General features: G+C 40.1%; 3 protein-coding genes across 4 annotated transcripts in view; 1 reads left to right on the top strand and 2 right to left on the bottom strand.

Moving 5' to 3' along the window:
* Window positions 1–38967: 38967 nt before the first annotated feature.
* dctn3 (dynactin 3 (p22)) lies at window positions 38968–88190 on the bottom strand. 2 transcript variants are annotated; one of them, XM_053326309.1, is made up of 8 exons: window positions 88181–88190; window positions 46587–46717; window positions 42650–42734; window positions 41324–41410; window positions 40678–40761; window positions 40383–40441; window positions 40093–40152; window positions 38968–39098 (listed from the first exon to the last, which is right to left on the bottom strand). In XM_053326309.1, exons 2-8 carry the CDS (start codon window positions 46686–46688, stop codon window positions 39012–39014), a joined length of 564 nt encoding a protein of 187 aa, XP_053182284.1. In that variant the 5' UTR covers window positions 46689–46717; window positions 88181–88190; the 3' UTR covers window positions 38968–39011. The 2 variants fall into 2 exon arrangements, with proteins under 2 accessions (XP_053182284.1, XP_053182283.1); XM_053326308.1 differs by lacking the exon at window positions 88181–88190 and having other exon boundaries at window positions 46587–46747.
* On the top strand, window positions 48859–101410 carry atg5 (ATG5 autophagy related 5 homolog (S. cerevisiae)). The gene is made up of 8 exons (XM_053326307.1): window positions 48859–48927; window positions 49290–49479; window positions 51680–51807; window positions 53138–53216; window positions 54424–54586; window positions 59338–59432; window positions 79776–79893; window positions 100840–101410. Exons 2-8 carry the CDS (start codon window positions 49372–49374, stop codon window positions 100974–100976), a joined length of 828 nt encoding a protein of 275 aa, XP_053182282.1. The 5' UTR covers window positions 48859–48927; window positions 49290–49371; the 3' UTR covers window positions 100977–101410.
* Window positions 101411–136195: 34785 nt separating this feature from the next.
* The window catches only part of prdm1a (PR domain containing 1a, with ZNF domain), an 88139-nt gene continuing 85183 nt past the window's right edge, over window positions 136196–139151 (bottom strand). The window contains exons 7-9 of the mRNA XM_053327659.1: window positions 137503–138569; window positions 137079–137207; window positions 136196–136964 (exon numbers count right to left, since the gene is read on the bottom strand). Of these exons, the coding sequence (XP_053183634.1) occupies window positions 136374–136964; window positions 137079–137207; window positions 137503–138569 (1787 nt within the window). The 3' untranslated portion in view covers window positions 136196–136373. The remainder of the gene's footprint in view (window positions 136965–137078; window positions 137208–137502; window positions 138570–139151) is intronic.

The raw sequence follows: 139151 nt of genomic DNA, 5'->3' as shown, positions 1-139151 counted from the left end.
AACCTTGTGAACTTTGGTCATACATATTAAGTCTGTGAGGAGGCTAGACTCCAACGTTCTTACCCATCAGAGATAATTTCACAGTATTTACAGTTTATGCAATACCTTACTACAAGAGTAAACTTGATGTAAACAGATGTGTTAAAACAGTGATGGGAATAACGTCATTATAAATAAATAAACAGCGTTATTAACGGCGTTACTTTTTTTCAGTAACGAGTAATCAAATTAATTACTGTTTCCCCGTTACAATGCCGTTACAGTTACTGCCAAAAGAAATGCGGCAAATGAGACACAATCTCCCGGAATCTGGATCGCGCGCGTGTGTGTGTATGACTATCAATGCAGTGCGAGTGAGAGCAAAGCGTCCTGATAGCTCTGTGTTGCCCCCTCCCCCCACCGGAACGTTTTATTTACTAATTAATTTCCATTACAATTTTTCATAGTTATATTAAGAGAAGTTTATATTGTTATTGCTTTCTGAGGAATACAATTCAATCCCTGCTCATCTGCTAAATGTACAATTATATTATTTACTTCTTTTTAGTACATTTTTTAAGCATGATTAAAAAAATGTTTACCCATCTAGTTTAGTTGCCTAGATTATAACAAACACTTAAAAATTATAAGCATAGTATTATTATGATAATTACAGTTTTTTCTCAAAGTTATGATAATGATAACAGAGACAATAACAAACAGGGTTTGCATGTGACCTTATTTAGTCTATAGAAGCAACAAACAATGTGAGGTTTTCTGTTACTGTGGCTGAGAAAAGATTTAACCTGCATGTGATTTGTTTTGTCCTCAGGAAGGCACTGCGGTTGCTGGGCTTTGCGATCGGTTTAACTTACGTAACCGGGCCAAATCTATCAAATGCTTCATATGGGGACAACTAATGACGAACATGGAAGAAAATGCAAAAAAGGAGGAAGCATGTTGGAAAAGTTCCTGTCCAGACATGGCTGGCTAAGGAGTCCCAGACAAGCCTAACAGCTGCTCTGTTGTTGTTCCCTCTCTTTAAGTGACAGGGTCTTACATGAAATAATAAAAACAACTGATCAAGAACTGACTGCCTGATGTTTTCCCTGTTAATGTGAAAGATCATTTCTAGGAGACAAGGTTACTGTCAAATATATCCTAATGTTAAAATTATACTGAGTATTACCCTTCGTCCACCTGTGGGATTAGAAATGATCATTTATAGAACCTGATGCATTTATGCACTGAAGCAGTAATGATAACATTTTAGTTTCGGAGGGTTTTAGATTTTCACTAACACATGAAGACATTTACTGCAAACATTAAATAAACATAGACTACAGTGGGATGCCTGTTTCAATTGTAATCCTTCGAATATTTAATTTTGATCAAATTTATGTTGATACTTATGAGCATGATTAATGACACCACAACACATTGTAGTCCAATATGCAGCTTACAAGTGTGAAATAGAAACCTGAAGCCTTTGCATATTCATAGATAATGAAATTTGAGTTGAGTAAAAGAAGTAAATGTTAAGTTAAACCATATGAGACACAAAGTATTAGTCAATATACTGTTTATTCACATTCACTATCATTAATTAAAAGCATTACATTCTCCAGTGTTATGTATCATTGGACCATTATGTCTTCTGATTGTAAATTATTTTAGTATAAAATATAAAAACTAACAAAAGAAAACACTCTCTCTATTCTCTGAAAGCTTTATTAAGGATTAATCACCAACTTTTTGACTGATTGAATTATTTGAGGTTCTTAAATTATTTATAATGACTAATTATGATGGGAGGATGCTGTGAAATGCCTGAATATGAACAGTATGTAAGGGTTAAGTAGGCTACCTTAGTACACATGTAGTGTATTTTCTGCTACAGATTTATGTATTTCTAATACTAAAAGTTCTGCTTCTTTATAGGCCTTAGTATGAACCTTTGTTCATAATAGCCAGAGTCTTCATATAAAAACTGGTCTCATCCTGTATAATGGTCATTAATATTTGGAGGTTGTCAAACAGTAAAGGCATTGGAACTTGAAATATAAGCAAGAATAGATTGTGTCCTTTTAAGGATGAAAAGCAGAGTGCTCATGCTTGGGAAGATGTATACATTTATGGGATGTAACTTCAGTATAAAAGATTGTACACGTAAGCAGAATGTAGAGACAGAAGGGAGGCTCCATTGGAACAGGGACACCTTAGCCGCCTCAAATTGATAAAGTTCTGTCTCCACTGATTGGTAATAAAGAAAACTAAAAAGAACTTCGACTTGGTCCTTAATTCTCCTTCTCACTCGGAGCGGTGATAAATATATACAACACACATATACTCATTAAATATCTCACCTCTATAACCATAATAAAATATAAATTAATCTATCCCAGGATTAGTGACTTTAGCAGCTACTGGTTGCTAATGGCTGTAATTGTTCACAACATTAATGATGGGCTATTCAGTCTTTTCCTGTAATGAAAATTTGCAACTAGTGTTGCTTTCGTCAACGAAAATTATGACGAAATATCTTCGTCAACGAACCTTTATCACGTGACGAAAACGAGACGAGACGCAACGAAAATGCTGGTCACGTGACGATAACAATAATAAAATGTGTAATCCTATTTTGTTGACGAATAAAAACGTAAAATGTGTTGGTTTTTTTTGTTTGTTTTTATTGTAGCTTATTAAAATGCAAGATATTTTTTCTGACTGATTTATTGCCCAATATCGCCGTGTATCTCGCTTCTTTCCCCCGCCCTCCCCCCGCGTCTTTGTTGTCACTTTGTTGTCACTTTGTAGCTGCTCCACAGAGGGCACATGGCAAATTAATATGCACGTGCTGACCATATATGGTTGTGTCCAGGCGTTCCGGGGGCAGAGTATGAGGTGTGTTTACGCACCATTCTTGGGTCCAGTGTGATTTATCAATGGAAAATTGCGGAGAGTTGTGCGTAAATATTTTGGGTGTACGCCATTTTTGTCTTTTCGCCGTATGCAAAAATGTAGTAGCAGTTTTACACCCTTTTTGATAAATGAGGCCCCAGATTTGTAAGTATATATTTACAATGACCAGTTACCCTCACTCATGTAAATCAGTGGGTGTTGTTGTTTGCTTTCTAAAGATAACAATATGTGTACTGATTTTTGTTGTTGTTGTGTTGTTTGTGACAACCACTCTTAAAATAACACCTCCAGGAGGTTACAGTTTCATCTCTCTACCACTAGGTACTTATACTATATTGACGGGGTTAGATAGAATAACATTACTGAAAAGAGATTAATACAGTTTTCTTTGACTAAAACTAGACTAAAATAGTCAGGGGCAATTCTGAGTAAAACTAGACTAAAATGCTCAGACTTTTCGTAGACTAAAACTTGACTAGACTAAAAGGAGTATGAACATGACTAAAACTAATAAAAACTAAAACGACCGCTTGACACAAAGACTAGACTAAAACTAAAAGTAAAATAGGCCGCCAAAAACAACACTATTTGCAACTAACAAAGATATATTGCATAATAAACCACACCTCGAATGTCTTTAAGGACCAGTGTGTAACATTTAATGACATCTAGTGGTGAGGTGGAGATTGCAACCAATGCAACAAATACAAAAGTAATATACATAAAATAAATCACTGGACACAGTCTAGTTCTGCTGCAAGCAAAATTTCAGACAGAATATATATATTAATATTATTTAAGTATTAGGGCTGTCAGCCATAACACATTAATTGTGATGTTGTTAGAGCCATTTTGTAATTTACACACAAGATGGTAAATAATTTAATTTGTTGGATTTACCCTTTATGTATTATTTGAGGTATAAGAGTACCTATTGGTTAATAGCAGCTGCTCTCTTCTTATTGGCTGAGACGTGCGTAATGTGATAGCCTATGTGCGTAATTTAGTTCAGTATGACTATGGAGGCGAGGAGAGCACACTAGTTTTTGACCGTGACAGTCGTGATAACAAGATAACGTGACAAAAGTGGATTTGTGATAATGATTATCGCCTAAATTTGGATTGCTGCACAGTTTATTTCTTTTTTGTTGTAACTTTAAGAAAGGTTTCAATAAACCCTCGTGAGAAAGAAGAACTGTGGAGTTTTTTGGTGGCCTAAGACACGCGTCAACTACCTGCTCGCTCCATAATTGAAGTGTGTTTTTTATGAAAGAAAAAAGAGACGGAGCCACACTAACAGATGTGATTAAATGCCGAGCATAATGTGCTATTTTTTTTAAATGGTGTTAAGTGCTCCTCACTGACTCACTGACTGTCACAGATTGCTGTTATAATCAACCTCTGTAAACTGTGCACAGTGCATAGCATGTGTTGGTACAGCAGGAGTCGTATTCCTGCACTGTCTGCACACATTGTTGGGACTTTTCTGTCAGTAGAGGATTTAGATATGAGCACACACATCAAAAGAAAGAAGAAAAAAAAACCCACTCATTACATATCAGCAGTGTGTAACATTTAGTGACATCTAGTGGTGAGAAGGCAGATTGCAACCAATGCAACAAACACAAAAGGCCCTCTGTGTCCGGCAGAGGTAGCACAAGTACTCACATTCTGTACTGAAGTAGAAATACTATAGATACTTGTGTAAAAAGTAGAGGTACGGATTCAACTCCTTTACTCAAGTAAAAGTAAGAAAGTACAGGCTCTGAAATGTAAACACATTTTTATTGTCAATGATTGTTGATTTTTAACAACCTGCACAGAACAAAAAAAAATCACTGCACTGCAAATGTTTCTGTTCTTGCCAATATTCAAAATCTTAGATCATAAAATCTGAGATTAGTTATGTTTTTATGTACTATTTCCTACCTTTGAGTCCATTGGATATTCTTAAATTTAGCATGAATATGTCTTTTATGTCTTAATTAGTCAGGAATATACGGTGGCCCTGAAGGGCAAACGACACCAACAAAAAGGAAAACACAACGACATTAACAAAAACACAACGACATTAACAAAAACACAACGACAAGAAGGAAAACACAACGACATTAACAAAAACACAACGACAAAAAGGAAAACACAACGACATTAACAAAAACACAACGACATTAACAAAAACACAACGACAAGAAGGAAAACACAACGACATTAACAAAAACACAACGACAAAAAGGAAAACACAACGACAAGAAGGAAACACAACGACAAAAAGGAAAACACAACGACAAGAAGGAAAACACAACGACATTAACAAAAACACAACGACATTAACAAAAACACAACGACAAAAAGGAAAACACAACGACATTAACAAAAACACAACGACAAGAAGGAAAACACAACGACATTAACAAAAACACAACGACAAGAAGGAAAACACAACGACATTAACAAAAACACAACGACAAAAAGGAAAACACAACGACATTAACAAAAACACAACGACAAAAAGGAAAACACAACGACAAGAAGGAAACACAACGACAAAAAGGAAAACACAACGACAAGAAGGAAAACACAACGACATTAACAAAAACACAACGACAAAAAGGAAAACACAACGACATTAACAAAAACACAACGACAAGAAGGAAAACACAACGACATTAACAAAAACACAACGACATTAACAAAAACACAACGACAAGAAGGAAAACACAACGACATTAACAAAAACACAACGACAAAAAGGAAAACACAACGACATTAACAAAAACACAACGACAAAAAGGAAAACACAACGACAAGAAGGAAACACAACGACAAAAAGGAAAACACAACGACAAGAAGGAAAACACAACGACATTAACAAAAACACAACGACAAAAAGGAAAACACAACGACATTAACAAAAACACAACGACAAGAAGAAAAACACAACGACATTAACTCCTAACGGAAAGGGTAGGTACCTGCTATGACAAGGATAATTGCTGATTGGACAAAAGCACGTCCGTCTTTTTAACAGGTGGGAAAGGCTGCTTTACGCCATACCAGAGGGGTATTGCACAAAAGTAGAATAAATAAATCCAGGATAACTGAGCAAGCGCAGCTTGAACTAGTCTGACCGGAGCATCTTGGCTTATTCGGTTGCACGTTTGCTGAGCCAGGATGAAAAGGTGCGGCTATGTCAAGCCAGGTGTAGATAGCTGGGATAAGTGCGTGTTCACGGCATTCTCAAATAGACCCACGGCATCGATCACAGAATCACAGATTGGAAAATGGAAAGGTGTCGCACGTCATTCTTCACGGCCGCTGAACAACAGCTCCTGATGGACTTTCATGATGAGGTTAAAGAAATTATAAGAAAAAAAGGCAACACAAGCACAAAGCACTGTAATCAAGGAAAGGGAGAAAGCCTGGCAGACAATCGCGGACCGGCTCAATGCGTAAGTAGTGCAATTAATGTACAGTTAATGGGTTAAGTATAGCTCAGTGGGTAGAGCACCTGCCCCGTGTGTTGAGGCTACAGCTCTCGCTGCAGACGACGCTGGTTTGAATCCTGCACCAAGCGGTCCTATCCTACTTGTCATTCCCCCTCTCTGTCTCCAGTTTTCCTGTCTCTCTCCACTTACCTGTATATCAAAGGTAAAAAGCCCAAAAATATACTTAAAAAAAAAAAAAGTACAATTAATACAACAGTGCTCCACTAGAACTGTCAAAATTACAATTAAAGCACTAAAGACGTTACTGTCCAAGCCCACTAATCAACAGTTGTACACTTTGATTTAAATGTGGCAAGTAAAAGTGCATGCTACTCAGGAAATATAATTAAGTGCAAACAATTATTATAATTAGGTGTAGGGCAGGGGGAAGGCACATCTGCAGCTGCAGGATGCACTTCTGCAGATGAGGAGACAGTGTTGCTGGACTCCAGGCTTGAGGTATCATGTCAATTTTGTGGAAATGTCTTGCTCATTTAGCCCATAATGGATATGAAGTCAGTGATTTGGTGTTACTAGAAAATAACATGTGTAACAGGACGCAGATGCTGCTCAGCCTCAGAAGCAGCCAAGTAACATTGTGAGTATCGGCTAGTAAATAGTACAAAGTAAATCTACTGTACATTATACACAATAATGATACCACATGAATGACTATAAAATGACTGTTGCAATTAAACAGTCAACAGACTTTAATGAAACGACAATATAGTCTATATGTAATATTTTAATGCAGGATAATTAAAATGATGCAACATATTTAGAAAGACCATGGAAATGCTGTAAAACACATTAATTTGTCACATGATTGACAGCACTGCCAGATGAATCCCTGGGAATAATCTTAGCCTGGTTGTTAGCCTGGTCTGGAGCAGGCTAGCTGCAGAGAATAAATCACCATAGTAACTGGGCCAGGATAAATTTAACCTGCTTTCATGCAACCGACTTGAGGCTAAATTCAGTCAGGATACCTAATTTATCCTGGCTTAATCCCTTATCCTGGTTTCGTGCAATACCCCTCAGGTAATCAATTTCATATTTGGTCATATTGCTTTCCTCGCTCCACTACCCACTATCCATTCAGTCTAAACTTCTTCATATCAACAAGTGATGTGATGAATGATTTTATAACTGAGTATGCCAATATGTGTGGATATCCTATATGCCACACGTTACTCCGCTCGACTTCAAATTGTTTTATTTTACACACTGTTGCTCCAACATGAATTACAACACACGGACTGATGGACATAAACGTGTCTAAAACATCAAATGCGTGATTTTCCTAGACCATCTTTACCAGACGTGATCTTTGATCATCGTGAAATGTTTTTCAGAGGTGCAACAAGCTGGACCTGTAAGGTGTTAGAGTGTTATCATTGCAATAACAGTGGTCACAAGTTAATTTGGCCATGGTGTGTTGACAGTCGTGGCTATGCAAACGTCATTTTTAATTCAACAGTAATTATATCACTTTATGACAAAGACTTGTTGTATAGCTACGTGGCCTAATGGTAAATCATTAGGCTGGGAATTTTTTGCAGTTGGTTCAAATCCCGTGTCGGGTGACTTTTTATTTATTTATTTTTATTTGAACATGTATACAGAATATGGTGTCCAGTATTTCGGATCCCACAATTGTACTTCACAACATGAGGCAGCATGCTTGGATTAAGCAGGTGGAGATCATCAGATATATATATATATGGACGTGCATTCACTAAACTACCTGGTATGGCGTAAAGCAGCCTTTCCCACCTGTTAAAAAGACGGACGTGCTTTTGTCCAATCAGCAATTATCCTTGTCATAGCAGGTACCTACCCTTTCCGTTAGGAGTTAATGTCGTTGTGTTTTTCTTCTTGTCGTTGTGTTTTTGTTAATGTCGTTGTGTTTTCCTTTTTGTCGTTGTGTTTTTGTTAATGTCGTTGTGTTTTCCTTTTTGTCGCTGTGTTTTCCTTTTTGTCGTTGTGTTTTCCTTTTTGTCGCTGTGTTTTCCTTTTTGTCGTTGTGTTTTCCTTCTTGTCGTTGTGTTTTCCTTTTTGTCGTTGTGTTTTTGTTAATGTCGTTGTGTTTTCCTTTTTGTCGTTGTGTTTTTGTTAATGTCGTTGTGTTTTCCTTTTTGTCGTTGTGTTTTTGTTAATGTCGTTGTGTTTTCCTTTTTGTCGCTGTGTTTTCCTTTTTGTCGTTGTGTTTTCCTTTTTGTCGTTGTGTTTTCCTTTTTGTCGCTGTGTTTTCCTTTTTGTCGTTGTGTTTTCCTTTTTGTCGTTGTGTTTTCCTTTTTGTCGTTGTGTTTTCCTTCTTGTCGTTGTGTTTTCCTTTTTGTCGTTGTGTTTTCCTTTTTGTCGTTGTGTTTTTGTTAATGTCGTTGTGTTTTCCTTCTTGTCGTTGTGTTTTCCTTTTTGTCGTTGTGTTTTTGTTAATGTCGTTGTGTTTTCCTTCTTGTCGTTGTGTTTTCCTTCTTGTCGTTGTGTTTTCCTTTTTGTCGTTGTGTTTTTGTTAATGTCGTTGTGTTTTCCTTTTTGTCGTTGTGTTTTTGTTAATGTCGTTGTGTTTTCCTTCTTGTCGTTGTGTTTTTGTTAATGTCGTTGTGTTTTTGTTAATGTCGTTGTGTTTTTGTTAATGTCGTTGTGTTTTCCTTCTTGTCGTTGTGTTTTCCTTTTTGTCGTTGTGTTTTTGTTAATGTCGTTGTGTTTTCCTTCTTGTCGTTGTGTTTTCCTTTTTGTCGTTGTGTTTTTGTTAATGTCGTTGTGTTTTCCTTTTTGTCGTTGTGTTTTTGTTAATGTCGTTGTGTTTTCCTTCTTGTCGTTGTGTTTTTGTTAATGTCGTTGTGTTTTTGTTAATGTCGTTGTGTTTTTGTTAATGTCGTTGTGTTTTTCTTTTTGTCGTTGTGTTTTTGTTAATGTCGTTGTGTTTTTCTTTTTGTCGTTGTGTTTTTGTTAATGTCGTTGTGTTTTCCTTCTTGTCGTTGTGTTTTTGTTAATGTCGTTGTGTTTTTGTTAATGTCGTTGTGTTTTTGTTAATGTCGTTGTGTTTTTGTTAATGTCGTTGTGTTTTCCTTTTTGTTGGTGTCGTTTGCCCTTCAGGGCCACCGTAGGAATACTTAAATTTAATTATATATTGATAAAACAAGTTGCAATAAGGGTTGCGCAAAATGGTATTATGAGTGTATAATTGTTTTTTCCAAATCTTTTTATTAGGATTTTCCAGCAAAATGACATACAGTGGTAACAGACAGTGTGAAAAAAAGACATAGCTGTACATCAGTATGCCAAAAATCCTCTATACCCAAACCCACCTAGTTCAGGTCAGAACCAAACAGGGACAGACGACACATACACGCATACCGACTAGGCTTTATGCCGATCAGCCGATATTTTGCATTTTATGCAATTTGTGAGATCGGCTGTAATGTCTTAATTTGCCGATCCGATCAATGTCGTCATGTTGAAACTTTTTGTAGATGCTCCCGTTGCATAGATTGCAGATGGCTTGTGTTTTATCCGTCTCATTTACTCCGAAGAAGTTCCACACCACTGATATGTTTGTTTGAATCCAACAGTTAGTTTTGAGTAGGGATGGGCGTATCGATCCTGTGGTATCGATATAACGATACTCACACGCTACTCATTTGGCATAGATTTCCTTAAACAAATATCGATATTAACTAACAAATAAGAATTGGGGGTGCATGCATCACTTTCAACTGTCTTAGATAGCTTACTTCAATTACTATGTGTCGAGACACCCCCGTACCTGGCAGCATATTGCGCTGGCCCCAGTGGCCCGTATCACAAGGAAATTTGAGACATGAGCCACTCAGCCGACAGTGCACACTGCACAGCCAACATGAATGCAAGTTATTTTTCACCAGTTATTTTTCACAGGAAGGTGTCAGGTGTGTGACAAAAAAGTTGCACACAGCAGCAACACAACCAATTTAACTAAACACCTGAAGACCACACATCCCGAGAGCCACAGTGAGCTTGAAAAAAGACAAGCTGCTGATAAATTCAGTCTCCTGCACCACCCACTGTCCACCAAAAGACCTTGCTGGAGAGTTTTCAAAAAGGCCAAGTGTATCCAGGTACAGACAGCACTGTTACCTTTGCCAGTGTAGTGATAAAGACAACGCTTGTGTTGTGTCTGTTCCTGAATCTTTATGATCACAATCTAATTTTAACACAACATAGTTCAGGTGAAGAGGATATTTACATCCAGTAGGCTATAGACGAGTTGTTGATGACTTAAAACAGACATTGGTTTTAGTAATGTTTACTGATATTTTGCCGAAGTAATTATGCAAAACGTATATGTGTTAATATACATTTATTTTCAGAAGTCTGAACACTTGATTAAGCCAGGTATGAAATCCTTATTTTATTATGTGAATAAGTAAGAGGCAAAAGCTTCTACAGAGAGGAATTAAGTCATCTTGATTTCCACACCATAAAAATACATTTACTGAAGTTGAACATTTCTGGCTCAGAGTAAAAAAGATAAGAAAATATGAGATACCATTTTTGGGGATTTTTCATCTTTGCATGAGTTTTATTTTTCCATTGGAAAAAAACATTAAAATTGTGATGTTGTGATATTGGTTTTAATCTGTAACATGATTTTCATATTTGATTAATTATAATACTGTTTATCACAAACTTAAAAAAAAAATAACTGCAGCTTCTTGTGATTCAGATTCAGCCATATTGCAATTTGGATTATTTGACAGTTATTTGACAATATTTTGACTGGAAAAAAATGCCAAAATGAAAATTATCAGTATCGGTATCAATATCGATGAAATTGCAAGAAAAAGTATCGGTATCGTATCAATCCTAAAAGTGTGGTATCGCCCATCCCTAGTTTTGAGTCCTGTCACGATGTGACGGACAATAACGTTTTTTGAATCTTGAATCATTAGCTGTCGGATTCAAACAAACATGTGGGTGTTGTGGGCAGACTGATAAAATACAAGCTATTTGCAATCTGTGCAACACTAAAGTACCTCGTGGGGAAGCATCTGCAAAATGTTTCAACACCACAAATGTACCTGGATAGGGAACACGAGGAGGAGCATGCCGAGTTTAAGAAACGGAGCGTGGACAAAGAAGACGTGATTGGATCAGTGATCGGTTTATTTAAACTCACTGATCGGTGATCAGCCCCAAAAATCCTGATTGTGTAAAGCCTAATACCAACATAACTAACAAAATAAATAAATAAACGAATTTGAAAATAAACAAACAAACAGATAAATAAAAAAATAAAAGGATAAAATAATTTTTAAAAAACAACTAGTTGGTAATTGAGTACAGGGGCATTGTGTCTTTTGCCAAGCAGTACGTTATGGAGTTGTTTTGTGTTTTATTTTGTTTACAGGCCTCAGCCTTAAGTTGTTGTCTCTTTATTAGTTAGCACTTCATATTTTACTTTGTGCTGTTTAAGGTGCTGATTGCTACGTGACGTAGAGACTTTCATTTAAGATGTTTTACAGAGTACTTCTTTCTGCTAAATGTTGCTAAGCTTGAATCCAAAATATCGCCTTATAACAGAGTTTAAGTTTTATTTGTTGTTGTTTGTTTTTTTGGCCACATGTTCAGTGTCTGCAATGTAAGGAATAGAAAGTACAGATATTTGTGTTCAAATGTAGAGAGTAAAAGTAAAAAGTAGACTCAAGTAAAATATAGATACCTGAAAAATCTACAGAAGTATAGAAGTACAGATATTTCATTACCTCCCACTTCATTACTTAGTTTTCTCACACAGAACTGTGGGAAAACTTTTGAAAAAGAGAAGTGTAGAGACCTATACTTCTCTTTTTCAAAAATTTCTCCACACCCCTCTTTACTAACATGCAACTCAGTATGACAGTTAATGTCACGTACAAAACGCTCCTATCACACACTCCCGATCTGCGTGTTGCAATTTTCACATTGGGACAGATCATAAGTCACTTTATCAAGATTGAATATTTTTTTCAATTCCCAATATCTGGTCAGTTTATCAAAGTAACACCTGTTTGTAAATCTCCTGCAACGTTTTCGGACTTGTGAAACGCCCGGTGAACCAGCCGGTCATCTCAGCTGTCAGCAGCCCAACTCCTGACATGATCCCAATCTCACGTATCACACCTATGTTGGTCTACAGTGCAACACATAGCCAGCTCACAATTTGGGCTCAAAAATTTTTCTGGCTTATTTTTTTCTATAGGAGTTAATTTAAGTTGCAAACTTGGAAGTGATAAGAAAGAACTGAACCACAAGAGTCCAGAAATACATTGTGGTGTAGTAGCAGTAGAACAGAAGAAACATCAGGCTCGGTGTAACTTCCACATTTCTCTTTCTTTACTTCGCGCACTTTTTCAACCAACAACATTACGACACCACAGTGCTTTATAGCTCTTACTCTCTACACAGCATAACTATGCCACCTGGTGACCTGGAGTAGCAATAGCTCTGAGAACACAACATTTCCCCCTTTCTTAAAATGTTTTTTCCATATCAAAGCAAATACTGTAACCCAAAAAAAGTTTTCAAAAACATCTTGTAACTGCAGTGATAATCCTTATATCACTTCACTTAGTAACCATTAGCAAACTTTTTTTTTTAAAGAACATTACTGCATTACTGCAACAGCATATATTGGTCACGTATTTTATACTTTGAACACTTTTGTTAGAACCGAATATAAGTCCTTCTTGCTATCTCAAGTAACATAGTCTTTGAGCCACTCCGGCTGTTTTTTGTTTCGCTGGCTCCTGCTTGGTACAGTGTCACTTGGAGCTGGCTTCTCCAACCTTTGTTCTGTGGCTGGAAGAGTGAAACTCTCAGGCAACACTGACAGGCGTGAAGCATCCCAAACTTTCCCATCAGTGAGGGTGTAGCTGTGAGGCCCTTTCTGCTGGATCACTTTGTGAGGCTCACTAAACTTGGATCTCCCCTTCTTGACATGTACAGGGTTTCTCACACGCACCAGGCTTCCTGGGTGTAGCCTGGGAGCCTTAGCATGTCTCTTGGCATCTGTGTATGTTTTCATGTGTAGTTGTTTCTGTTTGACTCTGTCTCGAACAGCTGTGACGTCAGGTTGAACAGAGAGTTTAGTTCTCATCTTTCTGCCATACCTGAGCTGGACGGGTGATATTCCCGTAGTTGCGTGTGATGTAGCTCTGTAAACTTGAAGGAACTCAGTGATGTGAGCTTTCTCTCTCTCTGCAGTAAGGATACTTTCCTTTAGCACCCTATTCAGTCTTTCTACTGCCCCGTTTCCTTGCGGGTGGTAGATTGTGGTTCTGATATGTTGAATATCCCGCTCTTCCAGGAAAGAGGACATTTCTGAGGAGGTAAATTGTGGGCCATTATCCGTCACCACACTTAGGGGGTTCCCTTTTTGGCTAAACACAGCACTCATGAAGTGAATTACTGTAGCAGTAGTGCACTGTGGAGCAAAACAGACTTCTGGCCACTTTGAGTAATAGTCCACCATGGTAATAGCGAACTTACAGTCTGCAGGACCTGTCTCAAACTTTGAGTATCACTCTGTTTCCTTTGATGACAATGTCCAGTGCTTTGGTTAAATCCAACCCCAGCAGCAGTGAACCTGACTTCACAATGTAGAAGGAGGCTCGGGCAGACTGTCCATCATGATGTATCTGTGTGTCTAGTATACCCAGCACAGGAATTCTTTGTCTTGAGTATGTCACCAGAGGAATCTTAGCTCTTCTCAGGGGTAAGTGACTGAATGAGTGTTCATAGACCCTAGCTGGCAGTATTGAAACGGATGATCCAGTATCCACGATCATCTCACATGACAGCATATTTGGAGAAGTGCCCAATTCCACCTCACACATTATTTTCTTCTCCACAGGTGCAGCATCTTGCAGGAATAATACAGTCAGCTCGGGTATAATAACCTCCCCCACTTCATGTTTTTGACGTGAGCGGCAGACTTTTGCAAAGTGCCCAGTCTTTCCACACGTTTTGCATACTTTGTTTACAGCTGGACATTTTGTAGAGTTTGCAAGGTGTTTTTCTGAGTCACATCTGTAGCATTTGCGTGCGTGTGCAGACTTTGTGTCACCTTTTCTTGGGCCGTCCTTTCTGTGCAGCTTTTTGATCTCCCGGACCAGCGTTTCACTGTTGGAGAAAGCACTGGCATCCCGTGCAGCAGACTCCACCTGATTGCAATTTGAATGGCTTTATTCAGCGTCAGTTTATCTTCCAATAATAAACGTTCACGTATTCTTTTTACAGTCTATGGTATGCGCCCATTCTACGCTTTTTCGACGATCTGATCTCGTAGCATATCTTCCTCGACATTTCCAAAGTCACACAAAGCCAGCATCTCCTGTAACGCGGAGACATACTGCGCCATTGTTTCATCATGTCTTTGCGCTCGTTGGCGGAACTTATGTCTCTCAGCAATCACATTGACTTTCTGCACAAAATGCGCTCGTAAAGCAGTTACAGCATGAGCATATGTGGTACCTGTGTCAGGCAACGTATAGAAAATCCTCTGTGCTTCGGTACCGATGCTGTGTAGCAGTACAGCTCGCTGTCGGGCGTCGGGCCACTTTTCTCCTTCCACGTCAATCACAAGCAGGTAATTTTGAAACATCCTTAACCATGTTTCAAACGGCATTGGGGTCTCCAGGACATTGGAGGAATGCAGGGGGCAAAGGAGTCGTAGCCACGGCCATCCTCGTCGCCAATTTGTGGTGTAGTAGCAGTAGAACAAAAGAAACATCAGGCTCGGTGTAACTTCCACATTTCTCTTTCTTTACTTCGCGCACTTTTTCAACCAACAACATTACGACACCACAGTGCTTTATAGCTCTTACTCTCTACCCAGCATAACTATGCCACCTGGTGGCCTGGAGTAGCAATAGCTCTGAGAACACAACATACATCATGAATTATAGACATCTCATATGTAAGATGTGTAGTTTTCTCAGTATCTCGCGGCATCGTTGTCACTGGAGTAACGCTTTACCCGCGTACAGTACATTGCATGACTGAATATTGAGCGGCTCATGACAGTTGAGGGAGGGTCGCACACTCGTTTGTGACGATCGGTCTGCAGAGTATTCATGACATTGCCGGCCTACCGGGAATTGTCCCGTCTCTCCCGATGGCCATCCCCGCCTTTTCCTCTCTGGATAGTAGGTGCTTGACTCCCCTGGTATTACTACTGTACCAATTCCTCTCTGGGCCGTGCTCATATATTGGGCCATGAGCCTAATCATAAAGAATTTTCTAAATGCAATTTGATTATTTATTTGAACAAGTGTTATGCAGCTGGCAGTATCCAGGTGGCTACCAAAGTGACATTTTGGTGAGAAAACTGCACCAATGGAAGGTTATTACTGTCTATACTGGGAACATCCTTATGGTGAATATCTAAAATCATCAGTGTGTCTTTGGCTGTATGACTAAGCAAACAGAGACACTGTTGCTTAAGAGTTGATAAGAGTTGATACGTGCTATTTCCTCAGTGTATTAAGTAGTATTAAAATGAGGTACAGCCATGACCCACATGGGCTGGACAAAGACTTCATAGTGTCATGTGAATTGCTCTCATGTGTATATAAGGAGATGCCTTCCTCCGTCCCAGGAGGCTTCCACAGCTGCTCTGGAGAAGGTAGGACCTTTGACGTTATTCACTCTATGACTAACAAATGTATATTTTGGGATGCCTTGATAATTTGACCTGATATAATTAACACGGTTAATTGTTACATTTCATCTTTTCATCAAGTCACTTTTCCACTCCTGTAAAAATGAGGAGCCTGATCTTGGTCGCTGTGATCCTTCAGCTGACGGTCATAATAATAGAGATTAATGGGGTAAGTTGCTTTAATGTATTTATTTATTCTACCAACATCACACTTTGTGTTTTAAGGCTACTACAGTAAGGTTTAGTTTTAAGAAATGCATAATGCTTTATCTGAAAGGCAGAAAAAACTAAAGGTGTGATGATTATTTAAGAGTGAATCATATTTATCATTTATTCATATTCTATTCTACTCATGAAATGGCAAAACATCATATCAAGTTGCTTGTCCAAAATGATATCTTTTCCTGTCTGGGTGACAGTCAAAACAGCTTCCATTTTTAATAATATGACATTGATTAAAACAGCAAAACCTCATTAAAACGAGTATACTATATTTCCCATGATGCAATGCAACAGTCTTTTCATCAAACCCTTTCTGTCTGGTAAATGTCTTCAACCAGAAAATTAAATGGACATAAAAAAGCCAAACATGAACTGAAATGTGTATTAATGTAACTCAGGGGATTTTGCAAGTATTTTATATTTGATTATATGGTTATTATGTAGTATCTAAACATTTTATTACTTTCATCATTCAATGTTATATTTCATGTTGTGCTGTTTTACAATTAATGTAAAGTTAGTAAAACTCTGATTTTTTTACAGTACCAATTTGGAGACATAATTGCATTCCCGAGGAAATGTTGCATTATACCTCTCTACAAGCATTATGCTGTTTATGTGGGAAATGAACCTTTTAAGGGCAAACAACAAGACCAGGACATTTTTCACCACACTGGTGTGTTCACTTATTTTCTTTTATTAGAATATTTATAATTTTTTCTTAATTGAAAACTGAAACCCTTTCTTCCCTCCCTGTGTTTCTCAGTCATTGAAGGCAACGGGTTCAATCCTAAAGTCAGTGGCTGTATATTCGGTAAGCTGAATCCAGAAGAAAAACAACGTCTGAGTAATCACTTGGATGGCAAAACGTACAAGGGTAATACAATAAACAAATTACCTGATGAAGATATTAAAAACCACATCGAGGAAATGATGACAGAGGAGGGATGTGGAAAATATAATCTACTTAATAACAACTGTGGACACATGGCTACCTATGTGCGATATGGACTTAAGCTTATGAAACAGGTAAGTGGCTTCTTCAGCAGTATGCCATCAATATGTTTGCTATGCTCTGGTCTGCTCAGGACGGCACCCAGTTTATTTAATTACTTTTATATTCTCAGTCAAATCTTAAAGGATAAAGCTGGTGCTCCTATTATTATCCACAAATCCCAATCCCAACACTTTATGAATTCTCTACCTTGTTTGTAGCTTTCTGTTTAAAGCCTGCTGATCTCCACTGAGTATCTACATTAGGGGTGTCAAATATATGGCCCAAGGGCCAAAACCGGCCTGAGAAGGGATCCAATTTGGTCCACTAGATACATTTACAATTTTATGAAAATTGCAGAAAAGTAAATCCGATGTCTCTGCTGCTTCCTGACCAAAATATAATTCATGTTGTATTTTGTCATATATTGAACAATGTTGTCGATCAGCAGCTTCTGTGCAAAATAATATTAAAAAAACATAATAATAATGAAATTGAACTAATTTTTAGACATCTCAGGCTGTTCATCTGTTGACTGGTGAGACGTTCAGGCAGCAGGAAGGTGAATGTGGAGTTGAATCAGGCTGAACATAAAGAAGCACCTTCTGCATTTGTGAACTGAACCTTGTGAACTTTTGTCATACATATAGTGACGTGTTCACTGTCATCACATTAAGTCTGTGAGGAGGCTAGACTCCAATTTAAGACTTCACTCAATTCCATTGTGTTGAATCCAACTTTCTTACCCTGTAACCCATCAGAGATAATCAGTACTGATATTTACAGTTCATGCAATATTAACTTTACTACAAGAGTAAACTTGATGTAAACAGACATGTTAAAAATTATTATAACAGCTGTGTGTATTTCTGGCTACGTACTACAAGACAGGACCTGACCATTAGTGTTTGGAGATTAATTGAAATTCCTGAAGCTGTAACTCACAGTTATTTCTAATTCATGCATAGGCTACATGCACACTCCAACACATGAAATGCTATTATAATTAACATCACATCAAATCTTCAACCAATTACCTTTAAATTGTACTGAAAACATTTACCCATCTAGTTTAGTAGATTATAACAAACACTGCAAATTATAAGACTAGTATTATGATGATAATTACAGTTTTTTCAAATTATTGATAATGATAATGGAGACAAAAATTAACAGGGGCTTCATGTGACCTTATTTAGTCTAGTGGAAGCAACAAACAATGTGAAGTTTTCTATGCAAGATTTGACTGGCATATCATTTGTTTTGTCCTCAGGGTCGCACTTGGGTGGCTCCGATTTGCGCATTAGCCGGCAAACGTGGCAAGCGGTCACCTGAAGAATGCACCGAATACAAGAGGGCAGTGAAGGAGATCGAAGGAAATGCAAAAAAGGAGGAAGCATGTTGGAGAAGATCCTTTGCCGAACTGGCTGGCTAAGGAGTCCCAGACAAGCCTAACAGCTGTTCTGTTGTTGTTCCCTCTCTCTCTCTCTAATAAAAACAACTGATCAAGAACTGACTGCCTGATGTTTTCCCTGTTAATGTGAAAGATCATTTCTAGGAGACAAGGTTACTGTCAAATATATCCTAATGTTAAAATTAAACTGAGTATTACCCTTCGTCCACCTGTGGGATTAGAAATGATCATTTATAGAACCTGATGCATTTATGCACTGAAGCAGTAATGATAACATTTTAGTTTCGAAGGGTTTTAGATTTTCACTAACACATGAAGACATTTACTGCAAACATTAAATAAGCATAGACTACAGTGGGATGCCTGTTTCAATTGTAATCCTTCAGATATTTAATTTTTATGTTGATACTTATGAGCATGATTAATGACACCACAACAAATTTGGAGCCAATCATAGTCCAATATGCAGCTTACAAGTGTGAAATAAAAACTTGAAGCCTTTACATAGATCATGAAATTTGAGTTGAGTACCGTCTTCTTCCACTTTATCGGGGGTCGGGTCGCGGGGGCAGCAGCCTAAGTAGAGAAGCCCAGACTTCCCTCTTCCCAGCCACTTCGTCTAGCTCTTCCCAGGGGATCCCGAGGTGTTCTCAGGCCAGCAGAGAGACATGGTCTCTCTGTCCTGGGTCTTCCTCGGGATTTCCTATCGGTGGGACGTGCCCTGAACACCTCACCAGGGAGGCATCCTGACTAGATGCCCGAGCCACCTCATCTGGCTCCTCTCAACGCGGAGGAGCAGCGGGTCTACTCCGAGCTCTCAATGTAACTGAGTTTCTCACCCTATCTCTAAGGGAGAGCCCAGCCACCCTACGGAAGAAGCTCATTTCGGCCGCTTGTACCCGCAATCTTTTTCTTTCGGTCACTACCCAAACCTCATGACCATAGGTGAGGGTAGGAACGAAGATCGACTGGTAAATCGAGAGCTCTCTCTTCAACACGACGGATCTGTGCAGAGTCAAATAGTCCAACGTAAGGAACACAAAGCAGAACATATTTTGGTGGGATACTTGTGAATATTGCCTAAAGTTATCTATAAACACTATGTCTATGGCCTTAACCCACTGGTGACTGGTGAGAGGACTTTTCTAGTATAGTAATATAACAGAGACAACAAAGTACTGAACATTCTTCCAGTTTTTTATTTCATGTAAGACCTCATGTCATGACAGGAAATATCAGAAGAGAGTGAGTCAGCTGACTGTAAGGATGCTTTTTAGCCAGGACCCCTGCCACGGTCTGCGTAGCATTCAGAGCATACATACTCTTCGTCTTTCATTTCTTCCAATACCTTCTTTATTTCATCAGTATTGAGGTTGGGCGAATTTTTGCAGTGTTGTTCACTGTCCTTGCCAAGCTGTGAAGAAAAAACAAACAATTAGATAATTACTACTACACAACACTTTACGTCAATGAAATACATTAAAACGGTTTGTTAACATCTTAGTCCTCTCTTCTATATTAATTGTTGCAACTGACTTCTTGGTCTTAGGCTAGTTTAGTTTATTGAGCTACGATAACTGCTCATTTCAGCACTTTAATTCTGAATTATATGAATATTGAATAAAGTGAAGTCCTCTTTTACTCTACAACAAAAATATAATTAATAAATAAATAATTAAATTTAAAAATATTAAAGGCAACAATGAACTTCATCCACTAATGCACATTTACTGCAATTTTAGTATTGCTTTCCAAAAACTACAGTGGCCAGCTATGTTAAGAAGACATTACAAGACATTATTAAGTTCTGATTTTTCAGTTTCTGGACTTTTTCTCTAATCTTTGATTTTTTTCTGAAATATTGGATCATTTGAACATTTTTTTTAAATGAAACCATATGAGAAATTTTGAGGGAAAAATCACTATTTGGTGGAGCTGTTAACAACTCATAAACTTCTGAAATGTGAGCCTGACTACACACTGCTTTTTGTAAGACACTCACTGGTTTCATCTTTGTTATATTTTCCATTGTGTCAAATCTTCATCTCAAAAGTCTGTCAAATAAATGTAGTGGAGTGGAAAGTACAATATTACCCTCTGAGAAAGAGGGAAAACTCTCAAATATTTCACAAACAAATTATAAATTAGAGAAAATTGTATGTAGCATAACTTTGTTCCTTCATGCTTATTTCCCCTACACATGTGATGAAAGAACCAGCAGTAGGAAAAATAATGGGTCTACATTGATTGAGCTTACCTGGAGTGAAATTGACACTCCATAGCGCACATAGGTAACAAGATGTTCACAGTTGTTCGCTCGAGGCTTATAGGTTCCACACTTTTTATGCCTTTCTAGAATCCGTTCAGCCATTTCCTCTGGAGTTCCTGGTGTGAAATCTGGATGGCAGTCAAGATAGTTGAAGAGGTGATGCTCCTTTGTTGTGTCGAGTGTTCGAAAAACACAGTCAGAGAGGCTCCTGTATCTGATTACCGGACCTGCAATGATTGTGAGAATCAACTTTCAGAAATGCCTCATGAATATTAAACAAGAAATCTTCCACTTTATCTTTGTCCTATATTATAAGCCTGTGAAAATATCTGTGAATGCCCCAGCATCCAAAAAGTATCTACTCTCGAACCTTCTTCAAAGTAAAGCAAGAAAGGGTTTAAGAAGTGTCAATACCCTCTTGTTTCTGTCAGATTCATTCATTTCATTCTATTCATTTTTACAGGATAACAACTTAAAGGATAGGTTCACAATTGTTGAAGTGTGTTTTAAACCAGCAGTCAGGTGTCCATATGAACAGTGATCTCCTTCAAATGTGCTTTCAATGGAAATGATGAAGGACAGAATCCACAGTGTGTCCACACAGTCATTTTGTGCATAAATGCATTCATACTTACTTCAGATAAATTTTTAAATACATATGTGCACAGAAGGAGGACTGTGGATTTAGTCCTCCTTCACTTACATTGTTAGTGCATCCTAAAGGGATCTTCTAATGGTCAGTATGAACAGGAGGAATGATTACAGCAATTAACGCATACTTCAGTGTGAAACTTTCAACAATCAGCAGAATATTGTGAAAACAGCCTTCTACTATCTGACTTTGCACATGCATCTTTCTACAGTGAAATGCAAACGTTCAACTGTAGGAACAAAAAGGAAAACACATTTTTGAGCACAGGGAAAAAATGAGAAACTGTGTGTTAACATAAGGACAAAGCTGTAACCCTGAAATCTGCTGAGCACAAAGAAGATTCATTATATGGACAAAAGGTATGCAGATACCCCTTGTCCAAATACTTCAATATGCAATTTACAGTGTAAATAGACATACCTGTACGTTCAAATATATTTCGCCCAGGTTTTTTACCAGTAAGTTCTTCATCACCCGCATAAACTGCGAAGTGGTTGTAGGTCAATCCGCAGCATTTACCTGGGAAGGCAATTAAATCTCCAAACTCAAACTGTGAATGAAAGAAATCAGAGATGTGGTTTGCCAACTTTGCATTCACTGCAAAACAGCACAACAAATCAATCACAATGACTTATGAATATAATTGTAAATGATTTAGTATGGAAATATAGCAACTACATTTTTTAAAATATCCACATCCTGCATTTCTTTGCACCATCTGCACAGGGAACCCATATCTTAAAGAGACTGAATTAATCAATCAACCTCAAATTATTTCTTGACTTTTTTTTTTTTAACCACACCACACTTCTATATATAAATCTATCTAGTGTCAGTAAAATGATTGCATTTCACTTATGCACTTTATGAAAGATGAGGTTTTATTGTTTTGTCAATGTCATTTAATGTCTCAATGTTGCTCAGACAGGAAAAAATATCACTTTAGACAGGTAGCTTGATATTATTTTTGGCATTTTATTTTTAATTTAGGCAGTTTTTTCTGCCTTTTAGACAGCATCATGCATATCTTAAAACTAAACCTTACTGTAGTAGCCGTAAAAACATTCAAAAAGTGTGATGTGGGTAGAATAAATGAACACATTAAAGCAACTTACCCCATTACTCTCTATTATTATGACCGTCAGCTGCGACCAAGATCAGGCTCCTCATTTTTACAGCAGTGGAAAAGTGACTTGATGAACAGATGAAATGTAACAATCAAACAGGTTAATTATATCAGGTCAAATTATCAAGGCATCCCAAAATATACATTTGTTAGTCAGTGAATAACGTCAAAGGTCTTACCTTCTCCAGAGCAGCTGTGGAAGCCTCCTGGGACGGAGGAAGGCATCCCCTTATATACACATGAGAACAATTCACATGACACTATGAAGTCTTTGTCCAGTCCATGTGGGTCATGGCTGTATCTCATTTTAATACTACTTAATACACTGAGGAAATAGCACGTATCAACTCTTATCAACTCTTAAGCAAAAGTGTCTCTGTTTGCTTAGTCATACAGCCAAAGACACACTGATGATTTTACATATTCACCATAAGGATGTTCCCAGTATAGACAGTAATAACCTTCCACTGGTGTATTTTTCTCACCAAAATGTCACTTTGGTACCCACCTGGATACTGCCAGCTGCATAACGCTTGTTCAAATAAATAATCAAATTGCATTGAGAAAATTCTTTATGATTAGGCTCATGGCCCAAGATATGAGCATGGCCCAGAGAGGAATTGGTAGTAATACCAGGGGAGTCAAGCACCAACTACCCAGAGAGGAAAAGGCGGGGTGGCCATCGGGAGAGACGGGACAATTCCCGGTAGGCCGGCAACATCATGAATACTCCGCAGACCGATCATCACAAACGAGTGTGTGGCCCCCCTCAACTGTCATGAGCCGGTCAATATTCAGTCATGCAATGTACGCTGCAGGTAAATCGTAACTCCAGTGACACCGATGCAGCGAGATACTGAGAAAATGACACATCTTACATATGAGATGTCTATAATCCATAATGTATTTCTGGACTCTTGTGGTTCTTATCACTTCCAAGTTAGCAACTTAAATCAACTCCTATTTCAGTATTCTACAACTTCAATGGTTGTATATTTAAAAATTATAACTGCAATATATTATTTTCTTTGTTTGTTCTTAAAATGTGGAATGGAGCACGGCCTGCTGGGAAAGGGAGAAAAGGGATCTTCCAATGAATGCGATTTTCAAGTCACAGTTCACATCTACTGCAGCACAGCTAGAGCTGTTCGGTAAGGAAACCAGTTAAATTGAAAACCAGTTGGGACATAACACCAGGACCGGGCCTAGTGAAAAAGAATTGGTAGTAATACCAGTGGAGTCAAGCACCAACTGGTCAACAGAGCAGTCACCCAAGACCGCAAGACCAGGCAGACCAAGCTATGCTTGACCACAGGAAAGCCTATGATTAAATGCCACACACATGGAAACTGGAATCAACATCAACAGGACACGAAGAGCCTTCATCAAGAACTCAATGGGGCCAACTCAAAGCCAATTGTACGAGTTACCATCAAGTGTGGCATAAACCAAGATGATGCAATAGCCTCCCTGCTGTTCTGTATAGGCCTGAACCCCCTCAGCCGCATCATCACAAAGAGTGGCTTCGGATACCAGGTCCAAAGTGGAGCCACCTCCTCTACATGGACGGCGTGAAGCTGTAAGCCAGGAATGAGCAAGACATAGACTCACTGATCCATCTCACCAAGATCTACAGCATCGACAGCAACATCAGGAAGAAAGAACATGAAAAGCTCAAAGAATACCAAGGGCTCAAAGAGGATTTAGAGAAGATGTGGGCAGTAAAGGCAATAGTGGTGCCAGTGGTAATTGAAGCACTGGGAGCTGTGACCCACAAACTGGGAGGTACAACATCTGAAGTCTCTGTCCAGAAGAGTGCAGTCCTAGAAACAGCTAAGATACTGGTAGAGGACCTGAGTTTAAGGAAGACACACCAGCCGCATGTGGCCAAGTGCATTGTAGGAAAGAAAAATGATGTTGAATGAAAATATATTTATTTATTATTTGTGGCGACACCTGAAAAATGATTTGTGATAATTGATAAACCTGAAATCATATACACTGAACTGAATGAATATTATGAAAATAAAATGCATATTTCTTGCTAAAAATAAAAAAAACACATTTTAATGCTGAAACTATCTTAAAATATTGCATTTTACATTGAAAATAAAAGGAATGGCAGCCTTTTTGGGGGGTTTTTGCAGACAGAAACTTGAAAGTCGTGACGTGAACGCAGTCCTATAGAAAAAAATAAGCCAGACAAAATTTAGCTATCTCACAATTTTTGAGCCCAAATTGTGAGCTGGCTACGTGTTGCACTGTGGAGCAACGTAGGTGTGATACTTTTTGATGTGAGATTGGGATCATGTCAGGAGTTGGGCTGCTAACAGCTGAGATGGCGTTTCACAAGTCCGAAAACGTTGTAGGAGATTTACAAACAGGTGTTACTTTGATAAACTGACCAGATATTGGGAATTGAAAAAAATATTCAATCTTGATAAAGTGACTTATGATCTGTCCCAATGTGAAAATTGCAACACACAGATCGGGAGTGTGTGATAGGAGCGTTTTGTACATGACATTAACTGTCATACTGAGTTGCATGTTAGTAAAGAGAGGTGTGGAGAAACCTTTGAAAAAGAGAAGTATAGGTCTCTACACTTCTCTTTTTCAAAAGTTTTCCCACAGTTCTGTGTGAGAAAACTAAGTAATGAAGTGGGAGGTAATGAAATATCTGTACTTCTATACTTCCATAGGTAGGTATCTATAATTTACTTGAGTCTACTTTTTACTTTTACTCCCTACATTTGAAATATCTGTACTTTCTACTCCTTACATTGCAGACGCTGAACTTGTGGCCAAAAAAACAAACAACAAGAACAAATAAAACCTAACCTCTGTTATAAAGTGATATTTTGGATTCAAGCTTAGCAACATTAAGCAGAAAGAAGTACTCTGTAAAACATCTCAAATGAAAGTCTCTACGTCACGTGGCAATCAGCACCTTAAACAGCACAAAGTCAAATATGAAGTGCTAACTAATAAAGAGACGACACTTTAAGACTGAGGCCTGTAAACAAAATAAAACACAAAACAACTCCATAACGTACAGCTTGGCAAAAGACACGATGTCCCTGTACTCGGTTAGCAACGAGGGACTTCAGAAAAAGATCCGGACCTGAGGATCACACCGGCGATAACACAGATTTGGGCTTGAAAGAGGCATTGGCTGCACATTTTCAAATTCGTTAATATATTTATTTTGTTAGTTATGTCGGTATTAGGCTTTACACGATCAGGATTTTTGGGGCCGATCACCGATCAGTGAGTTTAAATAAACTGATCCGATCACGTCTTCTTTGTCCACGCTCCGTTTCTTAAACTCGGCATGCTCCTCCTCGTGTTTCCTATCCAGGTACATTTGTGCTGTTGAAACATTTTGCAGATGCTTCCCCATGAGGTTCTTTAATGTTGCACAGATTGCAAATAGCTTGTGTTTTATCTGTCTGCCCACAACACCCACCTGTTTGTTTGAAGTTACAGTCTATGGTAATAAGTGGGTTTTTTTCTTTCTTTTGATGTGTGTGCTCATATCTAAATCCTCTACTGACAGAAAAGTCCCAGCACTGTGTGCAGACAGTGCAAAAATATGACTCCTGCTGTACCAACACATGCTGTGCACTGTACACAGTTTACATAGGTTGATTATAACAGCATCTGTGACAGTCAGTGTCAGTGAGGAGCAATTAACACCATTTAAAAAATTAACACATTATGCTCACATCACAATTAATGTGTTATGGCTGACAGCCCTAGTACTTATAACAGGGGTGTCAAACATGCGGCCCGTGGGCCAGATCCGGCCCGCTGAGGGGTCCGGTTCGGCCCACTTTCCTTATTCCTCCCCTCCTTCCATCTTCCTTTCCTTCTTTCCTGTCTTCTTTTTTCTTCCTTCCATCTTTCATTCATGTATTCTCTTCCTTCTCCTCCTTCCTTCCTTCCTTCCTTCCTTCCTTCTATCTGTCCTTCCTCCCTTTCTTCCTTCCATCTTTCTTTCCTTCCTTCCTTCCTTTCTGTCTTCTTTTTCTTCCTTCCTTCTTTACTGTCTTCTTTTTTCCTTCCTTCCTTCTTTCCTGTCTTCTTTTCCTTTCTCCCTTCCTTCCTTCTTTCCTGTCTTTTTTCCTTCCTTCCTTCCTTCCTTCCTTCCTTAATTCCTTACATCTTTCATTCATGTATTCTCTTCCTTCTCCTCCTTCCTTCCTTCCATCTTTCTTTCTTTCCTTCCTTCATTTCATCTTCCTTCCTTCCTTCCTTCCTTCCTTCCTTCTTATCTTATCCTTATCCGGCCCACATGAGATTAAATTGGGCAGTATGTGGCCCTTGAATGAAAATGATTTTGACACCTCTGACTTATAATATTAATATATATATTCTGTCTGAAATTTTGCTTGCAGCAGAACTGGACTGTGTCCAGTGATTTATTTTATTTATATTACTTTTGTATTTGTTGCATTGGTTGCAATCTCCACCTCACCACTACATGTCATTAAATGTTACACACTGGTCCTTAAAGACATTGGAGGTGTAGTTTATTATGTAATATATCTTTGTTAGTTGCAAATCTTCATTACAGGAAAAGACTGAATAGCCCATCATTAATGTTGTGAACAATTACAGCCATTAGCAAACAGTAGCTGCTAAAGTCACTAAGCCTGATAAATTAACTTATATTTTATTATGGTTATAGAGGTGAGATAGTTAATGAGTACATATGCGTACTAAGGTACTGTAGCCTACTTAAGCCTTACATACTGTTCATATTCAAGCATTTCACAGCATCCTCCCCTCATAATTAGTCATTATAAATAATTTAAGAACCTTAAATAATTCAATCAGTCATTAAAAAGTTAAATAGAGAGAGTGTTTTCTTTTGTTAGTTTGTATACTTTTAGTTAATGTAGAAAAATAATTTACAATCAGAAGACATAATGGTCCAATGATACATAACACTGGAGAATGTAATGCTTTTAATTAATAGTCAGAATATTTTTTAGTCAAACACAACAAAAAAATGTGTGTCTTCTCTTGAAGGTAAGAATGGGTGAAATTAGACAATATGTAAAATTATGTAAGGGTTAAACATCACCTCCAGATATGTTTAAAGACCTACTTTGACTAATATTTTGTGTCTCGTATGGTTTTCCTTAGCATTTACTTCTTTTATTCAACTCAAATTTCATTTCATTATCTATGAATATGCAAGGGCTTCAGGTTTCTATTTCACACTTGTAAGCTGCATATTGGACTATAATTGGCTCCAAATGTGTTGTGGTGTCATTAATCATGCTCATAAGTATCAACAGTTTGATCAAAATTAAATATTTGAAGGATTACAATTGAAACAGGCATCACACTGTAGTCTATGTTTATTTAATGTTTGCAGTAAATGTCTTCATGCATTAGTGAAAATCTAAAACCCTCTGAAACTAAAGTGTTATCATTACTGCTTCAGTGCATAAATGCATCAGGTTCTATAAATGGTCATTTCTAATCCCACAGGTGGACGAAGGGTAATACTCAGTTTAATTTTAACATTAGGATATATTTGACAGTAACCTTGTCTCCTAGAAATGATCTTTCACATTAAAGAAAACATCAGGCAGTCAGTTCTTGATCAGTTGTTTTTATTATTTCATGTAAGACCCTGTCACTTAAAGAGAGGGAACAACAACAGAACAGCTGTTAGGTTTGTCTGGGACTCCTTAGCCACCCATGTCTGGACAGGAACTTTTCCAACATTCTTCCTCCTTTTCTGCATTTTCTTCGATCTCCTTCACTAGCTGTTCCCATTCAGCGCATTCTCTAGATTTGGTCTGTTTGGTCAGTTCACCCAAGTTCAACATAGAGCAAACCCCACCAGCCGCAGTGCCTTCCTGAGGACAAAACAAATCACATGCAGGTTAAATCTTTTCTCAGCCACGGTAACAGAAAACCTCACATTGTTTGTTGCTTCCCCTACTAGACTAAATAAGGTCATGTGCAAACCCTGTTTGTTATTGTCTCTGTTATCATTATCAATAATTTGGGGTGTTTGTTATAGTCTGCTAAACTAGATGTTGTTTTGTACAATTCAAAGGTTATTGGTTGAAGATTTGATGTGATGTTAACAATATTTAGCATTTTTCAACAATTCATGTGTTGGAGTGTGCATGTATGCATAAATTGGAAATAACAAAACCATTAAGAGCTGTCCAGAGAAAAACTTTTATCTGAGTTACAGGTTCAGGAATTTAAATTAATCTCCAAACACTAATGGTCAGGTCCTGTCTTGTAGTATGTAGCCAGACATTTTTAACATGTATGTTTACATCAAGTTTACTCTTGTAGTAAAGTTAATATTGCATGAACTGTAAATACCAGTACTGTGAGATTATCTGATGGGTAAGAAAGTTGGAGTCTAGCCTCCTCACACACTTAATGTGATGACAGTGAGAACACATCACTATATGTATGACAAAAGTTCACAAGGTTTAGTTCACAAATGCAGAAGGTGCTTGTTTATGCCTGATTCAACTCCACATTCACCTTCCTGCTGCCTGAACGTCTCAGAAGAGTTTGTTTTTTTAATATAGTTCAGTATAATTCAAGGGTCACATAGATACATTCATGCAACCACACGTGTGTGTGTGTGTGCATATACAGTGTATATATATACGCACGCACACACACACACACACACACACACGTATTCATTGTTTTTTCAGAGAATTGTATTTTGGTCGGGAGGAAAATCCTCTGAAGCAGCAGAAACGTTGGATTTACTTTTCTTTTTACTTTTTTTTCAAACTTTGCAAATTTATCTAGTGGGTCAAATTGGATCCCCTCTTAGGCCGGTTTTGGCCCTTGGGCCATATATTTGACACCCCTAATTTAGCTACACAGTGGAGATCAGCAGGCTTTAAACAGAAAGCTACAAACAAGGTAGAGAATTCATAAAGTGTTGAGATTGGGATTTGTGGATAATAATAAAAGCACCAGCTTTATCCTTTAAGATTTGACTGAGAATATAAAAGTAATTAAATAAACTGGGTGATGTCCTGAGTAGACCAGAGCATAGCAAACATATTGATGGCGTACTGCTGAAGAAGCCACTTACCTGTTTTGTAATCTTCTGTCCATAGCGCACATAGGTAGCCAGGTGTTCACAGTTGTTGTTCAATGCATTGTAATCTCCACATCCTGTTATCATTTCCTCAATGTTCTTTTTAATATTGCGGATAGATAATTTGGTAAAACGGTGACCTCTGAACTCCTTGCCATCTAAGTAATTATTCACTTGGGGTGTTCTTCCTTTCAGCGCACCGAACCTACATTCAGTGGCCTTAGGCCATAGCATGAAACCTGAAGTGACTGAGAAACATAGGGAGGGAAGAAAGGGTTTCAGTAGTATCAACCAAAATCAACTGATGAGTCTGTCAGTATATATATACATATATATATATATATGTACATATACATATATGTATGTGTGTATATGTGTGTATATATATATATGTTCTAATTGTGCATTTTAGGGTCGTTTTTATTTAGTGTTTAATTTTTTTTTTGTTTTTTGTTATTTTCTCTCACTCACTATTTTTTGAGCTTCTTTAGCAATGAATTTTCCCCACTGTGGGATCAATACATTTATCCTTATCCTTATCCTTATAATCCTCCTAATCTCAACTCATGGAGGTATGCAGCAGTCAAAAGCAGAAACTGACCAAATAATCTATATTCTTATAAAAAGATGCATTTTCATGTTTGCTGAAACTAGAATAGCAGCTACTTCCTGCTACCAGTCTTTGTGCTAAACTAGAGTTAACATGCCCTGCATCATTCTCTGTACTGGACATGCAGACATGAATCTGATCTCCATCTTGTTATCTGACTCTGGGTAAGAATGTTCACAACTGTATTTCTTCACATGTCAAAGCATCATGGTGGTTTCACTACAATAGAAAGAAAGTTAATTAGCAACTATTTTGGTAATCGCTGTTTCAGTCATTTTTCAAGCAAAGATGAAACATTTACTGGTTTCAGTATTTGATGCTTTTTTTGTCATACATGATAGTACTATATTTGGCTCTGGGGAATTATAATGGACAATTTATTGACAAAACAATTAATCAATTAAGAAAATATAAATATTCGAATAAAAGAAAATAAGTGAACTTACTAACGCGGTGAAAATAATCCTGTCCTGGTTTTTTGCCAGGAAAAGGGTTATTTCCCACATAAACAGCAAAATGCTTGAATATAGGGATTTTGCAACAGCTCTTCGGGAATGAAATTATGTCTCCAAATTGGTACTGTAAAAAAAATATGAGATGCATTTTACTAACTTTACATTAATTGCAAAACAGTGCAACACAAACATCAAATGATAATCATATAATATTGAAAGATGAAAGTTAATATCATTTTCAGATACAACATAATAACCATATATAATGATTTGCAAGAGCCAATTAGGTACATTAGTACACATTTCTGTTCATGTTCAGTTTTTTTTAAAACGTCCATTTAATTTTCTAGTTGAAGACAGGAAGGGTTTGACGAAAAGACCGTTGCATTGCATCATGAGAAATATAGAAATATAGTATCCTCGGTTTTTGGAGAAACCCTTACAAAGGTCCAAAGGTCTTTGATTTTGTCCATCTTCATTTTAAGGTCCTCAACTTTAAGGAAGTACAATACTTAATTTGATTATTTTATGTTGTTAAAATGCCAAACTTTTCCTGTATGCACCTTCTGAAATATTAGGTTTTGCTGTTTTTCACAATGTCATGCAATTGAAAATGGAAGCTCTTTTTGACTGCATTGTGAATATCTTGAAATTAAACCTTACTGTAGTAGCCTTAAAATACAAAAAGTGTGATGTTGGTAGAATAAATAAATACATTAAAGCAACTTACCCCATTACACTCTATTATTATGACCGTCAGCTGAAGGATCACAGCGACCAAGATCAGGCTCCTCATTTTTACAGCAGTGGAAAAGTGACCTGATGAACAGATGAAATGTAACAATTAACCAGGTTAATTATATCAGGTCAAATTATCAAGGCATCCCAAATATGTTAATGTTAGAGTCCAGTCATCAGACTGTATGATGAGAGACTGAAAGTAGATCAAATAGAGACAGGAAATAAATGTAAAGTAATGAGTGAGCAGATAAAATCATTACTTACCACTAATGTGTGCAGGAGATGGTTTGTAGTAAAGTCAAGCTACTTGGCACCCTGAAACTATACACACACACACACACAAGTTTGCCAAAAGTGTCTCATGCAAAACCAACAATGATCAAATTCAGTCATAATTCATGGCATGAAAATGTCTTCAAAGCTTTACCTGCAGTATAGTAAACACTTACTAACAGTATCAGAGGTCTTACCTGCTCAGAAAGACAGTGGAAGCCTGTTCGGGCAAAGGATGGCATCTTCTTATATACTGTCACAAAATATGTCCTCAACCAATAAAATTAAAGGTAGACGTGGGTTTGATCTTTGAGTGGGGCGGGCAATCCTTTTAGGTACCAACATTGAATTGGGTGCAGTGCCAGCAATTGGTATGATAAATATTGTTTAAATTGTTTAAAGATGTTTAAATTTTCCTTATTCCACTCGATGTATGTAAACAAAAAAAAACAGTTTTGGGCTGGAGGGTGTGTGTGTGTGTGTGTGTGTGTGGGGGGGGGGGGGGGGTTAAAGTTATGATTGATATAACAACAGGGACTCCTAAACGTTTTTCTCCAAAATTATTTATCTTATTTCTATCTAATCTATTTATTATTTTACTAACTTCCGCATCAATGTTAGCTGATTTGTTGTTGTGTGTCTTGTAAGGTTTCCTTGAGTGCTTTGAAAGGCGCCTTTAAATAAAATGTACTACTATTATTATTATTATTAGTATACCTGGAAAATCTACTTAAGTACAGTAACAAAGTACCAACACCCAAGTTACCTCCCTCTTCGTTACTTACTTTTCACATAGAGAACTGTGGGAAAAGTTTAGAAAAAGAGAAGTGTAGAGAAATGGGTGTAACTAAATGATAACTAACAGTTTTTAGACTTCTTCTAAGTATTCTTAAAACTGCTTCTACTTTACTTGGAAATTCTCTTAAAACTGCTCAAAAGTTTTGACAGTTAGTTACACCCATTTATCTACACTTCTCTTTTTCTAAAGTTTTCCCACAGTTTTCTTTACTAACATGCAGCTTGGCACGACAGTTAATGTCACCTACAAAACACTCAAACCACAGCACTTCTCTAACTGAGGTTGTGATGTTTCTCTGGCCAGGAGTTTTCAGAGATAAGAGACTTTTTTTAAACTGCAGAAAAGACCACTGTGGGAAGCTGGCACCCCATATGACGAAAATATGAATACAATTATTTTCATTCATTTGTGCATTGTAAAATAAACATAAACAGCCAAAATAAACATTAGTGCATCAGTTTTTAAGTTATTAAGTGTTATGTGATTGGCATGTATAATCTACTTGGTGAGGGGTATTAATGTGGCATGAGACAAACACACACAGGTCAGGTTTGTTAAAGCAGGTTTTGGTTAATCAATGTGTGTAGACAAATGGGTGTAACTAATATAGAATAGAATAGAAAGTTTGTACAAAGCACAACGAAATTGAGATGCCATCTTTAAAGTGCAGAAACAAAAATAACTAAATAAATAATTACCATTATTTAATGAAGTTAAGCGCATTTATGGCTTTAGCGTAAAAGCTGTTGTCTAATTTGTGCGTACGCTCAATGTCCTGTAGCATTTGCCTGAGGGCAGCAGCTCATATGCTACTTTTCCACTACACAGTTCCAGCACGACTCGGCTCGACTCGACTCATTTTTTTTTGCGTTTCCACTAGGGATAGTACCTGGTACCTGCTACTTTTTTAGTACCTGCTCTGCTGAGGTTCCAAGCGAGCTGAGCCGATACTAAACGTGACGTCAACAGACTGCCGGGCGCTGATTGGTCAGAAAAGTTGTCGCTGGAAGAGTCATGAGTCGTCCCACACAAGAATCAAACCCGCCATTTTTAAATACCGACAACAGCGTTACATCAATACGTTTCTCTTCTATTTGCTTTGTGTGTGACAGAAAGACACATACAGCAGCATGTACACCATTTCCTCCATGTCCTCCATTGTCTATGTGTTTGTGTCGCATATAAAACAGCAGTTTTACGGAGTCGTGCTATGACGACCCCGCCCACGTTGAGTAGGTACCTCTTCGTAATGGAAAAGGTCGTTCCTGGAACCGAGGCGAGTCGAGTCGTGCTGGAACTGTGTAGTGGAAAAGCGCCAAAAGAGTGAGGGTCCTGGGTGAGATGGGTCCCTGAGGATATGGTGAGCTTTCCTGAAACAGCGGGAACTGTACAGGTCTTTCAGGGAGGGGAGGGGGCAGCCGATAATCTTCTGGGCTGTGGTGATGACCCTCTGGAGCACTATCCTCTCTACAGCTGTGCAGCTGGGGAGTTGGTTATTCCTGAGTACTATTCCTGAGTATATATACTCTCAGGAAGTACAATCTCTGCTGTGCCTTCTTAATGATAGCAGTGGTGTTGATGGTCCAAGTCAGGTCATCCTCTATGTGAACGCCCAGAAACCAGAAGTCTGTGACCCTCTCCACACAGTCCCCACCTTAGTCTATGACCAGCTCCTGTAGTCTATGAGTGTTCAGTGCCATGTTGTTTTCTGTGCACCACACTGACAACTGCTCCACCTCGTCCCGATATGCAGACTCATATCCCCCAGAGATGAGCCCCACCACAGTAGTATCATCAGCGAACTTGATGATGCTGTTTCTGGAGTGGACGGGGGTGCAGTCGTGGGTGTAGAGGGTGTAGAGTAGGGGGCTCAGCACAGAGCCCTGAGGTGATCCAGTATTTAGGCTGAGCGCTGAGGAGATGTGGGGGCCTACTCTCACCCTCTGGGAGTAGTCAGACAGGAAGTCCTTGATCCAGAGACAGATGGAGTGAGACATTCCCAGGTCTGACAGCTTATTCACCAGTCTGTTGGGGAGGATGATGTTAAACGCTGAGCTGAAGTCCACAAAGAGCAGCCGTGCGTGCCCCCTGCTGCTCCAGGTGGGACAGAGCAAGGACTTCAGGCAGGAAGGGACGGCAGATTGAGACAGTGACTGGTTAAAGATCTTGGTGAAGACTCCAGCCAGCTGGTCTGCACCGGTCCAGAGTGAGATGGGTAGGTGTTGCACTGTAGACCAACATTTTGATGTGAGACTGGTGATGACTGGTCTCACTGTGAAAATTGTAACACACAGATCGGAAAAAAAAGAAATGATCAAAATCAAATTCAACCCTGTGTAGATTTTTTAACTTTAAATTTTTGACCTGAGCCTAAAATTAAATGCTGAAAAACAGTGTTGTTTGTTTTTTGTATCACATTCATTTTTTGTATTTATTTGCTTTTATTTAGATAGATAGATAGATAGATAGATAGATAGATAGACACTTTATTGTCCCCGAAGGGCAATATGTCTTGGGCTCTAAGTGCTGAGACCACTGCCGCCATGGTTAAAAGAACAAAGACAGAAAATAAAAGTAAAGTTGCACATTTGCACAACAATAAATGATATAATGCTACCTGTTGACTCAATAAATACATAAATATAGTAAGTACACATATTGCACATTCCCACAGGGGATTACAGCAATCATAGCAGCATCAACATGACAGCAATGCATATCTCACACTGTTTACAAAGTCTTATTTATTACTCTAATGGAAGTAGGGATGAATGAATATTTAAATCTATTGAACTTGCATATGGGGGTTCTGTAACATTTACCAGATGGTAACAGTTGGTATTCTGGATTGAGGATGTGGGCTGCATTGTAAGAAGCTCTCTGTGCCAGTCTGAGGACAGACTCTTCATATATGGACTGCAGAGAGGAGTTTTCGGTCCTCCCTATCACTTCCATTGCTGTCTGGGCCAGACGGTTAAGTTTAGATTTGACCTGAACAGAGAGATTGCCATACCACGCTGACATGCCAAACCTGATGAGACTTTCCAACATAACTGGTTCTAGAGTGGCACCAGTTCTTTGCTGGACTAAAAGAAAGAGGGGCCGGGAGGGGGGGGGTTATTGAGACCAACCACAACAAACAAGACTGCATATTGGTGAATAGATAAGGAGTGAATTATCCCTAGAACATTTGACTGATGGTGAAATTCAGACACATTTGCGTTGTGAGTTAGCTGTGCTCTGGCGGCTAACGTTAGCTTACAACAAAGGCTAACGTAACCATCTCAATCCTGTCAAGCATTACAAATACGTTTCGTATCTGCCGTGTTCGGATGCAAGCCAGGAGCAACAGCTATACAAACGCGTAGTCTGCCATTGTTGTTGTTGCTTCTCCTTCTTCTTCTTTGTATTACTGTTGCTTTGAAGTTGGTGCAAGTCTTTATGGGAAAGCAGCGATGTAAATGACATACACGGTGACGTAATGACATGGCTCCCTAACCACCTCAAACCGTGGAAAGGCAAATTGGTTCTCAACTGGTTAACAGTTGAACCGACTGTGAACCAGCACCAGCACTAGAACTGCTTCTGGTGGAAAAGGGGTAACAGAAGTCTTTCCTGCTGTTTTAAAAAAAAGTCTCTTATCTCTGATAACTCATGGTCAGAAAAACATCACAAACTCAGTTAGAGAAGTGCTGTGGTTTGAGTGTGTTGTAGGTGAGAAATGGGTATAACTAACTGTCAAAAATTTTGAGAAGTTTTAAGAGAATTTCCAAGTAAAGTAGAAGCAATTTTAAGAGTTTTTAAGAGTACTTAGAAGAAGTACATAGAAGAAGTCTAAAAACTGTTATTGTTTAGTTACACCCATTTCTCTACACTTCTCTTTTTCTAAAGTTTCCCACAGTTCTCTATGTGAAAAGTAAGTAACGAAGAGGCTACTACTGTACTTAAGTAGATTTTCCAGGTATAATGATAATAATAATAATACATTTTATTTAAAGGCGCCTTTCACTGAAGGAAACCTTACAAGACACACAAAACAACAACAGTACATCATACAATATAAATCAGCTAACATTGATGTGGAAGTTAGTAGACAAGACAATAAACAGGAATGTGATGATTACATAGTTCGTGTGAGACAGAGTATGCCACTTGGAATAAGCTGCATGTTAGTAAAAACGTCTGAGAGGATGTGATAGATCCTCTTTAACAAGAGAAAAAAATATAATATTTTGCCCCTCTCTCATGTATGTTAATATTAGGAACAGCAGTCAATACAATGCACCCTAATACACCACCATCACCCTCTATGACCTCAATAATAAACATAAAGTAGAGTTATCACCTTTTTTACAATGTTAACAAAAACTGAAAATATATAAACTTCATTAATTTAAAATAGAGCTGTTCTATTGGATTTAATTAGATTGCACAGGTTTACCTAATAAAGAGGAATAAGTAAAAGTTTTCATGTGCTACAGAAAATCTAAAACCGCCCATTATTGAAACAGATACCATATATCCATATCATTTGGATATCATAATATCGTGATACAGCGTTGTAGTGTTTCTTTTCCTGCTTTTAAAGGTTGCATTCATTTTCTGAAATTACAAAACTGTACCAGCTGTTCTATATTATTTGCTTTTAACCCACTTTGTCATTGTCATTATTATTTGGTCAAATATATTGTGATATTTGAGTTTATCTGCATTGCCCAGTCTCTACCTCAGCTTTACTTTCATTTAAATGTTTACAATTAACACTGCACAAACTTTAAAACACTTCATGCACCATTGTTAAGCATTTCTTTAATGCTTATTTTTTGCACCTTTTAATGTGAAGAGATAATTGTTAAGTGTTCATTGTGATTTTAATTGTGATTGAAACTTATGTGTACATTTATTTGAGTGTTATTCATGACTTGATTAATAACTGAGGTGATTAAAATCAGATGAATGATGAATTCAACATGTTTGAATGCAGATTTTTGATTTTTCCTTTTCAATAAACACTGGTCAAATAAAAAATGAAATAAAATTATTTATATATTATATGAAATTAAACAAAAAAAAAAGAAGAGTGTATTAAGTGTTTTTCCAGCTCTTAAATGTAAAAGAAAATTGGTCAATAATTTGTAGATACAGAACAAAAACAGACGTCACACACTGGAATAATCCAAGAAAAACAATTTATAATAATAATATTTATTGTTTACACTGCAGTCTTCCTGTATGACACACGAGACATGTATCACATTTTCAAACCACGACAACAACAACTGGGAATAATAATGAAGCTAAGATTTTAAGTTTATGCAACTCTATCTTGTCAGGAGGTGAGTGTGTGTGTGTGTGTGTGCGCGTTTTTCTATCCTGGTGGGGACTGAAACCTGACGTATTACTAACCCATGGGGACCGATTCTACCCGTGGGGACTGACTCCTGGTCCCAACAAGGGGGGCAAAATTCAAGTTTCAGATTTATGTGAGAGTTATTGATATTTCAAGTCATTTTTTTATTCGAACAGAATTATGATGAATTTAGGAGTTAAAATTACGTCTCTAGACCCTTTAGAAAGGCTGGAACCCAGTCAGGGTCCCCACGAGGTAGTAAAAACAGGTATGTGTGTGTGTAAATAGATAACAGGGCAGAATAACAAGTCTTGTGACTGGCTTGCTGTAAGGAATGCATTATAAGTAAAGTCAATATACGGGCATGGAAAAAAAAAAAGAGCTCTACAGTCTGAAAATAAATTAAAGAGCAGCAGCAGCAGCATCTCGGAGCTGTCTGAGTCACATGTCGACTTCCTCCAAGACAGCTGATGAAGAGCGACTTCCTCTACGTTATTTCCACTGGTCTTTACATCCCAGTTTGGGTTTGTATAAATGGTACAATATTACAGTTTTTAGAGCCGGGTAGTTATTTATTTCACTGATAACAACCAGCCAGCAAAGAGATAAAATTTGCCTAAAAAGTGGCAAATTTAAGCAACTGGGGAGAATTTTCTAGAAACATTCAACAATATTAAAAGGAATGAGTTAATTAATAAATAAACTGATTCAATTCAAAATGCAGGTGATGCATTTTTAAGTTATTTCGGGGAAATTTGATATGACTGACTTTTATACAGTGAACAAGCTACATAAGAAACACTTGTCTGATCTAAAGCACCTGCCACAGTGCAGTCTTCTTCTTCATCATCATCTTCCTCATCAGAAGTGTGTGTGTGTGTGTGTGTGTGTGTGTGTGTGTGTGTGTGTGTGTGTTGACAGGAACTACTCCACAGGCCGGATGCCCTTGGCCTCCTCTAGGCTCCTCAGGGTCTCGTCCCAGTGGGTGAACTGCTTGGACAAGAGGAACATCTGCAAATAAGAGGTTAAAGTTAAAGTTAGAACAAGTTAGCTGCTAATTACTTTGTTAATGGGTCAGTGACAAATAAGGGTTGGTAAGATGAGCAGTTCAAAAATATCATGCATCATGTTTGTTAATATGTGGGTCAGTGACATTTTTTGTGATGGTTTAGTCAAATTTGAAAATTATGGCAAAAATGTCTAAGTGGTGTAACCATAAAAACTTTGTACCAAATAATTCAACTTGCTTAAAAACAGTAAATAGTCAATAAAACACCATATCAACTAGTTTGGCATGATCTTACATTATAACTTTTATATTAAATAAAGCTAATGGAATACTATTGTTCTAAATATTACATTTAATCTGGAGAATCATGGAGATCAGGAAACATTTACACTCATTATTAGTATAAGTCCACTTAAATACACTGGAGGTTTTGATTTTTGATTTTTTTTTTTTTTTTTTTTTAAATGGTGCAAATGTCATTTCAAATTATATAAAAACCAACAAAACATGTACATGGGTCAGTGACAAATAAGAGTTGGCAAGATGATCAATTCAAAAACATCTTAAACAAATAGTTTTAAAAGCAGCATCAGGTTTGTTAAAATGTACATTTAGTATTTTTGTTGATTTTATATCATTTGAAATGACATTTACACCGTTGTTTACCAAAAGTAAGACTGAATGCTCCTGAAAATGTCAAATGGTGTAACCACAAAAGAATGATAAATATTAAATATTTTATCCACCTACAAATTATGTACAATTTGTTGCAAATGTGGATTATATTTATTCCAAATGCTCCTGTCTTAAGAAAAAATACTGGTTCCACCAATTGACATTGGGTTACATCATGTCATTGATCCTTATATATTATTATTCTGTCTCTTTAATCCCCCCAAAAATCCAGTACAAGAAGTTCATAATTACATGAAACCTTTTTGTATTTGTGAATATTTTTAACGATATTTTTAATTCACAGAAATAAATAAAGAGTACCATTTTGTTGTATTCCTCAAAAAGCTTCTTCACTTCCTGGGACTGAACCTCAGTTTGGTCCTGAAGAAAGAGAAAGAGAGACAGAGAGAGAGAGAGAGAGAGAGAGAGAGAGAGAGAGAGAGAGAGAGAGAGACAGAGACAGAGAGAGAGAGAGAGAGAGAGAGAGAGAGAGAGACAGAGAGAGAGAGAGAGATAGAGAGAGAGAGAGAGGAGTTGACATAAAACCTGATGTGAAAGAGAGATTTTTTAAAAAAGGGGTCAGATGGAGAGTGATAAAGAGAGGATGTTACCTGCTCTTTGATGTGAATCTGTGACAGACGCTGCAGCTTGGTAGCATGTTCGGGTACGTCTGTGAAGAAAAAGAAAATCACAGAAATAAAAAAAAAAAAAAGGATGAAAGTCATTGAACAGCTGAAACAGAAACCAGAAACATTTAATAGATGTAACTTTAAAAATCAGACTATTCATTTCTATTAAACAGTGAACATGAGCTCCTTCCTCCTTCATTGTCAAGGGGTAAAAACAAAAGAAAAGAAGAAAACATCAAAAAGCAGATGTTTCTTTTTCCCACCAGGTGAAACTCACCTCTGATGTACGTGCTGTCCAGCAGCGGCTGCATGGTGCTGACCTGCTCCAGCAAAGCAGCCTGGGAGAGCAGGAAGTCCTCCTCTGTTACACACACGCACGCACGCACACACACACACACACACACACTGTCAGCACTATGACATTTGCACCATTTTTTAATCAAAAGTAAGACTGAATGCTCCTGAAAATGTCAAATGGTGTAACCACAAAAGAATGATAAATACTAAATATTTGATCACCTACAGTGTATTTAAGTGGACTTGTACAAATAATGAGTGTAAATGTTTCCTGATCTCCATGATTCTCCAGATGAAATGTAATATTTAGAACAATAGTATTCCATTAGCTTTATTTAATATAAAAGTTATAATGTAAGATCATGCCAAACTAGTTGATATGCTGTTTTATTGACTATTTACTGTTTTTAAGCAAGTTGAATTATTTGGTACAAAGTTTTTATGGTTACACCACTTAGACATTTTTACCATAATCCTCTAATATATTCTCTCTAAATGGATTAAAAGCAGAAATTTGACGCTGAGTCCACAAAAAAAGAATGTGTGCAAGTTATTGATTTAATAGATGTTTAATAGATGATATTTCTTCTTTATCTTATCTAACCCAGAGTGCTCCTGTTTCTTACCAGCGAGGATGAACTCCAGCTTCATGGTGTCGGGTACGGTGATGTGGTCGGTGAACTGAGGGTCTAGGTACTTCAGCAGGTCCTCAACTGCACCAAAGCATCAAAAACACACAATCAATGACTCGTCACTCAAACATGATCACTTTCAGAGAAACACTGACAGCCAATCAGAATCCTTCCTATAAACCAAACAGCTCCCTCTATTTTGCACACTGGGGTTAAAACGCCCCATGTTGCATATTCATTACGCCATTTTTAAAAAGACGCAAGCCTCAGTGCGCCGCGTTAGTAGATCAGCTTGCACCTTTTTATGCAGGTGACGTCAACTTTACACTCTCGTTTTTACACATGCAAACCTTTAGGCTGCATTCAGACTGCAAGCCAAAATCTAGATTGAAACCACCTTTGGGAGGAAGTTTCAAATCTCATTTAAACAGATGAGTCTGAACAGCTCCAAACACTCATATCGGATTTGACTGTCCGTGACGTCTCTCTACGTCTCTACGCTACGTCACTCTATTCGACACCAGACCCGCACTTATTCCAGTTGTTGTTGCTAGGTGATATCACTGGAGGACTTATTCCAGTTGTTGTTGCTAGGTGATATCACTGGAGGACTTATTCCAGTTGTTGTTGCTAGGTGATATCACTGGAGGACTTATTCCAGTTGTTGTTGCTAGCTGATATCACTGGAGGACTTATTCCAGTTGTTGTTGCTAGCTGATATCACTGGAGGACTTATTCCAGTTGTTGTTGCTAGCTGATATCACTGGAGGACTTATTCCAGTTGTTGTTGCTAGGTGATCTCCGGAGACAACAGAGGACGTAAACATCAGTCCATGGACAGAGGACCAAACCATATTCTTAATCTTTGGGGAGATGGCTCCGTTCAAGCGAAGCTCGAGGGTTGGTTGTTGCTGTCGCAATTATATGACATCACACAATACGCGCTAGATGACGCCTCCGCTCTGATAACGTTGCCACAGCAACCTGTCAGATTGGTCATTAATGTGGCCCAGTCTGAACAGAGCCAAATCCGATTTGGATGCTTGCTAAAAACAGTGTGGACAGTCGGGAATAAAAATCTGATTTGAGAAGGAATCAGATTTGAATCAGATTTGCCTGCAGTATGAATGCAGCCTTAGTGAATTAGGCCGTATATTAAAATGTGGACGGCCTTTTTGTTGAATTTTAGACCCTTTTTTTCTCCACTTTGCTGCAGTTTTACCATTTAATATCAGGGTTTTTTTTCATATTTGAGTTTTGATGATCAATGTGAAGTCATATGTCAGAGCTGAACTAACTAATCATCGGCCTGTGACTCACTCTTCTTGTGCAGGATCTTGACTCGTTCTCTCTTGTTGGCCGTGTTGGTCAGACCCGCCTGGATCCTGACCAAAGACTCTGCACACTGCGGGACAAAGAGCACATAAAAACAAAAAGGAGCCATTAGAGCTGACTTTATGAAGTGTGAAGTTGCAGTGTCGCCCCCCTGAGGACTGCTGAGGTAATTATGCTCAAAAAGGAGATTGAAGACACATGATGAGGCTGATCAAGCAGGATGATCTGAGAGTTACAACACCACCAAGATCATCTTTTTGGGTTTTTTCCACCACAGCCTCGCAGCGGTCTCGCTCTCTGATTTACTGCAAATAACTCGTGACACACACACACACACACACACACACACACACACACACACACACATCAAACTAAAGCTGTTGTTTTCTCTTGTCTCTTTTTAACCCTCGTATCGTCCTCCCGGGTCAAATTGACCCATTCCTCCTTCCTTCTGTCCTTCCTTCCCCCTCACTCCTTCTTTCCTTCCTTCCCTCCCTCCTTCTTTCCTTCACTCCTTCCTTCCTCCCTCCTTCTTTCCTTCACTCCTTCCTTCCTCCCTCCTTTCCTTCCTTCCTCCCGTCCTCCTTTCCATCCTCCTTCCTTCCTTCCTTGACTCTGGGACAACAGGAGGGTTAATATAGTTTCTTTCCCGTGTTTCTGTTTTACATTATCTGCCTTATGTTACATTATCTTTACATTTTTATCCTACATCTGAGTGTTTCCTCATGGCAGATTCATGACTGATTGATTGAAATATTGGCCTTATTTTACAGTGTCTTCATCAGATTCCTATTAAAGTGACAAAAAGTGATGAAAACCCAACATTTCCTGTTTTTTTCCTGCTTCAAATTAAAAGCAGTTAAGTGACAAAATAACTTAATTTATTATGAAGAATTTGTCTGAGAATATATTCATAACTGAATTAGTGCAGCTGTTACCTGAAGCTACAACAAGATCTGGAAGAAGGAAGGAAGGAAGGAAGGAAGGAAGGAAGGAAGGAAGGAAGGAAGGAAGAAAGGAAGAAAGGAAGGAAGGAAGGAAGGAAGGAGGGAGGGAGGGAGGGAGGAGGAAGTGAGGGAAGCAAGGAAAGAAGGTAGGAAGGAAGGAAGGAAGGAAGGAGGGAGGGAGGGAGGGAGGGAGGAAAGAAGGACAGAAGGAAAGAAGGAAGGAGGGAGGGAGGGAGGGAGGGAGGAAAGAAGGACAGAAGGAAGCGAGGAAGGAAAGGAAGAAAGGGAGGAAAGTCCTGTTTTTTTCCCTGCTTCAAATTAAAAGCAAGCAAGGGACAAAATCACTTTTATTTTGAAGAATCTGAATCGGAGAATAAATTAACTGAATTAGTGCAGCTGTTACCTAAAGCTACAACAAGATCTGGAGATGTTTGAGCTATTTTTTTATTTTATTTCTTATATCAGTGAATCTGTTGGTAATATTTCAAGGAGGAGAAACAGCTGCAGTGTGATGTCTGATACTAAAACGTCACAACCTCCAGCAGGTAAACAACCTCTTCAACCTTTCCATGCTGCGTAATGGAAAAACACTGAAACACTGGACAGTTTTGACTCCAGTGCTCTCGGCATGACTCAGCACCGAAACTTTAGATCTCTGCGAGAAACAAAACAATACGTCTAAACCTGTAATTTAAACTCAATTCATAACACGACTATTATAAATGTAAAACACTATTTAACCCTCCTGTTGTCCTCGAGTCAAGGACGGAAGTTAGGAAGGTAGGAAGTAGGAAGGAAAGGAGGAAGGAAGGAAAGGAAGGAGGGAAAGGAGGGAGGGAGGAAGGTAGGAGGGAGGAAAGAAGGACAGAAGGTAGGAAGGAAGGAGGGAGGGATGGAGGGAGGGAGTGAGGGAAGCAAGGAAAAAAGGTAGGAAGGAAGGAAGGAGGGAGGGAGGGAGGGAGGGAGGGAGGGAGGAAAGAAGGACAGAAGGAAGGAAAGGAAGGAAGGAGGGAAGGAAAGAAGGAAGGGAAGGAAGGAGGGAAGGACAGAAGGAAGGCAGGAAGGAAGGAGGGAAGGAAAGAAGGAAGGGAAGGAAGGAGGGAAGGACAGAAGGAAGGCAGGAAGGAAAGGAAGGAAGGAGGGAGGGAGGGAGGAAAGAAGGACAGAAGGAAGGGAGTAAGGAAAGGAAAAGAAGGAAGGAAGGAAGGAAGGAAGGAAGGAAGGAACAGTCAAAACAGACGGGGTCAATTTGACCCGGGAGGACGACACAAAGGTTAAATAACACTGTGGCACTTTCTCCACCACTGAAGAAAAAAAAAAAAGGAAAAAAAAAAAAAAAGAGTAGTTCAATGCCTCTTTTGTATGTTGGGTGTTTTTTATATCATGTGATGCTCGGATGTTTAACTCTGAGGCTCAAAAGGACGACATCATCTTTTTTCTTTTAGGGTCTGTCTCCTACAAAAATATGCACACTTAATATTATCAGTAACAGTTATTAGATCGTCTTAAATCATACTTTTATTGAAGAGCTCTTTTTTTTATAACATGGATTTGAAAATGTTCCCTATAAATAAAGATTAATTGATAATTATTATAATAAATCCTTGAAAGCGTTGACTGCAGTTCATTATTACAATGTGCTTGGAACAGATCATCATCATTTGAGCTTTTACTTTTAATCACTGCTTCTCTCTCTGCTTGTTGACAATGGATTTTTTTTTTTGTCCATCGTTTAAATGATTAAATCTACAAATTGTTCCAGGACAGATTTGACTCATTCGGACACTGAAGCATCATATTAGCTTCAGATTCAACTTATAAACACTTTTTTTTCTTTGGATTTAGTCCTCCATCACTTTACATTGTAAGTGCATTATGAAGGGATTAAGATTAACAATGGGGGGAAATTTGCAGTGTTACAGCAGCAAGTGGACAGTCGGTAAAAATAGAAGAGCATCAATAAGAAAAGAAGAATACTAAATAAGTATGAATAACAATAACAATAATAGTAGAAATATATAATAAAAAAACAAATAATAGTGACATTATTTACAGCACAACAGTAATATTAGTACTGAGTGGATCTTCTAATGGTCAGTATGAACAGGAGGAATGATTACCCCCCCCCCCCCCCCCCCCACAATGATTCTTATTTCCAGGTGATTATACATTAATTAAAACATACTTAACAATATTATATTCAATTTCTGCCAAGACTGTTCCTCTAGATGCCACTAAATTCAACACACTGCACCTTTAAATTCAACAAAATACCTTTTTAATCTGGTATTAAACTGTTATATTGTAAGATATGATAAGATATTCCTTTATTAATCCCACAGTGGAAGGAATTTACAATATAAAGGAACTAATAAAGGAATATAATATAATATAGTAGTGTATCTACTGTTGAATTGATGAGTTTTTCTTCTTTAATGAGCTCTTGGGTGAGTTTTTAACTATCATTATTTCTTTCAATTTACTTTCTCAAATCCTATAAAAGTTAAATTGAGAACAAAATACTGAATGATTGTTATAGTGTGTAATGACATAATCAGTAATCTGATGATTTTAGGGTGTGGAGATACTTTTTAAAAAGATATTAATGATTGAAATTGATCCATAATGTGTTTGTTTAATAATGCATAATGTTTAAGCACATAAACAAGGGGGAAAGACCAACATCATTGTGAATTTGTCCTTTTAATTGATAATTAAAACAAAAACAATCATTAGCTGCAGCCCTGCTCAGCTCAAATAGTTCAAATAGCTGCAGACAATGAATACTGAGACTCAGGCACACAGTAATGTTTAATAATAGGACTAAATAGATGTCATAATTGTTAATAAAACATAATATAAATAGGCTAAAGTGTATAAAATGAACAACAGGGCGTGCACTCATTAGCTGAGCCTGGCTAACAGCTAGCAGCTAACTTAGCTCTTTAAAAGAATAAACATTATCCAGATCAAACCTTTGCTTGTTTTCCACTTTTGTTTCTTCTCTCTCCGTATATGCGACCCTCCAGCGCCTGTAGACGCATCTCCAGATTATCAGTCTCCAGTTTTTTATCCATTATTTGAAGCTACTTACAGACACAACAGAGAAAACCCCTAAAACTAGCTTGGTGTTATGATTCGAACAGTGACCGTGTTATTTGGTGACTCTCCGTTCTTCTTCTATTGGTTTTTAACAGCAGCTTGGAGCCAAACATGTTACACCACTACTGCCATCTAGTGGATTTTAAACTCCGCCTAGCACAGAGGTGTCAAACTCATCTCCATTCAAGGGCCACATTAAGCCCAAATTGATTTTATGTGGGCCGGAAGGAAGGAAGGAAGGAAGAGAAGAGAAGACAGGATGAAAAGATGGAAGGAAGAAAGGGAGGATCGGAGGAAGGGAGGAAAGATGGAAGGATGGAAGGAAGAGGAGAGAAGACAGTAAAGAAAGATGAAAGAAAGGAAGGAAGGAAAGATTGGAGGAAGGACAGATGGAAGGAAGGAAGGAAGGAAAGAAGAGGAGAGAAGACAGTAAGGAAAGATGAAAGGAAGGAAGGAAGGAAAGATTGAAAGAAAGACAGATGGAAGGAAGAGGAGAGAAGACTGTAAGGAAAGATGAAAGAAAGGGAGCAACGAAAGATTGAAGGAAGGAAGGAAGGGAGGACAGATGGAAGGAAGGAAGGGAGGATCGGAGGAAGGGAGGAAAGATGGAAGGAAGGGAGGAAAGATGGAAGGATGGAAGGAAGAGGAGAGAAGACAGTAAGGAAAGATGAAAGAAAGGAAGGAAGGAAGGAAAGATTGGAGGAAAGACAGATGGAAGAAAGAGAAGACAGGAAGGAATGAAAGAAAGAAAGGACAAATGGAAGGAAGAAAGGGTGGACGGAAAGATTTAAGGAAAAGAAGACAGGAAGGAAAGTGGGCCGGATTGGACTCCTCGGCGGGCCGGTTCTGGCCCACGGGCCGCATGTTTGACACCCCTGGCCTAGCACATCACATAGCTTTCACACTCTTGCCATCAGCCCAAGTTATTTTAAGAGATACATCAACAAGCTTTTTCCATTCCCTCCATCATGTCTTTCCTTCCTTTCTTATTTTTCTGCAATGACTAGTGCGTCTTCTATGGTTTCTGGTTCCTGACAATATTCAGATGGATGTTTCCCTTTTTTAATATGAAGAGTCCTGTTTCAATCTGCTTTGTCCTATTCTTAATCTGGTCATTATTACCTCCTCCTTTCTATTTCCTCCTTCTGTTTCTTTTAATATGGACTCTGTTTTGTATTGAATAGATGCCTTTCTCTTAATACCTGATCCCAGTGCTGCTGCTACTCATCATTGACCTTCTTCCTTTCCCTTATGAAGGTAGATTTGTATCTTTAGTATTCAATAAAAAAAAGGTTGCTTCAATCAAAAAATATATTTTCAATAAAAAAACTCCACTTCAATAAAAAAAAACATTTTATTTATTTTATTTCATTTGCTTTTGCTATTTTATTATGTATAGTTTGTTCTTTATATTCTTATATTATATGTTGTTATTGTCACTGTGTGTAATGCTGATGCTGCTGCACTGTAATTTCCCAGCTTGGGATCAATAAAGTCTATCTATCTATCTATCTATCTATCTATCTATCTATCTATCTATCTACCCATCTATCTATCTATCTATCTATCTATCTATCTATCTATCTATCTATCTATCTATCTATCTCTATCTATCTATCTATCTATCTATCTATCTATCTATCTATCTCACTGTTGGACAATACACTCCCAACTCTCTAGCTGACACATCCGCTGTCCAACCAAAGCTTGATGTTATCATTCCCATGTTTGGGAGATATATTGGAGTGTGTGGAAGCAGTGGAAGAGGGCAGACAATACTTGTTGAGGTATATCTTAAAAAGAACTGGGCTGATGGCAAGAGTGTGAAAGCCATGTGATGAAGAGGTAGGAGGAGTTTAATCCACCAGATGGCAGTAGTGAGGCAACATATTGGATGCAAGCTGCTGTTAAAAATCAATAGAAGAAGGATGTTTCTTTTTAAAATGAAAACGTACAAACTGAAGACCTTTTTTTAAAAACATGTAAGATATAGATATGTGATATTTAAATATAACCTTACATGTGATTAATATGTGCCTGTAATGTTAAAAGCATGTTTTTTTCTCATTGTTATTGCAGTAAAGAGCAGCAGCAGCAGTAGTTGTCGCTAGAGGCTGCTAATCAGCTGATTTCACTGTGTGACAGCTGAGCATGACAACACAGACCGACACGGCCTTGTTTCCATTCAAGCTGACTGCAAAACAACACCAAAAAGTAAGGTTTTTCTTCTATTATCACCCTCTTTCATCCTCTCTCACACACATGCACCACATATCAGACAGCTTTATGCAAGAGGGGTTTGCACATTTATAACATTTATTCAGTCAAAAGGCTTGTTTTTCCTTTTTCCTCTCCACTAGCTCACCTAGCCTCTCATGCTAATGTCAGTTTTGGATTAAAAGCTACGCAGTTTGACAGTTTTAGGAGTCTAGCATTGTGTATAACTAACTGAATGTTTATTAAAGACAGATGTGGGGTTCATAAGAAGCTGTTTTAATACCGCATTGCCTGTTTTTTAGGTTTTGGTGAAAGTTTGTGTGTAATGCTAACCAATGCTGTGCTGTGCTGCTCAACAGGAAGCTGCCTGCATTTGGACTTGAGGATCTGTGTTTTGTAGCTGTTCCTTGTTCTTTATGTGCCTCTGGGAGCTGCAGCAGCATGGCAGATGACAAGGATGTGTTGAGAGATGTTTGGTTCGGCCGGATCCCAACCTGCTTCACCCTGAACCAGGATGAGATTACTGAGAGAGAGGCCGAGCCCTACTATGTAAGTGCTGCTACTTCTTTGAGACTATTGGCACAAACTTTGAGTCCTAACTTATAAAGTTGTGTCCTAAAACAACAGTCAGGAGCCCAAATTAAACATTAAGTGTGTTTTTCTTGCTGTAATCATTCCTCCTGTTCATACTGACCATTAGAAGATACCTCCATAATGCAGAATCCACACAATGTATTTAAAAGTTGATCTGAAGCTTGAGTCGTCCCACATCAAGTAAAAATAAATATAACAATGTTGAGTGGAGCCTTTGTAGATGTTCTGCTGCTTTTCATTCATGATTGTCAAAAATATGCAATTTTAAAGGACTAGTTCTCAGTTTTTCAAGTCTATTTTAACAGTCAAGTGTGTTGTTCTTGCTGTAATAATTCCTCATGTTCATACTGACTATTAGAAGATCCATTTCATAATGTAAGAGATGAGAGACAAAATCCACAAAAGGTATTTAAAAGTTTAATCGGAAGCTAATATGAAGCTTCAGCGTCCAAATGAGTCAAATCTTCATCTTCTATGTTTCAACGTTACAGTGTTTCTACTAGCTTGTTACTATACTTCCACCACAGCTCAACAGGGAAACACTAATATAACAATGTTGAGTTGAGCCTTTTTAGATGGGAAGTTGTGCTGCTTTTCATTTATGATTGTCAAAAACATGCAATTTTAAAGGACTAGTTCTCAGTTTTTCAAGTCTATTTTAATAGTCATGAGCCCAAATGAACATAAAGTGTGTTTTTCATGCTGTAATCATTCCTCCTGTTCATTTTGACTAGTAGAGGATCCCTTCATGATGCACTTATAATGTAAGTGATGGAGGACTAAATCCACAAAATGTATTTAAAAGTTTAATCTGAAGCTAGTATGAAGCTTCAGCCATCCCAAATGAGTCAAATCAAGTAGATATCTTTAATCAATTCTGTCAAAGTGTCAAAGTCCCTCTTTTAGATAGATAGATAGATAGATAGATAGATAGATAGATAGATAGATAGACAGATAGATAGATAGACAGATATTCCTTATTCATCCCCATAGGAGAATGTGGACACATTGTGGATTTTGGGCCCCATCATTTATATTTAAAAGCACATTTGAAGATCTTTTAATAGTCTTTGTTTGAGAGGGGATTTTATTTAATATGGTGTGTCCGTTTATTGTTATCTTATTAAGTTTAATGCAGTTCAAATTTGACCCATTTCTTAATTTTTAGCTGTAAAAGCACTATATATACATTTATTTTATTTTAGCCAGACTTTTCCTAATGTGAAAATTTTGGTAGAGCTGATACACATTTTTATAAATGCAAATATATTAAAATTGACCAGTATTTATTAAAAAAAAAAAAGTAAAATCAGCAATCAGACATGTTTTTTTGTATTCATCATATTCTATAAAATGTTTTACTGGACCATAAAATAGTGATTATGAATTTTTTTTGACATAAGGTTGTAGAGACTAATTATGAGTCAGAGTCAGAATATGAACAGTATGTGAAGGGTTAAATAAAACTGAGGCTGTTCAGGTCCCTAAATTCTCTACTGAGTGAGCTCTTTAAGTTATACGTATTCAATTCAATTTCAATTTCACTTTAACTGTCATTCTTATGCAGGTACATAAAAACAAAATACTGTTTCACAAGTTAAAACACTTTAAAAAAGAGAACAGTGCAATATTTAACATTTTTATTGTCAGTTTTATATATATATATATATATATATATATATATATATATATATAGAAAGTGTGATTGATTATGACACTCAGGTACAGTTTATTCACATTTAATGGTCAGATATTATGATTTAATTTAGATTAGGCATGAGTCTTTTTGAAGCCTCGTCAGGTGATGAAGAAGCAGATGGTGAATGTTTTTATGAACTTTTTTTTCCTTTTGTTTCCTCAGTGGATTTAGATCTGAATGCACAAATACACACACAGACAAAGACTAAAATCACCTTCTGCTTGGTTGTTAGTGTCACAAAAGCTTCATGAGGACACTCTAAATTTAGCCCATCGCAGCATTCAGAAACAGGCCGGACTGTTTTAATAATAATCTCTCTCTCTGTCTCTGTCTCTGTCTCTCTCTCTCTCTCTCTCTCTCTCTCTCTCTCTCTCTCTCTCTCTCTCTCTCTCTCTCTCTCTCTCTCTCTCTCTCTCTCTCTCTCTCTCTCTCTCGTTCTCTCGTTCTCTCTCTCAGCTGCTGTTACCCAGAGTGAGCTACCTGACTCTGGTGACGGACAAGGTGAAGAAACATTTCCTCAAAGTGATGAAGGCCGAGGACGTGGAGGAGATGTGGTTTGAGTACGAAGGGACGCCACTCAAATGGTGAGAGACTGATCCGATTGGTAGATGAAGTGATTTTACTAGTTTTCATTGCTCTCCAGATTATATGCCGAAAAACATCTCAGCAATTTAGTTTATTTTTATATCCGAATTTTTCTTCTTATTGTGTAAAATATTAACATTATAATACGTATAATAGCTCTCGTAGAAACGTCCCTTATAACCACTGTTGGGGATTAACTAGTTACTTTTATTTTGTAATTAAATTAACTGTAATCTGAAAAAAAATGCCATTAAATGAGTTACTTATGAAAATGTTGATGATTACAGAGGAAGTTACATCTGAAGTCTGACCTTTTTTAAGATTTTCCTCATTTTTAATATTTAACATGTTACTGAATACATATATTGCTGTTTTTAAATTCTTTTTATATATTAAGTAAATAAATCATGATGTGGGCTTATTTGGAGTCACAGTACCAATTAAACTCACTTTATTCATCAAATACCTTTATTTTATATTCCAAAATCTACATAAATAGATTACTAATTAACTAATGAATACATTTTCAAATGAGAGATAAATGTAGAGATAAAGGAAGGGAGGAAAGAAGGAAGGGAGGAATGAATGAACAAAGAAAGGAAGGAAGGAAGGAAGGAAGGTAGGAGGAAAGGAAGGATGGAAGGGAGAAAGGAAGGAAAGGAAGGATGGCAGGGAGGAAGGAAGGTAGGAAGGAACAAAGAAAGGAAGGATGGAAGGAAGGTATGAGGAAAAGAAGGAAGGAAGGAAGGAAGGAAGGACAGAAGGAGGGAACATTTACCCTAACAGTTGAAAACATTGGTTAGAAAATTAGAAAAGTCATCAAATATAATAAGTTACATTACTTTGATGAAATAGTTACATTATCTAGTATCTAGAATCTGTAACCCAACTCTGCTTCTAACCTTTTATAAAATCATAGTGTTTAAATACAAACAGTCTCGTCCTCTAACAAACGGCCTCCACAGTCTGTCCGAAGCACCTGCAGCTCCACAGAGCCGTCACTGGGAGTCCATTCATTCACAGCCAGCAGCCGAGCATCAGCTGGTGTGTTAGCTTCCTGTCTGACCTCAGGCGCAGGAAGGAAGTTCTGCCACAAGGTGTCAGTGTTTCTCACAACCAAAATGGTCACAGTCGTAGAGAAAAGAAACAACTGTCAGTGTAATGTGAAGCTAATATGAAGCTTCGGCCATTCCAAAATGAGTCAAATCTTCATAATAAAATATAACAATGTGGAGTGGAGCCTTTTTAGATGCTCATATGGTCTTGACTTTGATTTTGAGTTGATAGCAACAGTAACGTTATATCCTGTATGTGTGTTTCCTGGTTCAGGCATTATCCAATAGGAGTTCTGTTTGACTTCCATGCGTCCAACACTGTCTTACCCTGGACCATCACTGTGCACTTTAAGGTAGGAGGGTCAGTTATGATGTGGTTTAGTTTAAATTTAAAGGGTTAAAATGTGAAAATAAACATATGAATAACTTGCACGCATTCTTTTTTTGTGGACTCAGCATCAAATTTCTGCTTTTAATCCATTTTGAGAGAATATATTAGAGGATTATGGTAAAAATGTCTAAGTGGTGTAACCATAAAAACTTTGTACCAAATAATTCAACTTGCTTAAAAACAGTAAATAGTCAATAAAACAGCATATCAACTAGTTTGGCATGATCTTACATTATAACTTTTATATTAAATAAAGCTAATGGAATACTATTGTTCTAAATATTACATTTCATCTGGAGAATCATGGAGATCAGGAAACATTTACAGTCATTATTAGTATAAATCCACTTAAATACACTGTAGGTGGATTAAATATTCTTTTGTGGTTACACCATTTGACATTTTCAGGAGCATTCAGTCTTACTTTTGGTTAGAAATGGTGCAAATGTCATTTCAAATGACATAAAACCAACAAAAATACTACATGTACATTTTAACAAACCTGATGCTGCTTTTAAAACTATTTTTAAAGATATTTTTGAATAATAAACCTGACTCAGAAACCACTTGGGTACATAATATCCACAGCATCTCATTTTTTTGATTTAGGTGTATGTTATGTTTAAGTGTATTCTTAATTAATAAGAGAAGCTCCTTTTAGATACAGTTAACCCTCGTGTCGTCTTCCCGGGTCAAATTGACCCTGTCTGTATTGACTTGTTCCTTCTTTCCTCCCTTCCTCCCTTCCTCATTTCCTTCCTCCCTCCCTCCTTTCCTTCCTCCCCCCTCCTTTCCTTCCTTACCTCCTTCTCTCTTTCTTTCCTCCCTCCTTTCCTTCCTTCTTCCTTCCTCCCCCTTTCCTTCCCTCCTTTCTTTCCTTCTTCCTTCCTCCCTCCCTCCTTCCTTCCTCCTTTCCTTCCTTCCTTCCTTCCTCCCCCCTTTCCTTCCCTTCTTTCCTTCCTTCTTTCTTCCTCCCTCCCTCCTTCTTCCTCCCTCCTTTCCTTCCTTCTTCCTCCCTCCTTTCCTTCCTTGACTCGAGGACAACAGGATGGTTAAGTGAATATAATGTGAAACCCACAGAGCTTTTTTTAGCTCATATATTTAGTTTTTAGGGGCAGTGAATTAAAGCAGCTTTAAAATAAGATGTTGTTCTTGTGATTGCGTGTCAGAATTTCCCCGACAGCGACCTGTTGCACTGCCAGTCCAACTCCGTGATCGAGGCTCACTTCATGTCCAGCATCAAGGAGGCCGACGCGCTCAAGCACAAGAGCCAGGTCGTCAACGACATGCAGAAGAAAGACCACAAGCAGCTGTGGATGGGCCTGCAGAATGGTGAGAGAGACACACACACACACACACAATCATACCGTCACACATTCACACACTCACTCACATTTCAAAGAAAAAAGACCACAAGCAGCTGCTGGGGAAGTGACACATGCACACACACACTCACACACACGCACACACACACGCACACACACAATCATACCATCACACACACACACACACACGCACACACACAATCATACCATCACACACACACACACACACAATCCTACCATCACACATTCACTCATTAACACTTAAACACCTACACACAGATTCACACTGGCTCACACACACACACACACACAATCATACCATCACACGCGCACACACGCTATCGCAAACACACACACAAATACACACACACACACAATCATACCATCACACGCGCACACACGCCATCGCACACACACACACACACACACACACACACACACACACACACACACACACAATCATACCATCACACATTCACTCATTAACACTGATGTGCACATGTTGTCTCTTCAGCTTAAACACCTACACACAGATTCACACTTGCTCACGCACACAATTGTGACCTGACTCATGCACACACACACACACACACACACACACACACACACGTCTTCCTTTTCCGTTACCAGACAGGTTGATTTTCTTGTTGGACGAGGAGGAGGGGGGGGTGTGTGAACCTCCATCCCGTCTTTGAAAACTAAACCCGACATTTGGTGTGAGATATTTTGGAGTCACGGCAGGTCAAGTTGATTGCTGTGATCTATAATTAAAATGCTGCTCCTCCTCATGAATTAATAATTATCAGGAAACAATAATGCTGTGTACTTTCCTGAAGCGGAAATGTGCATAAATACATCAGTACTGAGTTATGTTAGGAGTCGGGCTACAACTCAGGGTGAATAACCAGACATATTCAATTAAAAGAGTCTGAAACCTAGGGGGGAGGAAAGAAAGAGAGAAGGAAGGAAGGAAGGAAAGGAGGGAGGGAAGAAGGGAGGAAGAAGGAAGGAAAGGAGGAAGGAGGGTAGGAAGGAAGGAAGGAAGGAGAGAAGGACGGAAGGAAGGAAAGGAGGGAGGAAATGAAAGAAGGAAGGAAGGGAGGGAGGAAGGAAAAGAGGAAGGAAGGACAGAGGAAAGAAGGAAAGGGGAAGGTAAGGGGAGGAAAGAGAGAGAGAAGGAAGGAAGGAAGGAGAGAGAGAAGGAAAGAAGGAGGGAGGGAGGAAGAAAGGAAGGACAGAAGGAAGGAAGAAAAGGGGATGGAGAGAGGAAAGAAGGAAGGGAGGAAAGAGAGAGGAAGGAAAGAAAGAGAGAAGGAAGGAAGGAAAGAAGGTTAAAACAGACGGGGTCAATTTGACCCGGGAGGACGACAGGAAAGTTAATATCACTACTTCATGAATCCTTTTATAATCTCCAACAGCTGTTTTAGAATAAAACCAGAAAACTATATTTTTAAACCTGTAACAGATATAACGTCACATATTTTGCTATTTTTGTTCTGTAAAAAATAATAAAAAGCTGATGTTTGTGGATTAAGACACTTCCTGAAGATGTTCCACAGCAGAAAGCCTTTCAGCTGACGTTTAATGTGAAACAGATGGAGGGAAATGTTGCATTAACCTTCCTGTCGTCCTCACCGGTCAAACTGACCCTGTCTGTTTTAACTGTTCCTTCCTTCCTTCCTTCCTTCCTTCCTTCCTTCCTTCCTTCCTTCCTTCCTTCCTTCCTTCCTTCCTTCCTTCCTTCCTCCCTCCTTTCCTTCCCTCCTTCCTTCCTCCCTCCTTTCCTTCCATCCTTCCTTCCTTCTTTCTCCCTTCCTCCCTCCTTTCCTTTCCTCCCTTCTTTCTCCCTTCCTCCCTCCCTTCCTTCTTTCTTCCTTCCTCCCTTCCTAACTTCCTTCCTTGACTCGAGGACGACAGGAGAGTTAATAATAAACAACAGAAGCAGCAAATACACACTTTTGTACATTTATGGAACAAATAGTACAATGATTAAATATAATAGCCAGAAAATTGGATGTAATCTGTTATTTTATGGACTTTATGTGACATTTAAGACTTCCTCTTTTCCTTTCTCCCTCCCTCCCTTCCTTATTTCCTCCATCCTTCCTTTCCTTCCTCCCTTTCTTCTTTCCTTTCCTCCCTTCCTTCCATCCTTTCTTTCCTTCTTCCTCCCTTCCTTCCTTCTTCCTCCCTTCCTTCCTTCCTTCCTTGCCTCGAGGACAACAGGAGGGTTAAAAATGAGCTACGATTTCATTTAAATGAGTCCTATTGACCATAATTTCCAAATATTTGTGCAAAACTTGTGGTAATAAGTTGGATAAAAAGGTCAGTCAAACCAGCCAAAATTGACCCAGGAGTACAAAAGTTGCACAGTTGACAGGAAGACAACAGGAAGATTAACCCTCATGTTGTCCTCAAGTCAAGGAAGGAAGGGAGGAAGAAGGAAGGAAAGAAGGGAGGAAGAAGGAAGGAAAGGAGGGAGGGAAGAAGGGAGAGAAGAAGGATGGAAAGGAGGAAGGAAGGAGAGAAGGACGGAAGGAAGGAAAGGAGGGAGGAAGGAAGGAAGGAAGGGAGGAAAGGAAAGAAGGAAGGGAGCACAGTGAAAAGAGGGAAGGGGGGAAGGTAGGGGGGAGGAAAGAAAGAGAGAAGGAAGGAAGGAAGGAGAGAAGGAAAGAAGGAGGGAGGGAGGAAGGAAGGAAGGAAGAAAAGGGGATGGAGGGAGAAAAGAGAGAGGAAGGAAAGAAAACCAACAGAAGCAGCAAATGCATACTTTTGTACATTTATGGAACAAATAGTACAATAATGAAATATAATAGCCAGAAAATTGGATGTAATCTGTTATTTTATGGACTTTATGTGACATTATGAATGTGTTTGCAGGACATACTCATAAACATCAGCTGCTTATCTCGCTTCCACTTTCCCCTGAAACTGAGTCTTCATCTGAAGAGAGCAGAAACACACAGAGAGAGAAATGTCACATATTAATAAAAAAAACCCTCATCAATCATTTTAGACACAGAGACGAATGCAAAGCTGTTATGGGTGTGAAATATTCTCCGTAAACAGAGAAGCGGACATAAAAGTTAAACTGAAGGTAACCCAACAGAAAGAGGATGGCCCCTACCTGTTTACATATGAAAGTGAGACATGAAACCTAATCTAAACCAAAACTTTCACATCCAAAACAGATTAGAAACAGAGAGCGAGAAAACCGAGCGAGATGGGCTCAAACTCTCAAACTTTCATCCAGGAGAGAGAAAACAGAAGGTTTTCAGAGGGCTGGTGTGAAAGCGAGAGGCGGAGACTTTGAAACTGCCACATGCTGGGTGGGATTGTTTTGGATGATGAAATCTTTTTTTTTTAAGCGGAAAGCCAAAAGGTCGAGCTCCTCTGTTATAGCAAGTCAGATACAACACACTGAATGAGTTTTTATTAATGATACTTCCATCGCTGACCTTTGACCTTTGAGCTCAGTGTACTTACTTTTACCTGCTAAAATTTAAAGGGTTAAAATGTGAAAATACACATATGAATAACTTGCACACATTCTTTTTTATGGACTCAGCATCAAATTTCTGCTTTTAATCCATTTTGAGAGAATATATTAGAGGATTATGGTAAAAATGTCTAAGTGGTGTAACCATAAAAACTAATTCAACTTGCTTAAAAACAGTAAATTGTCAATAAAACACCATATCAACTAGTATAAGTCCACTTAAATACTGTAAACACTGTAGGTGGATAAAATATTTAATATGTATCATTCTTTTGTGGCTACACCATTTGACATTGACTTCCATGTGTCCAACACTGTCTTACCCTGGACCATCACTGTGCACTTTAAGGTAGGAGGGTCAATGAAGAATATATTAGAGGATTATGGTAAAAATGTCTAAGTGGTGTAACCATAAAAACTTTGTACCAAATAATTCAACGTTGCTTAAAAACAGTAAACAGTCAATAAAACACCATATCAACTAGTTTGGCATGATCTTACATTATAACTTTTATATTAAATAAAGCTAATGGAATACTATTGTTCTAAATATTACATTTCATCTGGAGAATCATGGAGATCAGGAAACATTTACACTCATTATTAGTATAAGTCCACTTAAATACACTGTAGGTGGATAAAATATTTAATATTTATCATTCTTTTGTGGTTACACCATTTGACATTTTCAGGAGCATTCAGTGTTACTTTTGGTTAAAAAAAAAAAAAAAAGGTGAAATCTTGCCAACCCTTATTTGTCACTGACCCACATCCAGATGTTTTATATTGCATTACTCTCTTCCTCCAAGGCAACCACACCTGCTTATTGTGTCCAACAACTGACAACTTTAAATGACTTCAGGCTACAAGAATGATGAAGATGTTTTGCAGTGTCTTTATGATCTTTATGATCTTTAATTTAGCCGCAGTCACAGCATTCAGAAACAGGCCGTACTGTTTTAATAATCTCTCTCTCTCCCTCTCCCTCTCCCTCTCTCTCTCCCTCTCCCTCTCCCTCTCTCTCTCTCTCTCTCTCTCTCTCTCTCTCTCTCTCTCTCTCTCTCTCTCTCTCTCTGTCTGTGTCTCTCTCTCTCTCTCTCTCTCTGTGTCTCTCTCTCTCTCTCTCGTTCTCTCTCTCTCGTTCTCTCCCTCTCACACTCTTTCTTTCTTTCTTTCTTTCTCTCTCTCTCTTTCTCGCTCTCGCTCTCTCTCTCTTTCTCTCTCTCTCCCTTTCTACCTCTGTGTTTGTGTTGCTACAGATAAATTCGACCAGTTCTGGGCTATGAACAGGAAGTTGATGGAGTATTCAACTGAGGAAGGAGGCTTCAGATATATTCCCTTCAGGATATACCAGGTCTGTCTCTTTCTCTCTCTCTCTCCCACACACACACACACACACACATGCAAACAAACCAACAAAACTTTAAAACAAACAAACAGATTTTCTTTTTTTGAGTTGAGGAAATGCTGAAGTTTGTCCACTAGATGGAGCCAGAGAGCCACGTTTAAAATCCCCCATCATGTTGGTCTTGATGTTGCTTCAGCAGGGAAATCACCTCCATCCAAGCCAGGGTTATTATAGTTAGTGAAAACTAAGACTAAAACTAAAACTAGCAATGAAGAAATAATTTAGTTGAACTGAAATTAAAATAAAAACTACAATTTAAAAAAAACAAAAAACAACAACCCGAAAACTAAATAAAAAACTACAATGAACAATGTAAAACTAACTAAAACTAAACTTATATACTTGGAGTATGAGATGAGAGTAAATGTATAGTGATGAGGACTGATGGGAACATTCTTGAAAGTTCATCTTTGTGGTTAAAGAATGAAATTAAAAAGGATTGATGATAAACCATATTTGGTGTCACACATTCTTTCATCCTTTTCAGTTCTACAAGTTAAGCCTTTTTTCTTAACCCTCCTGTTGTCCTCGAGTTAAGGAAGGAAAGGAGGGAGGAAGAAGGAAGGGAAAGAAGGAGGGAAGGAGAGAGGGAGGGAGGGAGGAAGGAAGAAGGAAGGAAAGGAGGAAAGGAAAGGGAGGAGGAAGGAAGAAGGAAGGAAAGGAGGAAGGAAGGAGGGAGAGAGGAAGGAAGGAAAGGAGGGAGGGAGGGAAGGAAGGAAGAAGGAAGGAAAGGAGGGAGGGAGGGAGGGAGGACGGAAAGAAGGAAGGAGGGAGGAAGGAAAGAAGGAAGGAAAGAAGGAAGGAAGGAAGGAAGGAAGGAAAGAAGGAACAAGTCAAAACTAAAACTAAAAACTAAACTGAAATAGAAAAGCAAAGATATACTGCCTCACTCTGTCTCCTAGCAACCATTAGAGTCATGCTGTGTTAAAAATCTGCAGTTGGCAGGTGGTGAAATGGACCGTTCGATTTGGCCTTTTTCTGCATCCTATTCTTCATTTTAAGGTATATTCAGTCTCTCCAAAGCACCAAAAACAAACCAAACCTCCATCTTTTCACTTTTCACTTATCAGCCTTCCATATTGTTCAGAAGAGGAGTCTGTGGCCTTTTTTTGACATATTCCTCATTCCTGTGATAGATAATCTTAAGTTTCTCTTCCTATCTGAGGTCATAATTAAACTTCAAAAACCCATTTTTTTTTTTTTGGTAGGTGAGTCATAGTTCATACCTTTAAACTGTAAGCTGAATATTTCCCCTAGTTTGAACCTGCTCATGTGCCATTTCTCTCATTTTCACTCAATGCTGAAGTGAAATCTTTTTAACCTTCCTGTCGTCCTCCCGGGTCAAATTGTCCCCCTCTGTTTTGACTGTTCCTCCCTTCCTTCCTTCTGTCTGTCCTTCCTTCCTTCCCTCCTTCCTTCCTTCTATATGTCCTTCCTTCCTTCCCTCCTCCCTTCCTTCCTTCCATCTGTCCTACTTTCCTTCCTTCCTCCCTCCCTTCCTTCTTTCCTTCTGTCCTTCCTTCCTTCCTTCCTTCCCTCCTTCCCTCCTTCCTTCCTCCCTTAATTCTTTCCTCTGTCCTTTTTTCCTTCCTTCCTCCCTTCTTTCCATCTGTCCTTCTTTCCTTCCTTCCTCCTTTCCTTCCTTCCTCCCTCCTTTCCTTCCTTCCTCCCTCCTTTCCTTCCTCCTTTCCTTCCTTCCTCCCTCCTTTCCTTCCTCCTTTCCTTCCTTCCTTCCTTCCTTCCTTCCTTCCTTCCTCCTTTCCTTCCTTTCTTCCTCCCTTCCTTCCTTGACTCGAGGACAACAGGAGGGTTAAAGAGAGATTAATGACGAACATGTTCTCGTAAGGTGCTACATGTAATTTCTTGTTTTGCTGCTGCTTTCTCGTCCTCGTGGCCTCCTAATAAAAAAAATATGAGTCTCTCTCTGACTGACGAGGGCCAAGAAACAAAAACAATAACTGTCTGACATGTGTGGGATTTCGTTTTACCCCTACTGTCCTTTTTTAGAGGGTTATTCATCTGTTCCTGTACATTGGATACCCATGACTCTGCCCCGTCTGTTGAACTGACATGAACCGGTTGACGGGGCTCAAGGGGGGCTCAGTCTGGGATCAGGAGGCGTATAGACAGACAAGCGTGCCTTAGGTCGGGTGTTTCCGGCTAAGCCTCCGCAGCTTTACCCTGACTCAGGTGAAAATTCCCTTTTTTTTAGAGAAGAAGAAGAAGGGGATGAATAAGCGGCCGATCGTCGCCTGGAAAAGATTAGCATGCCGCAAGCCAGACAGTGGGGGGAAAAGTGCCACGCTCTTTGAGTCAAGTGTTGTTGGGGCTGGATGGAAAAGTGTGAAGCAGAAAAACTTCCAGGATTGGGAATGTCAGATGCCAGGAGTTGGACTGGCACTAAAGGGGAATATATGAACCCTCCTGTCGTCCTGCCAGGTCAAATTGACCCCCGTCTGTTTTGACTGTTCCCTCCTTTTTTCCTTCCTTCCTTCCCCTCCTTCCCTCTTTCTTTGCTCCATTCCTTCCTTCCTTTCTTCCTTCTCTCCTTACTCCCTTCCTTCCTTCTCTCCTTATTTCCTTCATCCTTCCTCCTTTCTTCCTTCCTTCCTTCTCTCCTTACTTCCTTCCTATTATCCTCCTTACTCCTTTCCTTCCTTCCTTACTCCTTTCCTTCCTCCCTTCCTTACGTCCTTCCTATTTTCCTCCTTACTCCTTTCCTTCCTCCCTTCCTTACTCCCTTCCTTCCTTCCTTACTCCCTTCCTTCCTTCCTTACTCCCTCCCTCCATTCCTTTCTTATTCCCTTCCTTCCTTCCTTCCTTACTCCCTCCCTCCCTCCTGTTCCTTCCCTTCCTTCCTTCCTTCCTTCCTCATCCCTTCCTCCTGTCCTTCCTTGACCTGAGGACAACAGGAGGGTTAAGCAACTTTTTAAAAAGATTCATAAGATTAAAGTTCGTTTAAAGTCCTTTTTTTTTAAATCTAGCTGGACACTGAGGGGGTCTCGTTTGATTCAACCGAATGAAATAAAGATCGAGAAAACATCTGGTTTTTTGCTACAATAACATGTTGACAGTCTGCTTTGAGTCTAGTGGCTGAACATGCATTTAGCCTTGATCTCGAATCACAGCAAACACACACACACACACACACACACACACACACACACACACACACACACACACACACACACACACACACACACACACACACACACACACACAAAGGCTCTGTGGAGGAGAATTAAAACTTTAAGGCCTGTCAAGACAAGCTGAGAAAAATAAAGTAACGTAACAGAAACGGAGCAGCGGAGGATGAGAGGATAGTAGACAGAGACATTAGAAACAGAACAGGGTTGTCCTTAGGGTTAACTTTCTTTATACCATCATCGTATTTGCTGTGACTGCTGCTGGTAATTTCCCACCGTGATGATTTATAGTGAAGCGTTTTTAACGAGACCTGCATATGGGTCAGTGACAAATAAGGGTTGGCGTTATGAGCAATTCCAAAATATGTTTAAAAATAGATTTAAAAGCAGCATCAGGTTTATTAAAAGGTACATTTTGTAATTTTTTGTTGGTTTTATATCATTTAAAATGACATTTACACCAATTTTTTAAACCAAAAGTAACACTGAATGCTCCTGAAAATGTCAAATGGTGTAACCACAAAAGAATGATAAATATTAAATATTTTATCACCTACAGTGTATTTAAATAGACTTATACTGATACTGATCCTTCCTTCCTTCCTTCCTTCCTTCCTTCTGTTCTTCTTTCCTTCCTTCCTTCGTCCCTTCCTTCCTTCCTTTCGTCCCTCCCTCCTTCCTTCCTTGTGTCCTTCTTTCTTTCCTTCCTTCCTTCCTTCCTTCCTTCCTTCCTTCCTTCCTCCCTTCCTTCCTCCCTCCCTTCCTTCCTCCCTCCCTCCCTCCTTTTTCCTTCTTCCTCCCTTCCTAACTTCCTTCCTTGACTCGAGGACAACAGGAGGGTTAAATAAAGTAAATGTTTCCTGATCTCCATGATTCTCCAGATGAAATGTAATATTTAGAACAATAGTATTCCATTAGCTTTATTTAATATAAAAGTTATAATGTAAGATCATGCCAAACTAGTTGATATGCTGTTTTATTGACTATTTACTGTTTTTAAGCAAGTTGAATTATTTGGTACAAAGTTTTTATGGTTACACCACTTAGACATTTTTGCCATAATCCTCTAATATACTCTCTCAAAATTGATTAAAAGCAGAAATTTGATGTTGAGTCCACAAAAAAAGAATGTGTGAAGTTATTCATACATTTATTTTCATATTTTAACCCTTTAAATTTAAACTAAACCACATGGACATTAAAAAACCATCACTGACCTATTTACATTTTTACATAACAACGAGGGCGGAGTGAGCAGCTGTCAGTCACTGTCAACGCTGCGGTCGCTTTGCAATGTGCAATGGAGATTAAAAAAAAAAAAAAACGCTCATGAGTGCTTTTTTTTGTTTTGTTTTTACTTTCACATCCTCCTCGGTGGTGTAAATAAACAAATAAACCATTTTACACTTCGACACGAGAACATTCTTTCGTCTGGTAATAAAAAAAAAAATGCGACTCTTTAAAGTGGCGGACCAACATCAACCCCAACCCCGCTCCGCTCCGCTCAGACATGCACTTGTCGCAGCCGTAAAAATAATAAGAAACACAAACCGCTTCGTCTCTTTGGGGCGTGTTTCTTTTTTTTTTTATGGTTCAATTGAAAGTTTCCACGCTCGTTTATGAGTTTGAGTCGACAGTTGGCGAATCAAAGCCTCTTACGACCTTTTTGTGTGTGTGTGTGTGTGTGTGTGTGTGTGTGTGTGTGTGTGTGTGTGTGTGTGTGTGTGTGTGTGTGTGTGTGTGTGTGTGTGTGTGTGTGTGTGTGTGTGTGTGTGTGTGTGTGTGTGTGTGTAAATAAGTGACATTCCCTGAAAAGTCTGTATTGTTTTGGAGATGATGTGGTTTCCATCTTACAAGCTGCTACATATTTACAACCCTAACGAAGGGGGGTGGGGGGGGGGGGCGGCTGGAAAGTCTGGAGAAGAGTGGAAAAATGACTGTGCTTGATAAAATAAAAAATACAAGTTATGGCAGTTTTTTTTTTTTTGCCAGTTTCAGTTTATTGGTGAGTAACAAGATGTTAGATTAGTTTTTTTTAGAATTGGATCCAGGTTGTTATAAAGCAGGAATCTTTTTAACCCTCCTGTTGTCCTGCCGGGTCAAAATGACCCCATCTCTTTTGACTGTTCCTTCTTTCTTTCCTTCCTTCCTCCTCCCTTCCCCCTTTCTTTGCTCCCTCCTCCTTCCATACTTCCTTCCTCTTTTCCTCCCTCCCTCCTTACTCCTTTCCTTCCTTCCTTCATTCCTCCCTCCCTCCTTACTCACTTCCTCCCTTCCTTCTTTCCTTCCTTCCTCATTACTTCCTTTCTTCTTTCCTCCTTTCCTTCCTTCTCTCCTTCCTTCCTTCCTCTTTTCCTCCCTCCCTTCTTACTCCTTTCCTTCCTGCTTTCCTTCCTTCCTTCCTTCCTTCTCTCCTTACTTCCTTCCTCTTTTCCTCCCTCCCTCCCTCCTTACTCATTTCCTTCCTTCTTTCCTCCCTTCCTTCCTCCTGTCCTTCCTTGACCTGAGAACAACAGGAGGGTTAAACAAAGATAACAAACAAAAAAACCAGAACTGAAATCAAGCACATGGACCCTTCCTCCAGAGCTTATGTTGTTACTAAGAGGAAAATCCAGTGTTTTGTTAGCCGGAGTTGTTCTGACAAGTCAAACATGACACGACAAAACCCAGTGAAGAAACTCCGCTCTGAGTTCATAAAGAAAAAAGGCGATGTCTGAGTGGACGGAAAAAAGGTGCAGAAAACGTCATTTTGTCGGGCAGAAGTCACCGTGGATGACTTTACAGGAGACTGCCTTATACAGAGGAAAGCCCCCCCCCCTTCCCATCCCATCCCAGACACACACACACACACACATGTTCAGAGTCCTTCAAAGCCAGATTGTGGTCTTTAGTGTAAATAACATGTGCTGTGTTTGATGCAGACAGAATTAATGACAACACTCAGTCCAAATAACAGAGGGCTCATTTCCGTCTGGCCTGCACTCCTCATGGAGACGACGACACCTCATGGGCATGGGCAACATGCGTGTGTGTGTGTGTGTGTGTGTGTGTGTGCGTGTGTGTGTGTGTGTGTGTCTGCCTCATGCCCTAAAGGTTCAATACAATTCATATAGATATACTTCTGTCTTTGCAAGTTTCTCTTCTCTCTTTGTCATTTAAATTGCGTCCACTTGAGCTAGGGCTGAAAAATAATTGAAACCGTCATTTAGAAACTCTAATCGACTTAATCTTGCTCATGTCAATTAATCGTGGTGTTCACTGTTGCCAAGACAACAAAGGTTGCATATCTTTGAGGAATTTGAAAACTTGTCTCCAGTGATCATCTTAACCCAAACCATGATCTTTATATAGTTCTAATCAAGTAAACTAGACATTAACCACAGCGTCACACCTTCACCCTCCTGTTGTCCTCGAGTCAAGGGAGGAAGGGAGGAAGGAAGGAAGGGAGGGAGGAATTAAAGGAAGAGAAGAAGGAAGGAAGGAAAGGAGGGAGGAAGGGAGGGAGGAAGGAAAGAAGGGAGGGAGGAATTAAAGGAAGAGAGGAAGAAAGGAAGGAAGGGGGAAGGAAGGGAAGAAAGGAAAGGAAAGAAAGAGAGAAGGAAGGAAGGACAGAGGAAAGAAGGACAGGAGGAAGGTAGGGAGAGGAAAGAAAGAGAGAAGGAAGGAGGGAGGGAGGAAGGGAGGACAGAGGAAAGAAGGACGGGAGGAAGGTAGGGGGAGGAAAGAAAGAGAGAAAGAGGGAGGAAGGAAGGAAGGAAGGAAGAGTCAAAACAGACAGGGTCAATTTGACCCGGTAGAACGACACAAAGGTTAAAACATCATTATTTTCACTCCCTAAAGATCCTCATGCGTGAGGGCAGCAGTGTAAAATACTAAACTAAAGAAACTGTGAAAATACATAATGGTTCATCAACGGTGTAGATAATCCTTCATTAATCGTAATCAAGGTTAAAAGTTCAATTAATCATGATTTTAGATTTTTGACATAATTGCCTAGCCCTAACATGAGCCCTGTACTGGTGTGTTATTGTCTTCCTGCTCCAGCCGTGACGCCACTCTGTGATTCAAAGAGCCAGAAGAGAGAGAGGGGGGAGGGAGGGGGGAGGGAGGGTGGCGGAAAGTGAAAATTACTATCCTTTTTTTTTTTTTTTTAAAGACTGCTTACATTGTTGCTCGACAGGTAAACCTCTCTGTTCTCACACCGTGACTCAGCGCTTACTCACGAGGCCCCGATGCAAGAGCAGGCAGTCCCACCTCCAGCCGCCTCTGTGTTGTGGTGTGCGACTATTGCCTCCCCAGATATCTTGTAATAGCCGACGGAGACGAGGGGGAGGTGGGAGGTGGTGACTACACAGACAATTACAAAACATACACGGGAATGCTGGAAACAGTTGTGCGTAATCATGCCACAGGCAACAGGTGATATGGCTGCTGTACAGTAATGGTTTGTAGTAGAGCCGTGACTGTCAGTGGGAAACTCTCAGGTTTTTATTATCAGTCTGCTGCTGCCAAGCTGCTAAAAGGCCCGCAGGCTTTATGTTTCTATTTATATGGTGAGTTGGTGGCAGATATAAATGACCTATATATATGTATATCTATGTATATCTATGTATATCTATATATATATAGTCTTGCAATGCACATAGAAATAAATAACAATAACCTTCCTGTCGTCCTCCCGGGTCAAATTGACCCCATCTCTTCTTCCCTTCCTTCCTCCCTCTTTCTTTAATTGTTCCTTCTTTCTTCCCCTCCTTCCCTCTTTCTTTGCTCCCTCCTCCTTTTCCTCACTTCCTTCCATTCTTCCTTGCTTCTTTCCTTCCTCCTTAGTCCCTTCCTGCCTTCCTTCCTTCCTTCCTTCCTCCTTTCTTTCCTCCCTTCCTTCTCTCCTTCCTTCCTTCCTTTCCCTCCCTCCCTCCTTACTCCTTTCCTTCCTTCCTTCCTCCTTTTCTTTATACCTTCCTTCTCTCCTTACTTCCTTCCTTCCTCCCTTCCTCCTTTCCTTCCTCCTTTCCTTTGTCCCTTCCTTCTCTCCTTCCTTCATTCCTTCCTCCTTTCCTTCCTTCCTTCCTTCCTTCCTTCCTGCCTTCCTCCTTTCCTTCCTCCCTTCCTTCTCTCCTTACTTCCTTCCTTTCCCTCCCTCCCTCCTTACTCCTTTTCTTCCTTCCTTCCTTCCTTCTTTCCTTCCTCCCTTCCTCCCCTCCTCCCCTCCTTACTCCTTTCAATGCTTCCTTCCTTCCTCCTTTCCTCCTTTCCTTCGTCCCTTCCTTCTCTCCTTCCTTCCTTTCTTCCTTCCTTCCTTCCTTCCTTCCTTCCTTCCTTCCTTCCTTCTTTCCTTCTTTCCTTCCTCCCTTCCTCCCCTCCTTACTCCTTTCAATGCTTCCTTCCTTCCTCCTTTCCTCCTTTCCTTCGTCCCTTCCTTCTCTCCTTCCTTCCTTTCTTCCTTCCTTCCTTCCTTCCTTCCTTCCTTCTTCCTTTCCTTCCTTCCTTCCTTCCTCCTGTCCTTCCTTGACCCGAGGACAACAGGAGGGTTAAGGTATTAGATCAAAAGGAAATCATTACACTCTATAACACTGCCTCAACTTGAGAAGTTTCACTCTTAATCACAACAGTTATAAACTCACTCAGATTCAGTCAGCAGCTGGTTCAAGTCGCTGCAGCGCTAAAAGCCTCCGACTAAAGCCAAGTCTTTTTTTTTTTATGAATGTCTACAGAACATTTCCCCCAATTACTCTGATGACATCATTGATTGATACATGTACTTGCTGCTGTTTTGCTGTGATGTTTAAAGCTCTGTCTAAAAAAAGAAAATATGTGTTGTGTGTTGAGCTTGAGATGATATCTGAAAAAAAAAACCCTTTGTAGATAAAACCCAAACTATTTGCATGGCTTCTTACCAAAATAATAGGCATGAAAGTGAGGAAATATGTTTCATTTCAAATAGTGTTGCAAGAACTGAACCATTAAATATCTGGAAAGGCCTCAAAAGCAAACTTATCAAAAACGCTGACCTGGAAAAATGATCGTCAAGTTGATTGTGTTGTGTTTAACAGCTGCTCGATTATGGAAAACAATCATAATCACGATTATTCGGGTCAAAATTGAAATCATGATTATTAAAACGATTTTTTTTTAAACTTTAGAAACATGCTGCATTTTTTGAACATTTCTTGTCTATTCAGCTTAATTAATTTTCTCTCCCAGCAGCAGCCTTTTATCTGCCGCTTAACGCAACACAGCAGAAAATGTGCAGAGATATTAGAGCTGAGCTGGTTACCATGACGATAGTTCACACATCACATCATGTTTTTTAATAATCAGTCAGTAAACTCAGCATCGTCTGACGCAGGCTGGAAACTCTGCACTTTTACTTTTACAGTTAAAACATTTTAGCGTGTGTTTCAGCTTCTGTTAAACTAACGGTGCTGCGGCGGCTTCCTGTCTAAGCTTTTCAAAATAAAGTGCATTGTCTGACGCAGGCTGGAAACTCTGCACTTTTATTTACAGTTAAAACATTTTCGCTGTGTGTTTCAGCTTCTGTCAAACTAACAGAGCTGCGGTGGCTTCCTGTCTAAGCTTTTCAAAATAAAACCTTTGTTATTGAGCACTATCTCATTACTATTAAAAATCGTTTCCCCCCAATTTTATTACTTTTGAGATCGTTTGGCCCCTAAATCATAATCACGATCAAATTTCGATTAATTGAGCAGCCTTACTCTGCAGGCACTTGTGTGAAGAAACTCTCCAAAGTAATTAGTTATTGCTTCCATCTGTTAAGTGTAGAAGAACAGTTGACAGAGCTCGGAAATTCAGAAGATGGAGGAGTTTTTGAACGTCCAAGCACGACAAGATCAACCTTAGCATTTAACACTCGAGCCCGTAAATAATTTAGACTTCAATTCAGCCTTCAGCCGTCCCCTTGATGGAGTTTCTCCTTCTACAGGTGTTGCATTTCAAGTTCTTGGAAAATGAAGTCCGCTAAAAAAAAAACGAGGCTGGAATTTTAATTTAACGAATGGAAGGTCTCTGAGTTCAGTGGAAATGCTTTCTCTCTCTCTCTCTCTCTCTCTCTCTTGTCCATCTCGTTGGGTGGAAACTAATATTGATTGACAGTGCTGTACACAACCCCCCCCCCCACCCCTCCCCTTCCACCACACCTCTCCTCCATTGTTTTAAAATCACTTAGATGGATTGAATCCCTCCATCAATTAGTCGACGTCTTGAGTTCCGCTGCTCTTTTCACTCGGCCCGTCTCTTTTCGCCGGACTCCTAATGACACCTCGCTCTCTTTGTGCCAGCTAAGGTGTCACGCCAGCTGAAAAGAAAAGTGTCTTCATCCAATGAGTATCTCGCTTCTCCCCCCCCCCCCAGAGGCATCAGTAGCTCCTTCATTGTATGGTAGGTGGTAGGAACCGCCTCAATTATTCATGACCCCGGCTATTTTAAAATGCAATGAAGTAGCTGTCACTTAGCGCAACTCTCTCCGCTCTGGCTCTCGGCTCTCGGCGATGATCCCCCCCGCACGAAACGCCGCCACGCTTTCCTGTCAGTGACTCAGTGTTTCTGTGTAACCTGAGGATGGGCTTCACGCCTCCGCTGCCACCTTCCTCTTGTTGGTTCACGCCTGGGCTCCGTGGTGTGTAGTTACCGCTCTGTTACTCGATCCCAGTCCTTGCCGGTTTCCTTTTCACAGCTCCATGATTAGCTGCCTATTGTGTGTCAGACTCTCTGTTTGACACCTCAGGTATCTGTTCCTCTCCGTCCGTGCGAGGCCTCCAACGCTGCTCATGATGATTTTCATTATTTTAACCTTCCTGTCATCCTCCCTTCTTTCCTTCCTTCCTTCCTTCCTTCCTTCCTTCCTTCCTTCCTTCCTTCCTTCCTTCCTTCCTTCCTTCCTTCCTTCCTTCCTTCCTTCCGTCTGTCTGTCCTTCCCTCCTCCTTCCCTCCTCCATCCTTCCTTCCTTCCTTCCTTCCTTCATTCCTTCTTTCCTCCCCCCTAACTTCCTTCTTTCCTCTTTTCCTTTCTCTCTCCTCCCTTCCTCCCACCTTCCTCCCTTCTTTCCTCTGTCCTTCTTTCCTACCTTCATTCCCTCCTTCCTTCCTTCCTTTTTTCCTTCCGTCTTTCCTCCCCCTACCTTCCTTCTTTCCTCTGTCCTTCTTTCCTTCCTTCCTCCCTTCCTCTTTTCCTTTCTCCCTCCCTCCATCCTGCCTTCTTCCCTCCCTCCCTCCTTCTCTCTTTCCGTCCGTCCGTCCGTCCTTCCTTCCTTCCTTCCTTCCTTCCTTCCGTCTGTCCTTCCCTCCTCCCTTCCTCCTTCTTTCATTCCCTCCTTTTCATTCCCTCTTTCCTTCCTTCCTTCCTTCCTTCCTTCCTTCCTTCCTTCCTTCCTTCCTTCCTTCTTTCCTCCCGATACCTTCCTTCTTTCCTCTGTCCTTCCTTTCCTTCCTTCCTCCAACGCTGCTCGTGATTGTTTTTATTATTGTAACCTTCCTGTCATCCTCCCTTCTTTCCTCCCTTCCTTCCTTCCGTCTGTCCTTCCCTCCTCCCTTCCTCCTTCTTTCCTTCCTTCCTTCTCTCCTCCCTCCCTCTTCCTCTCTTTCTTTCCTCCCCCCTACCTTCCTTCTTTCCTCTTTTCCTCCCTCGCTCCCTTCCTCCCACCTTCCTTCCTTCTTTCCTCCCCGCTCACAGTTTTGAGGGTTTGAATCTCATTGAGCCTCATAGGATTGAAAATATCTGTAATAATAGTACAACAGTGATTCTCACCATAACCAGAGCTTGGAGGTTATAAATTATGATCCTTCATTAACATTAACTTCATCATATTCTGATAATGAAAATTGTCTTTTTTTTAGATCTTAAAAGAAATGATTATTAATGATTAGTTTTTGGTCACTTCATGAATTACTCGGCCTAAAAACAGGTCAATAAGTTTATTTATTGTGTTCATTTTTTGTGTATTTTTGCCACTTTTTCATCATATTCTGATAATGAAAATGAGGGGAAGAAAGGGAGGAAAAGAAGGAGGAGAAGGAAGTGATAAAGACAGGAACAAAAGATGGAGAAAGAAAAGAAGAGTGGATGGAAGGAAGGAAGGAAAATAATGAAGAGAAGGAAGAGAATACAGGAAGGAAGGAAAGAAAGATGAAAGAAATGAAGGAAAGTGGGTCGGATTGGACCCCTCGGAGAGCCAGTTCTGGCCCACGAGCCACATGTTTGACACCCCTGTTCTATAGCTTCACTCCAAAGAACCATTTCTGGTTCCAGTTGGCACCTTTGTTTAGTTTTTTGTGTTTTCAGATCTTAAAAGAAATCATTATTAATGATTAGGTCACTTCATGAATTTGCTCGGCCTATAAAATGTCAGGAAATAACATTATTTAAAATATCATTAAGCAATGTAATAAAATAATAATAATAATTATGAAAGTTCTCAGAGTCTGACTTTCTAATGAGTCTGAACTGTTGAAACAATCAACAGTTTATAATGAAATGACACAGGAGCAAATGTTAGCTCTATTCATTTAATAAATAATTGTTTTTAATTATTATTATTATTATTGTCTTTGACTAATAAATTAACTCTATTGGCATCAAATGTGTTTAATTTAGTGATAATGACTTCGACCCAGCATGATGACCATCGTCCAGGTTTTTACTCCGGTCAAACCAACACTTCTGCTTATTCCACTAATTAAAAACATTCAAAGAAACTAATTAGTGAAATTAGCTGGTGTAGTGTTTTTAAAAAATTGCATTGACTCTGACACACACCTAAGCTCTACATTATTAACCAAATAGCAAATATATGTCACCTCCTGACAGCGGCTCCTGGATGGTGTCCAGTGCCTGCAGACACGGGTCACCTGGTAACCAGAACCAATGAATTTTTAACTCGACTCTGAAGCAGCGATAGACTTCGAGACTCTTACTCTTACACTCCTACTAAAAAAACAACACCATACCTGACACACCAGAATCAGGGCCAAGGCTCGGATTTAGAAGATGTTACACAGTGTAAAGAGGCTGTATTGTAAAGATTAAGGTTTGTAGATGTTGGAGCTTCCCTTCATGCACTTTTTTAAAAGTAGATTATAGGTTTAAAGTTAAAGTCTCCAGTTCAGGTCCAGAGCTTCAAACCTGCCTCCCAACAGTTTGTGCCAATGGCGGGGGGGCATTGGGAGAGACGGGACTAGGCATGGGATGATAACCGTGTTCAAGGTATACCGCGATTTGAAAAAGCCACAATAATAGGAACCGCCAAATTTTCTGTCATACCGTTCCTAAGGTATGAGATGTTTTTAGTCTGGTCAGAAATCCTTCAGGTGGTGCAGCTGCAGCGTAGAGTATCACGACCCCTCACACTGTCATTACAGTGTATATTCAGGTTAAATGAACATGTCTGTCTTTATTTTTCTTCCTTTCAGGAACATTTTAGAGCTGTAATCACAATACCACCATACCGTGAAACCATGATATTTTTGCTTATGGTTATCATACCGGTTATCATACCGCCAGAATCTCATGCCTAGACGGGACAGTTTCTGGTTCATGATGTCATGAATACTCTGCAGACTGGCCATTGCAAAGCGAGTGTGCAGCCCTCCCTCTACTGTCATAAGCCGGTCAATATTCAGTCATGGTCACTCTTGTGGTCCAGTTCTTTCTTATCACTTCCAATTTTGCAACTTAAAGCTGCAGTTGGTAACTTTGAGGAGAGAGAGGACTTAGCATCAAATTTGAAGAAGTTCAACTGTCGCTGCACTCCTGCCCTGCCTCCAAAGTCCCTCCCCCAGAGGAGGCTGACGTGCGTGCGACCATGGATGTGCACGTGATCGGTAATACATGACACACAGCTAGATATAAAACGCTTTACAGTGACTTTCACATGGCTATACCTTACCTAGAAACTCAGAGACATGAGCTTGACCGAGCTGAGGAGAAAGGGGGAGGGGCCTGTTGGGGAGGAAGGGGGAGGGGCTTGTGTGCATGAGCAGTGATTAACAGCTGTCAGACACTCCATCACACACAATCCTGGCTCTGATTGGTTCTTTTTGTCCAGCCGCGGTGGATTCTGGCAATTTGCAGTAGGAGCAGTAGGCGGGGCTAAATGAGCCTGTTTTTTTTTTTGTTTTTTTTACAGATTACTAGTTTCATGTAATGCTGTCTTTACATAGTGACAGTCTTAGCAAATATGACAAAAAGTTACTTTTATAAGACTCACCAACTGCAGCTTTAAATCAACTCCTATTTCAGTATTCTACAACTTCCATGGTTGAATATTTAAAAACTTATAACTGCAATATATTATTTTCTTTGTTCTTAAAATGTGGACTGGAGCACGGCCTGCTGGGAAAAGGAGAAAAAGCCTCATCCAATGAATGAACAGTTTGCAAAATTGGGTCAAGTCTTATTCACAAATGTAGACATACTTAACATATTTCTGGTGATTTTTAAGTCACAGTCCACATCTACTGCTGCAAATATTTTTCTGGAAGTGAGCTGCAACTTAAAATTCTCCAGTAATATGCTGACTGTATATTTGTGAATTTGTGACGAATCTGCTGACGGAAGAGCAACACAGCTGGAGCGGTTGCTAAGGAAACCAGTTAAATTGGAAACCAGTTGGGACATAACACCGGGGCAAAAAAAATTCCTGCATGACCCTTCGTTACCTAAAACATCCCTCTCTGCATAAATCTGTAAAGAATGTGCCATTGTAGAAAAAGGACATCCTCCAATAATCAACTGAATCAACCCAGGATTATTCCAAGAATGCATGGTATGATGTAAAAAAGGACTTGCAGACAGATGTTAGAGCTTCAACATGAATATTTCTTTAATCAGTAATGCCTACATGAGTCCTCCCCCATTTAAAACATATTCAACAGCATGAACTTGATTTATGAATGGCCAACCAGCCTGCAGTTTGTTATGATATTCAACACATGTAGAACCAATAATAGGATACAGTCTTTAAATCTGCTCTTCAATCAATGACTTGTGTTATTAACTGTTTCTTTAACGCTGATGTTGTAGTCTTAACCTCTTAACCCTCCTGTTGTCCTCAGGTCAAGGAAGGAAGGAAGGAAAGGAGTAAGGAGGGAGGGAAGGAAGGGAGGAAGGAAGGACAGAAGGAAGGAAGAACGGAAGGAAGGAAAGAAGTAAAGAAGGAGGGAGGGAAGGAAGGGAGGAAGGAAGGAAAGGAGTAAGGAGGGAGGAAGGAAGGAAGGAAGGAAGGAAGGAAGGAAAGGAGGGAGGAAGGAAGGATGGAAGGAAAGAAAGGAGGGAGGAAGGAAGGAAAGGAGTAAGGAGGGAGGAAGGAAGGAAGAAAGGAAGGAAGAAAGGAAAGAAAGGACTGAGGAGGGAGGAAGGATGGATGGAAAGAAGCAAGGAAGGATGGAAGGAAGGAAGGAAAAAAGTATAGAAGGAGGGGAAGAACGAAGGAAAAATTAAAGAAAGAGGGAGGAAGGACAGACGGAAGGAAGGAAGGACAGAAGGAAGGAAGGAGGGAAGGAAAGAAGGAGGGAGGGAGGAAGGAAGGACAGGAGGAAGGAAGGAAGGAAGAAAGGGGGATGGAGGAAGGAAGGAAGGAAGGAAGGAAGGAAGGAAGGAAGGAAGGAAGGAAGGAAGGAAGGAACAGTCAAAACAGACAGGGTCAATTTGACCCGGGAGGATGACAGGAGGGTTAATCCCTAGGCCTCTGCTTTTTGATAATCGCTCAGTCAGGAAGTCAGGAGCTCTGTGTTTGACTAAAAATGCGTATTCATGACTATGTTTAAATGCCGTGTGATGACATATGCTGAGTGATAAACATTGTGTTATACATTTTCCACAGAAAAAGGGTTTGGCTCAATTTTGTAATTTAGTAGTCATTCAAGATAGCAACTGAATCAGTCAAGTGAAGTCAGTTTTATTTATGTTTCCCAATATCTTACATTTATCTGTGGTCTGTGTCTATCACTCTCTAACTTGACTCAGCAGCTCTTTGCCAGTTCGGGCCTGGCTGGTTTATTAGATGTTTTTATCAGGTGGTCATTTCCCACCATGTTTCCTCCCACCTCTCCCTCATGGGATGTTGTGGTTGCCCAGTTGCAGATCACATCACTTGAACAGTCATGAGGATGTTTGCTGCTAACGTCACATTTGTTTAGCTGTCCCGTCATGACTTAGTTTACAATTGAGGCATTTTAGCGGTTTGCACTTACTCAGAAGGATTAGCGTTGTGGTTAGCAGTTAGGATGAGCCTCAGGGTCGTTAATGAGGTCAAAGGTCAGGGACACATCATTGTGACAGTGTGGCTCTAACATTAGATGTGTCACGTACACCAGAAGTCACCAGAAGTGAGAGGAAATGATTTGATGAAAAGAAAATTAGGAAATGGCAGAACTGATGTGATGAATCTCTGCTGTGCATTTATCAAACAAGACGGGAGAAGTTGTTGAAGTTGTATCTAGCAGACCCTTTTTTTACCCCAAAACATAGCAAATGTTTTCAATCTTTGGCCTGTGGTGTAATCTTTTAGGGAGTGAGGAAAAGAGGAAGGAAGGAAGGAAGGAAATGAGGGAGGAAGGAAGGGAGGAAAGGAAAGAAGGAAGGAAGGAGGGAGGAAGGAAAGGAGAGAGAAAGGAAAGGAGGAAAGGAAAGAAGGAAAGGAGGGAGGAAGGAATGGAGGAAAGGAAAGAAGGAAGGAGGCAGGAAGGGAGGAAACAAGGGAGGAAGGAAAGGAGGAAAGGAAGGAAGGAAGGAAAGGAGGGAGGAAGGGAGGAAAGGAAAGAAGGAAGGGAGGGAGGAAGGAGGCAGAGAGGAAGGAAGGACGGAAGAAGGGAGGAAGGAAGGAGGCAGGGAGGGAGGAAGGAAGGGTTAGGGTTAGGGTGGTGTAATCTTTTAGGAAGTGAGGAAAAGAGGGAGGGAGGAAGGAAGAAGGAAAGAAGGAAGGAGGCAGGAAGGGAGGAAGGAAAGGAGGAAAGGAAAGAAGGAAGGAAGGAAGGAAAGGAGGGAGGAAGGAAGGGAGGAAAGGAAAGAAGGAAAGGAGGGAGGAAGGAAAGGAGGAAAGGAAAGAAGGAAGGGAGGAAGGAAGGAAAGGTTAGGGTTAGGGTGGTGTAATCTTCTAGTGTTACTTTTACACTTTGCATGAAAAAGCATCCACTTTGCTTGAACGTGACCTTTGACCTCTATCTGTGGAACAGAGACAGAGACAAGGATTTACACATTAACGGATTCACTCCATTTTAAAAACTCAAGGACAGCCGGCGGAGTCTTTTTTAGAGTTTGTGTGGAAGCTGATTTTTCTGCCAAGTACATAACTGGAGCTACACTTAATGACTTCCAGACTTCATAGCGATCGGTAAAACATGTCAGCGTCACTTGTAACATCTGTTGGAGTCGTAATGTTGAGGATTGCTAAATATCACATTCTGATAAGTCGGGCTCATCAAAGGAGCATGTTCCCAGTTCACAGTAACCAAGCAGTTCATTCATAGTACTAGCGTGCAGGACAGAAGGAGTCTTCCCGCTAACCTAACCATGTGAACTCCCTTTATCATGAAACTTGCTCATTTACAGGAGAACTCTGTTTGCTTTTCCCGCACTTCCTTTAATTGATATGGTATGCCTGATGAGTGTCTCATAGTCATGCATTGTTACCGATATCAGTATATTCCCACCTGATGCATCGGAAAAAGCTTGAAAACTCCGGCGTTGTGTAAATAATATCTTTGTATCAGTGGATCTGCTCTTTGTTTTAAATTTGAATATCAAATTTAAGTTATTAGAGAAGAGCTTGTGTGGCATTGAGATTGACCTCATGAGGAAAAACAACCAACTTCACACTCCATTAAAGGCCCAATCCCAACATCCACCCTAAAGCCTTTTAACCCATGAACTCTCACAGATTTAAAGGTGCAGTGTGTGAGATTTAGGGACATATATAGATGAGTTTGCGGATTACCAACTGAATACCCCTCCTCTCATTCTCCCCTTCCAAGTAGGTCTGGGCAAGATATTGAAATTATATCGATACCGTGATATGAAATATATCGCAATATGTCATCAGAGTTGTCTTTTCCTGGTTTTAAAGGCTGCATTATAGTAAAATATATTATTTTCTGTTATGTTTACGGTTTTCTAACTCTAACCCTCTAACCCTAACCCAACTTCACACTCCATCAAAGGCCCAATCCCAACGTCCATCCTGAGGCCTTTTAACCCATGAACTCTCACAGATTTAAAGGTGCAGTGTCAATCAATCATTCTCAATCGATCTTTATTTGTATAGCGCCAAATCACAACAAAGTTATCTCAAGGCACTTTCCACATAGAGCAGGTTCTAAACCGAACTCTTCAGGTTTTAACTTTAAAGAGACCCAACATTCCCACATGAGCAAGAAAAAACTCCCTTTTAACAGGAAGTAACCTCAGACAGAACCGGGCTCAAAGTGCGCGGCCATCTGCCTCGACCGGTTGGGGATGAGAGGAGAGAGAGGAAGGATAGAGGAGAGAAGCACAATGAAAATCAACAATGAAGCTAGAAGGTCCGGGAAAATAATTCATCTTTTGGTCTTTTGACTCCAAATTTGGACTGCATGAAGCCAAGACCTGTGGCTGTGGCCTCATTGTGTCTATATCCCGCTGAGTGGTCCCTGAATGTCTGTACACATGTCATTGTAAAGGCAAACCTATGGGCGAGTAAACAACCCAGCATTGTAACCTCTGCCACTCTTTGTCAGTAAGTCACAGAATCACACAGACACTTTTACAAGAATCCTGAGAGTGTTTCCTTTCCAATGATACCAGACACATCTCTGAGTCTCAAACTATGTGGGATCTGTGCTGCTCACAACTTGGGCATGTCGTTTAGGCTAACAGCATAAAAAATAGGGGCGTGTATTAAGAGGTTAAACACTTTAAGGTTTCCATGGTAACCTCACATTGAACTGTGGGAAGTTCCCTCAACAAGCAAAGTCTGCAGAAATATGGACTTAGAGAAAGTGGGCTCAGGATAGGCTCCTTGACAGTTTGACAAGTGGACAGCACTAAGCCCTGGTGGATTTAACGGGGAACACGCCTCAAAGTCCGAGAGTCAGTGAGTCGACCCAAAATCTTGCTTTTGCTGACTTCCAGTTCCTTCCCTCTTCACTCCTTTCCTCCCTCACTCCTTTCCTCCCTTCCTTCCTTCCTCACTCCTTTCCTCCCTCACTCCTTTCCTCCCTTCCTTCCTCCCTCCTTTCCTTCCTTCCTTCCTCCCTCCCTCCTTTCCTCCCTTCCTTCCTTCCTTCCTTCCTTCCTCCATGCCCCTTTCTTTCTTCCTTCCTTCTTTGCTCCGTCCTTCCTTTCCTTCCTCCATCCCCCTTTCATCCTTCCTTCTGTCCTTCCTTCCTTCCTCTCTCTCTCTCCTTCTCTCTTTCTTTCCTTCCTTCCTTCCTTCCTCCCTTCCTCCCTCCCTCTTTTCCTCCCTTCCTTCCTTCCTTCCTTCCTCCATGCCCCTTTCTTCCTTCCTTCCTTCTTTGCTCCATCCTTCCTTTCCTTCCTCCATCCCCCTTTCTTCCTTCCTTCTGTCCTTCCTTCCTTCCTCTCTCCTTCTCTCTTTCTTTCCTCCCCTACCTTCCTCCCTTCCTTCTTTCCTCTTTACCAAACCTTTTTGAGTATAAGTAGAGGTGGCAGATAAAAAAAATACTTGACTTAATCTTTTTTTTTTTTAAGTCAGATGTGTTTTTGAAGACACTGACAAGTAATGTTAGACACACCAGGTCAAAAAAGACGACGTTGTTCTTGGATTTGATTTAGAAAGCGAATGATAAACAACCGGTTTCCTTCTCATCTCTCATTTCCTTCATCGTAAATCGTTGCAGATTGGCCTGCTATAAACACCAGCTACTCCATGTGGTTTACTGACATTATCTTCCCATTTGTGCAAAGATGCTTAATGCGACTTAAAGCAGTTCTTTTTTTCTTTTTTTAAAAAATTAGTTTGTTTGGTGAACACTTCAAACACGGCTCAGTTTGTTTTACAGCGATATCTGTAATACGTTAAAGATTAGACACTTCCCCTGAAATGTGCTGCTTAACTACATACAGAGTGCAATGTCTTTTTTGTGTATTTGTGTTTCTGAATAGTTCATTAGCTGTGCTCTTAATTCATTACAGACGTTGAGCGACAGGCCATTCATCCAGAAACTGTTTCGTCCCGTTTCACCTGAAGGCAACGCACACACACTTGGCGACCTGCTGAGAGAGATGTACCCAGCTGCTATACCAAATGACGGTAGGTCCTAATGCACACACGCACACACACACACACACACACACACACACACAGTAAAGAACAATATAAGATTTAGTCATTTGTGTAACCTAACCAGTAAACCAGTGTTCCTCAAATACAAATCTTAAAGGTCCACACATTTGTTTTCAATGAGTCAAAGGTTCGTTTATTAGTCGGTCAAGCCACAACAAATCAATGTATCCACCACCAACCAACTTAACAATACAGTGGTGTCTAGTAGAAAAATAAAATATATGACTCAACTGTAAAATGTGTTTTTAATTTTAACAACAAAACCAAATGTCCTTTTCATAAAATCAACAAAACTTATTTTTCGTTTTAACATAAATTTTAAATAAATACAAAATTCACAACCCCTGCAAATAATCCAAAACAAATATCAACACTTTTCTTTTAACCTTCATGTCGTCCTCCCGGGTCAAATTGACCCTGTCTGTTTTGACTGTTCCTTCTTTCCTCCCTTCCTTCCTTCTTCCTTCCTTCAGTCTGTTCTTCCTCCCTCCTTTCCTTCCTTCTTCCTTCCTTCAGTCTGTTCTTCCTCCCTCCTTTCCTTCCTTCTTCCTTCCTTCCTTCCTCCCTCCTTTCCTTCCTTCTTCCTTCCTTCCTTCCTCCCTCCTTTATTTCCTTTCTTCCTTCCTTCCTTTGTCCTTTCCTTCCTTCCTTCCTTCCTTCCTTCCTCCTTTATTTCCTGAATTCCTTCCTTCCTTCCGTCTTCCTCCTTTCCTTCCTTCCCTCTTCCCGTCCTTCCTCCCTCCTTTCCTTTCTTCTTTCTTCCATCCTTCCTCCTTTCCTACCTTACCTCTTACCCTCCTTCCTTCCTCCTTCCTTTCTTTCCTTATTCCCTCCCTCCTTTCCTTCCTCCCTCCCTCCTTTCCTTCCTTCTTCCTTCCTTCTTCCTTCCTTCTTTCCTTCTTCCTGCCTCCCTTCCTTGACTCGAGGACAACAGGAGGGTTAAAATACAAAGCACAAAGGAAACAAGAAAGGAGGAAAGAACTGTAGTGCTGTTCTTACTGCTGTAACTGCGCATGCTCAACAAGTCACAGCCTATCAGCGCATTGTTGCCATGGAGACCAAAATACACACGGTGAAGGACTGGAGTCACACATCCATACCAGCGATAAAACGGATCATTCCGACTCGCGCCAACACTCACATTTAATATGTAAGATTTTTCTTTTTTTAAGATTAGACCAGGGTCCACAGATAGTTGGCCCGCGGCCCGGATGTGGACCGGAGTCCACCGTTTGAGGATCCCTGTGGTAAAGCATCAGTCGCACTACCAGCAGCTAACAGTAAAGAGTACAGTAGCAACCGTGTCTTATTTCCTGTCTCCCACAAGTCGGACAAGAAAACAAGCACTTCTCTTCTCTTGTTTATTTTATTTACACGGCCACACGAGGCATGTTAGAGATCCACTGCCTCAGATAATGAACCCGCTGGAGGGGGTGAAGGGGGGGGGGGGTGAAGAGGGAAAATAGTGGCACTCGCTAGAACAAGTGAACAAAGATCTGAGAGGGAGGCGAGTAGATGATCGACAGATAGACAGTAAAGAGGAATGAAAGAGAAATGAGTACAAACTGCAGATGGGACGTTTACAGTCACAGTAGACTTCAGGAGGAGGCAAGGCAGTTTTATTTATATAGAGCATTTCATACACAATGGCAACTCAATGTGCTTTACATAAAACAGAAAAACATGCAATTAACCCCCCCCCCCCCACACACACACACACACACACTAATAATAAAAACAAAGTACAGAAAAATAGAAAGAGAGAAATAAAATGCTAGAATAGAGCATTAAATATCAGATTGCAGCATAAAGTAATGATTAGCTTTAAAATCATTAAAAGGACATAGAGTGCAAATGAAAGGACGTGAAGAGACCTGCAGTCTGAACAAGTAGATGGAAAATGTGGAGTAGCTCTAATAAGTTTATATAGTAGATTAGGGGTTTTATATATGAGCTAAATTATTTATTTATGTCCAGTTTTTAAAAAAAATCTGTCTCTGAGACATCGCAGTACAACACAATGTACTTTTTTATTTCCTGTTTCTAATTCTTTTATTGCAGCTGGACCGCTGTGGCTCAGAAAGTAAAGTTATCATCTATTATAAACATCAAACCAAGACAATAAGGAAATGAAAGGAGTGGGTTAGAAGTGGTTTACTTACTTAGCCAGCCTATCATTAAAAAGAAACAATATAAACCATAAATTCATAAAAAGTAAATATTCATTAACCTTCCTGTCATCTTCCCGGGTCAAATTGACCCCGTCTGTTTTGACTGTTCCTTCCTTCCTTCCTTCCTTCCTTCCTTCCTTCCTTCCTTCCTTCCTCCCTCCATCCCCCCTTTCTTCCTTCCTTCCTTCCTTCCGTCCTTCCTTCCTTCCTTCCTCCTGTCCTTCCTTCCTCCCTCCTCCCTTTTTCTTCCCTTCCTTCATTGACTCCATGACAACAGGAGGGTTAATATAATACAATAAACAACAATAGAGAAACAAAATGAACAGGACAATGCAGCTCTAATGATGATAAAGATCTTATTTTTTAAATAATCCAGCACAAAATCCTTCAACTTCTAAACAAGTAACACAAAGCAACACATTTTCCTCCACACACAGGTGCATTTAAACAGCCTAGACTGTGGTGTGTTTGTGGTGTTGTAGAAAAATAAACAAAACTGTATCAAGCGGATAAATCAGGGGAAACATCAAAATCTGTATAAGACATCAGACGTCAACATTTTTTTTGCAGCAATGCTTTTCGAGTCTCTCACAATAAAAACTAAACAAAAACAACTCCCACTTCCTCCAAATAAAGGGTAACATGCACACTCTAAAACATGTGGTTATTTGACCAGATGAATATTATGCAAACAGTAAGGCTGCTCTATTAATCGAAATTTGATTGTGATTACGATTTAGGGGCCAAACGATCTCAAAACTAATAAAATCGAGGGGAAACAATTTTTAATAATAATGAGATAGCGCTCAATAACAAAGGTTTTATTTTGAAAAGCTCAGACAGGAAGCTGCCGCAGCACCTTTAGTTTAACAGAAGCTGAAACACACGGCGAAATGTTTTAACTGTAAGTAAAAGTACAGAGTTTCCAGCCTGCATCAGACGATGCTGAGTTTACTGACTGATTATTAAAAAACAGGAAGTGATGTGTGAACTGTCGTCATGGTAACCCGCTCAGCATTAATATCTCTGCACATTTTCTGCTGTGTGTTGCGTTAAGCAGCAGATAAAAGGCTGCTGGGAGAGAAATTAATTAAGCTGAATGCCCAATAAATGCAGCATGTTTCTAAAGTTTAAAAAAAACATGTGATTTCAATTTTGACCCAAATAATCGTGATTATGATTTTTTCCATAATTGAGCAGCCCTAGCACACAGTACTTCTAAGCATTAAAAGCATACATATATAGATATTGCAATGTGCTAATATCTAAAACTTAAAATATATCAAAAGCACAAAACAACATGCAGGCGATGGTATTCTTTTTATTATATATGCATGTATGTAAACTATATATTATCCACGTCAGCCTACATACTGTATAAAGAGCAGGCTGATCTTTGTAATACGCATACACATGGACGGCAGATTTGACATGCAAGCCTCGTGTGCCATCGTGGCATAAGAGTAGAGTTGAGCATGCAGCTGTGGCGGAGGTGTGGCGATAATGAAAGAAGAGATGAGAGGAAAGACAGAGGGGGCGAACGGCAGTCTAAACAGGCAGTGTCTGCAGAGGAGGAGAGAGGAAGTAGATAAGGAGACAATAGTGTGTTGGGACACAGGACCCGCACGAGACTCACCTGCACCGAGGAGACAGAGCCATTAACACCCCCCCCCACTTCAACCCCCCCTCCCCCTCCCCCCCGTCTGTCTGCCTACCTGTCTGTGTTACATTCACTTTCATTGATGTTTATATCTCAAATTCACTTTCATATAATCCAGAGGTCCTTTTAGAAAAATCTGATTTTAAAGCCTTTATATAATATTATAAATCTAAATCTCCTCAGTTAAACCTTTAAACAGGCAAAGTGCACCAGCAGATACATACATATAGGCAAGGCAGTTTTATTTATATAGCACATTTCATACACAATGGCAACTCAATGTGCTTTATATAAAACAGACAAACATATAATTTGAGAAACATTAAAACTTACAATTAACCCCCCCCCCCCACACACACACACACACACACACAGACACACTAATAATAAAAACAAAGTACAGAAAAATAGAAAGAGAGAAATAAAATACTAGAATAGAGCATTAAATATCAGATTGCAGCATAAAATAATGATTAGCTTTAAAATCATTAAAAGGACATAGAGTGCAAATGAAAGATTAAAATGTAAAGTGTTTTAAAAGAGCTCAATCATAAGCACAGGAGAAGAGAAGAGTTTTAACCCTCCTGTTGTCCTCGAGTCAAGGAAGGGAGGGAAGGAAGGAGGGAAGGATGGAGGGAAGGAAGGAAGGATGGAGGGAGAAAGGAAAAGAGGAAGGAAAGGAAGGAAGGTAGGAGGGAAGGAAAGAAAGAGGGAGGGAGGACAGACGGAAGGAAGGAAAGGAGGAAGGAAGGAACACTCAAAACAGCATAAAATAATAAATTAGCTTTAAAATCATTAAAAGGACATAGAGTGCAAATGAAAGATTAAAGTGCTTTAAAAGAGCTCAATATATACATTATACCTTAATAGGGGCAACATATCCTGATGGAGATAACTAATAACATCAAAGTAAATAAAAAGAATAATTAACAATAGCTTTGTCCCATTTCCATACTACATACTGTACTGGTAATGCACAGTATGAACTTTTTTTTTTGCAGTTAGAAAACAACAAAATGAACTTTACTTCACTTTTTGTACCAACAGGAAATGTGTAACCCATGCACACATCGTAATCACACTGTGACCATGGTGAAATAAAATTCACAAAGAGGAACCAAAATGTTTTTCCCAAAGATTAAATACTTTTTTTGTTTTGTTTTGGGGTTTTTTGTTCCTCAAATTGCCCCCCCCCTCCCACACCACCACACATTTCACATCTGTCTGTGTTTTTAAAAGGTCAAAAGACATTTATACTTCTACATTTACATTCAGGTAAAAACCTGGACTAAATTTATTTAAATAGTGAAAGTTTTTTTTACATATCTAGTTAATGTGTAGTCATAGTTGTAACGGTATTTAAATGACTTCTGTGTATTTCTGTAAAGTAGGTGCTAACTGTAGAGATATTCATGGGTAGATCATTTGACTTTTTAATCACACTAAGCTCAACGTTCAACGTCTTTCAACCTGCCAGTGACCAAATCAGTGCTACCTGGGGGTGAAATACAGCTTGCAAACATCTGCTTTACTAGACAAAGTTTTATTTTATGACAAAATACCAGGGTTATTGTAGTTTTGAAATTTTCATTAGTTTTTATTTCTATTTAATTTTTGAGTTTGTTTCAGTTTAGTTTTAGTTAGTTTAACAAGTGATTAAGTAGTTGTAATTTAGTTTTTATTTTGAAGGAATTGACTAGTTTTAGTTTGGTTTTATTTTGAAGGAATTGACTAGTTTTAGTTTGGTTTTATTTTGAAGGAATTGACTAGTTTTAGTTTGGTTTTATTTTGAAGGAATTGACTAGTTTTAGTTTGGTTTTATTTTGAAGGAATTGACTAGTTTTAGTTTAGTTTTATTTTGAAGGAATTGACTAGTTTTAGTTTGGTTTTATTTTGAAGGAATTGACTAGTTTTAGTTTAGTTTTTATTTTGAAGGAATTGACTAGTTTTAGTTTGGTTTTATTTTGAAGGAATTGACTAGTTTTAGTTTGGTTTTATTTTGAAGGAATTGGCTAGTTTTAGTTTGGTTTTATTTTGAAGGAATTGACTAGTTTTAGTTTAGTTTTTATTTTGAAGGAATTGACTAGTTTTAGTTTAGTTTTAATTTAGTTGTTTGTTTATCTCAACAAGTCACACTGAACACTATACAGTCACCATGGAGACAATGAAAAGAAAATTACAACTAAGCTGATTTTATCTGCAATTCATTTTAGTTTTAGTTAGTTTTGCATTGTTCAATGTAGTTTTTATTTAGTTTTTGTTTTTTTACAAAACTGCAGGACTACACACCAGAAGTATCAGACATAAAATAGAAAACTTTTTTTTTTAAATGAAATGAAACCTCAATCTGGAGCGCAGGTGGTCGAGTGGTTAGAGCGCATGCCATATACGCAGCCGACCCCCGGTTCGAATCCCAATCGGAGGTCCTTTGCTGCATGTCACACCCCCCTCTCTCTCTCCCATGTTTCCTGTCTGTCTACTGATAAATAAAGGCGTCTATGCCAACAAAATCTTTAAAAAAAAAAAAAAAAAAATATCTGATTCTATGTTATGATATAGGTCATTTATATCTACCACCAGCACAACATATAAATAGAAATATAAAGCCTGCGGGCCTTTTAACAGCTTCTGTTAGTTTTAGTTTTAGTCTTAGTTTTAGTGAACTATAATAACCCTGCAAAATATGACCAAGCTCACATCATCCCTTTGTAAAACGAAGGACTTCAGCACTAAAAAGTGGACAAGTTGGACGGCTGAAGCTTCATATTTAGCTTCAGATAAACTTTTTAAATATATTTTTTGTACAGAAAGAGGACTGTGGATTTGACCTGCATCATTTGAATTTTAGCATCTCTGACTCAGTTTGTATTTGTAGTTGTAGTGAAGAGTTTGAATTAAAAGAGACGTCTAGAACAAACATGGTCAATTTGTACGGGCAAGCTGACAGTAAAAACATCTTTCTTTTCTTCCACTGGGGAAATCTCAGAATCAGTCATGGTTTCACTGCCTTTTAGTTGTTGTTACATTTAAAAACCCAAGCCAAGTACATCTTTTAGTTTTTTGGCTTAACACACCGTGAAATAGAGCCATCAGCTGATATCTCTGAATAATAGCAGCTGCCAAATCTCTTCACTCTCTCTCAGGGGCGTTTTTTTTTTTTATGTTTTGTTTTTGACACTAATCCACTTTAACCAGTTGTTATAATCCATCAAATTTTGATTATATCTTTTTGCCAGATTTTGTAAAGTCTGCTTAAAATGTGCGTGACTCCGAGGTGGAGACACAGATATCCTCCTCTTGCTGTCTCTTCCTCTTTTCCTGTTCCTTTCTGTCTCTATGGTTTTCCTGATCTAAGAGGCCTTTCTTTTCCCTCTTTGATCCTCCATCTCTCTCTCTCTCTCTCTCTCTCTCTCTCTCTCTCTCTCTCAGGTGTAGTCTTCAACATCCCCCCTCCCCGTCTACCGTAGATGTCTTTCATGTCTTTGACGTTAAGTCTCTTGCTTTTCACTCCTCTCCTCCCTCCCCGAGGAGTCTCCTGATCAAGGGTGAAAGTGGCCCTTTTGTGTTTTGTCGTTTGTTTAGTTTCCACTTCTTCCTCGGCTGGTAGATGAGTTGGGTGATAGCCGGGGATTATGGCGGCGTGTTTGGATTACAGAGTCCGGGACGTGTGTTCAGGGACTTGGGGCGGGGCGGCGGTGGAGGTGGCGGTGGTGGGGATTTGCTGGTAGTATTGTTCAGAAGTTCAGAGGACTATTTCTTCTTTTTTTTTCTTTTTTCTTTCTTCCTTTTTCTGCCGGGACCCTAACATCAGAAAAAAGAAAATCTGGGGTGCTCCACTCACGTCTGTGATCTTTCAAACATCAAATAACAAGGTTTTTCAAACAATCCTTCCTTCTGTTATGTCTGCGAGAGGATTGGTGCTGACCCCGGCGGGACCCAGAAACCAGTCACAGCAAACAAATGGGGGTGGCATGAATTAAAGGAAAAAAAGACAAGGGGGATTCCCAAACCGCTCTCAAGCAATGGTGTGTGTGTGTGTGCCCCCACCACCTCTAAAAATTCGGGAAACAAACCCAAAACAACATGTTACTGTAACCAGCGGTCAGCACTGATGTCTGTTGTAGGTTGTAATTTGTTTTCTTAACCAGGTGTGTCATTGAGCAAGATTTTTATTTTTTTTAGCAGGAATGTGCTCCATGATGTTTTGCTGTAAAAATCACAGTCTCTTGCCTAAAGGGTGATGCTGCCCACACATGACACACACACACACACACACACACACGGATTAACACATAGTTCTCGTAAGCCGAGCTTTTTTCTGTTTTTCTTTCCAGGTTTTATCGTAGGTGAACCGAATCGTGAAACCACCCCCCTCCCCCGCCCCCCCCCCGCATTGATTGTTCAGAGGAAAGCCCCCACCCCACAAAACCCCACCCTGACCCCTCCCTTCTCTTCCAAGCAAAGTGCACTTGAAGCATCCAGCCTCCCTCCTCCCACGCCCCCCCCCCCCCCCCCACTCCCCCTTCCCCTCCCCATCCACCGTCTCAGTCGCATCTGTGGTACAGCCCACTCGCTATTGGCAGGCTTCCCCATGCAGCCTGCATCGGGAGCCAATACATCTTGTGCTCATCAAACGGGTTAGCTCACTTTTAAAAATGTTGAGGGGGAAGTGTAGGTTTCAGTGGCTGTTTTGATACAGTTGATAGCGGGTTATGGTACAAGTGCGCGGGCGTGATGTGCGATGTGCTCAAGGGGGAATTCAGAATGGCTCGAAAGCCTGCTCGATGACTCTGCCTGGTTGATAGAAAATGTGGTCAGCGCTGGCTGCTCTTTTGCTTTCTAATTGTATTTGCAGTAACTTTACTGTAAAGTGGCAGTGAAGGTTTGTGAATGTCTCGAGACCATTTAGATTTTCTCAAAGACATTCAAAAGCATTTTTTATGTCCTCACTAAAAATCTGTTATTATAAGATCTTGGCTTCGGATCGGTTTAAAAAGTCAGTTTTACTAAGTTTGCCTCACGGGAATTTTTACTGTATAACCTAGATTACTACTAACTCTCCCTATCCTCATCACACCTAAAGATGGTATGGAATATCTGGTCAGATTCACAATCTTGCTTATTCATTTTAATTTAGTTTCTCCAATTTTAAGATGTGTTTTTAACAGCATTTAACCTTTGACAACTCCAATCCAATCCAACCTTAATTGTAAAGCACTTTAAAACAACCACAGTGGACCAAAGTGCTGTAGTATAAGAATAAATAGAAGACATAAGAGCTCACACGAGGCATAAAATACAAATATAATATATTAAAAGACATAAAACATGTGTAAAAATAACAGCCATATAATGAAAACTATCAAACCAAATAGTCAAAGTTCAAGGAGAAGAGATTTTAAAACAGGCAGAGAAGAGGCCTGTCTAATGTGCAGAGGCAGATCATTCAGCAACAGCGAAGACATTTGGTTTGGAAGACAATGATACTCAAACTCAAGTGTAATGAAAAGGTAATGCACATCAAGGGTCGTAGAGAGGCACTGGAGGTAAACTTGAGTGTCAATCAAGAGGCCTGTGCCAGAAAAAGAAAATACTGATAGGAACTACAGCCAATCAAATCACTTCAAGCAAAGCGACCACTAAGTCTCATTCCACATGTAGAGATTTAAATAGATTTAAATAGTATGACCTTTGTTCACTTTTACTATATTTTCACATCTCCTAGAAGAAGGTAGGTATTTAATCTATCTAAATAAGTAGAGCTGCAATGATTAGTGGATTCATTGATTCGTCAGTTAGTGGGTCATTAGAACATTGTGATAATTGGTTAATTGTTGCTCTCAATTTTACAGAAAATGTGACGATTTCAGCCTCTCAAATGTGAAATGTGTGTGTGTGGTTATTGATTATTTTTAACATTTTAGACAGCCAGATTAAAACAAGCAAATTGAACACATCACCATTACCTCTCATATACTAAACGTCTATTGACTAATTAAACAACTAATAGTAGATTGTAGAAATAATTAATTTAATTTCTATCTCACAGTGCATGACAATCAGACAGTCCACCAGCCACCGTCAGTCATTTGGTATATCCAGCAGTCAGCCAGTATAACCAGTCAGTCAGTCAGTCAGCCAGTAAATAAACCAGTCAGTCTGACCAGCTGCCAGTCATGCACTCAGACTGTGTGTTTGGCTGTGAAGAGAGCGTGGCGTTGCGGTCTTTCTAAATAGTGGTTGGCTTTGTTCGACTGACAAAACATGCCGTCTTGGCCAGCGGTCACGTACCGCTCAACCACAGGCAGTGTGTGTGTATGTGTGTGTGTTTGTGTGCGTCAGTGGACATATTAATCCAGTTTTATACAGTTGCTGCTATTTTGCTGCAGTGTAAACCAGTCGTTAATAGTTTGATAGTGGTTCACTTCACTTCACTTCACTTCACTTTCCTCTTAATTAAACCAGCGGTTCTCTGTCTGGTCTTATTCCAGTTTTTTTTGTACTGTTTGGATTTGTTCTGTTTAAAACTTTCCCAGTAAACAGTGTCCACTTACAGGACATTTAATACGTCATAAAATACATTTATATGCAGAAAATGGATCTAGTCCCATTAAAGGGTTTTAAATGAGACGATGTAGACATAACCTCTCTAGGATGTGGAGATAGAAGCATTTATTCAATTAACAATTATGTCATGAATTGAACTAAAACATCATTGCGGCATGTGCAGAAGTTTGGGCACCCTACATAATTACTACTCAGTCATGTTTCTGACCGCAATACGGCAGCCGCGTCACTAACGTTTTCATTTTACAGTCCAACAGTACACAGACGTATGTTTCTAAAAACATTTGAGGCATGAAATAGACATTGCATTAACATTTTTTTTAACTATTTTTGATCAGCACTGCCTAGTTTTATAGTTTGAGCTGAGTTTTGCGAGCCGGCTGCATTTGCATGAAGTTGAGGTTGAGTTGTGATAATGTGCAAATTCAGATATTGGCTGTTGGGCCGTCAACTCTCTGTGCCTTATCTGTCATGCACGGCCGATTCTTGTGTTTGGGATTTCTCATACTTTCTTGCAAAAGGCTTCTAGTTCTGCAACATTCTTGAGCTCTTTTAAGACCTACCCACAGATTCTCAGTAATGTTAAAGTCTGGGGACTGTGAGGGACCATTGCAAAACCAGCTTGCCGTCTCTTGAGGTAGTCCGTGGTGGATTTCAAGATATGTTTAGTATCGTTATCCTTTTGTTGTGAAGCCAACCGCTTTTCAGATTCAGCTTATTTAGAGAGGATGGGATGTTTGTTTACAGAAATGTATTGTGTTTAGTAGATTCCATGCTTGCCTCCACCTGTGCAGTGCTTCCTGTGCCACGGGCTGCAACAAAACCACAAAGCATGATGGATCCACCCTCAATGGCGTACAGTTGGCAAGGTGCCCTTTTCATTAAAAGCTCCACACATACCTTTGCTGATTGTGGCCAAAGAATTTGATTTTAACGTCACATTATTTGTTTCTAAAACGCGTCAGGCAAAAATCAAAATCATGATTAATTGAACTTTTAACCTCGATTACGATTAATGAACGATTATCTCCACCCTTGATGAACAATTATGTATTTTCACAGTTTCTTTAGTTTTGTATTTTACACTGCTGCCCTCACACATGAGGATCTTTAGGGAGTGAAAATAATGCTGTTAAAATCTTTGTGTCGTTCTACCGGGTCAAATTGACCCCGTCTGTTTTGACTGTTCCGTCCTTCCTTCCTTCCTTCCTTCCTCTGTCCTTCCTTCGTCCCTCCGTCCCTCCCTCCCTCTTTCTTTCCTCCCCTACCTTCCTTCTTTCCTCTGTCCTTCTTTCCTTCCTTCCTCTTTTCCTTCCTCCCTTCCTTCCCTCCCTCCTTTCCTTCTTTCTTCCTTCCTTCCTTGACTCGAGGACAACAGGAGGGTGAAGGTGTGACACTGTGGTTAATGTCTAGTTTACATGATTAGAACTATGTAAAGATCATGGTTTGGGTTAAAATGATCACTGGAGACAACTTTTTAAATTCCTTAAAGATATGCAACCTTTGTTGTCATGGCAACAGTGAACACCATGATTAATTGACATGAGCAAGATTAAGTCGATTAGAGTTTCTAAATGACGGTGTTTGATTATTTTTCGATGAATTGCCCAGCCCTACTTCTGTAGATGTTCTGTTGCATACTTCTGATGCTGGATCTTATGAGGACGATACAGTTAAGGTTTTCTTCTACTGACTCTGACCCATGAAGGTCTTGTTTGTACACCACCACTCCTGAGTCAGCTAAATTTACATGCTGGTTTTTTTGGATTCAAACAGGGGCTTTGACTTGCCTTTCTGACCAGTGTAGGAGCAGCTCTCTCTGAGGTAGTTCTTGGTCTTTCAGATCTCGGCCTCCACAGTTCCCCTAAACTGTCACCTCTTAATTACATTTCACACTGTGGAAACTACGAGCTACCAACACTTTGCCAACCCCCTTCCTTCCCCTTAACTGTGGGCATCGCAGTTTCATTTTCCGAGTCTTAAACAGCTGCTTAGAGGAACCCATGGTTAGAGTGTTCGCATAAGGTGTGAAGAGTCAGAGTATTAGTAGTAGTAGTAAAGCTTTGAACTTGGCATCAGCTGACATTTCCTCATGACTACTGTTCACATGGCTCAGGCCTAACAAGCTGATTAAAGCCTTGTGAACTTAAAAAATCTTACAGTGCAAACTTTTGCATATGCCACAATGATGCTTTTATTTTTGTCAGGTTGATGATAAATAAAAAATAACTACGCATTCATGGATTTCCTCGTCCCCGTCCCCACATCCTATAGAGACTGTGTTTACATCAATTTAAAAAGAAATCACCGAAATATGTTATTTGGCTGTACAGTCATCAGTGTAGTGAAATTTGGATTGTGACAGTTTCACATGATAAAAATATTCTGGCAGGATAAGAAAGAGGATTTATGGCTTTAAGCAGTACACTCATTATTCAGCACCAGCAGACATTTGATGCTTTTCAACCGTGAAATTAAAAATAGATTTCCCTGACGCTGATCAGTCCCAGATATATTCTCATATTGTGTCTGTGTAAACACTGAGATGCAGTTGTTCTTGCTCTGAATGGTCAATGCTGACACTTTAATGAATCACATAAACCGAGTATTAGTCAAACTGGGAAAACACCTCCATCACCACAATCTCTATTCCTGTATAACATTCCTCACTAGTGCGTCTCTCACATGACAGATCTGCTGCACCTGTACTTTTGGGCGGTCTAAGAGGGAATCTAACCCTCACACTTACTGTAATCACTGCTGTTCTTCCCGTAAGTGACTTTGTAATTGGTTAAATAAATGGTTGATTAAAAGCGTAGAGTTTTATATCGGAGTAATCTCACCTCTCGAGCAGTTGTAGTTCAGTTGAAGTCCCAACGGTTTGCATGGGTTGTGCTCATTGACTTTGTTTGTACCAAATTCGTTACTCAGTTATCTCCAAATCAAATTTTGACTCATCCCAACCCACAATCAGATACACCCAGATGTGGCAGATGACAGTTGGCAATAACAAGCCAAAACTCAGAGTGCACAACAACTGGCAGAACTACATGAAATACAGAAATAACTTAAAATGAACAACACAGTGAGACATTTATAGAAACAAATCATCCATGTTCCACCCATGCATCGCTGCCATGCAAAGAGCAGAGGTGCAGAATCTCTAAAATGATGCATATTTTAAGCACAGCTGGCACAGTTTCACTTTTTGAGCAAATCTACAAACCTAGTTTTAATTTAGCTTGTTAGCTTGTGATCTTTAGCTTGTAATCTTATTAGATAAAGGCATTAAATGACACCTAGAAACAATTACTTGAATGAGGCTAGGAGAACTGCAGATATTAAATGTTTTAATTTATCATTAAAGTCTGTGTAAAGTAAGAATAAATTTGTGTTCTGAGTTACCACAGAAAAGTGTGTTGTTAACCACCCTGCCAAATTTGAATGATTAAAAAAATCACCAAATATATGAAATTAGGCTTCAAAGTTGTGTAAGTTGGCTTTTACCCCGCCCCCTACCAAGTGTCACCTGTCAATCAAAGTCACCACCTCTACCAGAAACATGGACGCTACGTCTGAGAGCTTTCTGCTGCTAACTCAGCTGCTAGCTCGGCGGCTAGCTCGGCGGCTAATTCGGCTGCTAGCTCGGCAGCTAACTCGGTGGCTAACTCAGCTAACTGGCTAACTGTAGACTAGTAGTAGTAGTAGTAGTGTGCGCTGAATGTATTTATACCTCTACGGCAGCAGGGGAAGGTTTATGCTAATCATCCTGAACACAGAAATGTTGAAACACAGTTTGTGAAGCCTAGCTCCACAATTCAAATTTAAATGGTTGAAATGCATTTTACACCTTTTTTAGAAATACATTTATGACCTATTTAATGTGTTTAGAAGTTAGAAAATGTCTGAATTCACTTTACACAGTCTTTAAAATGCACAACCGTCACTAACAATGCAGCAGTTCAGGCACCGATATACATCAGCTGCTTGCTCATCATCAGCCGCTTTCTCTTAGCTGTTTCTCACCTTTCAACATTTCAACATATAAACTGAACAGTATAGATGAATACATTTTTTAACCACACCCGCCACCCTAGTAAAAGTTTCATTATGAGGTTTTCAGTGAGTCCAATGTGTTGATTCACTAAGTCTAAGTCTTCGGATGCCAGGCACCTCGATGTGATCTTTTGCTGCCTTCAAGTCACGACGTAAATGTCAGAATCAAGTCGATAAAAAAATGCACAAACCGGTTTCATGGCAGGCTTGTGTGTATAATGTAAGATAAGAGTGAGAAGGAAGTGAAAGTTTTTAAAGTTCACATTACTGGAATGAAAGATTACAGGTCTATTGTGAAAACAACAACACAAAAGTACCGCTCGTCTTTCATGTATTAGTGATTTTTTTTTTTTTTCCTTCTCTCATCTCAGATTTACAGCTCAACAAGTCTTGAGTTGTTCTGATGTCACAGCTGTTAAAAAGACGTGTTTATTGCAGGAATTCATACTGACGCTGACCAAAATACATCTGCTTTATCTGTGTGTGTGTGTGTGTGTGTGTGTGCGGGTGAGTGGAGGGAGGGGCGGGGCGAGGGAGGCGGGGGGGGGGGGGGGGGGGGGGGGTTGGGGTTGTGGCACATTATGAATTTCCCCCATTTCTCATAGCGTGACTGTAAGAATACACCTACTTCGCCCACTTCTGCCTCGCCTGTTGTCGTGGTATCACAAGGGCGAAAGGTTGGAGATGTTTAAGAATCACTCAGATATAGTCTCTCTGTGTGTGTGTGTGTGTGTGTGTGTGTGTGTGTGTGTGTGTGTTTGTGTCTGTGTCTGTGTGTGTGTGTTTGTGTGTTTGTGTGTGTGTGTGCGTGTGTGTGTGTGTGTGTGCGTGTGCGTGTGTGTGTGTGTGTGTGTGTGTGTGTGTGTGTGTGTGTGTGTGTGTGTTTGTGTCTGAACCAGAGAAAGTGTGTTCTCGTTATTGCTGTTCCAGTGTCAGGATCACACCTTTTACTTTCTGCCTTTGTGAACAGCATCTTTTAGATTCTGATAAATGTTCATCATCATCACTTAGTATTATTTACTAACAATAAAATAAGAGTTGAAAAAAGCCAATTAAATAAAATATATATATCTGTAACACCTTTGTGGTTTGGTGTAAACAGTGAGTAATAAAATACATTGTAGATGATAGTTGATTTAGACTCATTGCCTTCAGCTTTTAACCCTCCTGTCGTCCTCCTGGGTCAAATTGACCCCGCCAGTTTTGACTGTTCCTTCTTTCCTTCCTTCCTCCCTCTTACTTTAATTTTTCCTTCGTTCTTCCCCATCTTCCCTACTTCTTTCCTCACTTCCTTCCATCCTTCCTTGCTTCCTTCCTTCCTTCCTCCTTTCCTTCCTCCCTCCCTCCCTCCTTCCTTACTCCCATCCTTCCTTCCTTCCTCCCTCTCTCCCTTCTCTCCTTTCTTCCTTCCTTCCTTCCTTCCTCCCTTCCTTCTCTACTTCTTTCCTTCCTCCCTCCCTCCTTCCTCCTTTCCTTCCTTCCTTCCTTCTTTCCTCCATACTCCCTTCCTTCCTTCCTTCCTTCCTTCCTTCCTTCCTTCCTTCGTTCGTTCCTTCCTTCCTTCCTTCCTTCCTTCCTTCTTTTCTCCCTTCCTTCACCTGAGGACAACAGGAGGGTTAAGTAGCTCTTTGTTAAGTGAATGTAATGTTTTGTCTCCTGCTGCCAGATGTCACTGTTCAGACAAAAAAAAACTGACTCATCTGGTGGAAATAAAAACCTGAGAAAAATACTTCCAAAGAAAAATAAAAATGGAAGAAAGCAGCTGACTTTACCATAATGTATCTATTTTATATCTTTGACATTTATAGGAAACCATTTAGAGAGGTGAGAGGAATGGAATGCAGAACAAAAAGTCCCAGACCAGGCATGACTCAAGGATGTTTTTTGGTTCATTATTGTGGTATTTGAGTTCAAATTTTCCAAAAAAATAAATAAATACCGGAAAAATTCCAAAAATGTATAGAAGTTTTGTAACTACTCCTTTTTAATTCCTGTTTTGCACACTTGAACACATCACTGTATGTTATGTTTTGAGACATCAGACTCAAACCTGTTTAGAGCTGTAATTAACATGTGACCTGAATGCACCATCTGTTGTGTAAATAGGGTCTTCGACTAATTTCAGCTAATACAATTCATCTTATACTTAATTTCTTATCTCTACACTTTTAAATACTTATAATTTAAATGCCCTTTCAGCTCATTTTCACCTTTTTATTTCAGCTGATTCTTAACTCCTATTTTTTTATCATGTAATTAATTATTTATTTTACAGGAAATAGATTCACTCACCTCATGACTGTCTTATCTTACCTCATTTTCATAAGTATGCAAAGTGCATGAAGGAAACTGACTCCCTTCAGTCAAGAGGAAATCAAATCAGTACAGTGATCGCTTGAATTTTAGTTGGTTCCTTTTTTTTTTTTTTTTTTTCTCAAGCTTGTGGCTCCGTGGTTTTTAGTGCAGTAAGTTAACTGTTGAAGAGACGACGTACAGTACAAAGCCATGACTGTGCACATTTACTGAGTCTTTAAGCTCTTCTGGGGTTGTTTCAAGGTAAATATAATAATAATTTGTGGGGTAATTAATTCTAGTTGTTGTGTTTTTACTTATTCCAACAACATTTTTGCATTTTGCACAAAAGTAGTTTTTTTTCTTTTTCATTCTAGCAGTACACAGGAAACAGAAGAAGGTGAACTGGTTTCTTTATTTTTCACGTGCATGACCTCATTCTTTTTAACATGTGCTTTGCTTTTGTGGCCTTTTAAAAAATCACCTGAGCTGATACAAATCCAACAGTTGAAGGTTATATTTTAATTTTTTAAATTTAATTCAGCAGCAGAAAATAGAAAACATATCAACTTCTGCCTACAAACTCTAATCTGCATTCAATACACTTATACACTATATTAGCTGGTTAAAAAAGGAATAAATAAAAATAAAAACAATAATACAAAATATCGCACCACTAGTCAATAAGTATTATTTTTTTATTATTTATTTATTTTTTTTTAATTTTATTTATTATTATTATTATTATTATTTTCCTCTAATTTAGTCTTGGTTATTATGTTTTTTGTGTGTTTTTTTTGGTGTCAAGTAAAAGTTTAAACCTTGTTTCTGTGTATTTATCTTAAAATCAATTAAAAAAAAAAAAGTGGAAAAAAACAAAAAACAAAACTATATTAGCAGGTGAAATAACATTTATAACGGCTTTTAAACCGCTAAGGGACATCAAGTCATATCTCACCTTTTTTTTTAAAGCTTCATCACCCTCCTCTGCAGTGCAGACAAATGTCACCACATTAACAGGTAAAATATTATAATATGTGGTTAGCAGCTACTAGCAGGAGACATCCACTCTGTTATTATAGTTATAGTTAAAAAAAAAAAGAATTTAAATCGTAACCTAGCAACCACCACCAGCAGAGGCAGAGGCAGCTCACCCTTCACCCCTCCACCCACGTGTCTGGCCTCAATGTGCACATCTGTAGTGTAGTTTCCAGAAGAAAATTTTTGGGTGAGCAAATTTTTTTTTTTTTTTTTTTTTTTGCATTGTTTTCCAGACATTAGTTTCTCGCATGTTTTGCTCTCCGCCTGCCAGTCAGCAGAGCAGGTGTGGGGTGGAGCCACTTCTCAGACCGACGGTTAACACTCTGCCTCAACCGTCCTCTTGATATTACGTGGAGTCAAAATGTCATGTACCGGTGGTTGAGTGAGGACGACCTGTAAAAGAGAGTGTGTGTGTGTGTGTGTTTGTGTGTGTGTGTGTGTGTGTGTGTGTGTGTGTGTGTGTGTGTGTGTGTGTGTGTGTGTGTGTGTTTGTGTTTGTAAGGGCAAAAGTGATAGACGAGAAAAGGCCCATGGCTGTTTCTCTCACACGCACACACACGCACACACACGCAAAGCATCCTGATCGTAAACTGGAGTCGTCATAATTCGCCAGAAACCAAATATGCAAATACGAGAATATTTAAAGAGAATTACTTTGAAATAAAACTAAATTAAAACCATACATTATGATCTTTAGACCAATCAAATTAAAGATACACATGTTTAAACAGGTTTTTTTAGATTTATCAGAAACACATTTATCATCCTCCACCCTGCTTATTACAAAACTGCCAAAATATTTGTGTTGAAGCATGAATCAGTCTGGAAATTAAATCTTTAATATAAACAACTAAACATTTTTTAAAGATTGGCTGGTTTCTAGTGAAGTCAAAGTATATTGGATACAGATGCACACACTTTTTTTTTTTTTTTTTTTTTTTTGTGGACTCAGCATCAAATTTCTGCTTTTAATCCATTTAGAGAGAATATATTAGAGGATTATGGTAAAAATGTCTAAGTGGTGTAACCATAAAAACTTTGTACCAAATAATTCAACTTGCTTAAAAACAGTAAATAGTCAATAAAACAGCATATCAACTAGTTTGGCATGATCTTACATTATAACTTTTATATTAAATAAAGCTAATGGAATACTATTGTTCCAAATATTACATTTAAATACACTGTAGGTGGATTAAATATTCTTTTGTGGTTACACCATTGGACATTTTCAGGAGCATTTCACGCTTACTTTGAAGGACAGATGGAAGGAACGAACGAAGAAAGGAAAAGGGGAATGTAGAGAGGAAGGACAGATGGAAGGAAAGTTGGCTGGATTGCACCCCTAGACGGGCCGGTTCTGGCCCGCGGGCCGCATGTTGGACACCCCTGATTTACAGTCATTATTAGTTTAAGTCCACTTAAATATAGCATTCAATCTTACTTTTTGGTTCAAAAAATGGTGCAAATATCATTTGAAATGATATAAAACCAACAAAAGGCAATTTTTAAAGATATTTTTAATTGCTCATCTTGCTGATCCTTTATTTGACTCCTGTAAGAAAGAGAAGAAGAAGAAATCTAATTGCCACTAAACTCTTAAAAGTGACTCATGTGGGTCAGGCTCTAAAACAACAGCACCTTCACTTCCTACAATGAAACGTGACACTAGCTTTTACTTTAAAACATCCTTCCAAAAAAAATCACAACACTTTCTGTTTCTTGGCTCCAGAATCGTCTTAACCACCAAATCACAGCTAAAGAAAACATCGTGCATTTTTATTTATTTATTTTTTCTAACAATAACTTAAATATAATCTCTGTGTATAAAATAATGAAATGCTCCTTTTTTTAAAAATGTTTCAGTTGCACGTTGTCAGTCAGACTTTCTGGCTCCCTGAAACTCTCTAAAGTGGTCACAGAAATCTCCTCAGTGCAGAATCACACGAGCCTCAGGAGGTCGAGAAAGTTGCTGCTGACTTAACGGCCGCTTTGTGGTCGAGGGAGGGCGGGGTCACTCACATGAGGCCATCACTGTCAGCAACACACACAAACACACACACACACACACACACACACACACACACACACACGCAAACACACAAACACACAATCTGAAACTAACAAACTGTCAGAGTGAAAGTTAAAAGTTCGAATCTCGCCAACGACGAACATAAAAAACAATCAACTGTCACTTTATCTTTCTACACTTTCTATATTTTCTCACAACTCTCTCTGTCTCTCTCTCTCTCTCTCTCTTTCTCTCTCTCTCTTTCTCTCTCTCTCTCTCTCTTTCTCTCTCTCTCTTTCTCTCTCTCTCTTTCTCTCTCTCTCTCTCTCTTTCTCTCTCTCTCTCTCCCTCTCTCTCTTTCTATCTCTCTCTCTTTCTCTCTTTCTCTCTCTCTCGCTGTCTCTCTCTCTCTCTCTCTCTCTCTTTCTCTCTTTCTCTCTCTTTTTTCTCACAGCCACACCAGCGAGGTTACTGTTCTGTATGATGTGGTCTCTCTCACCTCGTGTAACCAACTCTTTTCCTCTTTTCTTCTTTTTTTAATCTCCCTCGCTCTTCTTCTTCTACAGTATTTAATTTAATTTAATGCTTCCACTAGCTGCATCTTTCTCTCTTAATTTCCTCTTTTCTGTTTTTCTCTTTCATCCTTATGTTTACTTTTCTCCTCCTTCTTCCTTCTTCCTTCTCTATTTTTCATCGTATCTCTGTATCACACCTCATCTCTCCTCTCGTCTTTTCCTTTTCCTTCCCTCTTCATGACTTTTATTTTCTCACTTCTTCTCTCTTTCTTCACCCTCTACTGTTTTCTCTTCCGATCTCTCTCCTTGCTCTTTCATTTCCCCTTTCTTCTCCTCCTCTCTCCCTCCTTCCCATATCCATTTGTCTCTCATCTTTTGTCTTTTTTCCTCAATTCCTCCCTCCGCATTTCTTCTTTTTTAAACAAATGCACAAATTGTTTCAAAATAAAAGAGAGAAACTATTTTAAAATAAGGAGAGAAAACAGGAAAATATCAAAGTGGAAAGCAGTGGAAAGCGGCCTTCTGGTAATAATAAAAAAAGACACTGCTGATTAAAGTCGTTAAACTTAATAGTTTTGTTGTTTTTTTGTCTCCATCCAGGCGAGCCGAAGCGTAACCAGGTGGTGATTCACGGTATCGAACCGCTGCTGGAGACTCCTCTGCAGTGGCTCAGCGAACACCTCAGCCACCCGGACAACTTCCTGCACATCTGCGTCATCCCGACTCCCACCGACTGAATCCCCTCTCTCTCTGTCTCTGTCTCTGTCTCTGTCTCTCTCTCTCTCTCTCTCTCTCTCTCTCTCTCTCTCTCTCTCTCTCTCTCTCTCTCTCTCTCTCTCTCTCTTGCTGTCACCGTGACGACCGACTGACCAGCTAGCCAACCAACCAGCCGTTCCAGGAAATGGACAGCGTTTTATCGGTGGGAAAAAAAACTCTGAACTATAACAGACTCTTTTTAAAGAGAAGGAGAAACTTGGAGGAGAAGAAGAAGAAAAAAAAAAAACAACAACCTCCATTTCCATCTTGTTGTTATCTATTTATATTTGACTCCTACTAATAACTTTTACTCCTCTTCTGGGCTCGGGGAGGAGACGTTCCTGTCGGTGAAGAGGTGGCTTTTTTCTAATTCTGCTATATCGTATATATATTCCTCCTTTTTTTTTTCTATCTCTATTAAAGTAGAGGAGGTGAAGGGTGAAGGGATTGCGTGTTTTTTCCCCCCTCATTCTGCCACACATCTTTCCTCCTCATTTACTGTAAGACCTATCGACGAGGAGGGGGGTTTTTTTTGGGGAGGAAGGAGGCGTATAGTCATGCTGAAGTTGCCTTAGTTACCACGCTCATCTGTTTTCATCACATATGAAGTTTCTCTGAGTTTACATCACCTCAGCCTGACAAAAAAAAACAAACTCTGAAGACATTTTACAGAGGACTTTATTTTGAAAGGGTTGCCTGGATTCACTCCTATTTTTTTTTTTTTTTTTTTTTTTTTAAAGTTTCACATGACAAACTGAGCTGGTACAAGAAGAAGAAGAAGAAGATAACTTGGACTAGACGCCTTTTTTTAAATAAAGAAAGCAAATCTATCAAATTAGCATTAAATTACAGCTTTAAGTCAAACAGTGTAACTTTCAAAATTTTGTTTACTTTCCATTTTTCATCAAATAAAAATCACATGTTGTTTAAACCTGAGAATAAAAAGGCTTTTACTCGTGTGTTTTTAACTAATGGCTGTCACAGGACCGGTAAGTGAGTGTGAACGGGCGTTTTACGAGGCTAAAGCAGCGTCACTCATTCTTCCCTCTTTCTTTGCTCCCTCTTCCTTCCATACTTCTTTCCTCACTTCCTTCCTTCCTTCATTCTATCTGTCCTTCCTTCTGTCCTTCCTTCCTTTCTTCCTTCCTTCATTCTGTCCCTCCTTCCTTCCTTCCTTCCTTCCTTCCTTCCTTCCTTCTGTCCTTCCTCCCTTCTGTCCTTCCTCCCTTCTGTCCTTCCTCCCTTTCTTCCTTCATTCTGTCCATCCTTCCTTCCTTCCCTCCTTCCTTCCTTCCTTCCTTCATTCTGTCTGTCCTTCCTTCCTTTCTTCCTTCCTTCTGTCCGTCCTTCCTTTCTTCCTTCATTCTGTCCATCCTTCCTTCCGTCCTTCCTTCTGTCTGACCTTCCTTCTGTCCTTCCTCCCCTTCTTCTCTCTCTTCCATCTTTCCTTTCTCCCGTTCTTCCTTCTGTCCTTCCTTCCTTCCTTTGACTGATGGCTGTCTGTCACAGGACAGTTAAGTGAGTGTGAACGGGCCTTTTACGAGGCTAAAGCGAGTGTCACTCATGTCTAATAGCCGGTGTTGATTTACGGTCATCAGTGCAGCGTAGTTGAGCTGTTTTACTGTCTGTTTGGGTTATTTGTGTCAGATTTGGCTCGAGCCTCTTCGTCTGTTGCCAAACTCAAACAAGCATCTGGTTTTGCTTCATTTGAAGATGTCAGATAATGAGACGGCATGAAGTCTGGAGGCTTTTTTTTTTTTTTTATTTGGGGGGGGGGCAAAATGTCATGTTAAATTTTAAACTTGTGCAAAGAAAGAAAGAAAGCTGGTAAACAAGGATGACTTTTGACATGATTGGATCTTTACTGGTTGTTAAATGTCATTCATCACTTTTTTTTTAATTATTATTTTACATCTGTTCCTACTGAAATGAAATTACTCGTAAAGCGTTCGGCTGGCGCTGTTATCCAGAATGACTTTGAATAAAAGTGATTCAAGTATTTAAATTGTGAGAATCAACTTTATTATCTAAGGAGATAAAAACCAACAGCAGTTACATTCATCAATACTTCAGATTGCCAGCTGTCTCTTTTTAAGTCTGTTTTTTTTTTTTTTTTAAAGCCGCAAAACTTAACTTCAGCTGTCCTGAAATGAGGTTTTATTTTCATTCCTGGTAAGATCAACCTCAGATTGCTTCATTTGACGACAAAAATGAAATTGAAAATCTCACCTTCCTTTAGATATTAAAGCTTGGAGTCAAGTTTTTCATTACTGGTAACAGAAACGTTTGAGTTTCATGAGAGGACTAATACCAAAACATTACTTTTTACTGAGAACTACATAGTGGTATTTTATATTTTATAAAGGGCAATGTACCATGAGTTGTTCTGTTTGTTTATGGGTCTGTGGAAAATAAGATTTGGTAAGATAAATGACGTTTGCACCATTTCTAACCAAAAGTAAGAAAATGTATGAAAATGTCAAATGGTGTAACCACAAAAGAATATTTTATCCACCTACAGTGTATTTAAGTGGACTTCTACTAATAATGAGTGTAAATGTTTCCTGATCTCCATGATTCTCCAGATGAAATGTAATATTTAGAACAATAGTATTCCATTAGCTTTATTTAATATAAAAGTTATAATGTAAGATCATGCCAAACTAGTTGATATGGTGTTTTATTGAGAATATAGTGTTTTTATGGTTACACCACTTAGACATTTTTACCATAATCCCCTAATATATTCTCTCAAAATGGATTAAAAGCAGAAATTTGATGCTGAGTCCACAAAAAAAGAATGTGTGCAAGTTATTCATACGTTTAATTTCACATTTTAACTCTTTAAATTTGACTAAACCACATGGACACAATAAGAAAAACCCCTTAATTGACACTCATTTAGAAAGAGATGTACTTTCTGTAACGGTTGAATTTTTGAAGTTGTGCTTTTCGATGCTGCGAGAACCACAAACAAAATTCACCTCCATGTGTTGCAGACAAATGAAACTCTGCATGCAGTTTTTCATATGTGATGATGTTATGAGTATAACATGCAGAATGGTGTCGATGCTGCAAACACACTGCAGTAATCTCGTATGATTTAACATTTTTTTCTAACATTATTTTTATTTGGAGGCTTGATTCATTTCTCTCTACCTGCAGATGTCGATCAGTGTGTGGCAGTTAAAAGGTTTGGAGATGTGAAGCCTGACAGAAATTGTTGTGTATTTATTAATGTTGTATATTGTGTTAACCTTCCTGTCGTCCTCCCGGGTTGACCCTCGTCTGTTTTGACTGTTCCTTCTTTCCTTCCTTCCTCTTTCTTTAATTTTTCCTTCGTTCTTCCCCTCCTTCCCTCTTCTCCCTTCATACTTCCATACTTCCATACTTCTTTCCTCCTGTCCTTCCTTCCTCCTTTCCTTCATCCCTTCTTTCTCTCCTGTATGCAAGTATGAAGGAATGAGATTGAAGTCAAGTGCTGGTTGGATGGGAGGAGGCGCAGGTTGCAGTACTAGTCTCTCGATGGGTGTAGGGAAGGGGAGCTGTCTCAAGATTCAAGACAACTTTATTAATCTCTTGAGAGCTCGCACCACAACACACTCGTACACATAAATAACAAGATAAAAAACACAGAAGAAAGAAGAAGAGTTGCCAGCTGTGTGCAAAAATGCAAAAGTGCAAAGTCAGCAGGCCCTGGTCCAATGAATAGTTCATTAAGAGGAAGCCTGTACAAGCTCTAAATGATAAAAAATGCACTACAGCAGGGGGGTTAAACATGAGGCCCGTGGGCCAGAACCGGCCCGCCGAGGGGTCCAATCCGGCCCACTTTCCTTCCTGTGTTCTTTTCCTTCCTTCTTTCCTTCTCTCCATTTGTATACTGTCGGTCATGGGAAAAGTCCTGCTAAAAGAAATGTGTATAGGATATTTTTAGCAACTCTCATTGTAAAAATGGGTCAACTTTGACCCTGAACAGTGTGTAAGGGTTAAGTAGGGGAGACTGGGGTCAGTTGCAACACTTTTTACATTACTCTGTTACTCAGAGACTATTTGGACTAGGCCCACCAAACCTTTACATATTAAACTTACACATGTCTGCTAATTACCCATACCATTTAAAGATGGTTACATATAACATAACAATCACAATATTGATTTGAATAGAACAATTCAGATGTTGTAACTGACCCCAGTCTCCCCTACTGCATGATCTCTCCTCCCGAACCCTAGTTATAAAACTGAATTTAATCAAATATCAATCTCAAACTGATTATCAAACAGATGACACATCTGGCTGGAAGGTTAAAATGTGTCAGATGCAACAAATTCAGGGTTCAAATCTGCTTTAATTTGGTCTACGGTGTAAAAAACCAAAAGGAATGACAACTAAACAGTACTGTGATTGGTTTCTAACATGCTGTGTCACTTGTAAAGCCTCTGACAGGATATTGTGGCTGTGGGTTGTTTACACTGTTGCTGCGTGTGCATCCTCGATTGTTTGTGAACAGGAAACGTGTCTGTCGAGAGACGGAGTAACACATCTGGTTGTTTTTTTTGTTTTTTTTTGGGGGGGGGGGGGGTAGTTATTCAGGTAGTCTAGATATTATAAAAAGGGAAGTCAAGCTTATCCTTCCTAATTATATTGACATTTTAAATGATTAAAAAAACAAAACAAGCTCATGCAACCAGCTTCTGAATAACAGTGGAGCTGGTTTGTCGTTTTTTTTTTAGCTTTTACTACTGTTGATGGCTTGTAATTAAAAAGCACATGTAGACTTATAGACTTATACTAATAATGACTGTAAATCAGGGGTGTCAAACATGCGGCCTGCGGGCCAGAATCGGCCCGTCTAGGGGTGCAATCCGGCCCACTTTCCTGCCATCTGTCCTTCCTCCCTTTCTTCCTTCTGTCCTTCCTCTCTACCTTCCCCTTTTTCCTTTCTTTTTTCGTTCCTTCGTTCCTTCTGTCCTTCCGTACCTCCATCGGTCCTTCCTTCCTTCCTTCCTTACTTCCTTCCTTACTTACTTCCTTCCGTCCTTCCATCCTTCCATCGGTCCTTCCTTCCTTCCTTCCTTCCTTCTGTCCTTCTGTCCTTCTGTCCTTCCTCTCTACCTTCCCCTTTTCCTTTCTTCGTTCCTTCCTTCCTTACATCTGTCCTTCATATACCTTTCTTACTTCTGTTCTTCCGTCTGTCCTTTCTTCCATCTGTCCTTCCTTCCTTCCTTCCTTCTCTCCCTCCTTCCCTTTCTTCCTTCCGTCCAAAGTTTTTATACTACTTTTTTACACCACTTAGACATTTTTACCATAATCCTCTAATATATTCTCTCAAAATGGATTAAAAGCAGAAATTTGATGCTGAGTCCACAAAAAAAGAATGTGTGCAAGTTATTCATATGTTTATTTTCACATCTTAACCCCTTTAAATTTAAACTAAACCACATGGACACAATAAAACATCACTGACCTATATATAGAACAACACCACACACCGTTTTAAAGAACACATCATCCTGATCATGTTTTCCCGCCTGGCAGAAGAACAGTCTCTCTCTCTGGATGAAACAGTGAAAGTGTCTGATTGGGGTTTTTGAGGTTTTCTTTTTTTTCCTTCCTTCGTTCCCCCCTCTGGTGGTGTTCACTTTATCCATCGCATGAATAACATCTCTCTCTGTCTCTCTTGTGTTTTTACTGCTGACATTCACCCTCCCTCCCTCTCTTCATCTCTCCTGGATAATTATCTGTTGGCATTTCACCCGCTGCTAATGAGACCACTAAACTGTCCTGTCAGACAGGCCTCAGGCTGGTGCGTGCGTGCGCCCGTGTGTGTGTGTGTGTGTGTGTGTGTGTGTGTGTGTGTTTGTCTCGATGTGAGCAAGCTCGGTTTCGCGGAATTGAACTGTATAGTGTGAGTGTGTGTGATGTAGTGTGTGTGTACATAATTACAGACATCATTTATAGCCCCCCGCAGGTATGTGTATATGTGTGTGTGTGTGTGTGTGTGTGTGTGTGTGTGTGTTAGTGTGAAAGCATCTAATGGATTTCTGTCTGTCTCTCTCACTCACACACACACACACACACACACACACACTCATCTCTTGACACTCTGCCAGTCTGCAAATTTAACGTGTGTGTGTTTATTGTTGTGTATTGTGAGTGATGTCACACATCATGTCATCACGTCAGGCTTCCTCACTGCTGTTTCTGCCGCCAACTATGATGAGACGGGGGGGTCGGCGGGGGGTTTATGGTGTTGAGTCAAGACCCCAGACTCAGCGTGGGGTATGTGTTTGTTTGTGTGTGTGCGTGTAAGTGTGTATGTGTGTTTGTATACACACTGCTGCAGACGCATGATGAAAAGTATGTCTCACTCTGTCATCTCGCTGACACAGACTCCTTTATGGGATTTCCCGAGCTGCCGTCCGACCCCCGTACAGTACAACACAATGAGTAGAGACAGAGGGAGAGGGAGAGAGAGAGAGAAGAAAATAGCAAATAAAGGGGTTTTGATGGGAGAGGGAGGGGGGGGGGGGGGGTAAATGTTTGATGAGGTGTTTGGATGGAATGAGTCGAAAGTAAATTGTTAGCAGGGCTGCATTTGCACGACAGAGTGGAAAAGTTCACTTGTTGTGTCTTCTGTCTGTGGATCGTCACACTGATCCCGCTGTCCACACTCAAGAGGTCAGTAGACTCAGTCAGAAGCGCTCGTCCGGTTGCTGCGGAAACCCCCCTCTCTCGCCAGTGGCCGATTAGGAAAGGGCCTTTGCGTGACCATTTCTGTAATTTTCCAGAGCCGATGATCAGATATTCACACACACTTTATGATTGACCAGCTGTGTGGGAGATGAGAAAGGAGTCAGGGTTTGAGTTTCTCTTTGAAAATATGAGCTGTTAACTTCCCAAAAAATGTTTAAGTCTCCCCCGCGCCATGATGGTCAGCTTTTTGGTCAGCCTTACATGGGAGGCTAACACATCTATGTTCCCACAGCCCTAAGTTCCCACAACCTTATGTGCTCTCAGTCCTATGTTCCCTCAGCCCTATGTTCCCACAGTCCTATGTTCCCACAGCCCTATGTTCCCTCAGCCCTTTTTCCCTCAGCCCTTTTTCCCTCAGCCTTATGCCCCCCCAGCCTTATGTTCCCTCAGTCCTATGTTCCCACAGCCCTATGTTCCCTCAGCCCTATGTTCCCTCAGCCTTATGTTCCCTCAGCCTTATGTTCCCACAGCCCTACGTTCCCTCAGCCTTATGTTCCCTCAGTCCTATGTTCCCTCAGTCCTATGTTCCTTCAGCCCTATGTTCCCTCAGCCATATCTTCCCACAGCCCTTTGTTCCCTCAGTCCTATGTTCCCACAGCCCTATGTTCCCTCAGCCCTATGTTCCCTCAGTCCTATGTTCCCTCAGTCTTATGTTCCTTCAGCCCTATGTTCCCTCAGCCATATCTTCCCACAGCCCTATGTTCCCTCAGCCCTATGTTCCCTCAGCCCTATGTTCCCTCAGCCATATCTTCCCACAGCCCTTTGTTCCCTCAGTCCTATGTTCCCACAGCCCTATGTTCCCTCAGCCCTATGTTCCCTCAGCCCTATGTTCCTCCAGCCCTATGTTCCCTCAGCCATATCTTCCCACAGCCCTATGTTCCCTCAGTCCTATATGCCCTCAGTCCTATGTTCCCACAGCCCTATGTTCCCTCAGCCTTATGTTCCCTCAGCCCTATGTTCCCTCAGGCCTGCATTCCCACAGCACAGGTACGGCCATTCCCTAATGCACATAATGTGTTGCTTCCCCTCCTTAATTCGTTTTTTTATCTATGAAAATGCTTGAAAGACGTGGACAAAGATCTTTACGTAAATGACCTGAAAACACTTGTGTAGTTGGTTTACATACACACGCACACACAGACACCAGCAGCATCTTGAAACGAGTCATCGCCGCATCCTGTCAGCTTCTCAGGATATATCACAATCTTATTTTCCAGTTTTGATTCGTGTCAACTCTCTTAAGAAGCTGCAGTTTTGTAGTTTCCAGAGTCTCTGGAGAGTCGCATTCCAGTTACTGTACTCTGACTTCTTCCGGTGTCTGTATAACACGTCTGATGGCACCGTGCCTCCGCAGCTCCAGCAGGGATTAAGACGTCGACCATGAACCCCAACGTGTCTGGCCGGAGACCTTTGTTGTGTCTCATTCTCTTTCATTTCCTGCCGTCTCTCTCTTTTTACTGTCTGTAATAATAAAGGCTTAAAAATACCCCAAGAAAGTGTTTAACGAGATACCCAAACACACACAAATTGTTTTTTTTCATTCTGAAACAACTCTGCAGCAAACTGTGGACAGATGCTCTAATGTTTACACTACTTCTTTAGTTTGAGGGAAACTAAGAATAAACCACACAGACCTCACAGATTTTACACATGAAGTTCAGTTTATCGTCACAAGGAATACCACTAGTGCACACAGTTGTATAGCGTCTTCTGTGGCTGTGGAAGGAGAGTCCCAAAGTTTTAAAAATAATCCTCTCATGAGGGTAAACTATGTTACACTAGGCAAACATTTTAAACAAAAGGTTAGTCGTTAGACCACAACGCTTATCCTTTATTCATATTAGCTTAAAATATCAGTAAGGCTTAAAGGACCAGTGTGTAGGATTTAGTGGCATCTAGTGGTGACGTTGCAGATTGCAGCCAACTTCCAATCTAGTTTTCGTTCAGCTGTACTTCGTGTCAAGTTAATATGTAATAAGAAAGTAGTTTTCTGTTTGTTCTGTGTGTTTAATACAGTTCCCCATGCTCAGCTATCTTTAACCGTTCTGTTGTCCTCGAGTCGAGGAAGGAAGTAAAGACAGAAGGAACGATGGAAAGGAGGGAGGAAGCAAGGGAGAAGGAAGGAAAGGATGAAGGAAGGAAGGAAGGAAAGGAGGGAGGATGGGAGGAAGAAAGAAGGAATGGAGGAAGGAAAGAAGGGAGGGAGGAAGGAAGGAAGGGAGGAAGGGATGGAGGAAAGAAGGAAGGATGGAAGGTAGGAGGGAGGAAAGAAGAAAGAAGGAAGGAAGGAAGGAAGGAAGGAAGGAAATATTGCAGCCAACTTCCAAAGCATGTAAGAGAAAATTCGGTGGCTGCAAAACTTACGAAAAAAGGCGAAAGGCCCTCTCTAGAAGCCAGTGTCTAGTTTGTCCATCCTGGGCTACTGTAGAAACATGGCAGGCTCCAAAGAAGAGGACCCGTGCCCTCTCTAGATATAAAAAGTTAATTCTAAAATAACGAAAAGACATGTGGATGCTACTAAAATTTGACACACTGCACCTTTAAAACAGCAGAAGGGACAGTTGTGTAGTTTGTGTCAGAGCTTAATTGGTATCAGGAAGGTTTTCATCAACAGTTTATTTGTGTCTCCATACCAACTGCAAACACCCCTCTGTTTGTTCCAATAATAGACCAAAACTTTACCGGACAGCTGATTTCCAACAGATTCCGTGAAATCATTCAGTCACACATAAACACACACACACACACACACACACACACACACACACACACACACACACACACACACACACACACACACACACACACACACTTTTACCATCAGCCCAGACCACAAACTATGCCCTGCAACTCTACTCGGTCCCCTACTGTCCGTACTGATTCCGTGAAACCACAGTATCTCTCTCTCTCTCCCTTTCACACACTCTCTCTCTTACTCACACGCACACACACACACACCCCCGCCTTCAAATCGTCCCAGGGGGCCGAAGCGTTGCGCTGTATATCAGACAGCAGAGCAGAGATCAAGAAGATCAACAGATGATAGTGATTAGTGATGAAGAGGAAGTCATGAGTGTTTTCTGCCAATGAAGCCGCACACACACACACACACACACATACGCACATACGCACACACACAACACAGAAAGACAAAGAGAGACAAAGAGAACATGTGTGACGAGTGACAACATACTGTAAGAGTGTGTGTGTTTGTGTGTGTGTGTGTGTGTGTGGGAGTGTGTTCCTGCAGAGGTAAAACACTGTAAATGTGAGTGTGAAGATACGAACTGTGTGTGTGAGAGAGAGAGAGATAGACACAGAGAGAAATAGAGAGAGAGGGAGAGAGAGAGAGAGACTGCGTGTGTGTGTGAGAGAGAGAGAGAGAGAGAGAGAGAGAGACTGCGTGTGTGTGTGAGAGAGAGACTGTGTGTGTGTGTGTGTGTGTGTGAGAGAGAGAGAGAGAGAGAGATGGATGGAAAGAGAATACATTAAAAGATGAAAAAGGTGAAAAACAAACGACAGAGGATAAATCCGCAGCAATTTAGTGTTAATGAGTGTTTGGCCACTTTTATAACTTAACATCTTTGTCTAGACATGCTTGTAATCTAACAGACATGCAGTTTAAATGTGTGTTTGTTACATCCAGGCCTTAAGAAACACATTTTTAATTCTATATTCCTCCGACTTTTTCCCCTCAAGTAGTCTTGTCTTTTTCCTCATTTACAGTTTCACACACACACTCATTATTTTTCTCGTTGAATTAGTTTTATATGAATTTTCACTTCCAGAAAGAATCCAAACGTCTTGAATCTAGTTTTCATTCAGCTGTACTTCGTGTCAAGTTAATATGTAATAAGAAAGTAGTTTTCTGTTTGTTTTGTGTGTTTAATACAGTTCCTCATGCTCAGCTATCTTTAACCCTTCTGTTGTCCTCAAGTCGAGGAAGGAGGGGAGGAAGGAAGGAATGGAGGGGGGAGGGAGGAAGGAAGGACAGAAGGGAGGAAGGAAAGAAGGATGGAAAGGAGGGAGAAAGCAAGGGAGAAGAAAGGAAAGGACGAAGGATGGGAGGAAGAAGGAAGGAAGAAGGAAGGAAGGAAAGGAGGGAGGGAGGAGGAAGGAAGAAAGAAGGAAAGGAGGGAGAAAGGGAGAAAGGAAGGAAAGTAGGGAGAGAGGAAGGAAAAGAGGAAGGAAGGAAAGAAGGACAGAGAAAAAGAAGGAAGGGTAGAGGAAATAAAGAGGGAAGGAAGGAAGGAAGGAAGGAAGGAAGGAAGGAACAGTCAAAACAGATGGGAACAATTTGAACCGGGAGGACGACAGGAAGGTTAAAGGTGTTTCAGGGAATGAACAGAACAGAGCCAGGTTTAATTTAATGATTAAACTACATTAAAATACTACATTTAACATCATAATCCACAAGCTACAACCAGGATTTATGTATTCAGACATATATTTAGTGTAAATATGAGCAAAACATTCCAATAAACACTGATTTTGTGACTTGAAAGAAGAAACTAGGATTAATCTGGTCTAAATTAGGTTGCAAGGTTGCAGTTTTTATTTATTATCATTTCCGTCACTGTAGTTTAAATGATGGGTGCAGGAAGAACATGCTTCACTAGGAAATACAGTGGTGAAATGATGATGAAACAGAAGTGCAGGAGTTAAATTTAACTTAGGGTAAAACCCTTCAAATCAAATCTGGCCTAGTTTTAATTGTGCAGCCTGTCTGGATGTAGCATGAATTTCGATGCAATGAAATAATCTTAATATGTAATGGATCCATTTAAAGCAGCTTTTGTTTTAGCGTAGTATAATCCTCACTCAGTAAACAAAGGTTTGAAAATACACATCACAAGTTTTTAATGAGCTTTTTTTCTGTTGTTTTTTTTTCAGTAAAGGTAATTATCCGTGGCTTGTTTTGATGGAAATCTTACATTTCCTGCTCATGTCAGAGACACTTTCACATCTACAGGCTAAAAAAAGATTTACACAAGTTTACATGTTAAAAAGAAAAGAAAAAAAAAACATCCGCTGGTATGTAACAACTACAAAACAAATTTAAATGCTGTGAAGATTAAACTGAAGAGATTTCAGCAAAGAAAAACAGATTTTTCTTTTTCTTTTTCCTCCAGTCCAACCAGTAAACAATCAGAGAAGCAGAAGTGTGTGTGTGTGTGTGTGTGTGCATATTTCTTTATCTCTCTATTCCTGGCAGTGTGACACACACACACACACGCACGTACACACACACAAACACACCCTTCCCTCTGTGGTTCTCTCTGTCTCCGCTCAGAGGATGGAGGGATGGACGTCCATTTTTAACAAGAGCAACAGCCTTTGAAGTTCGTAATGATTCAAAGGACACAGTTCAATCTTCTTTCTCTGGCTCTCAACACACACACACACACACACACACACGCACACACACACACACACACACACACACACACACGACAACAACTCAGATCACGCATGAAATGTCTGTCGTGTAAAATCATTTGAAAGCTGTTTATTCTTCACCTTCTTTCTTCTACGCTCTTCTCTTCTTTTTTTCTTGCTTTTTCTCTCTCTCTCTCTCTCTCTCTCACACAGTCTCTCTCTCTCTCTGTCTCTCTCTCTCTTCTTCCCTCTTTCATCTTCTTCTCTTTTCTCAAAGACAACTTTCCCCTTGCAATAAAACCCCTAAACCACTCGACTTCCCCTCCAGCTACACACACACACACACACACACACACACACACACACACACACAGAGAGAGAGAGAGAGAGGCACACACAAGCTCGCTGCATAACTACGTTAGGCAAGGCGGCTTTATTTATTGAGCACACGTCATGACAAAGAAACTCAATGTGCTTTACATTTAAAGAGAGACATGAAGACATCAAGCTTATGAAATGTGATCGTCAGTATAACCAGTGAGAAGATCAGAAATGTAGCGGAGCAGCTGAACCATGCAAGAAAAAAAAAGAAGAATTGGAGGAGTGATGGGATGATGTGTTTTCTTGTACTGTAGTGGCTGTATTGTGTATGAGTTGAAGACTTCCTGTTTGAATGCTTTGATAATCCAACGAAAAGAGCATTTTAGTCATCTAATCTGTTCCGAATGAATGCAGAAACCAATTTCTCAGAAGTTGGTTTGTGATATGAATCTTTTTTTTTTTTTTGATATATTTCTTAAGTGGAAGAAATGATGATGTTATGATATTTGATATGTGATTTTGAAGTTAAGGTCAGCTTCCAGGAGGATGATGATGACATTTAGGGTAATAACAAAGAGCATGAGAAAGTAGAGATAGGTAGCTAACAAGGGTTGGTACCAGCCACTAATAGATGGGTTATGATGCTTAATAATATCTCTAAGTGGGATCATGCATAGATTAGAAAATATTGACCCTTAGGTTTGTAACTCTTGCTCCACCTTAACTTTGCACACCCACTCTTCTGGTTTCAGGCTCTCCACACTCTTCTGGAACATGGCTGCATGGTTTTTTACTCGCACTCAGGCTACAAGAGCATTAATGAGTTCAGACACTGATGTTGGGTGGTAAGTCCTTGCTCTCAGATAGTCAGAAGTGTGTGGGCAGATTTTTTTAATCTGCTATAACAGCCTACACTTTTTTGGTTTCAGGCCTTTGCACCAGTTTGCAAACTACATCATGACTTTCGGAGGAGCGCACGAGAGAGGACTGACATCGTATATATATATATATGTATATATATATATATATATATCAGGGGCATTCAATTAAAGGTCACTGAGGTCAGAACATCATAATGTCCGTATAACAAAACATTAACACATATTAATTCTTTTCTCCATGTGTATTTCACTGACATGTCGAGTCTCTCCACATGTCCAAATGCACGGATGCACCACTTTTTACCGTAATAACTGGAGAAGCTGCGCCTGTTAAAATTGAAACACAAAATTTAACAATCCTCAATATTTCTTAAGTTACAGGTTGCAATCCGCCTATTAGTTACCTCAACTTGTGGGATTCAAATCAATAATATAAGTAGATAAAATACGAATAAAGACAAAAAAATATATTTTCTTGTATCAAATAGCCTAAAGATGGCATTTTAAAATAAAGCTTTTGATTGAGCTTCCTAAATAAAGTGCCTTGTTTTTGAAAAACTTAAACCATAGACTTAATTCCACATCTAATAACTTTATAACAAAGCAGCAACACATATTAACTCTTTTCACTGACTGTCGAGTCTCTCCACGTGTTCAAATGCACGGATGCACCACTTTTTACCGTAATAACTGGAGAAGCTGCACCCGTTAAAATAGAAACACTCAAACACAATTTAACAATCCTCAATATTTCATCAGTTACAGATCGCAGTCCGCCTGTTAGTCACCTCTGATATATAATATATATGATAAGCAATTAATGATATAACTTCAGCAGGTGCACACTCAGTGTCGGTTGTCACTAATATTTACGGTAGAAGACACCACTTGGGTTTTTTGCATCACTGTACGCCCACTACCACATAACAGAGAAATGAATACTGTGGATTCGGTTCACAGACTGAAGTTGTTTTTACTAGCTCTTGTTATTTGACACAGCACCTGTTTTCCTACTGCGGATGTGCACGTCTACCACAAACTTTTTAAAGAATAACATGCTTCCAGTATGTTTATTAAAGCGATTTAGTGACGAATAGCCCTGTGGAGTGAATCATACATCCATACTGGACTCATTTATGCATGATTCATGATTTCCTTCTCACTTTCTCTCTTTCTGTACTTTGTTTTATTTCTTGTAATAATATATATTTGTTTTTTTTTGTTTTTTTAACCCTCCTGTCGTCCTCCCGGGTCAAATTGACCCAATTTCTTTGACTGTTCCTTCCTTCCTCCTTTCCTTCCTTCCTCACTCCTTCCCTCCCTCCTTCCTTCCTTCCTCCCTCCCTCCCTCCCTCCCTCCTTCCTTCCTTCCTCTTTTCCTCCATCCCTCCCTCCTTCTCCCTCCCTTCCTTCCTTCCTTCCTTCCTTCCTTCCTTCCATCCTTCCTTCCTTCCTTCCTTCCTTCCTTGACCTGAGGACAGGAGGGTTAATTGTATGTTTTAATGTTTCAATTTTTTTATTATAATTGTTTTGTTTTGTTTTTCACATTTTTTATAATAATAATGATAAAAGGTTTAATTTATATAACGCTTTTGACAAACCCAAGGACGCTTTACAGAGAGAGAAAAAAAAATCAAACAAAACAAAACAAAGCAGAGAAGGAGGAAGAGAAATGTTGATTGAACATTTGTATATTTTCTGCGTCCGATGTTTGTTTTTATGTAAAGCACACTGAGTTGCCCTTGGGTATGAAATGAGCTATATAAATAAAGCCTAATCACAATGCAGAAACATAGAAATGCATGGCAACAGTAACAACATATTGTCAGTATTTTGTCAGTTCTCACCCTGCTCTACACACAATTATGGAACTTGGCTGTGAGCGCTGGATGGGGTTGAGTTCAAGGCTGCAGACCAAACTGGGAAAACCAATTCTCTCTGGAGCACACTTTGGTCTAAAACAGGGGTGTCAAACATATGGCCCGTGGGCCAGATCCGGCACACTGAGGTGTCCAGTCCGGCCCACCTTCCTTATTCCTCCCTTCCTTCCATCTTCCCTTCCTTCCTTTCTGTCTTCTTTTCCTTCCTTCCTTCCTTCCTTCCTTCCTTCCTTCCTTCCTTCCATCTGTCCTTCCTTCATTCCTTCCTTCTTTACTGTCTTCTTTTTTCCTTCCTTCCTTCCTTCCTTCCTTCTTTCCTGTCTTCTTTTTTCTTCCTTCCTTCCTTCCGTCTTTCATTCATGTCTTCTCTTCCTTCTCTTCCTTCCTTCCTTCCATCTTTCTTTCTTTCCTTCCTTCCTTCCTTCTATCTGTCCTTCCTCCTTTTCTTCCTTCCATCTTTCTTTCCTTCCTTCCTTCCATCTTTTTAATGATCCGGCCCACATGAGATTAAATTGGGCAATATGTGGCCCTTGAATGAAAATGAGTTTGACACCGCTGGTCTAAAATATGACTTTAGCATTAAGATTGTTCCTCTTTGGATATAATGGCGCTTTTCCACTCTACAGTTCCAGCACTACTCGGCTCGACTCGACTTTTTTGCGTTTCCACTAGGGATAGTACCTGGTACCTGGTGCTTTTTTTAGTACCTGCTCTGCTGAGGTTCCAAGCGAGCCGAGCCGATACTAAATGTGATGTCATCAGACTGCCGGTCGCTGATTGGTCAGAAGAGTTGTCGCTGGAAGAGTCATGAGTGCGACGTAGTAAGAAGTAAAGACGGAAAAAAGGGAGGAAGGAGAGAGGGAAGAAAGGGAGGAAGGAGGGAAGGAAGAAAGGGAGGAAGGAGGGAAGGAAAAGTGGACAGGTAGGACAGAGGGAAGGAAGGAAAGGAAAGATTGGAAGAAAGGGAGGAAGGAAAGATTGTAGGAAGGAATGACAGATGAATGGAAGGAAGGAAGGGAGGAAAAGAAGGCAGCGTTGCTATGACGACCCCGCTCACATTGAGTAGGTTCTATAGTAATGCAAAAGGTTGTTCCTGGTACCAAACCGAGTAGTGCTAGAACTGTATAGTGGAAAAGCTCCATAAGAGGCCCAAATGATGAAGAGCAGCCAGAGAGCAATAGTATACAGACAGAAGTGACTACATATTTGTGACCTCACAGTGTGCTAGCTTGCAGATGTTCACAAAAAAACTCAACACAAATACACAACATGCTGATTCTCTGTGAGGGGCGTCCGAGAAACAAAACAACAGAAACGCTCTCTCTCTCTCTCTCTCTCTCTCTCTCTTCTTTCCTGGAGGTGCTCTCTCATTTCCTGTCATCCCCCTGACTCTCTGTCTGACTGACACACACACACACACACACACACACACACAACCTGTTATTAACCCTGCCGCCCTCTAATAGGCAGGCGCTGAAGAGAGAGACGGACAGACAGAGATCCTAAGAGAAGAGAACAAGAAAGACAGGAGGATGTGGATGAAGGGGGTTGGCGAGCTTAACACTTTGATCTCTCTCTCTCTCTTTCTCTTCCTCTCTTTCTCACACACACACACACACACACACACGCACACACACACACACAGGCTATTATTAATAAGCACTGTGTCGCTTTCCCGCCTGTAGCCTTGGGGTCAGGACATCAAGTGTGCTACCTGTGTGTGCGCGTGTGTGTATATGTGTGTGTGTGTGTGTGTGTGTGTGTGTGTGTGTGTGTGTATGTGTGTGTGTGTGTGTGTGCTGTTGTTGTTGTGTTGTTGTGCGGCTCCTAACTGGCTGGTAGGAGACTATTATTTGTCACAAACTAGGCCAGAGTAAGGTTGTATTCATACTGACACTAGCTCTGTTTCTGTGTTTACTCACCCCATAAACCTCACACTGTGATGACACATAAAAGAAAAAAAAAGAAAAAAGAAAGAAAGAAAAAAAAACAGCTTTTCCAGACTCTGAGAAAGTTGTGTAAATATTAAAAAACACACACAAAAGATAAATAATTCATCTTGCTTTGCAGGCTGAGGAGAAAGTGCCTATTTTGGGCCTCAGGGGATTTCTGGTTGATTCACTTTGCTTTCCAACTTGAGTTACTATGAACTTCATGACAAGGTGAGACTTTTCCAAAATTCTATGACCAAAATAGGGGATTTAATACGTATTTCCCTGCAACTGTAATACATGAACTACGCAATAATACACTTCTGTGAATCGATCACACCAAAGAATTCTTAGAAGATGCCTGTGTAAAGGAAACAAACAGATATAGCAGAGGTGTCAAACTCATTTTCATTCAAGGGTCACATATTGGCCAATTTAATCTCATGTGGGCCGGATCATTAAAAAGATGGAAGGAAGGAAGGAAAGAAGGAAGAAAAAGAAGACAGGAAAGAAGGAAGGAAGGAAGGAAGGAAAGAACGAAAGATGAAAGGAAGAAAGGGAGGAAGGACAGATAGAAGGAAGGAAGGAAAGAAAGAAAGAAAGATGGAAGGAAGGAAGGAGGAGAAGGAAGAGAAGACATGAATGAAAGATGGAAGGAAGGAAGGAAGAAAGGAAGGAAGGAAGGAAAAGAAGACAGAAAGGAAGGAAGGGAAGATGGAAGGAAGGGAGGAATAAGGAAAGTGGGCCGGACTGGACCCCTCAACGGGCTGGATCTGGCCCACAGGCCGCATGTTTGACACCCCTGAGATATAGGTTTTAATAGTAATTTAGTACAATCAAGACTTTTCCTACACCACATACATTAGTAAGAATAAGAAGGGTGCTTGTTTCTCACCTTTACTCTCACAAGGCTTCACCACCTCTTGTCGTCCTCCCGGGTCAAATTGACCCCATCTCTCTTTTGACTGTTCCTTCTTTCCTTCCTCCCTCTTTCTTGAATTTTTCCTTCGTTCTTCCCCTCCTTCCCTCTTTCTTTGCTCCCTCCTCCTTCCATATTTCTTTCCTCGCTTCCTTCTATCCATCCATCCTTCCTTTTCCTTCCTCCCTCCCTCCTTTCCTTCCTTCCTTCCTTCCTTCCTTCCTTCCTTCCTTCCTTCCTTCCTCTTTTAGTCCCTCCCTCCTTACTCCCTTCCTTCCTTTCCTTCTCTCCTTACTTCCTTCTCCTTTTCCTTCCTTCCTCTTTTCCTCCTTTCCTTCCATCCTTCCTTCCTTCCTCCTTCCTCCCTTCCTTCTTTCCTTCCTTCATTCCTCCCTTCTTTCCTTCCTTCCTTCCTTCCATCCTCCTTTCCTCCCTCCCTCCTTCCTTCCTCCCTCCCTCCTGTCCTTCCTTGACCTGAGGACAGGAGGGTTAAGATCATGCATTTACATCTGTTTTGGAAAGGTGCAGCTTACAGTAGTACTGCATCAAATTGTTGTTCCACTTCCAGGTCCCCCTTTTTTTCCGAAATCAGAATATGACATAAAATGATGCAGAGCAGCACACAAGGCCAACATGTCATTTCATGAGTGCAGTTTAAGAGGGAAGTTCATGCCACACAAAAACCAAAACTATGTAGGTCAGGGGTGTCAAACATGTGGCCCATGGGCCAGATCCGGCCTGCTGAGGGGTCCAGTCCGGCCCACTTTCCTTATTCCTCCCTTCCTTCCATCTTCCTTTCCTTCCTTTCTGTCTTCCCTTCCTTCCTTCCATCCTTCCTTCCTTCCTTCCTTCCATCTGTCCTTCCTTCCTTCCTTTCTGTCTTCTTTTTCTTCCTTCCTTCTTTACTGTTTTCTTTTTTTCCTTCCTTCATTCTTTCCTGTCTTCTTTTTCTTCCTTCCTTCCTTCTTTCCTGTCGTCTTTTTTCTTCCTTCCTTCCTTCCTTCCTTCCGTCCTTCCTTCCGTCTTTCATTCATGTCTTCTCTTCCTTCTCCTCCTTCCTTCCTTCCATCTTTCTTTCTTTCCTTCCTTCCTTCCTTCCTTCTATCTGTCCTTCCTCCCTTTCTTCCTTCCATCTTTCTTTCCTTCCTTCCTTTCATCCTTCCTTCCTTCCTTCCTTCCTTCCTTCTATCTTTTTAATGATCCGGCCCACATGAGATTAAATTGGGCAATATGTGGCCCTCTAATGAAAATGAGTTTGACACCTGTGATGTAGGTGAAACGAACAAGTTTACGTGACTTCAGTGCACTTTCAGAGCGGTGCAGATGGATGACATGTCTCTACTTTCATCTGTTTTTCTCTATTTAAACTGTAGCGCTTCGATTCGTCACACATTCGTTGCACAATCTGACATCCTCCAAATTATATTGTGCAGTCTAACACAGATTTTATAATTAGTGTCTTGCACAATAACTTACACAGTTGTCATGTTGCACAGGCTGAAGACTCTTGTAGTGAGATTATGTTTAACTCTGGGATGATTATGGCAAAATATGTCAAAAACCTGGTTTAACCCTCCTGTTGTCCTCGAGTCAAGGAAGGAAGGGAGGAAGAAGGAAGGAAAGGAGGGAAGGAAGGATGGAAGTGAGGAAAGGAGGGAGGGCGGAAGGAGGAAGGAAGGAAGGGAGGGAGGAAGAAGGAAGGAAGGAAGAAAAGGAGGGAGGAAGGAAAAGAGGAAGAGAGGAAGGAAGGAAGGAAGGAAGGACTGAGGAAAGAAGGAAGGGAGGAAGGTAGGGGGTAGGAAAGAAAGATAGGAGGAAGGAAGGGAGAAAGGAGGGAAGGAAAGAAGGAGGGAGGAAGGAAGGAAGGAATGAGGGAAGGAAAGGAGGAAGGAAGGACAGAAAGAAGGAAGAAAGGGGGATGGAGGGAGGAAAGAAGGAAGGAAGGATGGAAGAAAGGAAGGCATTTAGGAAGGAAGAAAGGTAGGAGGGAGGGAAGAAAGAAGGAAGGAAGGATGGAAGGGAGGAAGAAGGAAAGAAAGGAGGGAGGGAAGAAGGAAGGAAAGGAGAGAGGGAGGAAGGAGGAAAGGAAGGAAGGAAGGAAAGGAGGGAGGGAGGAAGGAGGGAAGGAAGGAAGGAAGGGAGGGAGGAAGAAGGAAGGAATGAAGAAAAGGAGGGAGGAAGGAAGAAGGGAAGGAAGGAAGGAAGAAAAGGAGGGAGGCAAGGAAGGAGGAAAGGAAAGAAGGAACAGTCAAAACAGACGGGGTCCATTTGACCCGAGAGGACGACAGGAGGGTTAAGTTTTGTGAATCCAAAGCTGTAAACCAGAGCTGGGTTAAGAACACACGCTGCAGTTTGTCTCCATGTTTTCATACTTGTCTTACAAACATGTACGCGCTTCCTTGTTTTTTAATCTGTTTCAGTCACACACATGTGCGAAAGATGACTGAGGTGACTCAGCAGAAAACAGCCATTTTAATGTCTGCCGCCCACCCCCCCACCCCCCCTCTTCTCTTCTCCTGAATCTTCATACATGTAGAGCTTCATTCTTCTTCTCTTCATCTTGTAACCACAGCGACCGACGTCTCTTCCTGCAGACCAGCGCTCAGCAACACTCTGCCTGCTGCCCAACATTTCTGAACCTTGTTGACCGGGTCGCAGAGGAAATGTTTTACATGTTTACTGGAAAAGTGCGTGTGTGTGTGTGTGTGTGTGTGTGTGTGTGTGTGTGTGTGTGTGTGTGTGTGTGTGTGTGTGTGTGTGTGTGTGTGTGTGTGTGTGTGTGTGAGGTGAGGTCACTGTATGTTTGGCAATCCCCAGATCCTAATTTCAATGTCATGGCCACCAGGTGTCTTTCTTCTGGCGTGTGAATCTCTGAACAGTGAAATTCATTTATTAAATTGTGTGGTAACACAGCACACACAGAACACAGAAGACATGAAACATACAGGCTTCATTTAAAAGTTTAATCATCTGGAGTCTGGAGGGCACGATCAGCTTGTCAGTGATGATTCAGCTCACCTGATCTGTTATGATATAAACAGTCAGTTTCTCTCTGGCTTCTGTTTCACTACATTATTACACTTGACTCATGCAACCTGTAGATTATTTTCAGTTGTTTTAGCATCAATCATCATCATCATCATCATCATCATTAAGCTTTATTTCGGCCTACAGCACATAAAGAAAAATGAATGTTATCAAACTGGTTGAATTCACAGTGAAAAGCACATTTAATAAAACAAATCCTGTTTTAATGAGATTAGAAAGGTTTAAACTGAGGCCAAATCTTAAAAATTCAAAAGTTACATGTGGTCTCCTCACATAAAAACATCCCTCCTTCCTCCCTCCTTCCACCCTTCCATCCTTCCTTCTTTCTTTCCTCCCTTCCTTCCTTGACTCGAGGACAACAACTGTAAATAATGGATCTTTGGTGTGTATCTTGTTACGGTTTTACAACCAGGTCAAATCTAAACCTGGATTTATTTGATCTTATGATCTTGACTTACAAAAAAAAAACTAGTTAAACTGTCCTCTTGTCTGTTTTCACACTTAACAGGGTTCAAAATAATGTTTTTTCTTCCTTGAGTGCCACCATTAGGCCCGGACTCCGAATCTTAATCTAGTTCAGATTGGACTGGCCGGAGTACAGCGGGGTTTTATGTGGACCAGATGATCTGGAAAGAAAGACAAACAAGAACTGTGAAATCTTGAATGATTTATTTATTAAAAATCTTTTTTTACAAATCAGTTACAGGTGGAGTCATAACTCTCCAAACTCTGCCAACTTTTTCTTTCAACTCTCAAAAAAAAGGGACTCTGTGAATCAGAAACCTTTATTCATTTTCTATACCACTTATCCTTATAGAGCAGAGGCGTCAAACTCATTTTCATTCAAGGGCCACATACAGCCCAATTTGATCTCATGTGGGCCGGATCCCTCCCTCCTTACTACTTTCCTTCCTTCCTCCCTCCCTCATTACTCCTTTCTTTCCTCCCTCCCTCCTTAGTAAAAAGAGTGCAATAGTTATTTTTACACATACATGCAAATACACATACGCAGAGGGGACAGGCCCTTGTTCCTTTTATTGGACGATACTTTCAGATCATATTTACTTTGCAGTATCTCTCATATCTCTCAGCAGATTCAACTGACATCACATATTCATCTGCTTCAGTCCATATTGACTTCATTTCCTTTGTGAATATTGCCACTTAACTGTTATAACCAAATGATTCAAAAGAAAAAAAAAAAAAAAAAACCCCATCAATGACAAACAATTAAGCGTCAAGTCGATATCGGAAGTGTCACAAATTACTTTTAGATTTCCTTGATTTAGGATATCCCCGAGAAAGCCATTTCGTAATGTGCCATGAATCATAATTAGAATTTCATTGTTATTATAACCGTCTCCTGATTAGAGGAGAGAGGAGGGACTGTCTGGTAGTTTCCTTTTCGTGTTTGCACCGTCATCTGCTGAAATGAGATGACATAAAAGGAGGGTTGTGTGTGTATGGAACTGTTTCAGTTTTCATGTGTATTTGTGTGGGCGTGTGCGGTGGTGCCCATATGCATGTGTGTGTGTGTTTGAGTGTGTCTGTTAGAGTGTGTGTGTGTGTGTGTGTGTGTGTGTGTGTGTGTGTATGTGTGTGTGTGTTGTTTGATATCATCGATGCACGGAGTGTATGTTAAAAGAAGGTAGTGGGTGGTTTGTTGAGTTATTAGCTTTAGCCAGATGTCTCAAAACGGCTCATGAACTATTATTCACACACACATGTTTGTTTAGCTATCACAGTGAGGACATTCATTGACATACAGTAATGCATTCCTTACTCCCTAACCCTAACCTTAACCACCATAACTAAATTCTGACCTTTAACCATTACCCTATGAACTATTATTCACATACACATTTTTGTTTAGCTATCATAGTGAGGACATTCATTGACATAATGCATTCCTTACTCCCTAACTCTAACGTTAACCATCATAACTAAATGCATACCTCTAACTCTTACCCTAAACTGAACTTAAACCCAATTCTAACCTTCACCTTTAAGTATGAAGCCTCAAACAGCTCTTTAAAGGTGTGGCAGAAAGTGAGCACTGCCTAAAACGTCACCACTTCCCAGGTCTCGATGATGGCCACACAAGTACAAGCACACACACACACTTCCTGTCTTATAAGACTGCCCACACGTTGTACAATATGATGTGTAAAATCAGACCTGACAGCCTCTAAGGAAAGAAGACTCAAATAATCTGTTACGTTATCCATCTATTAACCAGCTGGAAAATCTCTGATTAAAAACCATTTTTTACTGGTCAAATCAAAACTTCCATTCGCTCGTTCCATTCATTCATTACCACAGACACCCTCGCTCTGTGGTGGTGGTGTTGACATGCACTGAAATAACCAGGTTACTGTGTGTTGACAGAAACCTCACGTCTTTAAATTCCCCGTTAATGACAAATCCGGTGTATGGAAGGATTAACGAAAGCTGGGGGACAAAAGCCGGATTTCTTCTGGAAAAACCCGATTTATTAGCCCATTTTTTACAGGTTTTATAAGAGTGATTTTACAGCGTGAGTGTAGGTGTGACAAAGCATGACATAGAGAAAGTATTGATGTGGCACATAAATGAAATATGACCCCAATTGCAACTGATGCAAACATGCAATCTGTATCTGAAACACTGCTGTCTGTTTATATTAAAGTGACTCAGCCCCCTAATGGCCAAAAGAATTCATTATAATAAAAGGAGGAAATCAGATGACTTAATATAAACTATATACTGAGGAAATCTGGGTGCAACAAAACATCTGACAACACATTTAAAAATAGGACATTGCTATTCATCAAGTGAATCAGATATATCACACATTCATTGTCGGTTTGGCTCTGTGCATGAGATTTATTGACAGTTTTTTTGAAGTACAGAAAAATGTCATCGTCTTGCCAGTAGGAGTGTCAGATCAGAAAACATGAAGAAATATGATGCTCTGGAGTGCAAAATACAACAATTTAGGGCCTGACTGATACTGTGGTTTTTAGGCCGATGCAGATATTAGGTAATAAATAAATTCTGCTATCAATATATTAGCCAATAATCTTATATATGCAGAATATAAACAATATAAAATCCACAATGTTATCAAACACTGAAACAGTAAACTTCACTAAGAATTGAATCATTATATATTCCAACAAAAAACATATTTACACAATAGATTCAGATTCAGATTCAGCTTTATTTATCCCCGAGGGGCAATTTAGTTTCTACGAGCCCAACCTCACATAAACAGACAGTAAACAACAACATTCGCTCCCACACAACATCATCACAACAGGCGACAAATGACCAGAGGGGAAATACAATACAATACTACACAATAAGATATTAAATACAGTTGAATAAGAAACAGCTGAATAAAGTGCAATATATATATTATATATATTATATATATTAAACTTGAATTAAATACACATAAAATCCTGTTTATATCATTTAAACAAATATTGGTCTGGCTCTAGTTTAACTTGTGGAAGGATATATTTATATATTTAAATGTTGTTTCTGGATAAAGAAACACTTATATCTGTACTTCCTGGTGCAGATGGACAAGACCTTTAACTAAACTAAATATATTATACCAGAATTGGCATTTTTAAAAATATAATGCAGAACTGACCTAAGAATGAGTAAGCAAGCTTACAAGTGGCTCATTTACATCTGATATTAATATGTAATCTTTATGAGAATATCAAACCTGTTCTTATATATTCCTGTTTTATTATTATTGATACTTCTCGAGACGTTTCACTAAGAGAAATGTCAATCTCATCCTCATCACAGCTCTAGAAGAAAAGACTGATCAAAGCTGGAGAGTTTATCCTCTGAGGATAATCAGACATTTCCAATCCATTCAAAAGTAGTTGAGCTGTTTCAACGATGGACAGATGTTGTCATTCATAAAGCCATGTGACAAGCACGGCTAAAAAAAAAAAAATCCCAACATCTATCATAAATGTCAGCTGACTCTTCTGACAGCAGAATGTGGAATGAGTAAAACACCAAGGAAAGAAATAAAGAAAAGAAAAGTCCAACGTTTTTTATTCTCTTCCCTAAAGACAAAGAGGAAAGTGTTAGCTGAGTGAGCAAAGTGCATATTAGTGACAAGCAGCAACGTGATTTATGGGAAATGTGGTCTTAATGTGGAGAAACATTTGGCTCCCAGTTTGACGCCATTGTGGTCTCAAGTTGTTGATAATAATTCTGATGAGGTACTGCAGTCAATCTGTGTTTGACATATTGATGTTCTTCTGAATCACTCAGGTCTGTCCTCCACCAAATAAGGCTGGGACTTCCTGTCACAACGTTTTAAGGACAGTGAATTTCGGGGAAATAGGGTGAAGTAGAAGGCGGGGTTGTTGGGGTGTGTGTGGGGGGGGTCTGAGTCTGAGTCTGAGTCACCCCTCCTGACCAGTGACCCTCCTCTGATGCGCTGCAGCTCTACATGATGATGATGTGCTGTACTGTGTTTACGGTAAAACAGCCGCGTTGGTAGGCTACTTGGTTTCCGATCTCGTCTTAAATGGCGTCACTCTGGAACGCAGCAGGAGACTATGTGTGTGTTTCTGTGTGTGTGTGTGTTTCTGTTTGTGTGTGTGTGTGTGTGTGTGTGTGTGTGTGTGTGCAGTCGAAGGGTTTATATGGTTTCAGTTATGATAGAAAAACTAATCACAACATTTCAGGGGAACTGAAATCTTCCGAGAGTTACACAATTAATCAGTAAATGGAGACATGAGAGAAGATGAATGTTTAAAGTACGTGTTTAACTTTCTGTGTGTGTGTGTGTGTGTGTGTGTGTGTGTGTGTTTGGAAGGATGTGCCTGTACACATGTTTTTATTTGTAATTGTACAGTAATGGCTTGTGTGTTTCCTGGTTCCGGTGCATGTGTTTATGCATTTTTTAATAAGTGCATGTGTTTGTTTGTGTGACTGAGAATGTGTGTGTGTATGTGGGTGTGTGTGTGTGTGTGTGTGTGTGTGTGTGTATGTGTGTGCACATAAATCATGAGTCTTTCCTCTGAAACCCTTCCAGCAGCACTGTTGCTGTTTACTGCCGGCTCTCCACTGCAGCCTCTCAGTCTGAAGCTGTGTCCTAAACAGACCAGTTCACGGAAGTCTGGACACCAAAGTGTTTGGCGCTAGATGAAAGGTCAGGGTCACCAAATTTTTTTAAGATTCATCGTCATGGGAACGTAAATATGCATAACTAATTTCATGCTACCGTGCAACAACTTCCACTTGTCACACATATCTATCCAGAATCACCCTTACTGATTTTACAGATAAATGGGTTATAATGGTTCCCTTATTATTGTTGTTTGTTTCCTTCAAGTGTTTAATTTTCTCTCGCTGATAAAATCATCGCCATGGCAGCCAAAGTTTGTGCAAGAAATTTGTTTCTAGGAAGTGCACTCACACAAAACACAAAAATCCCAAACAACTTGCTTTGGGTTGGCTTCATTTTAGTTGACCTCCCACCTGTTTGTGACTCTCCTTCCACCTGTACGTTAGCATCTGAGTAGCATCACGATGGGCTGAGTGAATGTCAACATTAAGAAAATACCAACCTGTCAGTGTGCTGGGTCCAAGGTGTTAACATGCTCCACAGTCAGGAAGAACGACTCTAACATGCATCCTAATTCAGCTTTCTACACAGTTTTGGAAATAGATATAATATCCACATGTGTATAATAAAGTGTGTTAAAGTGTAGTTAAGGTTAGAGAAAGATCACTGTGATGGGAACTTATTGAAATCTGCATTATCAGATTTTTTTAACCTTCCTGTCGTCCTCCCGGGTCAAATTGACCCCTTCTATTTTGACTGTTCCTTCTTTCCTCCCTCCCTTCCTTCCATCTATCCTTCTTTCCTCCCTCCTTCCTTCCCTCTTTCTTTCCTCACTTCCTTCTTTCCTCCCTCCTTCCCTCTTCCCTCCCTCCGTCTCTCTTTCTTTCCTCACTTCCTTCCATTTGTCCTTCTTTCTTCCCTCCCTCCGTCTCTCTTTCTTTCCTCACTTCCTTCTTTCCTCCCTCCCTCCTTCCTTCCTTCCTTCCTTCCTTCCTTCCTTCTTCCCTCCCTCCTTCCATCTGTCCTTCTTTCCTCCCTCCCTCCTTCTCTCTTTCTTTCCTCACTTCCTTCTTTCCTCCCTCTTCCCTTCCCATCCCTTCCCTTCCTTCCTTCCTTCCATCCTCCCTTCCTCCCTCCCTTCCTTCCTTCCTTCCTTCCTTGACTCGAGGACAACAGGAGGGTTAAACACTTGTTTTCAGCAGAAAAACTGAGCTTTTAAGTTGATGTGTTTAACTTCAAACTTGCAAACAGCTCCCTAATTTTCCACATCCAGCAGTTATGAAGCAACATTTTAGCTCTGTTTTAACTCCTAAAGGGAAATATCTGGCTTTTTAGCTGCTAAATCCTGCACTCTGCTAACTTCTAGGTAGTGTAAGGTGATTTTTTAGAGACTTATCTCTTAAATCGGCTGCCTGCTGCGGCCAAAATCAACCCAACCAGAGCACCGACACTGAACCAAAACAGAAAGTTGCAGCTGGCCAGCTTAAAAAAAAACCTGTAAAGCTGAGAGGAACTGCAGAGTCACTATTTATCATGTAGGTTAATCACTACGAGCGATAAAGCTAACACATTACACACTGACAGCTCATACAGTGTTATTATAGAAAATCTTGATTATGGAAAGTTTAAGAAAAAACCCAATAAGAACCTCATCAAATCACATACGTTTCCATCCATTACTGCAACCTTTCCACTGTGTAGCTTTAGCCTGCACTATATGAAAGTTAATATTGGATGCACGTCTTGTTCTGCAGAGTCAGAGAAAGATGCATCACCTAGATAAGCACCAAAAAAAAGAGACAGAGACAGGATAATGATTGAATAATTAGAGGAATTAGAGGAGAATACATATTAAATGCACTATAAAAGAATTAGATTTAGCTTGATAAAGATATAAAAAGTTCAGCTCCAAGTAGTCTAATCTATAAGCTATAATCTAAACCTACCAGCCCCCAAAATAGACTCTAGTTTCTTTTAACGTTAAATATGTAGGCGTCCCTTTTCTTCAAAACTGTGGGTATCATCTCACCACAACCCAGCTTGTTTGTGCGGATGAGCGGGGAGGATGAGATAACATTTGAAACCTTTTATCAAACTCTCGGAGAGCAAATAAACAAACCTCACCTCACAGTTCAGGCAAGAGTGGAAGAGACAGGTCTTGACATTTTCGTCTACGTTGTTTGGGGCCTCGTGGGATATCCCCCCCACTCCTCCACCTCCACCTCCTCCTCCTCCTGCTGCTGCTGTTGCTGCTGCAGTATAAGGTAGGTGTCGTCCTCCTCCCCCGGTCAGAAAGTGCTGTGAAACCCCGCGACGGCATGCTGAGGTAGTGGAACTCAGAGTTTCCCAGATAGTAATAATACGATCGAACAAACAGGAAAGAGCGACGCGGTGTGCAAAAGTGAAAGATGCTGAGTCAAAGGGTGGGGGCGCACCGAGTGTCTCTTTAGCTGGGTGATGAGGTAACGGGTCGATACTGCTTTCTCATACAGTGACTCTTTACTCACTGTGGGATCCTTAATAACATGGAGGTGGAATGTGAATTACCACTTCCTTTTCTGTCAAATGTCTTTTTTTTTTTTTTTGGGTGAAAGATTTGCTGTACCAAGAAATCAAGTTTCTAATCAACATCGAAATCTGACATAAATCTGTTGCACATTCACAGTCATTTAAACCATCATGTTAACTTTAAAGCCACAGCAGTCTGTTTCTGAATTCACCTTAAACACACTTTTACACTTTTACACTATTATAACATTTTAATTCATTTTTGTCCAAATGAAATTGAACTAACTTCTTTCCTTCCTCCCTCCCTCCCTCCCTCCCTCCTTCCTTCCTTCCTTCTTTCCTTCCTTCTATCCTCCCTCCCTCCTTCCATCTGTCCTTCTTTCCTCCCTCCCTCCCTCCCTCCTTCTCTCTTTTTTTCCTTCCTCCCTCCTACCTTCCCTTCCTTCCTTTCCTTTCCTTCCTCCCTCCCTTACTTTCCTTCCTTCCTCCCTTCCGTCTTTCTTTTCCTCCCTCCTTCCCTCCCTCCTTCCTTCCTTCCTTCCTTCCTTCCTTCCTTCTATCCTCCCTCCCTCCTTCCATCTGTCCTTCTTTCCTCCCTCCCTCCTTCTCTCTTTCTTTCCTCACTTCCTTCTTTCCTTCCTCCCTCCTACCTTCCCTTCCTTCCTTTCCTTTCCTTCCTCCCTCCCTTCCTTTCCTTCCTTCCTCCCTTCCGTCTTTCCTTTCCTCCTTTCCTTCCTCCCTCCCTTCCTTCCTTCCTTCCTTCTATCCTCCCTTCCTCCTTCCATCTGTCCTTCTTTCCTCCCTCCCTCCTTCGCTCTTTCTTTCCTCACTTCCTTCTTTCCTTACTCCCTCCTACCTTCCCTTCCTTCCTTTCCTTTCCTTCCTCCCTTCCGTCTTTCCTTTCCTCCCTTCCTTCCTCCCTCCCTTCCTTCCTTTCTTGACTCGAGGACAACAGGAGGGTTAAACACTTGTTTTTTTTTCTTTTCTTTTTTTTGGTGAAAGATTTACTGTACCAAGAAATCAAGTTTCTAATCAACATCGAAATCTGACATAAATCTGTTGCACATTCACAGTCATTTAACCCTTGTGTCATCCTCCTGGGTCAAATTGACCTCATCTTATTCTTCTTTCCTTACTTCCTTCCTTCCGTCTGTACTTCCTCCATCCCCCTTTCTTCCCTCCTTCTTTCCTTCCCTCCCTCCTCCCTCCTTTCCTTCCTCCCTCCTTTCCTTCCTTCCCTTCCTTATTCCTTCCTCTCTTCCTTCTTTCATCCCTCCCTCCTTCTCTCTTTCTTTCCTCTGTCTTTCTTTCCTCCCTTCCTTCCTTCCTTCTTTCCTTTCCTCCCTTCTTCCTTCCTCCCTCCCTTCTTTCCTTTCCTTTCCTTTCCTCCCTTCCTCCCTCCTTTCCTTCCTTCTTCCTTCCTTCCTTCCTCCTTTCCTTCCTTCTTCCTTCCTTCCTTCCTTCCTTCCTTCCTCCCTCCTTTCCTTCCTTCCTTGACTCGAGGACAACAGGGGGGTTAATTTGACAAAAAGAGGATTTCAGCTGTTTTTGGATATGTTTGTGAAGACAGTATTTTTTTGGAGAGCTTACAACTGACTGTGCAGCTAACAAAGCCAAAACAAGTTGTTATCTATCAGCCATGAGTGATTTAAACCACTTTTATTTTGAACCCACTCAATTCTCAAAAGCTTGTTAATGCTAATCAACATCAGAGTGCTGAGTCTCACTAGACGTTACTTTTCTGCTGAGTCACAGGCAGCTCCGTGGTGTTGCTGGAGGTCTAGCATGCATTAGCTGTCTCTCAGCTCAGTCATGCGTGGGTCCAGATGTGCTCGTGGTGAAACAGGTAGGCCCCAAAAATCATCACAGCGAGATTATTCTGCACAGTGAAGCGAATCAGAGAGTATCGACTGTGGAGAAAGCCGCCCACACAGATGTTTCACCAATCAGATTACACTGTGCATCATCATCATCATCATCATCATCACTATTAATGCATTAAAAAGCATTTAACCTTTGTGTCGTCCTCCCGGGTCAAATTGACCCCGTCTGTTTTGACTGTTCCTTCTTTCCTCCCTCCCTCCCTCCCTCCCTCTTTCTCTCTTTCTTTCGTACCCCCTACCTTTCTCCCTTCCTTCCTTCCTTCCTCGCTTCCTTCCTTCCTTCCTTCCTTCCTTCCTTCCTTCTTTCCTTTCTTTCCTCCTTTCCTTTCCTTCCTCCTTTCCTTCCTCCTTTCCTTCCTCCTTTCCTTCCTTCTTCCTCCCTTCCTTCCTTTCCTTCCTCCCTTCTGTCTTTCCTTTCCTTTCCTCCCTTCCTTCCTTCCTTCCTTCCTTCCTCCCTCCCTCCCTCCCTCCCTCCTTTCCTCCCTTCCTTACTTTACTTGAGGTTTACTTGAGGACAACAGGAGGGTTAAATGGCTCCTTTTTTGTGATTCAATTCAACCAAATAACAGAACTACATTTCTTATAATTTCAGTTTCACTCAGATCTGTTACGTATAATTGCTGCCTTGTGTGCTCATCTCCAACTTTAGTGGTTTTTCTGGCATGAATGACCTGTTCTGAGTCAGATCAGATGCTAAAGGTCCACACAGTCTAACTCTAGACTGTGGGCTTTGCAGAGTGGAGGCTCTAAAATGAGTCACCATGGCTGCATCATGTCTCCTGCATTCAGGATAAAAGACAGACCACAGTTACTGCAGCCCATAGGGGTAAAAAAAAAAGAAGGGGAGCTGCGTTCCCATTTCCTGCTCCACTCCTCTTAAAGCTTTGACATTGCACGGAAATGGACGTTAAGATTCACGACTCTCCACCAAAGAGCCAAGTTTACTGCAGGCTCAGTGGTAAAAGTAGAGATATGTGAGTCCATGTTAGATGTTTCAGGCGACGACTCTGAATCTCTGCCAGTGTGTTTTTTTCGTCTGTGCTGAGGTCGTTCCAGTCATTAATGAGTTAAAATATAAAGTTTTAATGGCCTGTGTTTGTCTTCATTCTTTGTCAGAGTCTCAGCTCTCTCTCTCTGTTGTAGTTTCACTCTTTCATTGTTTTTATCCTGGGATTAAAACTAGTGATAACTGCACACACTGCAAAAACTCCGCTTAAAAAAACAAGAAAATAAAGTAATGAAATGAGGAATATATTACTCAAAATAAGCTAAATGATCTGCCAAAAGAACAGGAACATGTGACTATATATCCACCCACAATGTCTTAAAACTAGTGTTTATCTAGCCTATTAATTACTGTTAATAGAGATTAAAAGGATAAGATGCTTGAAATAAGAGATTCTGACTTTGACAAAGCAGTAGTCAGTGTTAATATAACACCTAGAGAGTTATGGTGATTCTCATTATAAGCTAGAACTTAATAACAAGTAATTATACCTTATTAAGATAATTAAAGCAAGTGAAACAGCCTGGTATAAATACATATCTTGGCAGACAAAGAACAAACATATTTTGCCGCCTTGATTTAACATATTTCATCTTAGTTAGATTTTAGTTTTTGCAGTGCACCCACACACATGTTGTTTTTAGATGTTTTGGCTGATTAGACTTTACGTCAGGTAGAAATCAGGTGAGGTAGAGCTACAACAGGAATAAGCAAGTTACAGTTTTACAGACTGTAATCATCTTGTTCTGTATTTAGAGAACATCACTGCCATGGTATTTTAAATACTGTACATTCCTGCTTTTCTTTCTTTTATTTATCACATTTATTCAAGCTTTCATCCAGTCTAGACTATTGTAACTCTCTTTTTACCTGACCTGGATCCAGAGTGCTTTTATAAAACTCATGACCAAGTCTGAAAGGTCAGTAAGATCTCCACTCAGTTGTGTTTACTTTTAATTTATTATATTTATCAACCTGATTTTATGTCTTTAAAAAGCCACATAAAGTTCTCTACAGTTTTCATGTGACAAAAGTTATCATATTAGAAGTTTTATCAACTGCATTTATATATATATATATATATATATATTCCTATATTTAGATAGATGTATTGCCATGGTATTTTAAATATATTGCACAAACTTTCATCTAGACTATTTTAACTCTTTTTTAAGAAAATGTCCCTGGATCCAGAGCGCTGCTGCAAAACCTTTGACCAAGTCACACTAAGGCTCATTTATTTTTATTTTATTTAACACCCTGATATTATTATATACTTTACAATAAGAGGTATGCTATAAAATTAAAATGTATGTGGAGACATCCACATGTTTCTACAGTCATTTGCATGTGACACTCATAACTAAAAAGTGATCTTATTGGAATAAAAACTGATTTAAAGTCATTTTATATACTTTTAAATATAAAATATATGTGCTAGTTAGCTGTTAGCTGCATTCACAGCAAATACATTAAACTAATTCTAGTATTTATTCCTGAAAGTTGCTTGAGGATATACTGCTCTAAATTGATTTAAAGTCATTTTATATACTTTTAAATATAAAATATATAGTTATAAAACAGCTCATTGCAGTGAAGTTAGTGTCCTGATGGAAACAGCTACTGCAGAAGAGCTAGTTAGCTGTTAGCTGCCTTCACAGCAAATACATTAATGACTAATTCTAGTATTTATTCCTGAACGTTGCTTGAGGATATACTGCTCTACACTGAATACACTAGATGTAAGAAGAAGTAGTCATATATAAATAAAGAACATTATTTTCATTATATATACGTACTATCATACCACATGTATAAAAGAATGAAACACAGTCGTAGGGTTTAGATTAAAGCAGTGAACATTTATATCATAATTTACACTTTTTTGACATTTTTGCACATAAATAACTATGTAAACCAGAATGTAAACAGAGACAGTTCTTTCGGGGATTCTCCGTTGGAGTTAAAGCTCTGATCAGAGAGAAAGAGATGCTTTGGTCGAACATTAGTAAAGACAACAAACATAACGAATCAGAGGAGTTACAGAAAAAATTCAGATTTGCTGCTGCTGCTGCAAAACAAAACAAAACCTCACAGCTGCTGTAGTAACATTTAAGTTAAGTCTTCATGCCATCATTACCAGTTTCAGTGATATTGTACACGTTGTAAATGGTGCAAGCATCGGCTCTGAAGTTTATAAAGTAGGAGGAAGAGGAGGAGGAGGAGGAGGAAGAGGAGGAGGAAGAAGAGAGGGGGGGCCAGTGCATAAAAGAAGGCCGAGGTGCTTTGGTGTATGCCAGTTCGTTAACAAGATGGCGGACGGGTGGGGGTTGAAGAAGGGGGCTATTTTTTCTCAACCAAAATATTAACAAACAACAAGAACAAAAAAAAAACAAAAACAACAAAACGTCTACAAAATGAGAGACCACAGCTAAGGAGCGAACACTTCATCATCATCATCATCATCATCATATACAAACAACATCTTCTCTTCTTCAGCATTTTGATTCCTCACGTCCTTCTTCCCTTGTTTTAATTTTTCTTTTTTCTTTTATGTGTGTGTGTGTGTCTTTTTTGGTGTGTGTTTGAAATTAAAGCAACGTGAACTTTGGTTACTAGCGTCAAGTGTGAATCCCCTAAAATCTTGAGGACATTCACTTCCCTGTTGGGTGGTTGACAGTGTAGTAAAAAAACAACAACAACAACAACAACAAAAAAGAAAACAAGAGGAGGAACGAGTCCGTTATGTGCTACATGTTGAGCCGCTGGCGGAGGATTCACCGCCCACCACCGCCGCCGCCGCCGCTCCTTTGGACCACGTGAAGAGCTGCACTCCAGTTCAGTTTGGTTTCTTCTTCTTCAAGTAGCAAAAAAAGCAAATAAATAGAAAGCTCCCACCTTCAGCTGTCCCTTTAAACACACACACTTAAACACACACTCATGTCTTCACATGCACACTGAGGTAACCGTTGTGAAAAATATACAAAAAAATGCCCTTTTTCGTTTCGTTTTAAATTAAGTAGGCATCAGAAAAGGACACAGACATACTTTTTAGGGAAGCTATCAAGCAAGGTTGAAATAAAGCTCTTTTTTTTTTCTTCGCTAAATTAACAAATTTATGTGCCGTAATTTGGCAAGGTTTTCAACCCTTTTTTTTTTTTTTTTTTAAACCTGCTATATTGTTTTTAAAAAATTTAAATAGATAAAACCCTGAAGAGTGGACACCCCTGGTTCTATGGGTCAGAGGTCACAGGACGGATACAGGCATAGAGAGAGTGACTATCTACACAGAAATGGCCACAGAGAAAAAAAAACAAAAAAAAACAAAATATGAACAAAAACATTGATTTCACCCCGTCAGTGTAACCATCCCTTCCACTTATTGCTTTTAAAGACAACAAATAAAAAGTATAATAAATTAAGGAGGTTATATAACAACTAACTGATCAAAAAAACAAAAAAACAAAAAGGACATTTGAAAATAAAGACCAAATAATACAACAACAATAATGATAATAGCATTATATTAATTACACTGAAGGTAAGTCCTGGGTAGATGATTGTCTATAAGTATACCGCTAAGTAGTCATGGGACAGTGTCTCTTGTAGCCCTGAGTACGCGAGTCCCTGATAGGTTAAAAACCTGGTGTGGTCATGATGTCACTCCTGATGACGACCAGGTAGAGAATTATTTATTTACAGCTGTTGCTCCTGGCAACCCAGTCCGCCTTGTAGTCATGCAGTCTGACTTTTTTGTTCTTTGGGGGTTCAAAAGTAACTTAAGCGTGATCCTCTGACTCCTGCTTGACAGTGACGTTGGCAGGAAGTGGCGTAATGGGGCTGCTGCGTCGCATCTTGATGACCGACGTCTCATTCGGGGACTCGTAGACGCCGTAACCCACCGACAGAAGCTCGCTGGCGCTGCTCTTGTGACGGGAGTGATAGTGGGACGGCTCGAGGTCAGCCTCCCTCCACAGCATCCCCAAGACCTGCTTCTCCAACATGGCCTCCACCTCCACGCCTCCCTGCAGCTGCTCCAGCTGCTCGGCGTGCTCGCTGACGTCGAAGCGCTCGATCTCCTCGTTGGCCCGCTGCATCTCCTCCATGGCGGCCGAGGTGCTGGGGCCGGAGTTGGCCGCCAGGCAGTAGCCCTTCAGGTGAAGTCGGAGGCTGCACAGGTGGATGTAGTGGCGGTGGCAATGGGCGCATTTGTGTGGACGCTCGCGGGAGTGCAGCCGCTTGTGCAATTTTAGGTGGACGAACTGGGTGAACTTGGCCGGGCAGAGTTTGCAGTGGTAGGGTTTCTCCCCTGAGTGGAGGCGCAGGTGAGTCTTGAGGTTGCTGGTGCTGCTGAAGCGCTTGTGACAAACCTGAGAGGAGAAGCGATGAAAGAAATGATGTTAGCAGTTTGCGCCGACTAACCCTCAAATCTGGGTTTAATTAATCTGTTTAGGAACTAAAACATCTTCTAACTTTAGTCTCACCTGGCATTCATGTGGCTTCTCCCCAGTGTGGACCAGGTAGTGTTTCTGCAGGTGAGCCAGTTGGGTGAAGCCTTTATTACAAGTCTGACATTTGAAAGGTCTCTCTCCACTGTGGACACGAAGATGAACCTGCAAACAGAGGAGAAGTCTGATTAGATGTATTCAGATTCATTCATTCGATTATCTTGATAGGAGAACAGAAGGTGGAGCCAATCGCCAGTTGTTTTTTTTTTCTGTGTAAAGGCCTTTTGTGACACTCCTTGCTCTTTAAAGTGCAGTAAACCTGCTCTGCGGCCTACTAATTACATAGCTATCCTCACACTACAAAAGAATGGAATGATAAATAGTGCTATAAATCAGACAAAGCAGACATGTTGCTGAAAAGCCAAACACGGAACAACAACGTTGGTGTCTGGAGCCTCACCTTCAGGTTTGACAGCTGTCCAAAGGTCTTGCTGCACACGTTGCACTCGTACTTGATTTTGCCGTTCTGCTTCTTCAGCGGGTAGGGCAGCGCCTTGTAGCCGGCTGAGCCCACGCCTCGCTTCACCTTGGACAAGTTGATGGCCTCCTCGTCGGAGTGATGCTCGCCGGTGTTGCCCAGCATTGCTGAGGTAGGCTTGGTGGGTATGCGCTCGCTAGGAGGCGCCGTTCCTGCTGTCGGGGATCCGCTGGAGGGGGCGTGGGCCGATCCGTGTGGGTGAGGAAGCCCGGGATAAGGGTGGTGAGGCCCGGCTTTGTCCTTCAGAGAGGTGGCCGCTGAGAAGGCACTGGTGGGCCCGGGAAAGAGGAAGTCTCTGTGAGCGGAGACGGAGGACGGGTGGTGAGGGTCTGACATCAGGAACCGCAACCCGGCCGTGTCGGCGGGCAGGAGGGGCATGTGATGGGGCAGGAGGTTGCTGTAGAGGGGGTACATCCTGGGGAGGACGCTACCGCCGGGCAGAGGGTAATGATGGGGCAGGAGGTAACGCGGGTAAGGGGCTCCTGGAGGGTAGAAGGGTGATGAGAGGGGTGCAGAAGGCGGGGAGTAACCGGGGTAGGGACTCAGTCCAGTGGGGTAGAAAGATGCAGGGGACGGCACCGGTCCAGAGGGGCTTCCTTGAGGGCTGCTGTCTGGGCTGCTCCTCGCCGACGGGCTTGGTGTAGCCGAGGACTGGTTGCCAGGGGAACGAGGGTAACCGAGCTGGCCAGGCTTGTGGCTGAGGAAGTCTTCGGGGGCGTGAGGGTGGGTCCTGAGAGCCGGGTAGATGGCGCGGGGGTACAATGGGCGCTCGGGGCTGTCGGCGCAGCGGGGGCGGGTGGGAAGCGGCCGGCTCGGCTCCCGCTTGGAGGAGGAGGAAGAGGTGCTGTTGGTGCCGCGCAGGATTGAGAGGACGCTGTGTTCCCTCTTGGGTGGGGTGGGGGTCACCGAGATGGGGGACGGACTGGAGGCTTCCACCACACGCTCCTCACTGCTCACCTGCTGCTGCTTGACCTCCAGGAGAGACTGCTCTATAGAAACAAAGAGAGAGAAAGAGAGAGAGAGAAGGGTCAGAGAGAGTTCACCTGAGCTAGGTGTGGTCCTGCTCGTTCCCCGAGGGGCTCATTAACTAATTATTCCAATTAGTGGCATTTAAAATAGTAATCATGGCTTCTGTTTCACGACATAAATACTTTCAAAGATTCCTTTAAAACTGAAACTAACAGCAGATATAAACCTTGTGTGTGTGTGTCCGTGTGTGTGTGTGTGTGTGTGTGTGTGTGTCGCAGGGTAAAGGAACACCATTAGTAACTCTGTGGGCCAATTAAGGTGACAGATTTGATGAACGAGCGCGAAGGGCGAGAACGGGGGCAAAAGACAGGAAGTGAGGCGTGAAAGCTGCCTTTGGGCACTGTGTTTTGTGTGTATGTGTGTCTCTGTGTGTGTGTGTGTGTGTGTGTGTGTGTGTGTGTGTGCTATCTCTCTCTGTGTGTGTGTGTCTATAAAATCAAGATAAAATCAAAATGATGGCAGACAGACAGGGCTGATGGAAGGTTTCCTGCTAAAGATATAAAGATACTTTCCGAAAAAGCTTGGCCTCCACCTGCCCTCCA

Source organism: Scomber japonicus, chromosome 10 (genome assembly GCF_027409825.1).
Source record: "Scomber japonicus isolate fScoJap1 chromosome 10, fScoJap1.pri, whole genome shotgun sequence".
NCBI classification, from domain to species: Eukaryota; Metazoa; Chordata; class Actinopteri; order Scombriformes; family Scombridae; genus Scomber; species Scomber japonicus.
Note: the sequence above shows the minus strand (reverse complement) of the source record. Positions and strands in the feature narration are given on the sequence as shown.

Bases quoted from the DNA above. Each gene is read 5' to 3' on its own strand.
- atg5 (XM_053326307.1), top strand. From the start codon at position 49,372: ATGGCAGATGACAAGGATGTGTTGAGAGATGTTTGGTTCGGCCGGATC. The intron at 53,217-54,423 runs GTAGGAGGGTCA...ATTGCGTGTCAG, and splicing joins CCATCACTGTGCACTTTAAG to AATTTCCCCGACAGCGACCT. The intron at 59,433-79,775 runs GTCTGTCTCTTT...AATTCATTACAG, and splicing joins TTCCCTTCAGGATATACCAG to ACGTTGAGCGACAGGCCATT.
- dctn3 (XM_053326309.1), bottom strand. From the start codon at position 46,688: ATGGATAAAAAACTGGAGACTGATAATCTGGAGATGCGTCTACAGGCG. The intron at 40,442-40,677 runs GTGAGTTTCACC...TTTTCTTCACAG, and splicing joins GGACAGCACGTACATCAGAG to ACGTACCCGAACATGCTACC. The intron at 39,099-40,092 runs GTACTCTTTATT...TCTTATTTGCAG, and splicing joins TTGAGGAATACAACAAAATG to ATGTTCCTCTTGTCCAAGCA.